At 50.6% G+C, this 137,714-nt stretch overlaps 6 protein-coding genes across 12 annotated transcripts; 5 read left to right on the top strand and 1 right to left on the bottom strand.

Annotated features, from left to right (window-relative positions):
* The first annotated feature begins 17,750 nt into the window (after positions 1–17,750).
* NOTCH1 (notch receptor 1) lies at positions 17,751–61,599 on the top strand. 2 transcript variants are annotated; one of them, XM_068413663.1, is made up of 34 exons: positions 17,751–17,900; positions 19,499–19,580; positions 36,836–37,098; positions 37,459–37,797; positions 40,663–40,785; positions 40,966–41,199; positions 41,343–41,498; positions 41,589–41,774; positions 42,213–42,326; positions 42,931–43,044; positions 44,145–44,378; positions 44,682–44,792; positions 45,733–45,925; positions 46,165–46,310; positions 46,640–46,753; positions 47,717–47,836; positions 48,187–48,339; positions 48,785–49,013; positions 49,157–49,358; positions 49,516–49,669; positions 49,939–50,123; positions 50,327–50,459; positions 50,912–51,031; positions 51,115–51,227; positions 51,763–52,334; positions 53,064–53,492; positions 54,281–54,429; positions 55,054–55,270; positions 55,626–55,716; positions 55,967–56,132; positions 56,861–57,156; positions 57,484–57,631; positions 57,743–57,840; positions 58,285–61,599. In XM_068413663.1, exons 1-34 carry the CDS (start codon positions 17,843–17,845, stop codon positions 59,755–59,757), a joined length of 7,515 nt encoding a protein of 2,504 aa, XP_068269764.1. In that variant the 5' UTR covers positions 17,751–17,842; the 3' UTR covers positions 59,758–61,599. The 2 variants fall into 2 exon arrangements, with proteins under 2 accessions (XP_068269764.1, XP_068269763.1); XM_068413662.1 differs by having other exon boundaries at positions 50,774–51,031.
* Positions 61,600–65,994: 4,395 nt separating this feature from the next.
* On the top strand, positions 65,995–96,028 carry SEC16A (SEC16 homolog A, endoplasmic reticulum export factor). Of its 4 annotated transcripts, none has more exons than XM_068413808.1 (31): positions 65,995–66,079; positions 69,493–73,380; positions 73,954–74,099; positions 77,044–77,129; positions 78,068–78,203; positions 78,988–79,186; positions 80,461–80,515; positions 81,285–81,427; positions 82,020–82,081; positions 82,337–82,475; positions 82,733–82,975; positions 83,321–83,418; positions 83,907–83,988; positions 84,181–84,298; positions 84,541–84,652; positions 84,940–85,045; positions 85,526–85,666; positions 85,779–85,892; positions 86,493–86,697; positions 86,893–87,141; positions 87,870–87,958; positions 88,976–89,023; positions 89,209–89,364; positions 89,567–89,644; positions 89,872–89,928; positions 90,609–90,720; positions 91,052–91,189; positions 91,852–91,952; positions 92,309–92,383; positions 93,964–94,038; positions 94,362–96,028. In XM_068413808.1, exons 2-31 carry the CDS (start codon positions 69,568–69,570, stop codon positions 94,428–94,430), a joined length of 7,245 nt encoding a protein of 2,414 aa, XP_068269909.1. In that variant the 5' UTR covers positions 65,995–66,079; positions 69,493–69,567; the 3' UTR covers positions 94,431–96,028. The 4 variants fall into 4 exon arrangements, with proteins under 4 accessions (XP_068269909.1, XP_068269908.1, XP_068269906.1 ...); XM_068413807.1 differs by having other exon boundaries at positions 80,398–80,515; XM_068413805.1 differs by having other exon boundaries at positions 80,338–80,515.
* Positions 96,029–96,513: 485 nt separating this feature from the next.
* INPP5E (inositol polyphosphate-5-phosphatase E) lies at positions 96,514–107,030 on the top strand. 3 transcript variants are annotated; one of them, XR_011049360.1, is made up of 12 exons: positions 96,514–96,605; positions 97,591–98,660; positions 99,639–99,762; positions 100,488–100,585; positions 101,276–101,400; positions 101,555–101,674; positions 102,063–102,170; positions 103,101–103,262; positions 103,820–103,935; positions 104,401–104,537; positions 105,630–106,132; positions 106,836–107,030. XR_011049360.1 is itself a non-coding variant. In XM_068413875.1 (11 exons), exons 2-11 carry the CDS (start codon positions 97,810–97,812, stop codon positions 105,760–105,762), a joined length of 1,971 nt encoding a protein of 656 aa, XP_068269976.1. In that variant the 5' UTR covers positions 96,514–96,605; positions 97,591–97,809; the 3' UTR covers positions 105,763–107,030. The 3 variants fall into 3 exon arrangements, 2 of the variants coding, with proteins under 2 accessions (XP_068269976.1, XP_068269975.1); XM_068413875.1 differs by having other exon boundaries at positions 101,558–101,674; positions 105,630–107,030; XM_068413874.1 differs by having other exon boundaries at positions 105,630–107,030.
* A 4-nt stretch (positions 107,031–107,034) lies between these two features.
* Positions 107,035–113,364, bottom strand: PMPCA (peptidase, mitochondrial processing subunit alpha). The gene is made up of 13 exons (XM_068413873.1): positions 113,288–113,364; positions 112,956–113,158; positions 112,694–112,773; positions 112,301–112,383; positions 111,930–112,024; positions 111,668–111,768; positions 110,994–111,257; positions 110,662–110,754; positions 110,277–110,395; positions 109,715–109,805; positions 109,529–109,591; positions 109,149–109,293; positions 107,035–108,827 (listed from the first exon to the last, which is right to left on the bottom strand). The coding sequence occupies exons 1-13, from the start codon at positions 113,338–113,340 to the stop codon at positions 108,658–108,660; spliced, it is 1,560 nt and encodes a 519-aa protein (XP_068269974.1). The 5' UTR covers positions 113,341–113,364; the 3' UTR covers positions 107,035–108,657.
* A 203-nt stretch (positions 113,365–113,567) lies between these two features.
* ENTR1 (endosome associated trafficking regulator 1) lies at positions 113,568–117,978 on the top strand. Its single transcript, XM_068414092.1, has 7 exons — positions 113,568–113,703; positions 113,799–114,053; positions 114,598–114,671; positions 115,453–115,564; positions 116,179–116,241; positions 116,964–117,103; positions 117,480–117,978. Exons 1-7 carry the CDS (start codon positions 113,590–113,592, stop codon positions 117,571–117,573), a joined length of 852 nt encoding a protein of 283 aa, XP_068270193.1. The 5' UTR covers positions 113,568–113,589; the 3' UTR covers positions 117,574–117,978.
* A 213-nt stretch (positions 117,979–118,191) lies between these two features.
* Positions 118,192–136,997, top strand: SNAPC4 (small nuclear RNA activating complex polypeptide 4). Its single transcript, XM_068414154.1, has 23 exons — positions 118,192–118,381; positions 119,444–119,484; positions 120,239–120,397; positions 120,944–121,069; positions 121,845–121,923; positions 122,539–122,620; positions 123,483–123,587; positions 124,177–124,249; positions 124,568–124,732; positions 124,968–125,115; positions 126,103–126,209; positions 126,305–126,399; positions 127,126–127,220; positions 127,843–127,928; positions 128,642–129,049; positions 130,080–130,169; positions 130,397–130,637; positions 130,742–130,812; positions 131,140–131,238; positions 131,468–131,495; positions 132,129–134,233; positions 135,383–135,513; positions 136,478–136,997. Exons 1-22 carry the CDS (start codon positions 118,192–118,194, stop codon positions 135,500–135,502), a joined length of 4,713 nt encoding a protein of 1,570 aa, XP_068270255.1. The 3' UTR covers positions 135,503–135,513; positions 136,478–136,997.
* The last annotated feature ends 717 nt before the right edge of the window (positions 136,998–137,714 follow it).

Raw genomic sequence — 137,714 nt, 5'->3', positions numbered from 1 at the left:
TGCCGGGCTGGCTGCGCCGCTCTGCAAGCTGATGGGGAAACCAATTGAGGGCAAAATTGCTGCAAACAATTGTCCTTTTGTCCCTTTCCCTGGGGTCTGTCTGCCAAGGTTAGTGGAGCTGAATGAAACTCACTTGAGCTGCAACTCACACAACATACTGAGGGCTCCTTTCGGGGCTGGGCGGGAGGGAGGGAGGATGGGGAGCAGGAGGGGACGGCGAGGGCAGGAGGCTCCAGTGTGTGCCCAGCACCCAACCGCCGGGCACTGGGATGCAGCAGTGGGCTGGGGAGCATCCTCCCAGTGCCGACTGGGACCTGCCAGCCCATGGCCAGCCACCAGCAGTGACTGAGCCGCTGGGAAACGGGGCTGCAGCAGGGCCAGGCTGTGGCTCTGCTCGCCCCCTCGGCACCCCGAAACGGGCAGTGCCACTGGCCTGGGGAGCCCAGCGGGGCCACGGCTCCTCTCCCACACACCCCCTGCCCGGTGCCAACCCGAGAGCGGTTTGGCCGGTCTCTCCTCGTGCGCTAAGTGGCCTCAGCAGGAATCATCCCTCCACGCTCGTGGGCTGCCCAGGCAAACCCCTGTAAAACACACGGAAACCAATGCCTCCTCCGAATAAATAATAGCACGCTTGTTTGATTTCCTGAGCACAATTAAAAGCCCGGGGGCAGGAGGCATTGTCTGGACGCCCCTGGGACCCAGCTCCCTCAGCTGACTCTTTACATTCCCCCAGTTATTCTTTGCGTCCTTTTTTTAGCTTCTCCATTGGCGAACGAAAAATAAAAGCACTTTTTTTCCATCAATCTGGCTTTGTTACTGGAAGCCGATGCCTGAAAAGAACTTCTGTGAGTTTTTTTTCATGAGTAAGGAGCACTTCTGTTCTCGCTGCCCGAACATGTATGTGTTTTCCCATGGGGATGCCCCTCACTCCCACTCCCCCAGGTTTGTCCCGGGACATTTCTTGCCTTATCTGTGCAACACGTTAGGGCACAGCTGGACCCACTTTTCTCTTTCCCTACCATGTTGTTTGTCTTTAAGTATCTCCTCGCCTGGCAGGTGGTGCAGCATGGCCCTGGTGGGACGGGACCAGCAGGCTTGAGGCCCAGGTGATGGGCTGCTTCTGGGCTAGCAGATCTGCCCCAGCCCCACGGGACACAGCCAAGGAGGAGGTGGCATCTCCAGGAGGGCAGGAGCAGAGGCTCGACCTCGCTGGCACTTGAAGCATCTCTTTGGTGCTCCTCTGCAGCGGGGAGCCCCAAAATGGCAGGCTGGTGGCAGCCCCGAGGCGGGGGTTTCCCTGCCATTACGGGGCAGGTTTCAGTTCCTCCCTGGGGACGGCTGCTCCAAGCAGAGCGGGGCTGTTCCCCGCCTGTTTGTGCTGGTGGCCCCAGGGGGATGGCATGTTCCCACCCTGGGCTGGGGTCCCATGGGGTGCAGGGGCTGCGCAGGGGAGCGGTGGGGTGGGCAGGGGAGGGCAGCGGGGCTGCTCCAGCTCCCGGGATGAGCGGTCCCCGAGGTGACACCCCTCGGGGTATTTTTAATACCCCGCAGAGGCCCCACTTTGCCGATGGGTGCGAAATCTCTCGCCTGCCTGCGAAGAGCAGCTGGAGCAGCTGCCCCCCTGCATACCCCTGATGCCCTGGTGAGATGCGATTCTGACCCAGAGTGGGTTTAGTTTACAGTTGCCAAAGGCAAAAACCAAACCCAAACCATTTTTTTTAATCCCATTTTTGGCAAGTTTTGCTCTGAAAAACCTCCGAGTGTCGTAGTATTGTTGTCTTGGCCTCTTCTCCCAGGCAACTAGCGATAGGACAAGAGGACACAGCCTCAAGCTTCGCCAGGGGAGGTTCAGGTTGGACATTAGGAAGCATTTCTTCTCAGAAAGGGTCATTAGACATTGGAAGGGGCTGCCCAGGGAGGTGGTGGAGTCACCATCTCTGGAGGGGTTTAAGAAAAGACTGGACGTGGCACTTAGTGCCATGGTCTAGTTGACATGGTGGTGTCAGGGCAATGGTTGGACTCGATGATCCCAGAGGGCTCTTCCAACCTCATTGATTCTGTGATTCCGTGATTCTTTTTCCAACCTGGAAGCTGCCTAGAGATTCAAACCATCAATGAAATCTGCTGCCCCGGCCACAGCAAAATGAGGTGCTTTCAGCAGCCTGGACGTGTCGTTGACAGGTTGCCGTCAAACGCTGGTGAAAAAACACAGCAGAAAAGAACAAAACAAAGGCAAGAGTACAAACAGACAGGGCTTGGGACCAGACTGAAGGAAAAAAAAAAGAAGTTATGACCTGTATTTACTCTGCCCAGGATCCTTCACTGCCTTTGCTTCTCTGTGTGGTTATTTATTCCCCGAGGGCTGAATTGCAGGGAGCGCTCCCAGCTCGCCCAGGGCAGCCGCTGCAAACCTCCAGGTGATGGTTTCCAGCTTTTCTAGATGCTTATTGACACCCTCAGCACGAAACCAGCACGAGCATCACCAGCTGCCACCACCACCAGCGTCCCTGCAGAGCAGGCTGGGTTTTAGTTAGGTGGGAGCTGCTCCCCCGTGGTACCATGAGCCCAAATTTCACGTGCCTGACCATAGGAGCTGGGAAGGGGACGGCTGGGCACCCAAAACCACCCCAGCTCCCACCAGAGCTGAGCAAGGCGCTTTGTCCCCGGCAGCTGGGGCAGGGGACTGGGTCAGGACCCACAGGGTGCAGAGCTGCCGTGTGCCCCCGAGGGAGCTGCAGGGTCAGGGTCACCCAACAGCAGGAGCTGGTTGCTTGTCCGTGCTGTGATTACCAGTGGGGTAATGGACACATTAAAGATGTACATCTTGGAGAGACCACAAGGCCACCAGTGCATGGACTGTCAAAGCTCAGCAGCTAATGATGGAATCAAGGTGGAGGAGGCTCTTCAAGCAGGTTTACTTTCCCAGCAGGAAGGTGATGCTGGTTACCAGCACCGGCTGTGGCAAGGACAGACATCTCTGGGAGACCTCCGGGACACCCCTCCTCAAGGGTCCAGCCTTTCTGCCAGCCTCAAATCGCACCCTGCACCCCAGAGCGAGCTCCCGAGAAGGCTGAGCCCCGAGTCCAGCCCACTTGAGGTTTGCAAGGCAAGCGAAGAGGAGCTCAGACCCAACACACAGCCCCAACCCTCTGCTCAACCAGCATGGCCAGGCTGCTCCCGAAAGCAAGATGAGAGCAAAGGCTGACGCCTGCCCCCACGTTATTTTTCTTTTTCTTCTTACTTTGTAATTTTTCTGCTGAAATGCCTCCTACCCAGGCACGGGGGTTTCTTAGAGAGCCCCAGGCGGGTCCCTGGCCGTGCTCTCACCCCACTTAAGGGGCGGCAGGTGGGGAATGACTTGAAATGCAAAATCTCCCTTGCTTTCAGATGCTCTTAACACATCAATGGGGCCGGCAGTGAAAGTGTGTGGCAGCCCTGCCCAGCACTTCGCACCGAGGTGTGCAGCCCACTGCCAACACCACCACCACCAGTGCCACCACCACCAGTGCCACCACCACCACCAGCACCACCAGCGCTGCCAGCAGCCCTGCAAAACCCCACGGGTACCCCCAGCCCAGGACTGGCAGCAGGGCTGGCCAGAGGCTGCAGGAAGGTTTGTTTCCCTTTGACTCTCTGCTGCTTTCCAGGAGCATCAGCATCAGCGAGGGGTTTCTGCCAGCTGGGAGCCCCGTGGCCGTCAGGGCTCGGCACTCCCACGTGCCTCCACGCAGGGTTATTTTTCTAGCGTTTCTTTTCTTTCCACTCATCCAGTACGGTTGTTGTGACACTACAGTCAGCAAATGTCATTCAACAGTAGGAAACGTGAGGTTTTACTGCTTCAGTGAGATTCGGCTGATAAAGAGGAAGACAGAAACCCTCTTTGGGAGGATGTGAAGCCCTCGTGTGCCGTCCCCGACCTCCCCACATCCCCCAACTGCTCTGACCCCCAGGTCTGCGTCCGGCCCACACCTGCAGCCCCACTTGGGGTGGGGGGACTCACTGGGGGTCACCCACAAACATGCTGGGGTGTCACTGCCTGCTGTTATCCCCATCCTGGGGTGCAAGGGAGGATACGACCCCCTCGCTACCCGCCATCGCAGGGTACCTGCAGGACCCGGGCTGGGGCTGCTCCTGGGACCCCCAAAGTCTGGATAAAACCCACGGGCTTGCTCTCGCCGGTGCTAGTGGCCATGCAAAACTCATTGCCAGCACAGCCCGTTTTCAGCTCCTTTATCTGATGGGACATTTTGAGGGAACAATGTCCCCCGTGGCAGAGCTGGGGCGAACAATGGGCGCGGGGCGGCGGGCGGCTCGGCGGCCGGGCTGCGGGACCCCGGGCGCCCTGGCCCGCAGGAAATCCTTTTATTTTTCACTTGTGAACTGAAACAAACACAAGCTCCTGTTTATTTCCTGGTCGATTGTATTTTGGAGGATGGAGGTGGCTTCCCCACGCCGGGCAGCTTAACTCCTCCCGCGCCAGCTGTGACTGTCCCCCTTCCTCCAGCGAGATCGCTCCTCGTGCGGTGGTCACCACGCAGCGGGACCCCCGCTCCCCCCCTGCCTCTGCTAATTTATGTTTAATTTGAAAACCTGGGGGTCATAAATAACACGTGCTGGCGTGGGAAGTCTGGGAAGCGGGAAGCCAGCCTGTCCCCTCCCACGCCCGAGGCTGGAGGGTTTAGGGCTGGGGCTGCTGCTGGAGGAGCGGTGCCGCATCCCTGGGGCTGCTCCACACCGAAGCTGCCACCGCAATGGGATGCCCCACTCCAAAGAGGAGGGAAACGGGGCCCAGGTGCAGCGCTGGTTCAGCACAGAGCTGCTGGGCAGGATTTGTCCCTCCTCTCTCCATCCCTCTGCACCTCTCCCTGCCATCCCGCAGCCCGGACTGCCACCATCCCTCGGGCTCGGGGCTGGCATCGCCCGCATCTCCGGCTGCAGACCCCTCTCCTGCGAGGGAGAGCGGGTCCCACGGCGAGGCCGAAGGTTTGCCGACCTCAGGCTTTTCTCACAGCTCCGCCGTCACATCCTCCCCGGCTCCCACGTCTGCCGTTCACAGGCGCTGCTCTCTTGGCTCCCGGCCCCGGGGCCTGTGCCTGGGTGGAAACAGCATCCAGATGGAGCTATTTTTTTTCACATTTTTGGGGGGGAGGGGAGGAAGGTTTGGGAAAAAGCCGTCGGGACCAGGAAAGCAGAGGGCAGGAGCGGATTTGCAAGGGGGTTAGCACGGCCCCGTTCCTGCGGGGTGCTCCCAAGAACAGGGGGGCTTGGTAGGGAAATCGGGGCAAGGAACATCTCACCCAGGGCAGTGTCCTGGCTGGTGGTGAAGTCTTTAACCCCTGCCCCATCCCTGCGTGGGTGCGATGGGGGGGATGGCGGGGCCGGATCACACCTCCATCAGTGGGGAGCAGCCGCCCAGGCAGGGAGTTCAGTGCCACGGGCAGAGCCCAAACTCAACTCTCACTCATCCAGAGGCTGGAGGGGGAGGAAAAGCCCCTCTGCCCCCTCAACCTTAAATCGCATCAGTAGAAAACTTTCGAAACCCCACCATTGTGTTAGAGGATAAACATTTATTGAATATTTCCTGTTTGGCACAAATACTCTTTGACTCCTCTACGGTCTTTTTCTTCTCATGTCTTTAAACGAGAATTATTTGAGCTGAATGTAAAGGAAAAGTATCCCGAGAGCGCGGAGCCCCTGGGAGCGGGGAGCGAAGGAAAGCCCACGTGTGTGCCATGCCTGCTTGCTGTTAGCTATTAATTTCTGTCTCCTGAGGTCTGACATGAGCAATGCGTTATGCAAAGGTTGTGGGAATATTTCAGCCGCTGCATCCCGGGAGAACTACAACTCCAGTTTTACAGGGCTTAGGGTATTTTTTTTTCCCCCTTTCTTTCAAATGTGTTATTTCACTGAGATGTAACAGCAGTTACGACTTACACAGCAGAGGGAAAGACGAGCTGGGTCTGGCTGGGGTGGCCAAGGGCTCCCCGCCCCTGGGCACCCACGGTTCAGCCTGGCCCTTTTGTGTCCCCAGAGCCCTTCGAGGGGGGCACCCATGGGATGGAGGAGCAGCCGTGGGACCCCGCTTGTGTGCTTGGGTACAGGCAAAACCCGTGGGGTTGGACAGGGGCCAAAAGCGGGGCTGCGAGCTGCTGGGCACCGGGGCTGCTGGGCAGCCAGGGCTGGAGGCTCGTGGTGCAGCGGGGACGGTAGTGCTGGGGACACGCTGGGTTGTGGGCACACCCTGGGCGAGGGAAAGCCTTGCAGAACACGAGCTCTTCCTGCAGATAAGTCTTACGCCAGGCACCGTCTGCAGGCACTCTTCTGCTCACCGCCGCTCCTTGGCACGAGACACCCCGGCACCTCCGGGGCTGGAGCCGGGGAAGGTTGGGGGGACACGGGGCCAGCCCATCCTGCACAGCCGGGAGCCCAGAAGGAGAGGGGGCTCAGGCTGGGATGGAGCTGAACGGGGCTTGCTCTGGAGGCAGTCTAATTCTGGCACAAGCACAATCAAAAGGGATTTATTTTTAGGCTCCGGGCTATCGCTTCTTTGGGGAACTGAATGGAAAATGTATATTTAGCCTCTTCGGTGATTTGCTTAGAAAAATAAGCTCCTGTCACTGCTGTGGGTGGTGATATGTGCCAGCCCTGCCTGCACCAGCGCCGCCGGGCCCTGGGGCAGCTGAGTGAAGCCGGCAGCATCGCCCCACTGCAGGGCTGGTGCCCGCGGCCCCGGCTCGCTTGGGCAGCGCTGAGCCGGGAGCTGCCTTGCAAACTTGCTTCCTTTTTGTGTCTCAACAGGATTGTGCCATCCTGCAGACTTTGCTGTGCAAATACAGGTGTTGGAGGGCAGCACCGGGTGCCCCCCGTGCCTCCCACACCCACTGCGCCCACAGGGCATCCCACCCGGGACCAGGACCGGCACCATCCCCGTGCCTGGTGGTTGGTGCAGAGGGACGCGGTCACGTAGGTCCCGCTGCCGGGACCTGGTTTGGGTAGTGCCTGTGGGAAGTGCTGAGGCCTCTCTGGTGCGACAGACGCGCACAAAGGCATGGGAGGGAGACAGTATTTCCTCCCCGAAACGCAGGTGAGAGCCAGAAGGGCAGAGCGTTACGGAGCCGTTCGCACTATAAATACACGAGATACACAGGAACCCGGGGCCCGGAGCTATTTTTGCCTGCAGGAAGCCGGGATGAGGAGGAGAGCATCCCTCCCTCCTCAGCACGTTGCTGGCAGCGGGACGTGCCCAGGGCCAGGGCTGCTGGGCTGGGCACGTCTGCCAGCTCCGAGCCCTTTTCTCGCACACCACCATGGCCAGCAAAGGCAGGAACGGGCGCGGGACCAGCGCTGCCCCTTCGCCTTCACCCTCACGGGGCAAAGAGCAGTTGCCAGAGAGCTGCCATCCCTCGGCTGGGGCTGTGAAAGAGGGTGCACGGTCCCTGTACCAGGCTGCTGCCAGCGTCCCAGTCTCAGGGTGATGGCAATGGCCGGGGTAGGAGCCTGGCCAGAGAGGGGAGAGCGAGACCAGGACCTCGCTTGGGGCTGCCTCCTCCGCCGGTCACGTCTCAGACTGATCTCCCCATCCACACTCATCTGTCCCGATTTCCCCGGTGCTCGGCTATCTCTTGGCTGGCATCTCTTCTTTGAAAGAAGCCAAAGGCAGTAACTGCACGAAACCAGCGATGGCAAATCACCAGCAGCAGCGTCACTAATTGCACAGATGTTATCACCACCCTCAGCAGTGCCTGTCTCTCTCTCTGCATCCTCACACCTCTAGAAAATGGAACCCAGCAACATTTCTCGGTCCAAAAAAACTTGTCTCTGCCAGAGACTTGCTTGGTGTCTGTGTGTGCGTGCGCGTGTGTGTGTCGCACGCGCGTGCCTGTGGGTTTGTGTGTGTGTGTGTGCGCTTGTAGGGAAAGCAGATATTGCAACAGGCAAATGGGAATAAAATATTTCAAGAATGTCTCTTGAATAGAGTAATCTTGGGGAATTTGATAGCCAAGGTCACTCTTAACTTTTGCTTCTTGTTTGCTCTGTGCAGAGCCGGGTCTGGGCTCTGCCTGGGCAGGGTCTCATGGCAAGGACGGTGGCGGGTCCCCAGCTGAGGACAGCTGTGCGTTTGGGCTCTGTGTCCAAGAGCAGCAACAGCTTCAGGACACAGCTGGGACCCAGAGCTCCCACCTCACCCCCGCAGGAGGAACCCTGCTTGGGCAGCGTCTCTCCTCCGAGTCCCGGCGTGACCTGCCGGGGCACGCTCCGTCTCCGGCATTCACCAAAAGAAAAGAAGCAGGAAGAAAAAAAAGTCAGCTCCTCGTGATGTAGCCTCATAATTACCTGTTATTCTCATATCGAAGTAATTAACAATTAGGCAGCTGCCTGAATCACATGCAGAGGAACAATTATTTCTTCATTAATGGATTCTATTTAACAGGTCCTGTTTTCCCAGATGTTTTTTTTTTTTCCTGGTGCTCTCATGAATTATCCTAGCAATTAAACCTTCACCAGAAAGAGGGAGGAGTAGTCCTAATATTTACTGAACCTTGCAAAGCATCACATTTCTCAGCTTATGAACCTGTCACAAGTCATCGGGGGGCTCTGCCGGTGATGGGGAACCCGTAACCCAACGCCCTCCGCTGTCACCTGCGCAGAGCTGCCGGGGAGCTTATTCATTTCACGGGTACCGCTGCACATAAAAGCTATTATTTACAGTCAGTTACATATTTCCGTTGGCAAACCTCCTCCCTTCAGCGCAGGTTTGAAAACATCCCGCTCAGCAAACCCAAGCTAAAGCCAACCCGCTCTGGCGCGGGTGCTGTTGCCCCACGCCCGCCCTGATGCCCCCGCGGTGCTGGGCAGGGTGTCACCCCGGGACGGATGCGGCTTGGGGTATGGGAACAGCCTGGCTGAGCCCTTCAACTCCATGTTTCCTAAAAACTCTTTGCAGGAGGCCCCCCGGGCTCTCCCCTGGGAGCGCTGTGGGGTGGGGATGCTCCCCCCTTCCCCGGACACCACGCTGTGGTACTGCAAAGAGATGCGTTAATAACCCCTCAACACTACAGCCCAGCAGCAGGGACAGCCCAGGTCTGACCCTTTGGGCCAGCTCCCGTGGGCACAGAGGTGGGTTTGGCTGTGCTGCCCAGGCCTCTGCAGGGACCAGGACCTGCTGGGCTGCCCCGGGGTCCCCAGGTGGGCACCGGAGCTGCCACGGGCTGGTACGGCAGGCAGCCGCGGTGCCGGGTGGAGGGGGGCACTGAGCCCTCCCCAGGGAAAGTTTCATTTTGATTTTCCCAGCTTTTCAGTTTGGCTCATGCTCTAAAGCAGGAGGGTTTGACTCCCTCCCAAACCCTTGAGTTTGGGGTTTTTTTGGGGGGGGAAAGTGGTTTTTTGGTTTGCTTTGTGAGTACGGACTGGTCCAGCTCTGGAGTTTGTGTTTTCAACAGAGAGCCAGGCTGAGCCCTCGCAGCCGCCCTGCACAGGGCCAGGCACCTGCTCCGCTCCCGTTTGTTTTTTCCAGGCACGGAGTTGGGGATTTCACTGAAAAACAGGAACTTTGCAGGACAGCAGCTGCTCGAGGTGGTGAATCAGCTCGTCCCGCTGACGCCCAGCAGAGCTGTGCCAGCGCCGCGCAGGGCTCCTGCATCCAACGCCCCACACGCTTGGGACCCCGACGTGGCAGCATGTGCCACCAGCCCGGCAGGCAGCCCCTGCGGCACGGGGACCCCGTCAGTGGCTGCGACCACCCGTGTGGCAGCAGCAAGGGGTCTGCGGCTGGTGCCCCATCCCCGCCGCCAGCACAGAGGTCAGCGGGCCACAACCAGGCGCGGATGGCTAATGCCTTTTGTCCCAGCCTGACTTTTCCCCTCCTGGCGGGATTAGGACGGGATGACCAAGCAAGGAGGCCCCTAATCCTATTACCAGACCCTGGTGCAGGCCCATCGGGCAGCCCTGGGAACCAGCCTCGCTGCGAGGCACCGGGGCAGTGGGCGAGGGAGCAGCCTGTGATACCCTGCACTGCTGCTGCAGACCAAGCGCAGCCGCCGTCCCGCTCAGCCCCATCCCCACCAGTTTTCCTAAAAGCACTTTGCTCTGTGCTTGCAGAGCACCGGGCACGGTGCCCCGGCACGTGTGGGCAGCAGGAGACACACGGGCACCCCTGAGCCCTACAGCCGCAGCCGGCGGGGCTCAGCCCCCCGCAGCCACACACCCAGTGGCATTTGGAGCTGGTGGCCCCGAGCCCTTTTGGCTCATTTGGCTCATTTGGCTCGTTTGGCTCATTTGCTGTGTTTCTCTGCAGGGTTGCAGCTGACAAGGCAGCAAACCTCCTCCCGCCTGGAGAGCGAGTTGTTTTTCTCCCCCGCCAGTTGCAAGGAGCCCTGTTTGTCTTTCTCTCCCTTCCTGTTTACTCGCTGCCATCGGGACGGGCTTTGATGTGCTTTTGTTGCTGGACATTCGTGGGAGCATCGTCTCGCGGGCGCCCAGTGCAGCGGGGACCGTGACTCTCAGTGCGGCAGCTCCAACCATGCCAGGGCCCGCAGAGCCCATGTGCCGCAGGGGCACGGCTCGGGGAGCTGCCGGAGCCGGAGGGAGCGAGCACAGCTCTGCCCTCGCACTGCTCCTACGCTCCAAAGTCCAGGCGGCAGCGAGAGCCCTGCCCAGACGTGCCCGGGTCGGACCTCGCTCCGGAGGGGCACAGGCTCGTGCCAGGAGTGGGCAGACGGCGGGGGCATGAGGGGTCCCACCAGGCAGCATCACCCTGTCCCCATGTGTCGGGGCAGGAGGGGTCGAACCCATCCCTCCAGCCCCTGTCCAGGGGTGCAGGGATCTCCCCCCCCGTGCTCCCGGCTTCCTCCCCGGCCGTGGGTCTCACTGCCCGTGCAAGAGCCGCTGCATTTGAAAGGTCACCGGGCTTTGAAGTCAGCGGCTCGGGGCAGCAGGGGAGGGCTCACACCTTGCTGGCATCTCTTTGCTGGCCAGTTCCCAGCCCGCCACCCGCGCCGGCCCGTGCCACGGGGAGGGGTGTTGTTAATTTACATTTCAGCCTAATTCTAAAGAAAATCCGCAATGATTTTCCAGGAAATAAATCGCTCACCCATAGGTGCCAGTTGGCAGAGGTTGGGGAATGGGCTCTGGGGCTTCTCCAAACCCTTTCCCACCAGCTGTGGCACCACGAAAGCCCCCGAGCGCAGCCAGCCCCGTGGGAGCTGCCACGGCACAGGGCAGGGCACCCCCTGTGCCCCGGCACGAGGGATGCGCTTGGCATGGCAGGGGTTTCCTGGGGCTCCTGGGTGCACCCAAGCATGGTTCAGGGGGATCCTCCCTCCGGGCCAGGGAGCCCACCATGATGGGGCACCCCACAATAAAGCGGGCAGCTCTGGGAAGGCAGCCGGTGCCCCGCAGCCTCTCTGAGAGGAAACAGCATCTTTTGGGCGATTTCTCCTGGTTCCCGTCTTCGTGTGCCTGGCTTTGATTCGCGGCTGAGCCCTGTGATAATGTGGCTGCCTGGGAAGGAAGGGAGTAGAAGGAACTGGCTATTATGCTTGGCCCCTCTCCAGGAGGTGTTTTTGCTGGGAGGCACCAAGGTCAGTGCTGGGTGGGAAGCGCTCCCTGACAGCAGCCCTCACACATGCGCCCGGCCATGGCAGAGGGGGCGCAGGAGCCCCCACCCCACCCCAGCAGCGGGGCTGCCATCCTGGGTGCCCGTAGCCCAGAACACCCCACGTCGGTGCAGAAGATGCTTGGTCCCCTCTTTACACGTTTTGGGGGGAAGAGCTGCTTTGCAGCCACTCTGCAAAACGAAACATCTCCAAATCTTCCTGTTTCCATGCGGAAGGAAAGAGGGGGCGGTGGGTGGGAGCGCCCGCCAATGGAGCAAGCAGCAAGGGGTGCGGAAAGCACTTTTTCACCCTCTTTTTGTAATCACTTAAGAATTTCAGCTGGCTTCAGCCCGGCGCAGGAGCTCCCAAGTCCCGAATCCCATTGCTGTGAGAACAGAGCTGGCACAGAACTGCCCCTAAAACTACCTGCGGGCGTCGGTGGCATCCCAGGACCCTGCAACACCCCCCCCCCCCAGGCCAGCTCAGCGAGAAGGGGCATGCCCGGGTTTCTGGGAGTGATGTCTCCCAAAAAACCTGCCCAAAAACCTGCACGGAGTGAGTGTCCGCGCGGTGTGACGTCTTGTCTTGAGCGCTTGCCCCGGGAGAGGCAAATCCCAGCAGCGCGGAGCCGGGTGAAGCCGCGGGGATGCCAGCGCATCCCAGCTGTGCCCGGCGCTGCGCTGTGGTCCAGACATCCAGTATCAGGTTCATGCCCGGGCTTGTGCGCAGCGAAGCGCGCTGGGGTTTTCACTGCTGCGAGCGATGGTTTTCAATCATTTAATGTAAATATCAGAAGAGGTTTGTTCCTGGCCCCTCCACACGCTCCGGTGAGCAACTTCTTCGCTGAGATGATGAAAAGTCCCGTGTGCCTCAGCAGGAAAAGGAGGAATGGAAGAAAAAGCAAAGAAACGGATGGTTTTGAAAGCAGATACACATGAAACGCAAGGGGAAGACACGTCCTGCGCGGTCCCAGGGCTGGGGGCAAGGCTGGGCTGGGGTCTGCACTTCGAGAGACCCAGGGTGTTCCCCCCATGACAGAGCCACCCCCACCATGAGCTGAGTGCCTGTGACACCCCGAGGAATCACCCCGGTGAGGGAGGGGACAGCACACGGGTGCAGGCAAGGACAAGAACAAGCGTGGAGGGGACAGGGACAGGGGCCGAGGGACGGGGGACCTGCACCTCGAGCCAGCCCGCGCGGGTGGGCGCACCCATGTGCTGGCACCCGCAAGGGAGCAGCGTGGGGATGGGACAGGCGTGGGGCCGGGCACATTGTCACCCGCAGCTCCATAAACCCCGTCGGCCTCTGTTTACACAACAGCGAATGTTTCAGTTGGTTTATGGAGGCGGATAAGAGCAGCGCAGGGGACGGCGAGGCCGGGGCCGGGCGGAGAGACGCCTGCCCAGCACCTGCTCTCCCTCTGCAGCCCATAAAGGCATTTTATTTTAAACATGACACAGATTTTATAGCACAATAGCGCTGCAGCACCTTTCACCCAGGTACAAACAGCGTGGGGAAGTCTGCTCCCCCGGGATATCTCCCCGCTTGTCGCTAATCCCATGGGTGAGAGTTGCTACGCTGACTTTACACACCGAGAAACGACGGCCAGAAGCAACCGTGCAATTAAAACCAGTTTCAGCAGCCCGCGAGGAGGAAAACCCCGGTGCCAAGCCTGGGCGCAGCAGCCGTGCCAGGGCAGGGACACGCATGGCACCGACCTCTGCCCACGGCAGCGAGGGCTGGCTGTGCCCTGTCCCGTCCCCACCCCGGACACCCGGTGGGACCGATCCCCACGGTGCTGCCGGAGCACAACCACCCTCCCTGGCACGTGCTGCCATCACCGCCGTGCCGGAGGGCTGGGGCGATCGGTGTGATTTATCCTATGGCCGTCCATTCACAATCCTCCACTCAGCTATATAAGAAAAGAAAAAAAAAAGAAAAAAAAAAGAAAAAAAATCAGGATTTAGACCATTCTTGCAAATCCAGCCTCATTTCTCCAGTGTCCTGGGGAATCGCAGCTTAATCCCATTACGGGGCAGCTTTGGCTGGGATAGTTTTACATCGCAGACTCCATGACCAGCTGTATTTTTATCTGCTCAGACTTTCCAGGATGCTCTACCCACTTTGATTCATGCTTAATTACTAAAAATTGCATTTTTTGAGAGCGGGAGCGAGGGCGCGGGTGCGGGTGCGTGTACTAGCTCCAAAAAGCAGCCGGCGGAGGAATGCCAAACCAGCACAGGGGGGAAGCGGGAGAGATCCAGTTTGATGCCTGCCTTATCGGTCCTGTTTTTATTACGCTGAACGTAGAAGAGCAAAATATTGATTGTGTTGATAATGAGATGAAAGTGTCAAGAAGGAATAGGCACACCAGTTACTCAGGCGATTGGAAGCCGCGTTGGTTGTATTTAACAGGCATTTGCCATTAAAAAAAAAACGCCTGTTTTTATTTAAATAGCCTAGGGCAAATTTCTCACTAAACCAACTTTCCCACGCCAGCCCAGTGCTCTAACTCTGGTTTTTGGCAAATTTTTTCCTGAGCTGTCAAGGCAAAATATATATAAGAATGCTGGTCTCACTTAGGTTTTTTTCCAGCCCCTGGAGACATGAAAATAATTTACAGATGTGCGTTACCTGTTTATATTTGTATTAAGTTTTGCTTAACGGACATAATTTTCTTAGCTTGCAGTAACAAAAAAATATTCCCAGAGTTTCACTCATTTAATTTTAACTTATTAAAACTTTTAAACATGTGTGGAGGTTTTATGTTTTGAAATCACTAATCACATGGACAGTTGCCAAGGTTTCTATTAAAGCCTCTTACGAACGCTATTTTTAAAAGTACCTAAAATCCCATTATTTTTAACCCCTGAAGACCACTCAAAGGAAAAAGTTTCTTTGGATTTATGGCATATTCACCTCTTATTGCAAAAAGATTTATGCTGAATGCTGACTTTTCCCTTCCTCCCCTTTTTCTTTAACTGGTAGGAGTCTCTGGGGGAGGCATTTGGGAGAAGGCAACTCGAGGAGGATCCCTGCGAGGATCTTGCGCCATATCCCCCCGTACCAGGGGAAGGATGGCACCAGATTAAAGCGGGACATCTCCCAGCAGCGCCTGGCTGGAGGAGTCATCCTCACCCCGACATGCTCGTGCCCCCGTCCTGCCCATGGGAAACCACAGGGGAGCCTTTTACGTGCCCCACGGCAAAGCCTGCCCTGGTGCAGAGCTGCCCCACTGCCGTGGGGTCACAGCAGCCCCCGCGTGATGGCCATAAATAAATGTATTTGACCTTTCATGCTCAGGGGGCAAGGCGGTTACCCGGCAGCAGCGACTCCACCACCCAGTCCTGCCGCTGCATCCCACCGCGCCGCGCAGCAGCCAGCATCGCCGCCCCTCTGTCCCCAGGCAACGCGGGCATGGCAGGACCTCGATGGCCCCGTGTACCCAGGCATGGCCACCATGGTCTGGGGCTGGGGGAGCTCCCACAAGTTTCAGGGAGCAAGTCCCCAAGCGCAGCTAAGCTGAACACGCGGCGCCTTCTGCACGTGGAGAACAAGCCCGGGCAAAGCTACGGCCGGTATTTCCAGGCAGGTAGAGCCGAGATGCTCCCAGTGGGGAGGGAGAAGGGGAGAAGATGGAGAGAAAGGGAGCAGAAGGCTCCATCTCCAAGGAAGCCTGAGCGGTGGAAGCCTCAGGCTGCCCTCGCAGCTGCCTTGCCTCCGGCTGGAGTTGAAGATCATGGCATGGTCGTGGTGGCACAGGGATGTCACTCAGCCGGGGCGGAGGTGGGGGCTGCATCCCGCTGCCCAGCCGCTGCCATCCTACTCGTGTCTGCAGGGAGCATAAAAGAGGGGGGGCACCCACTTCCCTGCCAAGGGCAGAAAATGACGGTGAAGAGGCATTACAGCCTCACGTCCTTTGGCATCTGTTATTTGCTCCTGAGCCAAGTGGCGTCTCCCCCGGGATGTTTTAGGGATTCAGAGGGGCTCGAGCTCCCAGCAGCACCCGAACCCCGGGGTGGCACTGTGCTCCGCTCAGAGCCCCGACCCCCCCAGCCGGATCAGGGCACCGCTTTAGAGCCCAAAGGGACGAGTGCAGGAGCGGGGAAGCAGGGGAGAGCGCGGGAGCGAAGTACCGCTGCAGGGCTCGCTCCTTTGATCTGACGAGCAGACTCTGCCCTTCGGTTTGTTTAATTGTTTCACACTTGCTCTGGAAATAATTTACAACAGGAAGCAGTGGGATAACACTGGGCCTGGCATGGGATGGGATGAGCCCCGGGGGCTGGTGGTGAGGTGCCCTGTGATGAGAGACACAGATGACGATGGTGTCACCTCCTTCCCATTAACCCATTGCTGACCCTTGCTCCTCTTCCTCTTTCCCAAGCTTTCAGCCAAAGGCCGGCAGCCAGCCCTGCACATCCCCACATCTGAGAGCTGTGAAGGAGCCACCCGATGACTTCCAACAGCCACAGCTCGGAGGGGCTCCATGAACTCGACGGGATTTAGGTGCCCCCATCCCCGGGCCGGTTAGAACCCCAAATTCTCTGTGCTCCGAGCTTTTGCCCCCTCCTTTGCAGGCGCCACAGCACAGCGCTGCGGTGGCAGACACGAGGCTGCTGTGGTGTGACACAGGGGACCCGTGTCACGGTGAGCTTCGCTGAGCAGGGTTGGCCCCCACATCATTAGCACCCTCACACAGGTTCTCTGTGGGTACAGCCGCTGAGCACCCCCCTGCAGGCACAGCCCGCGGGTGACACCCCCAAACATGAGTTTAAGTGCTTAAGCCCGTCCCCAGGCTCAGGGCCTGGCTGGGTTTCGGGTGGGACGTCCCCACGCTCCCATCCCACAGGCTCTGGGGCAGCTCGGTGTGCCAGGCTCAACCACAACGGAGTGTCGGGCTGGAGTGGGGCTCTGGGGACACGGGGGACCCCACAGGCAGCGCTGCATGCGCGGGAAGCCTGCGCACATCTGGGGGTTGCTGGGCTGCCTCCCAGGTTTGGCTTCCCTTCTTCTCCTAATTTATTTGTTTATTTGTGGATGCGGCGCATGGGGCTGGCCGGGGCTCTGCGAGTTCATTAGTTCACAGCACAAAACAAACAACATCCGACCCCAGCTCCGCGGGCAGCTGCCTGCACGCACGGCCAAGGTGGGGAGGAAGTGGCTCAGCGTACCTGCGCGTACCTGCATCGTGGTACAGGTCAGGGTGGAAGGGAATCCCACCCCGTGCCCACGAGCACACCCTGCGCCCGGCTCTCCTGTGACCCCAGGGGATGCTCAGCCCGAGCATCCAGGTGCACTTACAACCACCCCATCCCTGTGTGTCCCCGTGGTTTATGTGCCCAGGGCCCCTGCCCAGACATGCTGCAGGTCAGGCTGGGGGCCTGGGTCCTCCTGTGGTCCCTGCACAGGTGCTGCAGCCCCCAGGGGCTGTGCAGGGGCTGGGGGGGCTGCACTGGGGGAGCTGTGCAGGGGCTGTGCTGAGGTTGGTTGAGGGGGCTGCACCAGAGCTGGGAGAGGGCTGTACTGGGGCTGCACTGGGACTACGGGGAGAACTGCACTGGGATAATCCAGGGTGTGCATGGTGGGGGGTGCACCAAGGCTGGGGTGGGGGGGCTGAACTGGAGGTGACTGGGGCTGCACAGGGACTATGTGGGGGCTCCTTGTGGGGGCTGCACGGGAGGACTGTGCCGGAGCTGCACCGGGGATGAGGGGGCTGCGCTGCGGGGTTGTGGGGACTGCAGGGGGGGGCTGCACCGGGGGTGTCCGGTGGCTGCATGGAGCGGGGGCTGCACCGGGGGTGTCCGGTGGCTGCATGGAGGGGGGGCTGCACCGGGGAAGTCCGGTGGCTGTATGGGGGGGATGTCTGCACCGGGGCTGCCCGTGGGGGCTGCGCGGACCCCGCACCCTCACTCCCGTCCCACGCAGGGACCCTCCGTGGTGGGAAGGGGGTTCCCAGCGGCGGCCCCCCGGGCTGGGTAGGGAGGAGCGTCCCGTCCCGTCCCATCCCGCGCCGTGCCGTGCCGTGCCGTGCCACGGCGTCCCGCCCCGCGCCGTCCCGCCCCCCCCGCCCTCCCGCCCGGCCCGGCCCGGCCCGCCGGGGCTGAGCAGCCGCGGGAGGCGCCGGCGCTCGGAGTCGCTGCGCTCGGCGCTGGGGCGCGGTGTGTCTGGGGCAGCGCGTACCGGTACCGGCTCGGCTCGGCCGAGGCCCCGCGGATCTATGCGGCTGTGAGCGGCGGGAGCAGAGCGGCATGGAACGGCTCCTGGCGCCCGGCCTCCTGGTGCTCCTGCTGCCCGCCCTGACGCGAGGTGAGGGCCGCCGCGACGGGCCCCGCACCGGCAGCCCCAGCGCCCGGCAGGAAGTTTACTGAGAGCGGGGCCGGGCGCGGCGTGTGCCCCGGTCCCGGCTGGGCTCCGCGGGGCACCGGAGCGCGGCGCCGTCCGGGGGGGGCCCGGACGCGGGGCCCCCGTGGGAACCGAGACTCGGTGCTGCGGGATGCCTGGGACCGGGCTCAGCTCCTGCGGGGGGAGCCGGAGCTCGGCGCCGCCGGGGAAACCGGGGCCGGGACCGTGGGGGAAGCGGGGCTCGGCACCGCGTGGGGGCCGGAGCCGCGGCGGGGGCTGGGGCTCGGTGCCCCGGAGGAGGTGGCGGGGGAACGGCGCTCGGGGCCGCCGGGAACCGGAGCTCGGTACCGGGGGCTGCCGCGGGGAACTGCGCTCGCTGCCGTTGGGGGGACCGGAGCACGGTACCGGGGGCGGCCGGCGCAGGGCGCGGCGGGGGGCCGGGGGAGCCGGCGCTCGGGACGGGCTCGGCCCGGCGGAGGGGCGCGCAGGGCGGCCGCGCTCCTGCCTGTTTTTCCGCGAGAGCTTTCGACCGTTTTGCAAATTTTTCTGGGTTTCCTGTTTCTTGAAAGTCAGCCGGGGCCCCCCGCGGGCCCCCCCACCCCCCCGGCGCCGGCCCCGGGGCGGGTCCGGGTGCTTCGCCGCAAAAAGCGCTGGGAGACCGTCGGGGGTGGCCGGTCGGGGCCGGGGAAAAGAGCCCTGGAAGTGGCCGGAGGTGCGGGACGGAGCGGGGAGCAGCCCACCCCCGGGGGGGCCGGGGCCCTGCGATACCCCCGGGGCCCTGCGGTGTCCCCCTCCCGCCCCGGGGCCGAGCGAGCAGCCTCCTCCGGAGCAGGGGCGTCCTGGGAGGATCTGGGGAAGGGAAGGCAGCGGGGCAGCCGGGGCTGCGAGCCGTGCGTGGCGCTCGGCCCCTCGGAGGCAGAGTTTGCAGAAAGTTGTGCCCGGCCAGAGTGGTCCCCAGCACCCCGCTCCATCCCCCTGGGACATGCGGGGCTGGGGACAGACCCCGAGCGCAGCGGGGTGTCCCCGGGGTGCGTGGGGCTCGGCAGCCGTCCGGGGGAGAGGTTTGGTTCTGGCGGTGGCGATGGGAAGCTGTAGTCACTCAATCTGAAATTCCTCTGGCTGCACACGCGTGTGGCAGAGCCGGTTACCGTGAAGAGCGAGTGGGGCAGAGAAGGGGAAGAGCGAGCCAGGGTGGAACTCGGAAGCGATTCTGGTACTTTCAGCGAGTTGCTGTGGTAACTGTGCAGAGTTGGGCTCTGAGGGCCAGACAATGAAACCTTTACTCATAGCAAGTTGTGATGGGGCGACTCATTTCATTACTGAGTTAGTGGTAACGAATGGGCCCTCCAGCAGGCGGTTTTTCCCAAATGGCATTTGTCACTCAAGGGCCTGATCTGGGGTTTCTCTCTGTCAGTCCTCCCGCTGGAGGAGAAGGCAGAGCCTACCCTCAAGCCCACCCTGAGTTTATTTTTAGGTGAGCCTTTCCATGCTGGGGCCACGCGGTCCCTGCCCACCTCCTCCCGGCACCTGCGCTGTGGCTAACGCTCTCCTTCTCTTCGCAGGTTTACGGTGCACGCAGCTTGCCGAATCCTGCCTCAACGGAGGCAAGTGTGAAACTTTTCTCAACGGGACGGAGGTGTGCCAGTAAGTATGGAGGAGCCAGAGGATTTTCATCTCCCCCGACCAAAGTATTGACATGCATGTTGACTTTGCTTTGAAGGCTCTGGATTTAATAGGGCAAGATGCGTTTTCTTTCCTTGAGTGGCAGGAATAACCTGCTTGTGTAGGAGTCGCCGCGAGTTTGGCAGGATCGGGCTTTGTTCCTAGCTGGGTGGAAAAACATGGGCAAAGGGCCATGTTTTGCTGGTGTTAACCTATGCAGACTGCCCTGCTGATGGAGCAGGAGGTAGGGCCAGCCCGCGGCGCTCGTTGGACCGTCGGGCGGGGAGGGAGGCTGTCTGTCTGTCTTCCAGCTACTCCCTCCTGGCCCCGAAGCGCTGCCGTTCAGTCCCTTGCACCCTGGCAGTTCGTGGTGCAGTGTCCAGTACGTCTCCAATAAACGTTCAAGAGAGGTTTCATGGCGTGGCTCTGGCTGCTGGTGCTACCCCATTGGTGTCTGTGGGGCATCACCTGGGGCAGGTGGGGAAGCAGGGCCACCTCCTCCCGCAGCCCTGCCAGCACCGGTGCCAAGCTGCGGTCCAGCCCGGAGCTCCTGGCAGGACCTGGCACCCGGGCAGGAGCTTTCTCCAAGCCGATTGTGGGGAAACGGATGTGTAAAGCGTTGGGACTCTTTGAAGGACCAACCGACCCACCGCAGCGATGGCCGATTCACTCCAGGCTCCCAGGGAACAATAACCAAGAGAAATGAATAAGACTCCAGCTCCCTTTTTAAAACTATTCCATAAAAGAAATGTGAATGGGCAAGGCTGTTTTCCGGCCAGATTTCCCCTCTGCCTGTTGAACGTGGCCTGAGCTGAGAGCAGGCGGGGAGATGTTCCCACCCACCCCAAATTTCCAAATAGGAAGTCCTCGGCGGAGGAACCTGAAGGCATTTCCAATCCCAACCTGTTGAATGGCAGTTTCCCTTGACAATGTGTGTTGCTTTTTTGCAAATCCGCCTGGGTGCCGTTACTCTGCCCAGTAGCCGGGCACCTCCCACCCCCTTCTCCAAGCTGAGCCCCCCAACCCTTTGGTGCAAATAAATCAGCAAATCAATCAGGCACATGAGCAATTTAATGGACAAAGGCTGGGTCCCTTTGTGAGCCACTAATGAATGCACGCCACTTTTTTTTGCACAGAAGCCCTTACCAACGCTTGACGCTCTAAATCTTGTTTTCTTTCATTCAAAGAGCGACAGCTGGGATTCGGTCGAAATTCGGCAGCTATTGTTAAGGGAGGCAGATTAATGCTGTGTGACTAATCATGTATGGCTTCCCAGAATGCCCAACCCTCCACCCCCTCCCCAACCTTACACCCCTCCTTTTCCTTGTGGTCATTCTTCCCTTTTTTTTTTTTTCTTAAGTCTCTGCAACTCCTGATTTACATTTCATGTGCAGATGGTGATGGAATCTAATTAGATGTGATGTGTGCGAGCTCTATTTGGAGGAGAAGCCTCCAAAGTAGGCTTGGGGTGGGCTTTTTTTAAGAGGAAAAGTTAACTTTAAAGAACTTCTTCGTTGCTGGCTGTGAATAACCGCCTCTCTCTTGGCTGCAGACGCCGGGATGGCTTCACGAGTGTGTGCGAGTTATTTTTTGCAGGAAACTAAGGTGTGTGCTCTCAGTGTGTTGAAGCGCTTGTCCTGTGCAGGGTACGCTCCGTGGGCAGATATTAGAGGTACTGCCAGACTGGAGGAGGTGCAACTTTCCAAGGTATCTGATAGCAGCTCGCAAAATCCTGTTTTTTTTCACTTGTTTGAATATCTCTTTACGAGTAGTTTTGCTTCCAAGCTTCTTAAACAAAGCAGAGCCAAGAACACAGATACCAGACGCAGAAAAGCTTGGCACTGCCCTTTGGCGCCTGCGTGAAATGCACCATTTTGGCTGCTGGCCACATCTCCGCTCGGCCTGGCACTTAACAAAGTTTGGCCATAAAGCCCCATTGTGCTGCCCCCACAAATCCAATTAGAAAGCGGAGTGAAATAAATAGCATACGAGGGAGACGCTCCTCCAGCGTCCCGGCGTTTGGGGCGGGAGGGAGGTACCTGGGTTATACGTGGAGACGACTCTGATAACACCAAAACCGAGTTATCAGCCCTGTTACGGAAAGGGAATCGCCGGTGCGAGACGAGGAGCTTTCTCTGCATTTATTACTTTACAGCGTTAGTTTATAAAACTCCAGGTGCCTTATCTCGCTTGTCCCTCTGCCAGGCAGTCCGGGGCACGCAGGGCTTTAATTGAGTGGAGAGGACTGAGCGTTTGATCGAGGGCTCGCGACAGAAGCGGTCTAATTAAGCTGCCTTTGGAGCTGCTTTCCGTCTTGGCAGGGGTAGCCGGGTCTGCGAGCGCTGGAAGAGCAGAGGGAGAGTTTTGTGCGTCTTGTGCAGAGCCCAGCGTAAGGCGCAGGGTGGTTCTGTCCCACACGTGGCACTTGCACCAGACCTGGAGCTTTAAAAGGTCCGGTCTGGGGAGGGCTCGGACCAGCAAACAGCGGCTGCCGCGGTGTTTGGCATGTGGTTTCGCGGCGCTGGGGAGCTGCGGCTTTCCAGAAAAAGCACTCGCCTTTGACTGAGGCATTTTCCCAGGCAAAATGAGAAGGTTTTTCCAAAAGATCGTTTTGACTTCTAGTGATAGCTCCTAATTAGGCTGTTGGATAACTGTAGTTTTGACTGGCATCCCTGCAAATGAGCAGGGCTGATTTTAGATTGCTGTGCCACGTGACATTTATTCCCAGGACCTCCCTTGCTCCGCTAGTTAAAAGCAGATGGCATTAAAGAGGGCTGCTTCGAACCCCGCTCCACCAGCCTCTCACCATTAAAGTCAGAGGAGCTGCGGCTGGGTTGTCATACTCTTGCCCAGAGAAGCCAAATAGACGGCAAAGGAAAAGAATAAGTTAAATTAATCACTAGGCTTGCGCTGAAAAGGGGGAAAAGTCGGTTTGCTAAAGTACTTCCTCTGTTTATGAATCAGCGTGGCGTTGTAGTTCAGCCAGGGTGATGGCTCCTGAGCTGGTGCCCGTTGCCACCACCAGCTTCCACGGGCAGCGGGCCAGAAACCTTGGAAGAAACATTCAGAGGGGGGACTGTAGTGGGAAGAGATGATTATTTTAACTCAAAACTCTTTCAGGAGACAACCAGGAAGACAGAGGAGTGATCTGAGCCCTGCAGCTCTCTGTGCCCTTCAAGTTATTCAACTGCTCAGTCATTGTTATCTCGTTGTAAAGGGCGGAAGTTTCCTTCTGGTTTGGTTTTTCTCATGTGCTTTAACCAAACGTTATTTCCATGAAATAATAACAAAGAAAAAATGCAGTCTCTGTGCTGGAGAGGAAGAGGGTGGAGTGTTGAACAATCAACCAGAGGAAGCTCTTAAAGAAGTAGACGAGCGGTGATTCAGCCATGTTGAGAATTCTTGATGGCGCTTTCGAGTCTGATCTCATTCTCGGAAAGAACAAGGTGGAAATGGGTAAGAGGGTAGATTAAAAATACAAAAGCGTCACCTGTTTCGTATTCCAGTGGAAGAGAAACTTAGCTGAGGAGCCCAGCTGGTGAGGGACAGCAGCAGGATTTTTTAGCTCTTTTTCTAGAAGAATCTCTGTTTACATCTCTGTGAGGTGTCTTGATGGTTATCACTTGTCTCAGGTGGTCCCACTGACTCCTGCTAACTTGCCTTGGGATTTTATTCGTTGGTCTGAGGTTTTTTCCTTGATTTTTTGACATGGTTGGGATACTTGTGATGGCCAGAGGGTTGTACTGCGTTTGGGCAGGGGCCAGCATGGGTCACGTTCAAGAGGTGACATCTCAGTAGGTCCCTCAGCAGTACCTGCGGGACAGAGATGAGCAGGAGAGATGGGGTGATGCCTGCTGAGGTGAATTTGCTCAGGGGCTCCCCAGGATGCAGAGGGGATGAGGTATTCGCAGTGGCCATCACCACCTGAGATCAGAGGTGTGATGTAGTGCACGGGGCTCTGCTCCATGGGCAGCTTCTGGAGGTTGCTCGCTTCGTCATATGGGATACGTTTTATTACACCAAAGTCTCTTCCATCTCAACCACTTGACTCACTGTCTTCCTACCTACTGGAAGCCACCATATGTCCATTGTTGGCTGATACTTGGCTGGAAGCCACCATTTGTTCCAGCTGATACTACATACCCTGGTCTCACCTCCAAGGCCGTTACAGTTTATTGTATGTAGCATGAGGGAGACACGTATAAGTCACCGCAAGACCAACCTATTCACCAATTAAGGGCTTGGATAACATAATCAACAGGCAGTTAGCAAGTTTTAAAATAACATTGTTTGGAAATTAACCTGCTTTTTCCAGGCCTGGAGGTGTGCTGACCCTCGTTTTGCTCGTGTTGGTAGGTGTCCCGAATGGTAACGGTGTGTGTACATGAGTGGAATGTGAAATTTATAGAGCATCAGTGTGTTTAACGAGGGAGTAGCCTCGGGGTGCAGTTACTGAGAGCTGGTAAGGTCTGGACCTGGATGGAGATTTCTCTGTGGTTAACGTGTCGCCAAACTCCAGGTTAAGTTTTTAGACCATGTAGAGTGGAAGAGCCTCTGGGATACAACTTAAACCACCCTAGGAAAGCAGACGTGCAGTGGGGTCTCAGTTGAGTCCTGCCTCCATCCCAGGGGCCAAAAGGTGTTCGGGGTCTGTCTGCTTCACTGCAGGTGTGTGGCTTTGTGTCCAGCCAGCTCCTGCTGCCACCCAGGATGGGGCAGCACCGTGGGGCACTTGGGCTGCTCGCTCACAGCTCCTCAGGCCAGTCCTGGGCTGACCTCCTGCAGCCCTTTGCTTTGGGGGCCAGGGTTAGAAAGACCATCAGGCTGGAGAGGTGAAGGTTTGGGGTGATTCCCGATGATTTCTGAATGGTCTTTTCATCTCATTGCATGCCCTCGGCACATAGCACCGAGGCGCAGCGCCTGGAAGTGACTGTGCCAAAATCCTGCAGGTCCCTGAAGCTGCCCTGATGCATGGTGCCCTCGTGAGCCTGGATTTGCTGCGTGGAGGAGGCATCCCAGCTTTCCCAGTTCATCTGTCCGTGGAAGGGCTCAATCCTGCGGTGCCAGGCTCCTTGGGGTCGGTGTCAACAGGTGCTGGCAGCAGTGGGCCAGTGTTACCACCATCCTGAGGACTGCTAGCCATGGGTGTTGTGTTGGGCGCTCACCAGCCCAGGGCTGTGCTCGTGCTTTGGTCTGGGGTAAAACTGCAGCTCCTCACATCGGTCTGCAATAGGCGTAGAAATGCTACGCTGGTGTTGAGGGGGACGTTGTATTTTTGCTTCTTGGGTATCTGAACGTGGAGGCATCCAGGAGCAGAGAGGTGAGAGGGTCAGGGCCCTGCGTTGGCACCGCTGGCGTCAGCAGGGTCTGATCAGGGTCACAGACCAGGGGCTCTGGAGAGCTGAGGAAGCCCCAGCTGGACGTAATAGCACAACCCTCTTTGCATACGTATCGCGTGTGGTGTTGGGAAGTCTTCCCAGCACCGCCCTAGGTCTTAGTGACACCAGGCCATGGCAGCTCCCACCCGCCTGCTCGGCGAGCCCCGGGACAGCTGGGGACGCCCACCTGGGGACAGAATCAGCCAGGTTGGAAGAGCCCTCTGGGATCATCGAGTCCAGCCATTGCCCTGACACCACCCTGTCAACTAGACCATGGCACTAAGTGCCATGTCCAGGCTTTTCTTAAACACCCCAGTCTTGACTTTGACATCTGAGTCTCGTTGGTAGAGCAGCTCAGCGCTGCTTCCAGCTGGCCGTCTGGCCGAGGTGTGACGGCGCCCGTTCATTCTCACACACCCTCATACGGGCTCTGCCATCCTCAGCACATGGCAGTGCCAGGACCCGTTGCAGCCCCTCTGTCTACAGCTCTAGCACGTGTCTGGGGGGTCGGTCGCCTTCTCTCACCTCCCCGCCTTGGCGAGTGCCCCATGGGCAGGGGTCTGCAGTATGGGATGATGTCAGGGTATCCACACACATCAAGCGAGGTCTGCTTGGTGCCTCAGTTTCCCTGGTGGCAGTGAATTAGGTGATGGAGGTGCCTTGATGGTAAATGCAGTGCTTGGTGCGAGGGGTGCAGGATCAGGGCCACGACTAAAGCCTGTGTGAGGGGTTGGGGATGGTGAGGAGACATTTGGCCAGGCCATATGGGGAGCCCTGGCCCAGAACAGCATAGAATAGAACATTTTCAGTTGGAAGGGACCTACAATGATGATCCAGGGTTCGTGCTGTGCTCCTGGCCAGTGATGTCCCTCATCTGTGTCTGCAAAGGGAGCACGACACCGGTGAGATGTGAGCGGGGCGGCTCTGGGTGTGCTTTCCTCGCCCAGCGGTAATTAATGTCTACTCCAAGCTTTCACCCGTCACATCCTCCCCTTCCCCCACGGCGGTCTGGAGTTAATATTGGAAAAGTCAGTTAAACAGTTAATGTTTAGGCCCTGGTTATTAGGCTCTTGCACATTTCCAGCAAAGGCAGCGGAGTTGCATTTTAATGGGAAACTTTCACGCTCAGTCAAGTTGCAAAAATTTATTTGCGCAGGAGTCGTTTTCTTTTAACAAGTTTTCCCCCTAATTCCCTTCCCCAAAATCTGAATTTAATGGTATTTATATGGGAAATGGATTTATTAAGTTTTAATGATGCCATAACGTTGCCCTTATTTAATAGCGGGGGCACCCTGCAGGCGAGCGGCCGTGGGGTGGTGGGCTGGGAGGGCTGGGTGCCGGCGGGCTGGGGAGCCTCTTGCTTTGGGCTTGATCTCAGGTCAGCGCGGTGGTGCCAGGCGTTGCTTGGACCTGTGCAGGATCAGTCCCAGGCTGCTGCGAGGGCTGCAGGGCTGAGCCTTGGCTCCTGCTGCTGGTTCCTCCTCATCCTCCTCCGTGGCTCCTGGCGTGGTCACCGAGGGGAGCAACCAAAGGAGGGTCTTTACTTTGGCAACTGCTCCATCTCATGTCCCCGTGCCATCAGCAAGGCGATGGGGACCCCGAGGAGCTTAAGCTCCCCACCGGCATCACTGCCTGGGGGGCTGAGTGTTTCTGAGGGTGCCTTGGTTTATTTTAAGATGGAAATTATCTGCTGTCGATGAGCAGCCGTGGAGGAGAGCACGTCCCCAGCGCTCCCGCCCCACCAGTGCATCCTTGCGCAGGGGGATCTGAAAAAGACCCTCCCAAAGGCACTCACGGCCGGGTAACCCCTGGAATCGCCCCTCTCGGGGCAGGTGGAGGAACGTGGGTGCCGACAGCGGGATGTCACCTCACACCCGCTGCAGTCGGTGGCCAGAGCCCCGTGCGCCAGCTTCGGGGCGGGCTGGGAGAGTGACCCCATGGGCGAGCGGCCCGGGAGGAGAGGGGGGGCCTCTCCCGGCCCCCAGCCCCATTAAAATGTTAGACACAGCCCTCGGAGTCAAAAGGCAGGGCGACAGACGGCCCTTTCACAGGGCCCGCTGCTCCCCACACAAGGGGGGTTTCCAGGGGAGGGGGCAGGAATGCGGGCTGCGGCCGGAGGGCAGCGCCGCCACCATTGTCCCCGCTCCCTCGGCGAGGGCGTCATGTTGACACAGGGATTTCTGCCGGCAAAAGGTGTCGGAGGCAGAGTCTTCCCTCCCTCCCTCCCTCGCCGTTTCCTTGGTTAAACTCGACAGAAATCCTGGGATACAGATCCCGGGAGCAGATCCCCGTCTGCTCGTAGCTGCTTTACATCCCTCAGGCCACGGTTTCCGAGGGGGCGAGGGTTTGGTTGCTAATAACTATTTTCAGGAGTTTTGCTTTGCTGGCAAAGAGGAACCGGCAGCTCCACGGCTGTGAGGTTGTGGGGAGCTGGGTCCATCGCTGTCCTTTGCCCGCTCCCCGTCTCACCGAAACAGCCCCGGCGCAAGTTGCTCTGGCTTTCGGTAGGGTTTGTGCCGCAGGGGCACCCGTGTGCTCTGCGAAACCCCCCTCTCCTCCTGTTTATAAATATCGGAGCTAAATATAGCTTGTTTAAACTCTTGGTGGCTGTTCAGATCCTAATCTCAGGTTTTATGTTCAGGATTAGAAGAGTGGGATGGTGGGGTCACGCGTGCCCCGGGTGGGAGTTTTCCATATTTGGCTCTCGGGCAGCGCAGTGTTTAGCCAAAACTTGGAAAAGTTAAAAAAAAAAAAGAGTTCATCATCGCTGAGAGAGATGGTGACACTGGCACTGCGTGCATGCCAGAGCTCCCGGGAGCAAGGCAGCGTGAATTCACCCTGCACAGGCAGCACGTGTGGGCAGCACTGTGTCCAGAGCAGGCAAAAACGGGCATCTCCCCCAAAAAGGGATGGGGAAGGGAGAGTGACCTCGGGCACCAGCAGTGCTGGGCTGGCGGGTGGCCTGGGGAGGGGGAAATTCCTCATCTCCCCCCCAATTCCAACTTTTCCTTCTGCTGGCTTAGAGAATAAAACATTTTTAAGGGGAAAATGTTTACAAATGAAAAATCGAAACACGGAGCAGTTGCCACAGCTGCTGGGCAGCACAGTAGGGGGAAAGAAGAGCCGGGTGACTTGATGGTGTCTAACAGGCACAGCAGTCACCGGTGGGGGCACTGGCTTGAGGTCCTGCCCCGGGACGCTTGCCCCTGCCCCACGGGTGGGCGGTGGGATGGTTGTATTCCCTGGGGATCCCCCGCTGGAAGCCTTCATGGCTTCATCCTCCTTCATGGTCACCTTCATCCTCCTTCATGGTCACCTTCATCCTCCTTCATGGTCACCCCATAAACGGGCTCCTCCAAGAGAAGGCGCAGGGACCAGGATGAGCAGGGAGAGCAGAGCCCAGCGCAGGGCAGCGGATTGACACCAGCAGAGGATATAAAAAACATCAACTCGAGGGGAAAAAAAAAAGATATTTCATAGCAGCCATTGTTGAGGGTGGGAATGAGGCGAGTTTTGTCTTGGTCTCTTCCTTTGACATCTTTCATGTTTGTTGTGAGTGAAGCTCCATTGAAGGCCAACTCCTTCCCAGGTAGCCGGTTACCACCTGGTGAACAGCCTGGCCACTTCGCTTAGTAATGGGATTATATTGTTTTTTTCATTACAATGGGAACTTTGATTCCCAAACTGTCCTGACTAATGTCTGCTTAAGAAACAAAGCCATTTTTTCCCCTCTTCCCTTCACACTGGTAGGAAGAACAGGGCTGTAGCACATTTTTTCCCCACTCCTGTCCATGAGTATATCCAGCTTTGAGAATTCCTTTAGTTTCTCTCCAGATGAAAGTCTGGGTCTTGGAATCTCAATTAGATGGCTTGGGCTAGGTCAAAAATGAAATGGAACAAGAAAAAAACACATCAAAGACTTTGGATTGCAGTTTGCTTTTTTTAATTAAACAAGACTGGAGATCTGCTCTTGCTTTATTAACCTGATGTCACTCGGAGTAACCTGCTGCTTTGCCAACCACCCTCCCTGTGTGAAACTCTGTTTTTTTCCCAGGCTGGAGTCCCAGAGTGTTTAATAAAGCAGGGCCTGGATGGGACTTTGTGAAAAACCGCCGGTTTGGTCTAGCGCTGGTTTTTGGTGCTGGGAGGTGTTTGTGGGGCAGTGCCGGCGCCGGGGGAGTGCGGCAGGGCCGGCGGGAGCTTTGGGGTGCGTCGCCTGGTTGGGGTGCCCCATATGGGTGAGGTGGAGCTGGGCAGCTCTGCCTTGGCTCTCCTGGGAGCTGTGGCAAAGCTTTTGGTTTCTTAATGGACTTGTGTGCCAGAAACCACAGAGCGAAGCTGCAGGTGAGGCGTGGTGAGCCCTGCTGTGCTGCCAGGAGGTGGGTCAAGCGGCCCCCACCAGCCCCCGGCTGCCAGGGCAGGAGGGAGCATCCATGGCCCCATGTGCCCCAGGGAGGTGAGGGCAGCGTCCAAAAGTGTTCCTCGTCTCCCTGCACCCATCTTCCTTCTGCCGGCTCCAGGGGTGCTGTGCCACCCCAAGCAGGGTGGCGATGCCAGGGCAGGAGCTGAGCAGGAGATGGGTGGTTCAGGTTGGACATTAGGAAGCATTTCTTCTCAGCAAGGGTTATTAGCCATTGGAACGGGCTGCCCAGGGAGGTGGTGGAGTCACCATCTCTGGAGGGGTTTAAGAAAAGACTGGACGTGGCACTTAGTGCCATGGTCTAGTTGACATGGTGGTGTCAGGGCAACGGTTGGACTCGATGATCCCAGAGGGCTCTTCCAACCTCATTGATTCTGTGGGACCAGAGCGCAGGGTGCTGAGCTCTGCCTTCCCAGCAGGACGGGTTTCCAGGCCTGTCTGCCTTCCCCTGGCTGTGGAGCGTGCTCCCGCGCTCGGCGAGGTGTTTCCAAGGTGGGCTGATGCTGCTGGGTGGCCATACACACCTGCGGTCCCCAGTGATGCTCCATGCAGGAACACGGGAGGGGCTCGCAGGAGGCAATGGAATAAGAATGAATGGAATAAGGTGGGATGGGAAGATGGAATAAGAAGCAGATCTTTCCTCTCAGCGACATGGAGACATATCCCTGAGCACCAGCCCTTTCTCTGGTTGGATTGGAGCTGGGGGAGATCAGGGTCCACCGGGCTGGCACCGACCAAATGTGTCTTAGGGGGAAGGGTGTAACTTCAGGAGAAAGCTGAGGTGTTGCTTCAGGCTGTGCCAGGTGGGAAGGCACCGGCACGACTGGAAAAGTGGCTCTTGTGAGTGGATGCCTGAGGAACACAAACGCCCAGCGCCTGCAGCTGCCGGGGCTGCGCAGGGGAGGGGGTGAAGCAGGACGTTGTGGTTCCCGTTCGTAAGCCCAAGGATGACGGTTGCCCCGAGAGGTGTGGGGGTGATGGGGTAGGGTCGTGCCACCGCTCTGCAGCTGGGAGCAGGGTGCAGGGGCTGTGGTCCTGCAGGTGTGATGGGCCCTCGGTGGGGACCCTCTGCACCACGCAAGGTCACAGTCATGGTCTCTGAACCCCCTCTGTGCTGGGGTGGCTCTGCTGGGGACTCTGGGGCGCAGGGAGGGCGGCTCATCTGGGATGGCTGCTCCGGGCCATGGTACCACAGAGCAGAGAGCAGCATCCCCCCAGCCCAGCCTGCACCTGGGGATGGGCATCGGGGTGGGGGAGACCCCGCACCCAGCGCCTGGGTTCGCTGCTGCCCCAGTGGCAGCGGGGACTCTCCTGGCCCCATTAGTCTCCAGTACCCCCAAAACAGGGCTCGAGTAAGGACCTGAGCCTCCCCTCCTCGGCTTTCCCACGGTGCTCGTACCTTGGGGAAAACAACCGCGGCCATTTATGCTTCCAGCAGATGAGGGTGAGGAAGAGGTTATGTGATAGCAGCGCAGATAAGAGGCAGCTTGGACACGGGGCCAGCGGCTGGGATGGGGCTCCCCGCCAGCCCCTCGTCCCCTCCCGCAGCGTGGGGCTGCCCCCGGACCTGCCCCCCCATGGGACGGGGACAGGGGACAGCCCCTGCGTGTCCGGTGGCCGTGCTGTAGCTTACACCTGGTTTTCATTTTGCTTGTTGGTTTATTTTGTGTGTTTTAAGCCCGAGGTGGGTTTTACCTCCAGCTCTGCCACGGTCTCAGCCCTTGCGGGGGGACGCACCCTAGGGCCAGGCAGGAGAGCGGTGGGTGGTGCGAGCGCGGCCGTTCTCAGCTGCGGGCTGAGCTTTCGCTGAGCCCCCCACGTCCAGGGCATCCCCCATGCCCCCAGCCCCCCTTAAACACCCCCCGGGCTGCGCTTGAGCAGGGCTGAGGCATCCCCAATTCGAACAAAGCCCCCGTGCCGCCATGCGGGAGCCGTGCCGGGGCGGGCTGGGCTGCGGGAGCGCCTGGGTGTCATCTGTGCTGGCCGTGGCAGATGGCAGCTTAGCGCGGAAAGGAAAACAGCAAAACTCTTGAATTAGTCTTGGGTCAGAGGTCGCAGAAACATCTGCCTCGGGATGCTTTCAGTGCCCGCATTGCTGCGGAGGGACAAAACCTGTTGCTGGTGGGTTGGAGGAAAAGCCTTGCGCGCCGCGAGCGGGGAGGGAGCGAACAAAGGGCTGGAGGCGCGCAGGGAGCTGCACGCATGGAGCGCCTGGCACGGGGGCCACGGGCTGGCGGGGGGCCGGGGTGGGCACCCCGACTCTGCGAGGGGGTGCTGGAAGCTGTGGCACCCAGGCAAGCGCACGTGTGGTGCCCAGGCGGGGCAGCGGCGTGGCGGCAGAGCTTGTCGGCTCTCCGATGTTTCTGCGGCTCATTCATGCTTTTGATTATGGGATGTGCCGAGCTTTTCTGGAGCCTTGCTGAAATAACTGCAGCGCTGGGCTGTTGTTGGTAACTCGTTAAGGATGTGCAGCAGACACAACAAATGCACGTGCCCACGCTGAGCAGATCCAGATTCGGCGCTGGGAGCAGGGTGGGAATTCGGGGCCGCTGTTCCCGTTCCCAGGCCGTCCCCTGGGACTCGCTGTCTGACCTTGGACGAGGCCTTCTCCATCACCCTTCACATTGCCCTTGAATCATGCTGGAGATTTATGGGTCGGGAGCGCGGTGCATTATTAATTGCGCCTCCCCCCTCGCTCCGGGCCGGCGTGGAGGGGGAAGACGCGTCGCAGCCTGGTGTCGTGGGAATCCATCCAGCCCCAGCCTCCACCTGACCCCCCAAAACAAAAAGCCACCAGGATGGACAGGAGGGTGTAAGTCAGCGTGCTCGCACCTGCGAGGAGCACACACAGCATCCCCGTCCGCAGGGGTGGGGACCCGCTGCTGCATCGCTGGCCCCTGTCCTGCCTGGTGCTTCGCTGAGAGCCCCGGTCCCTCGGTTAGGTGGTGTAGAAAATACCCTAGAAGTTCAGAGTTGTGGGACTGTTCGCCCTGACTTGCACCTTGTCAGGTGCTGGGAGAGGGAGCATCGTGCGTTGGAGCAGGGCTCAGCCATCAGTGGGGTTGGGATGCTGTCACCCTCTGTCACCATCTGAAATGTCAGAGTGGGTCGTGGCCGGCGCGTTCGATGCCTCTTCAGCAGGTTAATGAGTCAACGGAAACAGTTCTCAGCTGCGTGCTCAGGGGAGGGAGAGACACTGGTATTTTTAGCCATTCCTGCCTGGGTTGGGAACGGGGCGTGCGTCACGCGTGGGGCTGGGAGCGCGGCCGCGCTGGCCTCCCCGGGGATTTCACCGAGGCTCCTCGGGACCCCGGGGAGCTTGGCCGCCTTTCACCGCCTCCAAGCTGGTTTCTAATGGCCCTTCTGAGCTGTTTTGATCCTGGAGCACCCACCCCGTCCTCTGCCAACACGTATGTCTGTAATTAAAGCGTAGCTTTAATGTCTCTTATGCTCATTTCCATAAGCTGCTTGGGGTTTGGTTTGGGTAGCCCTCGCTTGGGAAATGCTAAAGGAAAAACCACAGGGAGCTCTTCAGCTGGCTGAGCCCGCGGGGACGTCGCATCCTCCACGTCTGCTCACCTGGGAGCCCTGACGCTGCCACCCGCCCGTATGCTTCTTACAGAACACAAAGCTTAGCTCCCTGGGCTGAACTTTAGGAGAGGTTTTTAGCCCCTGGGGAAGTAGGTGGACGCATGATGAGGTTGCAGCACAGCTGGGAGCTGAACCTGGCTCTGCTGAATCCAGCTTTTCCAGACCTGGGAGAGCTGAAAAATAACTATGTCTTGGGCTGGCCGCCTTCTTCACCTGCTTTTTGATCTCTTGCTTTGCATGCGAGGCTTGTCTCCAGGCTTTCCTCCGCAGCCAGGACTCTCTAAAGCCGTTGTGGTTGTTGGGCTTTTAAATGCAGCTCCAGAGTCTCTGGCTGTGAGCGAGCTCTGGGACCCGTGTGGGGAGGAAACAGTGAAATTCATCCTGTGGCTTCTGTGCTGTTGCAAACGTGGGCAGGAATAGCATCATTTCTGTGCAGAAGCCTCTACAGATGATGCGGGAGCGGTGCCGAAGTCGCTGGGTGTGAGGCTGCCCGTGGGCACGTCCCGGGCAGAGGAGCATCCAGTCTCCTCTTCCGTGCTCTTGCTGAGCAGCGATATCACTGTCGCGATAGTGACGTCCCTGCCGTCAGAGACCTTTTGCTCTGAAACCTTGAAAAGAAACTGAGATGACTTAGAAACCGTGGAAGGAGTTTGAGAGGGCTCCCTGAGCTGGGAGCTGGGGCTGTGTGTGCGGTGGGTACGCGAGGGCTGTCCCCGTCCCTGCCACGGCTGGGGTGTGATTTGGGGATCGCCGGGCACCCGCGGTGGGTCTGTGCTGCCCAGCCCCGCTCTGCGCCGTGCAGGCTCCTGTGTGGGCTGGAGTAGTGGCTACCGGATTGTAGGGGTGCTGTGTTGTATTGCTTTGTTTCTGAAGGGTTGCTTCACCAGCACGTCTCCGTGGCTGGAAATACCCTCCTTGCAGGGAGGAGAAATGCGGTGCGTGATTGTACCCCGGTCCCGCCTGCCCACGTGTGCCCATCGCTCAGCGCAGCCTCCTCTGGCCTGGGCAGACCCGTGCTGAGCCCCTCCCTGGCGTCTGCTGCACCCTCCTTGCTCCTTGAGCTGATTGCGTCCATAAACCAGCTCTTAAACAAATAGAAAGCCGTGTAAAAAAAGTCTGCAAACTCCATGAAACTCGAGGGGTTTCCTGCAGCAAAAGCCTGGAAAGCACCCGGGCAGCGCAGCCGGGCGCGGGGCAGCCCCCGGCCCAGGCAGTGCCAGTGGCCCCAGCCCCGCTGTGCCTTCAGGCAGGGGCTCCCCTGCCCCCGGGGGGGTTCCTCCGATCACTAATTAACCTCCTGGCTAATAACCATGCCCAGGCTCAGGCTGGGCTCTGGCTTCCCATCCATGAGCCCAAACCACCACTTGCCTGCGCTGAAATTGGAAATGGTCCGAAAACTAATTGGGTGGGAGGGCTTTCGGCCCCGGCCTCGTTAAAGCCCCGCGGCGCAGGAACCCCAATCCCAGCGATGGCCCCGGGACGCAGAGCATCGCCTCCCGGTCCCGGCTGCCCCCGGCGGCACCGCTGCGAGCCAGATCCTGCGCCGCGGTGCTTCCCGTGCGATCGGTGCTTCCCGCGCTGTCCCCGAGGCTCTTTGTCCAGCATCAATTTTTTTTTTTCCTTATTTTTTTTTTTTCCCCCTCGTTTTTCTCCCATTGGAGAATCTCGTGACGCTTCCCTGTCCGCCAGCCGTCGCGAGAGCCCGGAGGATTGTTTTAAGAAAAAAAGCGTGTGTGTGGTGCGGGAAGGCGGAGGCGAGCAGCGCTTTTAACAGATGACTGCACACTTGAGCGGTCGGTTCGCCGATGGCGTGCCTGTGCCGGCCGCCCGGCCCCGCACAATGGCCCCTCTGAGGCGGCCGCGGCCCCCAGCCCTCGCATTCCCCCGCGCCAGGCCACGGCGCAGCCACCCAGAAGCGCCGTCGTCGCCCCACGGCCGCGGCGCCCCGGGCTCGGAGCCGCCGGCGAGCCGGGCATCGGGCGCGGGCGCCGGCAGCTGCTGCGCCTCATTAGGATGCACACCTGCTCCCCGCCGCCCTTTGTGTGCCGAGCAGATGCCCTGATTTATTATTATACACATTTTCTTTTTCATTTGGCCTGGATAATGCCGTCTCATTAACTCAAAATGTCTCCGAATCCTGACAAATTCTCACACAATCCCCAACAATGAAATCAGAATTGGGTTAAAAAAAAAAAAAAAGTAGGGGAAGAGGAGAAGGGGGAGTGGGGCCGAAACGTGGTCCTGCTGCCGGCACGGCGCGGCACAGCACGGTGGGGCTGGCGGAGGGCAGGGGTTTGCTGGCTGTGCTTCACCGGAGGAGCCCCACGTTCTCGTTTTGGGGTTTGCGGGTGGGTGCTCTGCTCCCGTTCCCGGGACACTCCGTGCTTGCCCCGGGGGGCTGCCTGCTGCGGGAGCCTCAGATGCCATGCATGAGTGCAACGTCCTGCAGCTCGGGCGCCGATGGGTGCGAGCATGTGGTGGGTGCCCTGAGCCCTGACCTGCAGCAGGGAGCACAGTCCCCCAGTGCCCGGGTGCTGACGGTTCTCTGGCCATCCCCTCCAGCGGTGGTTGCCGTAGCCCAAGCTCACGGCAACGCGTGAAGCCTCCCCCAGGTTTATTTCTGCTCTCGAGGTCTCTGATAGCAGCCAGCAGCCCAGCATGGGCTGAGCGCGGCGTGCCCTGCTCTGCTGCGGTGGCATTGCCATCGCGGTGCGGGACAGCAGCGTGCCAGCGTCGCCTCGGTCCTCCCACACCCTGCCCACGGCAGCTCTTCGGTGCAGAACATCCCCCTTTTGAAGCAGCATAACATGAGCAGAGCCCGAGGGGAACACGCAGCATCTCGCGTTGCAGACGTGATACAGGAGATGCCGCGCAGGAGGGTTTGCGCTGGGGAGGTGCCCAAGTGCCTTGTCGCCAGGATCTTTGTTGGATGTCACATGCCCTCGGTCTCTCTGTGCACAGCTTTGCTCTGTCCTCCCTTTCCCGGGGGGCAGCTCCTCACTCTGCAGGGTCCTTTGCCGGCCCCCCGTCCTGCCCAGCCTCACTGGGATGGCTGGTGGGATTTGCCCTTGCAGCGTGGCCCTGTCACCTGCCCCATCCTGCAGCAGGCAGTTGCTCCAGCCCTGTCGGCCACCAGTGACAGATGGTTGAGCTGGTGGCTGCGTCGGGGGGGCTCTTCTCAGGGCCCCCATGCAGAGGGACACGGCAGCCAGGGCCGCTCATCCCTCCTTGTGCAGGGTTTGTCTTCAGGGAAGATCTCAGCTGGCTACAGGGAGCAGGAACGTGTCCCACCTGCTACCAGCCAACGCTGAGCCCCGTGTTTGATCATGTTTGAGTGATTTCTCAGGATGGAGGGAGGATAAAATCACGCAGGTGGAGCAGGGACCCTGGTGCGGGCAGGGATGGGCAGGGGCGCAGGGCTGGCCCCGCGGGACGCTGCAGGGTTTCCTCTCCCTCGGGGCTGTAGGTGCCCTGGGTTGGGTGCGGGTATGGGGGTGCCCCTCCTGTCTCCATGACTTACCCCTTGTGCCTTGGTTTCCTCTTCAAGTGACGGGGGAGAAAAAAAAGCAGGTTGTGATGGGAAGCAGGACGTCAGCGCTGGAGGCTGCGGTTTTGCGAGTCGGTGCAGGCCCCTGGATGGGGGACGCCTTTGTTCCCGGCGCCTCTTTCATCTTCCTCTTCTCAGCCCAGAGCGGCCAGGGCAGAGCCTTGTGATTGCCAAACCCGATGTGCCGGGATGCGGTGCGGGGTTGGGCGGGGGGAGGCGTTCCCGGCACGGGTCCCTGGGGTGGCCGGGTGCCCCCAGCCCCTCGGGGCCGATCCCACTGACGGCGTCTCTCCCCTGCCAGGTGTAGCGGTGCCTACGTGGGCGAGCGGTGCCAGCTGCCCAACCCCTGCCTGAGCTCCCCCTGCAAGAACGCCGGCACCTGCACGCCGGTGGTGCGCGGCAGCACCGTGGACTACACCTGCGCCTGCTGCCTGGGCTTCACCGACGAGCTCTGCCTCACGCCCCGCGACAACGCCTGCCTCAGCAGCCCCTGCCGCAACGGGGGCACCTGCGACCTGCTCACGCTCAGCGAGTACAAGTGCCGCTGCCCGCCGGGGTGGTCAGGTGAGGTGGTGCCACCGCAGGGCACGGGGATGGGTTTGGGGGGGTAGAGGGGCAGCCTGCACCAGGGGGTGCTCCTGGAAACACCCCCGCAAAGGGAGAAGGATGCTGCCTCTGGTTTCGGGGTGCTCCAGCGCTGGGAGAAGGGAGCGGGGGTCTGCACACCTGAGCAGGGGCTTGGGAGGGTCCCTGGCTGGGTGAGCTGCAAGCGTCCTGCATGGGAGAGGGTTTACGGGGGCTGAGATGGGGGGAATTAATTGCACCCGCTGTGAACACCGTCCCGGAGCCAGGTCTGCACCCCAGCACCAAGATGGCTCCCGCCAAGCAGTTCGCATCCTCATCCTCCCTCCCTGCCCTCCCCAGGCAAAACCTGCCAGCAGGCCGACCCCTGCGCCTCCAACCCCTGCGCCAATGGGGGCCAGTGCGTCCCCTTCGAAGCCCACTACGTCTGCCGGTGCAGCGCCGGCTTCCACGGGGCCAACTGCAAGCAGGACGTGAACGAGTGCAACATGTCGCCGCCCGTCTGCAAGAACGGCGGGAGCTGCACCAACGAGGTGGGCACCTACCAGTGCTCCTGCAAGCCGGCCTACACCGGGCAGAACTGCGAGCACCTCTACGTGCCCTGCAACCCCTCGCCCTGCCAGAACGGGGGGACGTGCCGCCAGATCGGGGACACCACCTACGACTGCACGTGCCTGCCAGGTAGGGGCTGCCTCCAAGGTGGGGGGGACAGGGATGGGGAGCAGGGACACTCCTGCAGCGCATTTGCCCCCCCTAAACAAGTAGTGCCCGATCTGCCCCTGAGTTACGGCGCTGGGAGGGACAAAAGCGAGGGGCTGTGGGCTCGCTGCGTTTGGGCAGCGGTGCCCGACGAAGAGAGGTCGTCTGGGGGCTTTTTATACTCGGTGATTCACCAAAATAGCTCTTCCAAAACAAGTGTTTCAGCAGAGGCCCCTGTGCGGATGCTCATACTCCAGAATAAGAGTGCCTTTTTCCGCTTGCGCTTAATCCACTTCCAGAATGGAATAATTAGCCCGAAATAGCTGTTTTGGAAAGTTTCCGAGTGCGAAGGGAGTTGGGGAAGGGAGACCCTCCCCGTGCTCACTGCTGCTCCTGCCAGCAGGCGCCGGAGCAGCCCGGCTGGATTGCAGCCCCCGAAAGGAAGGGCTCTGGCAGGAGAGGGCCGGAGGGGGCCTGTCGAGGGAGCCCAGCACCCTGCATGGGAGCTCAGCACCCTGTACAGGAGCCCAGCACCCCGCATGGGAGCTCAGCACCCTATACAGGAGCCCAGCACCCCGCATGGGAGCTCAGCACCCTATACAGGAGCCCAGCACCCTGCATGGGAACTCAGCACCCTATACAGGAGCCCAGCACCCTGCACGCCAGCGGAAAGAAAAGCGGCTGTGAAAGGGCCCCCTGACCCCGGCGAGCCCTTTCACTTCTGCCCGAAGCAGCAGTCTGCAGTGCAGTCGGGACAGGGAGCGGAAGGGGCTGAGCATGGCCCCACGCTCCCCCCGGCCCCACGCTCCCCACGCCGGCAGACGCCGAGGGGATGCATCCGCCCTCTCCCCTGGAAGGAGCTGCGGGCAGTGCTGAGCTGCCTGAGGAGTCTCTCGTGGGATTGCTTTGGTCTCCTCTGGTCGCCCGTAGCCCCGCAGGGGCTGGGGCAGGACGGGGGGCAGATGGCTTCTCTGCTCTGCACCCCGAGTGGTGCTCGGCATTACTGGGGGAGCTCTGGCCTCCCCCTGCCGTAACTCCTGCCCCACCGCTGCTGGGGGCATGGTATCAGGGTGGGGATGGGCTCTCCCAGCCGGCACAGACGTACCCACATCCTGCTGGCAGCCCGGCCTGGTGCAAGGGAAAGATGCACATTCCCTGCAGGGCAGCCTGGGGGGTGTCATCTTGATCTCTGACACAGGCTCAGAGGTTCAGTCCCCATCCCAAAGCTTTTGGCTGCAGTAACTGAGGAGACTCATTAACCATCCGAAATCTGCAGGGCCCTGCAGGATCCCCTGCTCCCCCTGACACCTGCTCACCAGGGCTGGAGCAGAGCTCCCGTCCCCAGGGGCAGCGGGGCATTGGGGCTGAGCGGTGCTGGGGAAGGAAGAAGCCTTTCCTTCCGGGATGAGCCGGTGCAGCCGGGAGCTGCCAGGGCGATGCTCTGCGGGAGCAGCTCCGAGCCCTGGCCCGGAGGGACGGGCAGGTGGAGGGGGCAGGAGGAGCAGCCCTGCCCTGCTGTTCTGCTGACGAGGCACTTTCCCTGGCGCAGCCCAAGCGTCGGGCACGTCGTGGTGAGGTATGGCCCTGGGGGAGCATCCCTGCTGCGGGGGGATCGGCGCTTTCACGCCCGCTGTGGCTTCGTGGGCTGCTTCCAGGGGATTTGCATGCTGCCCTGGCTGGTTCGCCTGCCGCGGGGTGGCACGGCCCCTGCTCCGGGGGGGACGGGGGGGTCCCTCGGCACCTCCGCCATCCGGTGTGGCCCGCTGCAGGAGCTGCATCAGCTTCAGGCGGAGGCAGGAGGGACTGGGGGCTGTTTCTCATGATAAGAGGGTGATTGATACGCTGGTATGCAGCGCAGCAGCCCTCAAACAATGTCCCCTTTTCATTCCCGGAGAGGCCTGGCCGTACCGGGTTTCTTCAAGTTAAACTAATCTCGGCTGTTTTATCATGCCATCGCTGTAGAATGTAACCCTGAGTTTAAAGTAATTGCAGTACTAATTACTCATTGGGATGGTTCGAAATGAGTTAATCCTGGTATCTAGGACATTGCCAGTTATTGCTGCTCAGTCTCAGCCCAGCTGCTTAAAAATGAGGCACAAATCAGCGTTATCTGCTTTGGGCTCCTACCAGCAATCGTCAATAGCTGTTGCTGCGCCTCGTGTGATGGGGCTGAGGCTACATGGGAGAGGAAAACGCAGCCCTTGGGAGAGAGCAGCAGGAAAACCCGCAGCTGGGCCAGGGACTGGGGTCCCGCAGAGGACGAGCCTGGGCACCCTGGTCCCTTCCCCGCGGAGGCGATGAGCTGAGCTGGCTCAGCGCAGAGAGGAGGGCTGGGATCAGCGCAGCGCTGTGCCGGGCGGTGGTTCACCCTGCCAGGGACTTGGAAATGAAGGATCCCCCTTGGGGGATCAGCGCTGCTGCTGAGGCTCTTTACATGTGAAATTAAAAGGCGGTGATTAAGCGCCAGGTGCCGCAAGCCTCCATGGGAGCAGCGCCGGTTCATCCCAGCTTGCTGTGGAGCCGGATCCTCCGCTGCTCGGGGCGAGTGTCTCCGGAGCCGGGGGCTGTGGCAGGCGAGCCCTGTGCAGGGACGCCCCGTCTGCCCTGCGCAGAGGAAGCTGCCGCCGCTTGCCAGGCTCCGGCGATGGCGCCTGGCAGGGAAACCTGCACGGCAGAACCGAGCCCCGGTAGAGGTGGGACAGGGATCGGGATGAAACCGGGTGGCAGCTTCAAAGCCGGGCTGGGAGTGCCTGGCGTGCCCTCGGCACCCGATAACGAGCAGTCTGCCAGTGGCGGGGGGCGGTCAGTTGGTGGGTTGGCATCACAGCGGCCATCTCCTCTGCTCAGGGTTCACGGGCCAGAACTGCGAGGAGAACATCAACGACTGTCCGGGCAACAACTGCAAGAACGGGGGCACCTGCGTGGACGGCGTCAACACCTACAACTGCCAGTGCCCGCCCGAGTGGACAGGTAGCACCGCTGCCGGCAGCGAGGGTGGCACAGGGCTGGGCTGGCCGGACGGATCCTGCCCCAGGGGATGTGGGGACCGGGTGGGGAGAGCCGAGCTGCTTCACAGCGATGCTCGCGGAGCCTGCAGGAGCTGGGCAGCGCCAGCCTCACGCGGGTGCCCTGTGCCCTGTCCCCTGGCAGGTCAGTACTGCACCGAGGACGTGGACGAGTGCCAGCTGATGCCCAACGCCTGCCAGAACGGGGGCACCTGCCACAACAACCACGGCGGCTACAACTGCGTCTGCGTCAACGGCTGGACGGGCGAGGACTGCAGCGAGAACATCGATGACTGCGCCATGGCCGCCTGCTTCCACGGGGCCACCTGCCACGACCGGGTGGCCTCGTTCTACTGCGAGTGCCCCCACGGCCGCACAGGTGAGGCCCTGTCCCATCTTGCCCCCTGCTCACGGAGCGGGGTGGCAGCTCCCCGCATGTCCCCTGGCTCCTAGCCGAGGTCTCAGTATGCCATGATTTGTGTGCCCATCGCCCTTGACATGCGCCTGCCGTTTGCTGCCCAGGTTTGCTGTGCCACCTCGACGACGCCTGCATCAGCAACCCCTGCAATGAGGGCTCCAACTGCGACACCAACCCTGTCAACGGCAAAGCCATCTGCACGTGTCCTTCGGGGTACATGGGGCCGGCCTGCAACCAGGACGTGGACGAGTGCTCGCTGGGTGAGTGCCGGGGCTGAGCTTGCACGGGTGGCTGAGGAGCAGCTAGTGCAGCCGGGAGCGTGACCTCTAAGCCGTGCTTCTGTTTCGCAGGAGCCAACCCTTGCGAGCACGCGGGGAAATGCATCAACACCCAGGGGTCCTTCCAGTGCCAGTGCCTGCAAGGCTACTCGGGCCCTCGCTGCGAGATCGATGTCAACGAGTGCCTCTCCAACCCCTGCCAGAACGATGCCACCTGCCTGGACCAGATCGGGGAGTTCCAGTGCATCTGCATGCCCGGTGGGTGGGCGGTCCCGCGGACCCCAGCGCTGGGTGCGGGTGGGCTCTGGGTGCTCCTGAGCTTCAGCTCGGCGTTGGTTTGGGCGAGGAGCTGTGGGAGATGCGTGTGCCTGGGGACAGCACCAGAAAGAAAGAGCTTGGTAAAGTTCGCGCAGCCTCACGCAGCGATGAGGGGACGGGAGCGGAGAGTTGGGCACCATCAGCCCTGCTCTGCACTCCTGCTCTTCCTCGGCTTGCTGGCTTGGATCAAGCCAAGGGCAGGGAAATCCAGGGTGGACAACCATGGAGCAGCTTGTGCGTCAGGTCCCACCACCTGTAGCGCATCTCCTGAGCCACCTGCGTAAAGACAGGGGGGGACCAAATACACCCCGGTGTAACATGCCCCTCCTGCGCGTTGTGCCGGCCCGGTGCCGCGGCGCTGACAGGGTCTCTCTGCAGGTTACGAGGGGGTTTACTGCGAGATCAACACGGACGAGTGTGCCAGCAGCCCCTGCCTGCACAACGGCGTCTGCCTCGACAAGATCAACGAGTTCCACTGCGAGTGCCCCACTGGTACGCGGTGCCGTCCCGCTGCCATCGCGGCAGAAACAAAGCCATGGTGCATCCCAGCTTGAGCCGGGAAGGAGCTGAAAATGGGTTGCTTTCATTTCAGAGCCCCCAAAATGTGGAGAAGGGGCTGAGCACCTCCTGGTGCTGTCAGGAGGGGGGTTCCCTCATTCTGGTGAGGGGCTGAGCCCCACGTGGGCGATGCTGCACCGGGTACCGGGTCTGGCCCATGGGAGAGGGGAAGGAGGATTAAACCCCATGGCTTTGCACTTGAAAAGGCCTCTCTTTGGGAAGGAGGGCCGGGGGCCGAGGGGGCCGCGCCAGCGGCTTTGAATGTGGTGTCAAAGTCACGGGGTGGAGCGGAGAATGGAGAGACGGTTAATCTGTGAAAGGAGGTTTTGAAGTTCAGAGACTTTGCTCCTCTAGAGATGTAAATAAGATGCTCTCAATGGCGGGTTGCAGCCCCGCATTCAGGGCCCCCATCAGCCATCCCCATGGAAACCCGGCGCCCCGGCCGGGACGCGGGGGGCCCGGTGGGATCTGCTCGGCGGCGGGGGGAGGCTGGCGGGTCCGGCCGTGCACGGGGACGTGACTTCTCCCTCCGTTCCAGGCTTCAACGGGCACCTGTGCCAGTTTGACATCGACGAGTGCGCCAGCACCCCCTGCGAGAATGGTGCCAAGTGCGTGGACGGCTCCAACACCTACAGCTGCGAGTGCACCGAAGGTGAGGGGTCCCCACGTCCCGGGGGGTCCCAGCCACCTTCTGCCCCGTGATGTGCCATAAAACCACGTTGCCGAATTGTTAACAAGTGCCCACCTCGCCAAGCACCCGCCGTGGGGGATGCCCCAAGCCCCCCAGCAGCAGGGTTGGTCCCCCGACGTGACTCCCGAGGGACAGGACCATCCCTTTCCCAGGCAGCAGCGGAGCGAGCCGAGCCCCGCTGCCCACCAGCCCCGGAGCCGGGCGTAACGAGCCCAGCGCTCGTTAGGTGCGGCCCCGCGGCAGCCGTCCTGCCGTGCTCCCCGCCTCGGCGGCGGGCGGCAGCGAGGGGGACAGCAGGAAGGAAAGAATAAAGCTGCCTCTATGGGGACGCAAGGTGCAGGGCTGCCGGGGCTCGCCGACCGAAACCCAAGGAGCGGTTGCACAAAATGATGACTTGAGCCTTGGTGGCAAACAGTGGCTCTTTTGTGGAGCAGCTCCCGCCAGAAATCTTCCAGCTGAATGGCCTCTAATTAGTGTCTTGCTAATGCCAAGCCCCGATGAAAAGCTGCTATGTGGGCTTGGCGGGGGCTAGTCAAAGCTGTACTTTGTCCTCAGCTCTCCACCCCCAGCCCGGCGGGGAGGGAGCCAGCCAGGAGAATAGGATCTGCCGGGGGGGGTTATTATTCGGGGGTGTCTGCGGCCCACCCCCCCCGTGCGCTCCGGGACGAGCTGCGGGCGAGCGCGGGGCCCCGCTCCTGAGCCGAGCCGGCTTAATGCAGGTCATTGTGCGCCCCGGGACAAAGCCCGCGAGCCGGGGTCTGACCAGCCCCGCCGCTGGCACACCGGGATGCTCCCCTGCCTGTGCCCCGCTCCTGGGGGTCCCGGGGCTCCTGGTGGGGCAGGTGGGCAGGTCACACCACCCTGGTGCACTGCCCCACACCTGGCCAGGGTGGGAAGGAGTGTCACCCATTCTGACCCTCCATCTCCCATTGTCACCCCATGTCCCCCATCCTGACCCTGCATCTTCCATCGTCACCCCGTGTCCCCCATCCTGACCCTGCATCTTCCATCGTCACCCCATGTCACCCATCCTGACCCCACGTCCCCTGTGCTGCTGGCAGGTTTCTCGGGCACTCACTGCGAGATCGACATCGATGAGTGTGACCCTGACCCGTGCCACTACGGGACCTGCAAGGACAGCATCGCCGCCTTCAGCTGCCTCTGCCAGCCTGGCTACACGGGCCACCGCTGCGACATCAACATCAACGAGTGCCAGAGCCAGCCCTGCAAAAATGGGGGCACCTGCCAGGACAGGAACAACGCCTACAACTGCCTCTGCCTCAAAGGGACCACAGGTGAGCGGGAGGGACGCCCCGGGGGCTCCACGTGGGTCAGCCGTGCCGGCAGCACCCCGGTCCCATCCCTGTCCCCAGGCGGGTTGGCCCTGGGCCACCACCAGCAGCCACCCTGGTGCCGGGGCTGGCCTGGGGCGTTCTCGGTGAGGGCAAGTTCTCCCGGTTTGGTGCCCGGCTCTCGCAGGAGCCGCACCCCAGCTGGGAGCCGGGAAGCCGCTTGCGGTGGCGGTCGGTGCTGGCAGGCTTCGTTTTGCCTCGTCAGCGGGGCCGGGGACCCCCTAACAGCACCGCTCTGCTCCCCAGGGCCCAACTGCGAGATCAACCTGGACGACTGCGCCAGCAGCCCCTGCGACTACGGCAAGTGCATCGACAAGATCAACGGCTACGAGTGCACCTGCGAGCCGGGGTACACAGGTGAGAGCAGGGCAGGGTGGACGCCGCGGCGCCCTGGGGACCTGCTCCAGATCCAGAGCATCCCCTGTGCCCACGGCGGTGCGGGGGTTTAAAATGGACTGAGAGTTGCATTGGTTTTCTTCTCAAGCAGCACAAAAACTCTCACTGCTTTCAGCCTTACAGAGATGAAATTCAACTCCTTAACGTGTAGTTTGCTTTCCGTATGTCTTCAAGTCAACAAGAACTAAATATAGTTGGTAAATGCAGACCAACAGTCTTAAGCAAGAACTTTGGGGTCAGCTACTTTGCCCCCCTCTCAGATACATAAAGGGTTTTATTCTAAGAGCGCTGCGCAGCCGTTTGGGTGCAGCGAGGAGGGGAGATGCCGTCCCGTTCGCCGGAGGTTTTGCAGCCTCCGGCGCTCCTGCTCATTCAGGAGGGTGACCCCGGCTCGGGCTGAAATCAAAGGGGTGTCTGGTGCTGCGAATTCGACTCCCGCTGCGCCCACTCCCATGGGTATCACGTTGCCTCCTTGTCCGACTGGTTTGTTTGATCGCTGCTGGAAGCGGCGGAGGGCTTTGATGGGAGCAGCCCCCGCTTCTCCCTGCTCGCACGGCCCCTTGTCCTCCTGCCCGCCGGGAGCCACGATAAAGCCGGGCTTTGTTGGCCGCGGCAGGTAGGGTTACAGGCTGAAACCAGCTCCCTTCGTTATCCCCTCCTGGGCCAAAGCAGCCCAGGGCACGGCCTCTCCCCAGTTGAATTAAGCCAGGCGGGCGGTGCAGGGGTGTGAAGCCACCCTCCCCGGCGGGCAGCCCGCTCCTACGCGGCCGGCACACGCGTGCCTGGAGATTCGAGCCTCTGGCAGCCGTTCCCCACACATCTGGGGGGGGACCTGTGCGGTGGGTGCCCCCCATGCCGTGCATCCAATGGGGTAACATTTCCTCCCCCCTCCTTTTCCCAGGGCGCATGTGCAACATCAACATCGACGAGTGCTCCAGCAACCCCTGCCACAACGGGGGCACGTGCAAGGACGGCATCAACGGCTTCACCTGCCTCTGCCCCGAGGGCTTCCACGACCCCAAGTGCCTGTCCGAAGTGAACGAGTGCAACAGCAACCCCTGCATCCACGGGAAATGCCACGACGGGCTGAACGGGTAGGCAGGAGGGCACGGGGGCTGCGGGGACCAAAGGGCCGCCCAGCAAAGGCAAGGTTAGAGGCAGGGCAAGCAGCCATCCCTGGTACCGGTCCGTGCTCTGTGCTAGTCCTGGGGGATGTTTCCCTGCAAGGACAGGATTAGGAGCCTGGACTTTGCTGGGTGAACAATGGCTGGTGGAGCTGGGAGGGCCAGGTCGGACCAGATCCTGTGCTTTATGCCCCAATTTTTCCCCAAAGCTACAGGTGTGACTGCGACCCAGGCTGGAGCGGGACAAACTGCGACATCAACAATAACGAGTGTGAATCCAACCCCTGCATGAACGGGGGCACCTGCAAGGACATGACCAGCGGCTACATCTGCACCTGCCGGGAGGGCTTCAGCGGTAAGGGTGCAGCCAGGGACGCTGCCCTGTGCCCCCCATGCCGGGGCCTGGGTGGGAGCTGTGGGTGAGGGTCCCCATGATGCTAGATGGGCTGGAGGCTTCACCGTGGGGGTGGTGGGGACCCCAGGTCTGGGTGGGAGCCGCGCAGTGCAGCCAGCCTGGGGACCTTCGGCAGAGTTCGGGCGCCACGGCTGAGTCTGAGAGCAGGAGGCTCTTCCAGGGCAATGGGTGGACCATTGCCATTGTCACCACGTCCCCACTGTACCCTCAGCCCCCTCCCACCAGCACACCTCCATCACAGCCACTTTTCTCTGTTTTTCATAACACAGGACCCAACTGCCAGACCAATATCAACGAATGCGCTTCCAACCCCTGCCTGAACCAGGGCACGTGCATCGACGACGTCGCCGGCTACACCTGCAACTGCCTCCTGCCCTACACAGGTGAGGGGCAGCACCCTGCACCCCCAGGCCCTTGCTGGGGCTCTGCAGGGCTGCTGCTTCGGGTGTGACAGCAAACTGGTCCCACTGCACATGCAAGGAGCCGACACCGTGTGCAGGGGTTGCCCATGGCTCCACCTCGCCGTGCCGCGGCACAGCTGGAGGAAATTTGGAGGAGCTTTAGGAAGCGGCCAGAGCTTCCTCCCTCGTCTTCCTCCTCCTCCTCCTCCTCCTCCTCGAGGGCACCGAGGCGGCGGCTCGGCCGCAGCCTGCACCCCGGGCAGCAGCACCGAGGGGCCGCCCCGCTCACGCCCCACCGCCCCGGGGGGTCAGCGGTGCCGGCAGCCCCGCTCTCCTGCCATGATGCTCGCGCTGGAAAAAGCGAGCAGAGGCCGCGGGGCTGGGGGATTCTGCTGAGGCGATTCCTGTTTGCCGGCCTCCCGCTTCCGCTCGCGCAGAGCGGCAGCCGGGGCACAATTGCAGGAAGCCGTGAGCTGTTTCCTGCCCTCAGCAGTGGCCATAGAAACCCCTGTGGGGACCAGGACAGGGCAGGCGGGGAGGGGAAGGCTCTGGAAAATAGCAAAGGCCAGTTCGGGAGATACTGGCTGACAGGGAAGATAAGGGTTTGGAGGGATGTGTCCCTTGACTGGACATAAACAGGAAAAGCGGCTGAGAGGGACGGGGGGGAGCACAAGACACCCCAAGCAACGCTTCCCCGCCAAAGGAAGTGTGCAGCGCTTTAACACAGCTCAGATTGCCGGGGCCTGAAGGATTCGTGGGGAGCCCGGGGTCACGGAGGACCAGGGCTGGAGGAGACGGCCCCAGCTGGGCTGCCCCGGGGCGGTGGAGAAGCCCGGAGCCTGCCCCCGGGGCTGGCAGCAGTGTGAGGCAGGGGATGGGGGTAGCGGGGTCTTGGGCCACCCACCGTTTCCGAGCAGGTGCCAGCGGGTGTTTGTGCCTGTGCAGGAGCCACCTGCGAGGACGTGCTGGCCCCCTGCGCCGGCGGCCCCTGCAAGAACGGCGGCGAGTGCCGGGAGTCGGAGGACTACGAGAGCTTCTCCTGCAGTTGCCCCTCCGGCTGGCAAGGTAGGGGCACAGCCCAGCTCGGGGTTCGGCACACCAGCACCCCCGGCACCCCGCGATCCTCAGCTGCTCGGGGAGGGAGCGTGGCCGGGGAGCAGCAGGCCAGTGGCTGCCTGCGTGCCCTGCCAGACGGGAGCAGCCCTGCACGGTGCCCAGCCCCGGGGAGGGTCCTGGCCTGCCCCACGGCTCAGCCGGGCGGACGGGACGCAGCCATCGCCTGCAGCCCTTGGCGAGGGCAGTTTGTTGCGAGGGCTCCTGCCCTGGTGCGAGCAGCGCCCAATGATCATGATCGTCCCCGGGGCTTTCACCAGCGCCTCCAGCCCACACGGTCCCTGTCCCACTCTGTCCCCCAGGTCAGACCTGTGAGATCGACATCAACGAGTGCGTGAAGAGCCCCTGCCGCAACGGGGCCTCGTGCCAGAACACCAACGGGAGCTACCGCTGCGCCTGCAGGACCGGCTTCACCGGCCGCAACTGCGACACCGACATCGACGACTGCAAGCCCAGTAAGAGCAGGGGCTGCTCGGGGACCACACTCAGCCTGGCCCTGAGCTGTCAGCTCCCCTGCCCCTCCTGGGGCTGGGATCCTCCTCCCCGTGCGCCATGCTGCACGGTCTGGGCCATGCTGCAAGCCCTGCTCGGGCTTCGGGGCATCTCCAGCATGTCCCAGTCAAGCTGCGTCAGTCCGAGGGCGGATGGGAGCTGGCAGGAAGGAGGCTGGGGGGGAGAAGTGACGTGCAGGCAGTGAGCAAGTGTGTCCCATGTGCCCTCCTTGTTCCCAGTGCCCCAGTGGGGCTGGCCCAGCCTCTGCCTGGTCCGTGGGCTCTGTCCCATCCCTCTGCACAGCCAGGGGACGTGTGTGGGGACAGCGCTGTGGGGCAGCTCCTGGGCAGGGCTGCTGTACCCGGGCTGGACACATTGCGTCTTCAGATGCACATCCCTCCTCTCCAGATCCATGCCACAATGGTGGCTCCTGCTCTGATGGCGTTGGCACATTCTTCTGCGAGTGCCTGGCAGGCTTCCGCGGGCCCAAGTGCGAGGAGGACATCAACGAGTGTGCCAGCAACCCCTGCAAGAATGGTGCCAACTGCACCGACTGCGTCAACAGCTACACCTGCACCTGCCCCTCCGGCTTCAGCGGCATCCACTGCGAGAACAACACGCCTGACTGCACAGAGAGGTACAGCCCGGCGTGGCTCCTGCCGCGGGCACAGCCTTTGTTGGGGCTGGAGCAAGGGGCTGAGGTCCCTGGGCTGGTCTGGGGGGGCTTTGGCACGGAGCACGACCAGCGGTGACTCAGTGGGATGCGATGTGTGTTCCCAGCTCCTGCTTCAACGGTGGGACCTGCGTGGACGGCATCAACACCTTCACCTGCATCTGTCCGCCCGGCTTCACGGGCAGCTACTGCGAGCATGACATTAACGAGTGTGACTCCAAGCCGTGCCTGAACGGGGGCACGTGTCAGGACAGCTACGGGACGTACAAGTGCACTTGCCCCCAGGGATACACCGGGCTCAACTGCCAGGTAGAGGAGTCTTGGGCTGTCCTGGCCGCTGACCCCAGTGCCCATCCGCACACCCTGGCTGTGGGGATTACGGGGGTCTCTGCAGCCTCCACCCTGGGTGTCCTGCAGGAGCCCTGCTGGGTCCTGACCCCCCCACCTCTTGCCCTGCTCCCCGCAGAACCTGGTGCGTTGGTGCGACTCCTCTCCCTGCAAAAACGGTGGCAAATGCTGGCAGACCAACAACCTGTACCGCTGCGAGTGCAACAGCGGGTGGACGGGGCTCTACTGCGATGTCCCCAGCGTCTCCTGCGAGGTGGCTGCTAAGCAGCAAGGTAAGTCCCTGCCGTGTGTACGGCCTCTCAGGGCCAGGGTGGGGTCCCCAGGTGCCCCCCGTGCTGGGCTCTGAGCAGGGACATGCTCAGCTCTCTTGGTGGGGATCTTTGGCACAACCAGAGCGATCTCAAGAATTGCTGTAACGTGCCCCCCACGAGGCTGCAGTCCTGGCTGTGGTCCCTGGTGGGACACGCAGTGGCCAGGACGTGGCCCTGCAATGCATGGGTGTCACTGAGGTCCCCACGTCTCACTCTGCTCTCCCCGGCAGGTATCGACGTAGCCCATCTCTGCAGGAATTCGGGGCTCTGCGTGGACACTGGCAACACTCACTTCTGCCGCTGCCAGGCTGGCTACACTGGCAGCTACTGCGAGGAGCAGGTGGACGAGTGCTCCCCCAACCCCTGCCAGAATGGAGCCACCTGCACGGACTACCTGGGAGGCTACTCGTGCGAGGTGGGTGCCGCAGGGGGCAGAGATGCACAGGGAGAAAGCACCAGTTCTTTCACCAACCTTTCTGCTGCCCAAGGAGCTGCCCCAGCTTCGGGCTGGCTCCGTGCCCCGTTACCGGGTTGAAGGCTGGGGTGCTGGCTGTGCTCCTGCAGCCGTGGGGGAATTGAGTGAACCTCTCTGATCATTCCTCTCTTCCCTCCTTGTAGTGTGTGGCTGGTTATCATGGAGTTAACTGCTCAGAGGAGATCAATGAGTGCTTGTCTCACCCGTGCCAGAATGGAGGAACCTGCATCAATCTCATCAATACCTACAAATGCTCCTGCCCCAGAGGAACTCAAGGTAAATTAACTCCCCAGGCTGGGGCATTAGCGGGCTGAGCACAGATATCCTCGGTATCTGCTCATTAGCTGCTCGGGCTAGCAGAAGCAAATGCAACAGTAGAGGGTTGTGTTGGCTCACGAGCTTAGCCGTCAAGGCCGCGCAACCTTGGCCGCGAGCCGCGCAGTGCCACGTGCCTCCTGCCAGAGCGGCGGCTCAGACGGCCGTGGAGTTGGCCAGGCTCAGCCCCTCGGCGGGGAAGGTTCACACAAGGGACCACCGGGCACCCCGGTACTGTTTGATGAGCTGAGTGGGTTGTTCCCCCATTTCTCTAGGGGTGCACTGTGAGATCAATGTGGATGACTGCAGCCCTTTCTTTGATCCCATCACCCTGGGGCCCAAGTGCTTTAACAATGGCAAGTGCACGGATCGGGTAGGTGGCTACAGCTGCATCTGCCCCCCTGGCTTTGTAGGGGAGCGCTGCGAGGGAGACGTCAACGAGTGCCTGTCCAACCCCTGCGACGCCCGCGGCACCCAGAACTGCGTGCAGCGGGTCAACGACTACAAATGCGAGTGCCGACCTGGCTACGCAGGTGAGCGCCGCGTCCCCCCGCTCCCAGCCCTGCAGCCCCCAGCACGCCTTCCTCTGCTCCTCACGCGCTCCTCTCCCTCGCAGGCCGTCGCTGCGACACCGTGGTGGACGGCTGTAAAGGCAAACCCTGCAGGAACGGTGGAACGTGCGCGGTCGCCAGCAACACCGGCCGTGGCTTCATCTGCAAGTGTCCCCCGGTAGGTACCAGCTCCTCTCCAGCTCTGAGCGTGGGGTGTTGGCAAGTCAGCCCCTCGCAGAGAGGGGCAGTCCGGGGGCCAGTTCAGCCCCTGAGGCTTCCCCGGCTGGGATAGCCAGGAGTAAGCGTGGAGGGGAGGACGCTTTGCTGTGGGTGCTCGCTGGAGGGAGGTGCCCCGTATATGCACGCTCTGCTCACTTGCAAGGAGCCTGAGTTAGGGTCAGGGAGAAGGAGGTGGCTCAGCCCCGCAGGTACGAGGCACAGCTCTGTAGGACAGGCTCTTGCCTGGTTGACCATTGTTTGCACCACGTAAAGGTGGAGCAGGCAGCTGTGGAGAAGAGCTCCCTTCATTTTCAGGGGGATGCTCTAAGGGGGTTTACATTCTAGATTGTTCTTGCCCATCCCTAGTTTCAGAGGACATGCCAGAGCCTGATTCAGTGGGTTTGTGCCGAGTGTCCCAGAACCCACACGTGTGTTAGGCTGCTCGTAGGACAACACCAGTGACTCTGACTCCCTCCTCGCTGTCACCTCCCCAGGGATTCGTGGGTGCCACCTGCGAGAACGACTCCCGCACCTGTGGGAACCTGCACTGCCTGAATGGTGGCACCTGCATCTCCATCCACAAGAGCTCCAAGTGCATGTGCATGCCGGCCTTCACGGGTCCCGAGTGCCAGTACCCGGCCAGCAGCCCCTGCACATCCAACCCCTGCTACAACGGGGGCACCTGCGAGTTCTTCAGCGATGCCTCCCCCTACTACCGCTGCAACTGCCCTGCCAACTTCAACGGCCTCAACTGCCACATCCTCGACTTTGATTTCCAAGGTGGGATCGGGCAGGATATCATCCCCCCCAAAATCGAGGAGAAGTGCGAGATCGCGGTTTGCGCGGGGTACGCCGGCAACAAGATCTGCGACGGGAAATGCAACAACCACGCCTGCGGCTGGGACGGGGGCGACTGCTCCCTCAATTTCAACGACCCCTGGAAGAACTGCTCCCAGTCTCTGCAGTGCTGGAAGTACTTCAACGACGGCAAGTGCGACTCTCAGTGCAATAACGCTGGCTGCCTCTACGATGGGTTTGACTGCCAGAAGTATGAAGGGCAGTGCAAGTAAGTGACTTGCTCGTTGACCCTCTTGTTTTGAAGCCATGACCTCGGTGCTGATCCTCCAGGAGTGTTTTCTGGTTGCATCTGCTAAAGTTTCTAAGCGCAGACCTGTTGTTCGCTCTCTACATTCTGTTCTGCTGCCTGGGGTTCTGCAACTTAAGCAACCACAGTTTCCCGTGGTCTTGCTGAGTTTATAGACACTTGGAAGCTTTCTGGGTTTGGCTCACTCCAGATGGCTTCCCTGTCCTTGCCTGTGTCACGCCACAGAAGTGAATTCTTCAACTCACAGTAGTAACACAGTGAGTTTCAGTGTAGGGAGACCCCAGATGAAGAGCAGCCAGAAAACATGATGACGTTAACACCCAGGCATTTACCTAACGTTGTCTTTGGCAACAGCAACTTAATCCCAGATTCCTGGACAAACACTGGTCTGAGTAACTATTCTGTGTCCCTGTGTCTTCTCTGAGTCACAGTAATTTGTCCCTTTTTCTGGCATCTAAATTGCAACTTATCATTTAACAGCTGCTATCTTACACCTGCAGAGGTGAATGCTTCACAGCACTGCATGAAACAGTTGCCTTCTGTGTAAACTGACTTAGTGTCTATCAGGATGAAGAATATTTATACAAAAGAGAGGTCCTTGTGGACCACAGCTTATTTTCTCAGCGGACAGGTAATATCCGTAGTGCCTGGTCTAATCCGTTCTTCTCCCTTTCTTTTTCTTCTGCCCAGCCCTCTGTATGATCAGTACTGCAAAGATCACTTCTCAGATGGTCACTGTGACCAGGGCTGCAATAATTTTGAGTGCGAATGGGACGGTCTGGACTGTGCAAACAACATGCCAGAGAAGCTTGCAGATGGCACGCTGGTGGTGGTGGTCCTCATCACTCCCGAGAACCTGAAGAACAACTCTTTCAACTTCCTGCGGGAGCTGAGCCGCGTGCTGCACACCAACGTGGTCTTCAAGAAGAACCCCAAGGGAGAGTACATGATCTTTCCGTACTATGGCAATGAGGAGGAGCTGAAAAAGCATTACATCAAGAGGTCAACAGAGGACTGGTCAGATATGTCTAGTGCTGTCATCAACAAAGTAAAGAGCAGCCTCTACTCCAGGGCTGGCAGGAGGCAGAAGAGAGAGCTTGATCAGATGGACATCAGAGGGTAAGGGGGACCAGTGGGTTCCTTTTTCACTGAGCAGCATTTGTTTTCTGTGTTGATAATAGTAACACACTATAAAGGGAAGGATGTAGGCCAGATAATCGTATTTAGACGTTGCTTTTTGTGTGAATAGAAACCGGATTTTGCTCTCATGTGGGAAAAGCAAGTGATCGCTCAGGAATCCAATACAATGCTGCGCCGACTCTCACGATTGAAGGAGTCCTGTGTATTGTTGGGAGCCGGGGCTGGGCTGGGTGGGACCTGGAAGCAGAGGTTGGCCTGACTGACTGTCTGACTTCAGGAAGTCATTAAGTTAAGCCTCAGTTTCTCCCTGGGAAATGCTTTCTAGAGCTTTGTTGTAAAACTCAATTACTGCAAACTGCGTTTGGAGATCTTTGGTATAAACATATAGATCTAACCTTACTCCCTCTCTGTGGGCTCAATCAAAAGCCACCGAAAGCAAAGGAGTTAGAGCAGCGAAACGGATGTGAAAAGGCTCCCAAACAGCATTATTTAAGATACTGTAGTGTCTGGGTAATTTTATAAAACATTGCGAAGCAGAGACTCCCATTCCTGTAGATAAGGAGTTACACTGCACAGTATTCATTGAGGCAAACCCAATAGCCCATGAGTGAGAGCTGCAGGGCTTGGGCCACAGGGAAGCAAGGAGATGGGTTCCCACCTTCGAATTCCCACTGCTGGGGGGTTAAGGAGGGAAGGGGGACAGGGCTCGTCTGTCTACTCAGGGTGGCCATTGCTCCGTGTTTCTCATCGACTCTTCTCTCACACAGATCCATCGTCTACTTGGAAATTGATAACCGCCAGTGCATCCAGTCGTCTTCCCAGTGCTTCCAGAGTGCAACCGATGTGGCGGCATTCCTGGGCGCCTTGGCCTCCCTTGGCAACCTGAACATACCCTACAAAATAGAAGCTGTTAAAAGTAAGTACAGCTGGTTGGCTGGGGAGGAGAGACAGCCAAAATTTTCCAGCCTCATCCATTTTAGTTATCTGTCAGCTGGCTGCATTTGAGTACAAGCTGGTTTTAATAATCTTGCACCTTTTTTTTTTCCTTTAAGTCTGTTCTTAAAAAAAAAAAGCAAAACCAGTTTATTATTTTTGCTTATTCCAGGTTTATTTCCAAATCGTTACCACTATAAAAGTTATTAAAAAAAAAAGAAAAAGAAAAGAAAAAGAAACCCAACCAGCTCCGATCAATCAGTGACATGCAAGGAGTTGAAGTTTGTATCTTGAAAATCCCCCCTAAATCCTTTTGTCTTAACAGCTCAATGCAAGCGCAATGATTTGAAGTTTGCTAATCCTTTTCCTTAAAGGAGAAAAAAGTGAAGCTGTCTCCTGATGCAAGCTGGCTTGTGCAGTCGAGAATTTGCCAATAGTTTGCAATTCTGATTAATAGCGTATAAAATGACCTTATTTTGGGGGGGGGGGCTGATTTAGATCAGCCTTAGGTACCTCTATTAACTAATTTTCCTTCATTTCCACTCTGTCACTGGTTTGTTATGCAGCTTAATGTCTCAGCATCTCTTTGTGCCCCACTGTTTTGTAGGTGAAACAGCTGAGCCCACGAAGAACTCCCAGCTGTATCCTATGTACGTGGTGGTGGCTGCACTGGTCTTTATTGCCTTCATTGGACTGGGAGTACTGGTGTCTCGTAAGCGGCGCAGGGAGCATGGGCAGCTTTGGTTCCCAGAAGGCTTCAAAGTGACAGAGTCGAGCAAGAAGAAGCGACGAGAACCACTTGGGGAGGATTCTGTTGGACTGAAGTGAGTAATTTGCTTGCTAACCCGTTAGACAGAGCACAGCGGGGCTGCTCGGGGCTCTTCGGAAGGAACCCATCGGAGTTTTGTTCTCTAGTGCATCATATTGGTGTAGCAGGGAGGAAAAAAGTCATGTTTCTTTAAGTTCTGCATGGGGAAAACAGTGTTCCCATCCGGAGGAGGTTTTTAAATGCTTCGTGGTCCATTTGCACTTGGTAAAAAATGACAGGCAACCTGAGGGGAACCTCCTGGAAACTGCCGTGTTGATTCTTCTTGCAGTTTGTGCGTGTAGATAAACGCAGTCCATCACAGAGCAGTTCCTGCAGAGGAGCTAATTTTTTGTATGGTTTTATTTTTAAAGACCCCTCAAAAATGCTTCAGACGGCACGCTGATGGATGACAACCAAAATGAGTGGGGTGATGAGGAGACCCTGGACACCAAGAAGTTCAGGGTAAGCTCACTGCCACATTCCCTTTCTGTGCTGCAAGTGGTCACTCGCTGGGTTGTGGCACGGCAGGAGCAGAGCGCTGTGGGCAGCAGCAGAGTGGAGGGAGCCTGGGGGCCTGCTCTGCGCTGTCCATCGCTGCTGCCGCCTCCTTTGCCCACCTGCGTGTGACAGCCGCACCTTTGAGACTCGCGGTAGAGCTCAGCCCCCTCCTCCCACCCTGCCTCGGGGCTCATTTCCCGCTGTCCTTGCTCAGTTCGAGGAGCAGGCGATGCTGCCCGACACGGACGATCAGACGGATCACAGGCAGTGGACGCAGCAGCACCTGGACGCCGCTGACCTGCGCATATCCTCCATGGCGCCCACTCCGCCGCAGGGGGAGATCGACGCGGACTGCATGGATGTCAACGTCCGAGGGCCCGGTAAGGTGGACTCCTTTCACTCCTGTGCTGCTCGTCAGATAATCTAAAATCCTCCCTCGTGGATGAGCGGTCCCAGCCAGCCCTCCCTGTCTCCATTTCTAGGGTCGCTGCTAGCCCTCTGCATCACATGGTTGCTATTGTGCATGATTTAGAGATCATTACATTTTGCTTTCCATGAGATCTCTTTTGTTTAATTTCTCTATTTTCCACTGAGCTGGAAATCAGAGAATACAGAAGACATACCTATTAAATCATCCAGTTTATCTCTCTGCCTAGATTCCTCCCCTCCCACCAAACTGCACATTTCACAACCTTCCTTTCAGGTTTTTAACTATATTAATAGTTAATAGGCTTTTAAATTATTACAAACATTTGCCCTTCCCCACATCTGTGAAATTGCCCTCTGAAATAATGAAAATATTTAAGGCTGCGCTGTACCGTTCTCAAGTTTGCTTTGAGCAACCTTCCGTATAAATTGCGCCTTACATGTTAGTGTGCAAGCTAGCAGATTAAATAGGAAAAGCAGTGAGTGGTGAGATACCACTAAGGAATTTCAGATCCGTATCAGAGGAAGGATATTCGTGTTTGATGTTTAGAACCAGCCAGGAACTCAGTTTTGATGCACCCACGAGAATAAGCATCTATCGCAGACGGAGCGTCTTGCTGAGCCGCCTGCGTTACAGAAGGGTAAAAGGCCTTTTTTCACGGACTTCCCCTGTGCTTTTCAGATGGCTTCACCCCGCTCATGATCGCCTCGTGCAGCGGAGGAGGGCTGGAGACCGGCAACAGCGAAGAGGAGGATGATGCTCCCGCCGTCATCTCGGATTTTATTTACCAAGGCGCCAGCTTACACAACCAGACTGACCGCACGGGCGAGACGGCCCTTCACCTGGCTGCCCGCTACTCCCGCTCGGACGCTGCCAAGCGCCTGCTGGAAGCCAGCGCCGATGCCAACATCCAGGATAACATGGGCAGGACGCCCCTCCACGCCGCCGTCTCTGCCGATGCCCAAGGAGTCTTCCAGGTAATTGATCTTTCTGGGGTTTTGTGGGGAAAGTGCTGGTGCTACGTGTTGAGTCAGGCACACAACTGAGCTTAGTGCGGGGTCTCCAGCTTGCCCTGGCAAGGTGCGGGGTGAAAGGCTTGAAAAGTGAAGCCCCTGTTGTCTCAGGGCAGGGCACAGCAAAGCAGCAACCCTGTAGCTGCCCTCCGGATCCGCACCGGAGCAGGGACTGGAGGGACCAGCCTCTGGAAAGGGGGTTGTAGGTTCTGAAACCTGGGGACCCGGAGTGTCTGCTGTCTGTCCTTCCTAACGTTCGTGTTTCCTGCGCTTTGGTCCTTGTTGCGGCAGATCCTGATTAGGAACAGGGCGACTGATCTGGACGCCCGAATGCATGACGGGACCACTCCTCTGATCCTGGCCGCTCGCTTGGCTGTGGAGGGCATGCTGGACGATCTCATCAACTGCCACGCAGACGTCAACGCCGTGGATGACCTAGGTACTGCAGGCCACTAAAACACGGGCTCCCTCAGAGGTGGAAGGGAAGAGCTGCTCACTGTTACTCTCACCACTCACTAATGCACGTTGTATTTCATGTCTTCCTCCGTAGGTAAGTCAGCGCTGCACTGGGCAGCTGCTGTGAATAACGTTGAAGCCGCAGTTGTCCTCCTGAAGAATGGTGCCAATAAGGATATGCAGAACAATAAGGTAGGGGTCTCCTGGGCTGACATGGGCAAGGAAAAAACCCTGTTGAAGGGTAATTTTTATCTAAAATACAACACTGTCTGGCACGGAGACTGATTTGATTGTTCTGCTGTGAATTAAGCTGTTGGATTTAGCTTAAAGAATCATTGTGGGATTTGGTCCTGTGGGTGATGTTGAGGGGCCGTGCAGTGCTTGGTGAGCTGTACGATACAGCGTTCATGTGGCTATCTCCTCACACGTTCTGGGTCACTCATAGGGTTCCTGGTTTGATACCAGTAGAAGGAAATAGCTCAGCAGGGTAGGAAAAAGCAACAGCAAAACATCACCAGAGGAGAGACAATTACTGTCTCTGCCACCCAACTGCATGGTGTTGGGTGTGGAGCTCAGGCTAGTGTTAGCCAGGAGAATCTGTGAACTTAAACCTAACGATCTTTTCTGGGTTGCCAGGAGGAGACCCCGCTGTTCCTCGCAGCCAGAGAAGGGAGCTATGAAACTGCCAAGGTCCTGCTGGACCATTTTGCCAACCGCGACATCACGGACCACATGGACCGGCTCCCACGGGACATCGCGCAGGAGCGCATGCACCACGACATCGTGAGGCTGCTGGACGAGTACAACCTGGTGCGGAGCCCACCGCTGCACAACGGCCCGCTGGGGGCACCCACGCTGTCCCCACCGCTCTGCTCCCCCAACAGCTACATCAGCAACCTGAAACCTGCCGTCCAGGGCAAGAAGGCCAGGAAGCCGAGTACCAAGGGCCTGAGCTGCAACGGCAAGGATGCCAAAGACCTCAAAGCCCGGAGGAAGAAATCACAAGATGGAAAAGGATGTCTGCTTGACAACTCCAGCGTGTTGTCGCCAGTGGACTCCCTGGAATCGCCCCATGGGTACCTGTCGGATGTTGCCTCTCCTCCGCTGATGACCTCTCCGTTTCAGCAGTCCCCTTCCGTGCCTCTGAATCATCTGCCAGGCATGCCTGATGCCCACATGAGCATCAATCACCTCAACATGGCGGGGAAGCAAGATATGGCCATGGGAAACTCCAGCAGGATGGCCTTCGATTCGGTGCCGCCGCGCCTCTCTCACCTCCCCGTCTCCAGCCCCAGCACAGTGATGAGCAGTGCCCCGATGAGTTTCTCTGTTGGCGGGGCGGCCAGCCTGAACGGGCAGTGTGACTGGCTCACCAGGCTGCAGAACGGCATGGTCCAGAGTCAGTACAACCCCATGAGAGGCAACATGCAACCGGGGGCACATCAGCAGACGCAAAACCTTCAGCACGGCATGATGACCTCCCTGCACAACGGCTTGCCCACCACGAGCTTGTCGCAGATGATGAGCTACCCGGCCATGCCCAACACCCGGCTGGCTTCCCAGCCTCACCTGATGCAGAGCCAGCAGCTCCAGCAGATGCAGCAGCAACAGCTCCAGCAGCAAAACATGCAGCCGCCGCAGCAGCCGCCGCAGCAACCCCAGCAGCCGCCGCCGCAGCAGCCGCCGCAGCAGCATCACAACCCCGGCTCCAACGCGAGCGGCCACATGGGCCAAAATTTCCTCGGTACGGAGCTGAGCCAGCCCGACCTGCAGCCGGTGAGCGGCAGTACCATGGCAGTCCACACCATCCTGCCTCAAGATTCCCAGATGCTGCCCACCTCTCTGCCATCCTCCCTCGCCCAGCCCATGACCACCACGCAGTTTCTAACTCCACCTTCCCAGCACAGTTATTCCTCCCCCTTGGACAACACCCCCAGCCACCAGCTCCAGGTGCCCGACCACCCTTTCCTAACGCCGTCTCCGGAGTCGCCGGACCAGTGGTCCAGCTCGTCTCCTCACTCCAACGTGTCCGACTGGTCCGAGGGCATCTCCAGCCCTCCCACGAGTATGCAGTCGCAGATGGGACACATCCCCGAAGCCTTCAAGTAAAAGACGGTGTTTCAGAGACGCTGGTGCTCAGTGGGAGTTAGAAGCTCGAGGGAGATCTTTTTTAAAAGGACATTGGATGCTTTTATTAAAGGATCCTTTTTAAATATGTTTTTATAAAAAAAAAAGTAAAAAGACAAATTAATTCCTTTTTTTTTTAGTATTTATTTATGTACTTTTTATTTTACATGAAAACACTGCCTTTTTATTTATATGTTCTATTGTTAAGAACTCAATGTGGGACACCAGCTGTGTTTCAAGAAATCAAAAAATTAGGTTTTTATAGGACATTCTCTTTTGTTTGGGGGGGTTCATTGTGTTTGATTGGAGAGGAAATGTTTATGTAAAGCTATAAGCAGCGATTTGGGATTCTGAAATGCCATTAATTTATTTTTTTCTCTTTCAACTCAGAAAGAGAGGTGAGAAAGAAAAGGGGAAGGAAAAATTGACTAAAAATACCACTCCTTAGGGGGAAAAAAAATTAAGTATGGACAGATTTTTGAAATGTACTTTAAAATGTTTCCTTTGCTATTATATCTGAGAGGACATTTTATGGTACCAATCATGAATCTTTGTTTAAATTTCAGTATTATATAGTTGTACATTTGCCTTGATAATAGAAATTTTTGTTCTCTCTTGTTTTTATATATATAAAAATATATATATTTAAATGATTTTTATGATCTGAATAAGAAAAAATCAGGATTATAGACCTGTAAGAACAGGTTCTAAGCTAAAAAACCCCTACAAAACATGAATACTGTCCCCCACCAAAAAGAAATGTATTTGCCAAGCTTTTAAGAGAGCAAGCCCATAACTGTGGAGTATATACCAAACCCATAACTGTGAGTTCATACACAAAGGAGACTTAATTTTACTTTGAATATCTTTACTGTTTTTTTGTTTTCGTGTTTGCATTTGAGTAACTGTTTAAGAAATAAATGCCAATATAAACTTGTAAACCACATCCTTATTTTAAGGATGGCCTGCCTGTGTTGAAGAAGGCGTGTCTATTAGTGCAGACAACCTGAGTGAGATTACGAAGCATTATCACGCTGCCACCCCCGAGTGCTCGCCCGTATCCAGCCCCTCCGGCAGCGCGATTGCTGGGTGCTCAGCGGAAGGTGCTGCCGGTGTTGGTGGGATGCTGGAGTGGCTGAGCAGGAGGGCGAAGGACAGCACGGCCGTGTCTGTGCTGCGAAACGTTAACATTTTGTTCTTGTTAGTCCAGAGTGATGCATCTTTTTTTATATTGGTGTACACTCTTCCTGTGTATCATGTAAAATATAGTATAAGCCTGTGGCAGATTTAATGTTTGTAAATACGTTTTGGGTTTTTTTTTTTAAGAAAAGGTGGATTTTGTTTCAAAAATCTAAATGAGCAAGTCTTAAATATATCATAAATATATCACCTTATAGAGGTGGTGGAATATCACTCACTCGGGTGCAAAGGCAAGCAGACACCCTAAGACTAGATACGTGTATGGGACAGGCAAATAGAGAGCAGTTGATCAAGAAAACCTAAGAAAAGGGTTCCTTTTCCTCATTCCTTTTTATTAGAACACCAAATAAAATGGATATTTCTCAAGGCACAGCGCCTTGCTGAGCGCTCATCTTAGTTAACATTTCAGACCATTGTTATTGTGACACGCCTAATATGAGTGATAAAAACATCACGTGGTGTTGAATCTTCCTGTGTTTTATAAACTAGAGTGTAGTTTAAGAAAAGATATCTTCTGTAATAAAGTTATCTACATGCAAAGTTGTAGTTTGCAAAAATGATGTATTTTTTTTGTTAACTGATTTGCAATAAATGATGCTTCTGGGCATCTAGATTTTACTAAAACTGGAACTTAGTGGTTTTGTTACAGATGATTGGTTGAAATCTGGGCTGGATACCCGCTGGCTTTCAGTACTGCAGGACTGCCTCTTGGCACAAAGTACCAGCACTTTCCTAACGTCTTGTTCTCTGTGTTAAAGCTCAGAGCAGGGCTTTGGACAACAAAACTTTCTCCTTAATTTGTGCGAAACTCTCACCGACTTGAGCCGTCTGGTTTGAGCACGGCAGGAGGGGCTCTGCCCAGGTAGCCCTTTACCTGTGCTGGGGATGCTCTGGTGTCCTCTCAGGCCTCTGCTATCAGGTCAGGATCTAAAGGGGAAACATTGAAAAGTTGTTTTAAAGAACGTCACTCGCGCCTGTTCAAAGTAGTGTATCCTGTCACTTCAAATCTTTGCTTTCTGATCAGTTTTTTAGGAGCGTTCTCTGGCTGATGAGACAGCCAAGGGTAAAAAATGGCCACATGCTTTTAATTACATAGCGCCTGTGGAACCAGAGCCCTCTACGAGTGGTGTGAAGAGTTATGTATGGTGCTTCCTACTTCACACACACCGCTGAGCGTACGGCTGGGCTCTCGGATGTGGCGGCTCGCACAGATAGGAACTGGAAATCCATCCCACGACACCCCCGAAGGGCAGCAGAACCCGAGGGAAAGTTTCACTAGAGCCACTGCAGGCACAAACACCATGCAGAACTGTTTGCTGTCCTTGCTGCACTTAAGATTTTTAAGGTAATTTAATTTAATTCTTTCTCTTCCCCACAGGGACTCTGTAGTCCAAATGCAGCTGCAAAGTCCCCAAATAACTGGATATAAATAGCTGAGCCATGGACCTCCTCCCAAATCAGATAAGCCTGGTAACTCCTGGAATGCTGGTATTTTCCACTCCACGGCCAGGGAGGGAGTCGGCATGTGCGTACAAGTACCCGGTATCCAGCCCCAGACGGATTTGGGGCCACCAGACATTTGCTTGTCAGAAGTTGGTGCTGCAACAGTGAAACGCGGCACCTTCAGAGATCAGGGAGGCGACGTGCGAGTGTGCAGTCCCTGCAAACTCCATGGAGAGAGGTATTTTAACTGAGGACAAATCCCTCTTCCCCCTGCGAAATGCAGTTCACCAGCAAGGATCTCATTACCCCAAGGGACACCCTGGAGATGGGCTTCCTGAGACGTGCTCTTCCCCCCAGTTCGGTCTCACTGCATCCCATCTGGGATACGCTAAATGAAGTGCGGCTGCCTTCACCACGATTCCCACATGTGCTGCCCATGAATCGTGTCTGGGAACATCCAGCCACGTTCCCACGCAGCCCGTCCTTCCAGGCTTCTCCCACACGTACACGTCCCAGCGCTGGTGCCCATGGCTGGCTGCAAGTATGGCATGCCTCCGTGCTGCTGGTGAGACTGGGAGATGCTCATGCCAACGTCAGGCATTAGCAAGACTCTCTTCTCTCTGGTCTAGTGTGCAACACTCTGGGCACGGCAGGAATTTGGCCTGGAATGGATTAAAAAAGAGGGGTTATGAGGATGCACAAGACAAGATGACATTGCAAGAGGCAACTAAACATATGTGGCTCATTTAAGAAGCGAGGGGCTGCAAAGCACATAATTTTCCATGAGGATGGGTCAGAGGGACAGAATGAGGAAAGAGGGGGCTAAATAGCAGGGAAAGAGGCAAAACAAAAAGGTCTGCATTGGCACATGAGTAGATACTAATAAATCGGCCACAAGGTAATTCAAACTAGTAGTCAGAAAGGGTTTTCTAAGCAGTAGAGGAGTAAGGATTAGTTTTTAAGTTTTTTAAGTGTTTAGCCCCCCAATGACTCTTAAATTTATGAAGGTGTCTGATGACTCACAAACTCCTGCCAGTCCCTCGTTCCTGCTTTCCTGAGTGGGTCCATGAGATGATCATGGGGTCACAGATCCCCAGCTGGGACCAAGGCAAAGTTAAATGAGAAACGAGAGAAACGGCCCCGGTTTCAAACGCTCCCTCCACACTCACGGTTTTCCCACCAACTCGCTATCCAGAAGGATTTGCCTTTCCTCAATCCCCTCCAACCAGCCCATGTTGTCCAACCATGAGCTCATCTTTACCTTGTGTTGGTAAAGATGCCAGGAGCCGAATTTCAAGCTCTCATATCAACAGAAGAGGTGGAGGAATGAATGGGTCATGGCAAGCAGAGGTGGTTTAGCATTCCAGGTGAAAAAGGCTGAGAAGCACTAAAATTATATCCGATGCCAAGAGAAGGGTTCAGAAGTGTTTGTGTAAAACAAGATTAGCACCGAGCTATTCTGATGGCAAGTATGTTGATGGTGTGAGGAATGGGTGCATCTGAACCATTTGTTTACATGCTGGAGGGCTTGTTCGGTTTATTCTTTGTTTTCATTATTCCTGCTCAATTAGATGGGGCATTTAGAAATTGCTACTCGGTATTGCTTATACCTCCAGGCTATTGGTGTTTGCTCAGAAAGTTGCTAACAGCTGCTTGAACCCTGATTGCCGAATTGTTACTGCAGCACAAATCACCCCCTTAAGAATGTACAAAAGGAGCCAAATTCATCTAAGGTGTAGCCTCTCTCGAATTACACGGGTTACTGTGGCTGGGGTAGTTTGAATAATCGCAGCAACTAAATGAGTAAATAAATAAAGCCCAGCTTGTCCGGGTTGGCTAACCTGATACAGAATACTGATACTCATAAGAGAAACTCTCCTTTAGCCATTTTCCCTGTTTCTAAACTCGCTTTTAATAGCGAGCTCCTGGGGCAGGGCTGGGTTTATGGATGCCTGCAACCTGAAGGCTGAATAAATTATCAGAATTTAATGGGAAAAGGTCAGCATCATTCGTGTGGTACCCCAAGGAAGCTGATGAAGCAGGAGAGAAGGACACATGCTGTCCTCTTCCCGCCAGCGAGCCTTTTTATTTGTAACGGGGCACTCTCGAAGTCCAGCACTGTGCATTTGCTGAGTACAGCAAATCAGTTAGAAAGCTGCAGGATCAAAAGGGATTGAATGTCTTAATGTGACAATTCTTTATAATCACATACTTATCAGGAGAACAGCAAAGGTGAGATCTCATCATTAGCGTTTGCATTGTGTACGTGTGCATATAGGTGTCTAAGAAGAGTGTTAGAGATGTAAATATACAGCTACAGGTGTAAGCTGTTGATGGTATCTACAGAACACATATGTATTTTTAAAAAGCCAATCAGGCTAATGAAAATCATGTTTCCTCAGATCACACCTGTTGGGGGAAATATCAAGGGAGGACCAGGGCTTTATTTGCAATTCATGCCTGTGTAGGGAAATTGTACTTGACAAGCTGGTTTATAAGAATGTTCCTACAAAAGAGGGAGATGAAAGGCGCTTTAAAAATCACAGCGCTGCCTCTGCTCCCCACCTCGGCATCAAAGCGCTGCTGCCCCTGCCCGGAGTGGGCTCGGAGGGTATTACCCTGCTTTAATGACCCAGCGTGCAGAAACAGCTCTCGCGCTGATAATGACCCTTGATTAAGATGTTTGTTTAGGTCGTTTGTATTTTCCCCGTCAAGGCTTGTTGTTGGGGCAGTATCGGCGCGGCGGGCACCGCCTGTGTGCAGGCTGGCGGATGGGACACGTCCCTCGCCTTGGCACAGGGGCTGCCCCTGAAAAGCTTCGTGTTCGCGTGAAATAGACCCTCAACACACTGATCCCCCCCGGACCCGCGGGGCAGGGACGGCGCTTTGCAGCAAGTAACAGTTTCCTACACTTCTTCCCGAGCCGCCCGGCTCCCCCCGGCCCCAGCTCCCGCCCTGACAGCAACGGGCTCACGCTGCCCCCGCCGCGGAGGCTGGGGCCTGGCCGGGGCCTGGCGGTCGTCTGTCCCGCCCTGGCGGCCGCCTCCGCCACTGCAGCCGCCCCGGGAGACCCGAGGGCTTGGAATTCCCGGTGGACGCCCGGCGGCTGCCTGCGGAGGCCGAAACCCCCACGGGACCGCGCTCCACCAAGTCCCGGCCAAGGTCAGCGAGGCCCATGGAGGACAGCGGCTTCGCAGCACGGCTGCCACCCGGGGAGAAGGGCCCCCGCAGCCCGGGCCCCGCCGAGCGGACAGCCAGCGGCGGCGCAGGGACCGGCCGCTCTCGCAGCTGCTCCAGCCGGGACTCGAACCCGCGACACCCGAGTCGGCAGCCGCACTGCGCCTGCGCCAGGCCGGGGCGCTGTCAGCACCACTTCCGCCCTTAGCGGTCTCTTTTTTTTACCCTCCGACGCTTTTTCCTTCCCCCTTTCCCTTTCAGGGAGCGCGGAAGGGCGGGGAAAGGGGGAGAAACACAAACAAGCGCGCGCGGCGCCGGGCCCCGCACGCGCCGTGACGTCATCGCGCTGCGCGGCGTGACACGTCGGCGGCGGCGGAACTGCCAGCCGGATGTTCCAAGATGGCGGTGAAGGCGGCCGGTGCTGCGGCCGTGAGGGGGGGCGGTGCCTGCTGCTGAGGGGTCTCCGTCGGCGAGGGGCTGCCAGGTACCGCGGGGCGGGGCTGGGCGCTGCCGCAGCGTGGCGGAGGGAAGGGGCGCGCCGGGCCGCGGGCAGCCGGAGGGCTGGGGGTCCCGGACGGGCTGCGTGAGGAGCGCAGGGCCCGAGGTGCGGGCCACGGGGCTGGCGGCGGCCCGTGCCCCCTCCGCGCGGCTGGAGCTGCCCGGCGCTGCCGTGCCTCAGCGCGGGGGGGGGGCTCAGGGCGGCGGCAGCCGAGGCCGCCTGTTACAGCGCAGGGAGGCGGCGGGTCGGGGGCAGCCCCGGGTCTCGGCGCCCGTTCCCGGCTGGGGCAGGTTGTGGTGCCGCAAGGAGCGGGGAAGCCCCGCCGCAGCCAGCGGGGCTGTGCTGCCCCGGCGTCGTTTTGCGGGATTTGGGGTGCTCTGGGGCGCCTCGAGGGCCGCGGGCGTTCCGAGTGATACTTTATGCGGTGGGGGAGAGAAGACGAGGTCCTGGGGTCAGGAGTATCGCCTGACGTTCGCTATCGTGTATTGCCTTTGATGAGACCCAGCACTCCTCGCAGCTCGGGGTTGTTTTTTCGAGTTGTCAGGTGTGGTAGGTCTGCACTTTACTGGAGTAGCAACTGGTGCTGACTCAGTGGTACAGTTGCCTGAAAGTGTCCGGGACCTGCTGGTGGGATGGACTGGTGGTCAGTGTCCCTTACAGAACTAATGGGAATGTTTATGCTGCTGCTGTCCGTGAATCATATTAAATTCTGTGCTTTTGATTCCCAAAGAGCTCTTTTTGCTGAATAACACTGTCCAAGCTGTTCTTGTCTTTGGGATTGCAGCGGGGTTTTTTATTCACTTTGTTCTTGTCGTTAAGAATCTGTGTATGTGAACATGTTATTTGTTGTTTGGTACATGCACATATGTGTGCAAACGCGTGCGTGTTTATAAGCACACACGAGAATTAATATTAGTACTCTGTAACCTGCTTTGTGGGCATCCTTATTCTTCTTTAAGAGTAATTTATTTAGCTTGTGTCACTTGGAGATAGGATTAAATTAATTCACCCCAAATAAATTATTCCTTCATGCAGTTAAAATTTCACAGAGGAGTTTAAAACTAATCATGGATATAGATCTCACCAGGTGAAAATTATGGATGGCCTTGTCTAGAGGGTAATTTTAATCTTTTTTCTTCCTCTTTGGTAATGTTTTCTTGGCACATCCTGAAACACCTTCTACAATTGTTATTTCTGGTGACTAATGTTTAGCAGGCTGCTCTGCATTATCTGTTAATAAACCTGCTGAAAGTTAAGAATTTCCAAACTAGATAAAGCAGAGATGGATTGCTCTTAATGTACATAGTTACTTCTCATTTCTAAATTTCTTAAAATCAGCATTTCTGTTAGTACTGGATTGGGGGCAGGGAGAGTCAGTATCACCGAGGTGATATCTTCTGTTTAAATTACCTGACACGGGCACGTTCATTTTATTTGGACTCAATTCTTCAAACCTTGCGTGCTTTTACTACTGTGTGCAGTCTGTTAATATTAACTTTCCTTCTGTAAGGAATCTGATACCCTCGCATTGAACTTCTGTAACGCAACATTACAGATCTTGTCATAGGAATGGCAAGCCAGTGCTTTAAAGTAGAACTCTACAATTAATTAGCTTATTACTAGTACTGGTTGTTACAAAAATGTGGTAAAGTATTAGGATTTTTCTCTTTGTGTACATCTGATAAGACACTGTAAGGAGTGAAGTCCACATCAGAAATTTGGAAGTGGGTATTTAAGTTGTAAAAACAGTTGGCTTTTGTGCTCAACTGTATTTCAGAAACAGCTTTTCTGTTAAGAACAGAACTGTTAGGTAGATATCAACAGTTTGTCAAGTTCAGAGGTAACTGTCTTGGCAGATGTTTTAATTAGCTTTTTTTTCTCCCCACTTCACTGTATGTTGCATAAAAACTGTAGTTTATTTGGAGGGGAGGGAGGAGTTTTTGCAGTTAGGTTAATACAGTAAAGAACGTGATGAAAAATAAATGGGGGTAAGTTGTAGTGATGTCCAATGAAGTCTGTCTAGATCATGCTGTGGTACTGGTCAGTATACTTTTTATTGGAATTTTTTTTGTTATAAATCTTCATGAAATACATGTGGTTACCCAGTGTTCACTCACTGTGCGTTTTTGTTAACCAGAAACCAGAAGTGTGCTGCATTTGAACTTCTCTATAGCTATTAAAATTTTGGCTTGATTACAAACATCTGACTTTTCTGGCTTCCCATTTTATTACTCTTACTGGCGAGATGCTCAATCTTTAAAAAAAAAAAAAGCCAACTAAAAATCACACAGCTTTTGTCTGTCTTCTAGAAACAGGAGCGCATCTGGTAGGAAATAATTGCTGTGGGTGCTTCACTTTACATGATATAAACCGTATTTGTTGTGTGCTGTTAGAAAACAAGACTATCACGTGTTGCTAAAGCTTCCCTGAGCTGAACTGGACAAGTACTGAAGAAGAACTCTAGTTCTGTCAGCTCCCCTCCTCCCCAGATTGTTAAGGGGTGATAAAATTGAACAATACGTGTTCCCAGTTAATTTACTGAAGTTTCTGTGTACCAAATTCCTAACTGGTATTGTTTGGAGTTCTTGCTGGCAGAGCTGGAATGCTTCTGTGCCTGTCCTTTCCACCCTGAAATGTAGCTATAACTCTGATACTGTACCAAAGTCCTGCTAGTGTTAAAGTGAGAACATTGATTAATTGACAGGTGGGAGGAGTTTATTATCTTTTATATTCTTAAATGCAGTTTGACTATTATGCAGTATTCACCTAGAAGAGAGAATATTTGTGGTAAAAACCCAGTTGCCTTTCTCAAAATAAATAACACTACTGTTTTCTTTATTAAAACAAAAATGGATTGTGTTCTGTTGAGGGGAATAATAACTGATGAATTCTTTCTTGAGACGTTTACTTCTCATCTTACCTGCAAAAAGATCTGCTCACATTGAGCAACACGGCAACAGAGCTGAAGATCGTCTCTAACAGAATTAGAGTTGGATAATTTCTCATCTCTAATTAAATGGAGCTTGCATTGTGCTTGAAGATTCTGTTGTAGGCTGACTGCTGCTGTGTCTTGTCTGTAAAACAGATTTGTGGAAATGTAACAGTATCACACAATTGGTGCTTTAACAGTGAGATTTTAACGTTTGTACAGGACTGAGCTATTTGTTAATACGGCTGTTAAGAAATGTGCATTGTTACCACACGGTATTAAACTTCATTAATACTGGACTGGGATTTAGAGATACAATATTATGTGTAAATTTCTTATGTGTTCTGGAGAATAGATATTTTTCACTTCCAAGTTCTTGGAGTAATTTTTTTTCTAAAATAAAAATTGCTTAAGCGCTGCATGTATTGCGAGAAAGGAAACTGACTTGTCATCTTTTTTGCCTTAACAGGGTGGAAGAAGGACTCTGTCTACGGCATCCACTACTAGTTTGTCACCTAGCATCTGACCCTGCTAGAAGGCCATCATGCAGCAGCCCCCACAGACTGTTCCAGCAGGAGCGGCGGCTCCACCTCCTGCAGGCATTGCTCGGAACATGTACTGGAGAAACAGCTCGCTCAGTAAACGAGCAAATGCAACAGCTGCTCCAGTGCAGCCTGTGACAGACCCTTTTGCGTTTGGCAGACAAACTCCACAGGGTTCCCCTTTAGATAATCCATCCAAGGGCAATGCATTGGTTATGCAAAGTTCTTCCCCAGCGGCGTTTCCGCAGCCAGCCGTTATGCATACTTCACCGTCACATGCAGGGGACAATCCCCATGGACTGCATACGTCTTTATCAGCTCCTGTATCTCAACCAGGAATAAATACCTGTACGTTTTCTAATGTTCCAACCCCTTCACCGTCCCCAGGATATGTTATAAGTAGTACTATGGAAGTGCATCCAAATGCAGATCTCGGACTCCGTGGGCCTGCAGTACCATTGCATTATAATACAGGAGCAGCAGTTGAAAATTCTTTCAGTGTGCACCCTGGAATGTCTACGTCAAACAAACCTGGAGGTAGACGAGATATTAGTAGAGATCCAAATGATGTTCCTTCAGGACCCGCTGCAACAGCGTTCTTCCCTCCTCCTCCTCCTCCTCAGCAGCCTGTGTCTCAATTGAGGCCTGTTCAAGGTAACCTGCAGTCTCCAGTTCGAAATTTTGTGCCCTATCCTGAGCAGTCTTCTCAGATTGACGTTCATAACGTTTCTCAGTCTTCTGTTAGCGCTTCTCATCCTCCTCCACAGACAAATTTACAGCAGGGTCCTGTACACCAAGGTATTCCACAAAATATCATGCAGACACCTTTATCCATTGGTTGTGAAAAGAATGGGAAAAATGGCTCTGCAAGTAGCAGTCATCACATGAACAGCATCCAGCCTGGAAATGTCTTTAGGCAGAATACAGAAATGACCAACGCTTGGTTAAATCAGCCATACCAGGAACAGTTTTACCCACAGCCACCATTGCAAGGCTCCGGTTTTGTCGTTCCCACGGCTCAGGAAAATAACCCCCAAAACCAGTCTCCAGGTATGTCTGAACCATCAAATAGACCTGTTCCCACAGATCGAGATTCAGGAACACTCTCCATGTTTTTCAAAGGGGATGAGGCAGAAAATGAAGAAATACTTTCGTCTGAAAAAAATTACATAGTTGAGAAAACGGAATTTGATGCTTGTCAGCCAAATTCGGCATCCTTGTATCACCAGCCAGTGCATCCTCAGTGGGTTGCAACTAATGTTCTCTCTCAGGCACAGATTGGTACAGGCTCAGCCAACGAGATGGTACAAAAAGGAATGGATGTCCAGTACTTCCCCAAAATTGTAAGTCAGCAGGACACACAGGCCGCTAAGCACTCTATGTTTGTTGGTGATGACAAGGCACATCTAGGTGACGTGTCTGGGAATGGTGGGTCACAGTATGAAAACGTTGAGAACCTGGAGTGTGTTCAGAATCAAGAAGTGCTGCCAAGTGAACCGCAGAACATCAATGCTTCATCCCCTGCTGCTGGTCCTGAGCCGTACAGATACGGATCCTTCCCAGGTCAGATGCTTCCAAAGAATGCTGTTGTGAGCCATGCTGAAGGAGGACCAAATTTGGAGGCACCTGATTCATTATCACATCCTGTCCGACCAGATAGTGTATCTTCAAACTATAGCAACATTAGCCATAGGAGTGCTTCTAGCTCAGCAAGACCTCAAGAGCAAGTCGGTACCTTTATTCAGCAAGAAAGTGGGAAGCCTGATGAAGAATCTTCTGCTCTCTTCTTTAAACAGATTGACTCCTCTCCTTTGGGAGGCGATTCGAGTGAGCTAAATCTGGGCAAGAACTACCATGGTAATTTATCCCAGCCTCCAACTCCAAGTCCTCCTAAGCCTACAGGAGTATTCCAGACAAGTGCAAATAGTTCTTTTGAACCTGTGAGGTCCCATGGAGTTGGTATAAAACCTGCAGAGATTGACCAAGCAAAGATGGTGGTTGAATTAAGAGAGAACCACTCGAACCAAAAGAATATCAAGAAGAATACAGCTGTGCCAGCAGCATCCCCGGGCAATCTTGAACAGCCACCTGATAATCTGGAAACTATTTTCATGCCTCAGGTACACCCATTGCCTCTTGCAGTCACTGGTGAAGCTGGACATATGTTGCACTGTGGACCTGTTATGGAAAACATACAATCAATATCTGAGAGAAGGTCCTCAACAAGAGCTCAGGGAGCAGTTAAGAAGTGTGATAGCCCAGCAACAACTTTGTGGGCTCATAATGAGTTACCTAATTTTGGGGGAAATGTTCTTCTAGCTCCTGCTGCTCCTGCAGTGTATGTACCTGCCAAACAAACTGTAGAAGTCATTCAGCCACCAGAAGAAGGCCTGTCTAATCAGCAACCAAGTAAACCAGGGACTTTTGCTGTGCAGCTTTCCGAAGATGGAAATATATCTTCTGAAAATCTTGAGAATCCTCCCAAAATGGGAGAAGAAGAGGCACTTCAGTCTCAGGCAAGTTCTGGTTATGCAAGTTTGTTGTCTTCTCCACCTACAGAGTCTTTGCAAAATCAGCCTATCCTGATTGCTCAGCCTAATCAAAGCTATAACTTGGCTCAACCAATTAATTTTTCTATTTCTCTATCTAATCAGCTAAGCAGCAATGAAAACAATCAGCCAATGAAGGACTCTGGGGCTGGGGACAAGCCTGCAATGGGTTCCCAAACTTCACATGCTGGTGGGATCATTTCTGGGGAAAACATGCCATTACCTGTGATGCAAGTTGGATCTCTGTTAGTTAATGCACTTCCAAATGCTAATCTGTTAAAACATAATTTATTACAAAGCCCTGTTAATTCCTCTGATACTGCTTCTAATCAGCCTGCAAACTTGCTTATGAAAACTCCGCTTAATTTGGCTCCAGAAGGGCAAAAGAATGTTGATATGGAAGGTTTTGTTCCTGAACTTGTTAGCAAGCCAGGGGCTACCTCATCTGTTTCTCCTGGGACGAATCTCCCCAGCGGAAGTGCGAGTGCACTAGTCCCCCCTGTTAATTCTGTAGTACAAGCTAATAATTCTGCAAGTCATTCAAATAGCAAAGAAGAAGCTGCTGGAGCGCTTGACTTCACAGTATCACGGACGTTGGAGAAAAGCAGTGCAAGTAGTTCTGTGCAGGTGCATAACCAGTCACTTCCTGGTGGTCTGCTATATCCTCAACAGTCAGCTGGTGGTGCTGGCCAGGTGGGTCCTGAGATGCATGACAAACAACATTTCTATCAACAGGTGACAAAAGATGTACAGCATCAGGCTGTATCAGACAGAGCTGTACAGGGAGCATTGCCACCTCAACCACAAATGCAAGCAGCTCAGATGCAGCAACCAACATCATCTGGGCAGTCCTCAGTTCCTTCAAACTACCTGACGACCACAGGGACTAAAGCCATGCAGGCATCACAGCAGCGTGAGAACCAGGTGCTGAGTAACCATCCTCTTCCTGTGGGTCTCCAGGAGGCGAGTTCAGCACAGCTGACAGCAAGGTACGATGAGACAAGTCCCGATAGGCAACCAGCGTCTGGACAGCCATCGAGTGCTCCACCTTCCACAGCCCCTTCGACCACCACCAGCCAGTCAGTCATGCCAAATGTGCAACAAGACCTGCAGCGTCCGTCCCTGCCTCCGACTCCTCAGGATGCCTTTGGTCCACCCCAGAACCCTTACTACTACTATAGACATCCTTATGATGCTTACCAGCCTCCATATCCGCCACCTTATCCTCCTGCAGACCCCAGAACAGCAGCTCATCTTTATTACATGGTAAATTTTTATTTTCCCTCCTTCCCCCCTCAGTATGTATTAGTAATTTTCAGCTTTGAGGTATGAATTTAAACAGTTGTGTCATGATCAACATTCAGTATAACATTCATGTGAAGTATTTAATTGTAGGGAAAATGCAGGTAGCAGTAACAAAACTTAATTACAAAGATTATAAAAACTTAGTTGCTAATACCCATTCCAGTTGGCACAGATGTCAGATGGTAGCAATTTATTGGGTTCTTTGGAAAAAGTTGGCAGTTGTAACTGTCTTAGCTGCCCAGGTGTTCAGATTCGGTTCCCATCTGCTGCCTGAATTATTGATGGTTTAGCAGAGTGACCAGTATAATGGTTGAACTGCCTTTAGTCCAGACATAGTTTTTTTTCTTTAGTTTAGGGTATTAATAGACTTGAATATAACTTGCCACAATGGTTATCGAAAGCTATACTGTAGTCTGTTGATCTGCATCTCTTCACGTATCATGGTTGTGGTGTGTATGGCGATTTGTTTGGTTTTAAGAGTTTATTCTTGGAGGTGGGATGCCTCTTACTTTACATGTCAACCTCTTTTCCTAGGAGGATAGCTATGGACAGTATGACCCACGGTACAGACACTACGACAGCAGCAGCACTGCTTACATGGAGCCTGGGAGCTATCGGTATTCTGAGCCTGAACGTCCTAGTTCCAGAGCTAGTCACTGCTCTGACAGGCCCCCTTCCAGGTATGCGATTCCTAAATTGAGTAAAGATGTGGTAAGCCCTGGAGCAGTGAGTGTAACGATGCCTGTTGGAGTTTTCTAGCATAAGCCGCAGTGAGGAAGTTCAAAAACTCATTGTGTGCTGCCATAGGAACGGACGGTATCAAATGCCGTGTCTGAAAAGGGCACTGACACAATTCCCCAGTCTTTTCTGTTGCTCAAGCCTTGTTACTCCTTTCATTCAGTTCTCTGGGTGGTTTTTGGTGTTTCTGCCAGGCAGGAAGTCACTGCGATGGGCTCGGTGCTGAGGTTAGCTCTTTTTCACGTGTGCTGTGAAAGAGCAATGTAGGCCATGGGTTTGTTAATACTAGTTTAGTTTCTGGCTAACACTTAAGCAGTGGCCCCTAGTTCTGCTAATAAATAGCACTTTTTCCCATTGATCTGGGATTTGCCTTGTGGGCATAGCAGCATGTGTAGCCTGCTGATATACGGTGTTTCAGATTTTCAGCAGAGATGATTAATCAAGTGAAAACATCCTGGTGCTGTGTCAGGTTAATTTGTCTGATGATTACTTCAACTGTGTGCAAAAGCTTTCTCACAAAACTCCCAGACTGTGGTCCGTATAACATAGGTACTCTGTGGGCATGTTTCACCCGCTGACTTCACTAGAGGTTTTGACACAGGTTGCACATTAATTAGGAAAACTTAAAAGCCTTGGTCTGTCTGATTATATGAAATAAAAAAATTGCGAGGGAAATAATGTGTTCAGATGGTACTTGCAAATATTAAATAAAAAGCAGAAATGAAATCTCTAATTTCTTAAGCAAGGAGCAGCAAATTACCTTCCAGGGTTTACTGCTTTCTGGTGATTATTGCTTTAATGATTTGTATGAACTCCAAATTAGTGACAAAATGTTACTCTTGCGTTATGTGGTGGATGGGTTTGCAGGTTTCCAAGAAAGAACCCCAGTTATCTGTCTGGAAATGATGAAGTATTTATTTTGTAGTATTTATCTGTTGTTGGTAGTTCACTCATGGAGCAGTCTTCAATTTAAAAATGTAACATTTTACTTACCACCTCTAGAAGACTATAGGAGGTGTATACAGGCCTTGAGGAGTGCAAAGCAATGGCTGTAGCTGGATGTGATACATTCACTTAAGAAGATGATAAAAGTTAAGTGCACTGTGAGATCTTGTAACGAGATAATAACCTCTAGTAGCACTAAGATAGCACTGTTCCTGGTGTGTACTCTCATGTACTATTTTTATATGAGCTTGAAATTCCTATAGGTGGCATTGGGCAGATCAAAGCCTGTTACAAGTAGCTCTGTCAGTGTTGATGTGTGACGTGCCAGCACAGTCAGATGTGGGCTGTGGTATGGTGCTGGAGGGCAGCAGAGCCTAAGGGTGGCAAAGGCAGTGTGATGGTGTGTCTGAAACTTGCCCTTAATGTACCAGTATTGATGATGCAGCTTTGTAAACTCTGTTTGGGGAGGGCAATAACATCTTTCTGAAGGAGACTGAGAAGACTGGGTGGGTGGATAAACCTGATCTGATAAGATCAAATCTCCTCCTCTGCAGAGGTAGGTGCTGCGTTAGCAAACTTCCCACAGGTCGATCCAGTGAGGAGCATTGCCTGACTTGCTTGGCCACTTTGGAGTTTGCACTATCAGTTGTACGATCAGTTGTAGAGGAGCATGAAAGTTCCCATTGTCCCACATTGGCATTAAATATCTTTACCTCCTGTGTGTATGTATGCATATGTGTGATTGTAGTGTATATACACATGTATATACATGTGTAAAATATACACATAATGTGTATAAATATGTGTACGTACGTATATGTAGGCACCCTACATTTTTTTTGTCTAACGTTCATCTTCTAGCTTTTTCAGAAGTTGTGGGATGGTGTCCTAAAAATGGCACATAATAAAGGCTCATGATTTTTTAAGTAATGTCCACGTCTTTCTTTTTCCATCAAAAGTAATGTGATTCGTGCAACTGCAAATATTCTAATTATCTTTTGTGTATGCGCTGACTTACTTTGATGTGTTGATTTAAGTCAGGTTCTTGTGCTTCTTCTCTTTATTTGGACAGTCAGTATTCTAACATGGGCTCTATAAATGAGTATTTTCTTCTATTCAGTCCTCTCTATTTGCTCAAATGACAAACAAGCCTTTCTGACACGCTGCTGTCCATCCAAGCCTGTTGAGAAGGGTAATAACCTAGAAGATGCCTGCAATTAGTTGTGTAGTGGTGTGCTCTGTTACAATTGCACATCAGTGCTAGCTCATTTGTTCACTGAAGTATTAAATGTGAGGGTGTGCTAACACTCAGAACATTGCTGCATCTGCTGAAAAGCTGAGATTGAGAAACAAACTGAGTGCAGAGTGAAAATAAAGCGTTGGGCTTACAGTAGTGCTAGCCCTGCGACGTTAGTGTTCTGTGTGCTTGTCAGCTGCAGATTGGTGTCAGCTCTAAGTTGAACAAGGTGATACAATATTCAATTCTTTGGCCTGACCCATTTTCATGACCTCTTCTCCAGACCGTGGTCCTCTTTTCATCACCGTAAGATGTGTAACAAAACACTGAGGGAGCAATTATTTCATTACTTGTTAAGTTACTGGCTTCTCTGTTGAGATAGTTCAAAGAATGCTAATTATAGCAGTAGTTTTTGTGATTAATTGTCTGTAAGTAATTAAACTTATCACCAAAGCAGTTTACAAAAATCACTGAATTATTGTATGGCAAAGGGGTGTCATCTTTATATGGCACACAATAAGTTAGTGATATATTGGTTTGTAAAGTCTTAATTTTATGATTCCTTGATTTCCTGTAAATGCATTATTTTAAATATGAAACTCTGCCTAACCAGTTGTGGCATATAGTTCTTCTTATCTCCTGCTGACTTTAGAAGAGATCGAAGGAGGAATAATAACTTTTTATACCTGTGTGCTTTCTTTCAGGCAAGGGTATACTGAAGATTATTACACAAAAAGTGGATGGAGTGATTATTATCCAGGCTATTACCCAAATTCATATGATTATGGAGGTAAGGTGTCAAAATGAACTCTGATTTTTTTCTATAGAAAATTGCAGGTTTAAACGAAAATTTGTGGGGAAGAAGAACTTTTAAGATCAGAGAATTATTATATTTTTCCATGTTAATAAAACTGATATCCTTTCCATAACCAGCAAGAATAAAGTTATAGTTGCTGAAAATTGATCTTTGGACCTACTTCGGTTCTTCATACCATGCCATCCTTCCTGTATGTTTTCTATTCAGTAGAAGTAGTAAATAGAAAATAGTTTTCCTCACTGCCAGCCTTCTATTTGCCTTTCCATTGTGAAACCACACCATTGCAAGTCTACAAAATAGTTTTCTTCAATGTGTTGCAAGCCTGTCATTCACCGGGGTGTATCCTTGGTGTGTAACCTGCAGGCAGACTTCTGAAATAAATTTTACGTGGGAGTAAACAGGAATCGACTCCTGACTAGAACTTAGTTTTGTCCGTAATTATCTGAATGCTCCCAGAGACATACTGACGTTGGTAATCTGAAGATAATTGCTTGTATAGTGCCTGGGAGGATTTTGAGCAACATCTGTCCACATCCTGAGACATTTAGCATGATGCTCTGAAGACCTATCCCAAAGATTCTGTTGATATTTGCTGAGTTACTGTCACGTTATGATTGAGTTTTCCATTTGTTGGAAGAGATCTATCTGATGGTAAAACTGTCCCTTCAAGAGTATCTAGCTAACTATAATAACCATGTTTCTCTGAAAGGTGTGAAATTGATTTTTTTGGTTGTTTTTTTGTTTGTTTTAATTAAAAATGAGTGGACATATTTATGTAGCTTTAAGTACATTATTTTGGTTTTGCTATATGCTTCAGGACCAAATCAGCAAGTAGTTAAAGAGCAAGGAGTAGAAAAAGGTTATAAGCAATGGCTTCCAATACCTAAACCATTTCTTTTTATTTTTCAAAGATCCAAGTCGCTGGGAACGTTACTCATCAGCATATGACCCCAGATACAGAGATCCTAGAAGTTACGATCAGAGGTATTGGTATGATGCTGAACACAACCCTTACCAGAAGAGAGAAGCGTATCCATACGGCAACAGGTTTGTCTGTTCAATCCACATTCTCGCAATGCTCTTTCCAGACTTAGGGCAGCACAGGGCCTGGGTACTGATGGTGATCAGAGAACTAGTGTGTATGTCTGAGTGAAGGCAGAGAATCTGGTATTGGTTTCTTCAGGGCTGAGTCCCCTATAGTCAAATGTGTCACCAGAAAATTAAGTTGTGGCAGTAAGTGTTAAGGCAAAGACTGAGGCTTTACTTGTGCACTAACAGAAATACTACTTTATTTGTTGAAGATCTACCCCAAAGCCTTCAAAATTTATGAACTGTTGTGATAGTTGTATCAGGTATCAGAATTTTGGGGTATTGTGCAGCTTTGTAAGTAAAATCCTCTCTATTCTCTAGGAATGCAGATGCATCCTGTAATAGACTATTAAAATGTGGCATTACACATGTTTCACATGTATATGTTGCTAGTCCTTTCTGTAGCTTTAACATAGGTCATTGAGGAAAAACAGATGAGCTGTCACGTCACTCTTAAGAAAAGGATTTAAGGCAGAAGGACTTGTTTTCAGGCTGGATGAACATTCTGTGGGTTTTCCTATAACAGACTCTGAGTATGATGTTGGTCTTGAATATTCTGGATGAACTTCTGAAGAATGTCCGTTTGTTTACTGTAATAAAAACCTCTATCTAGGAAATAGTCTAAAAGCTCTTCTGAAGTTAGGTACAGTTTTCTTCTTGACAGCTATGCAGCGAAGTTACTTCCCTCAGGGATATGGGTGGCTGTGTTCATTTGTGCTTTGTATGTTTCTGTGTTCTTCAGACATGACCGATATGAAGATAACTGGAGATACGATCCTCGCTTTACTGGAAGTTTTGATGATGAATCTGAACCCCACAGAGATCCTTATGGTGATGAGTTTGACAGACGCAGTGTCCACAGTGAGCATTCTGGTCATAGTCTCCGTAGCTCCCGCAGTGTTCACAGTCACCAGAGTAGTTTCAGCTCTCGCTCTCAACAGGTGAGTTTCAGATGGTCACATCAAGTGTTCTTTCAGCTGAGTTAGGTCTTTCTCTGTGTTAGGGGTGGGTGAAACATTAGAAAGATGGAAATACTTCTGGGTTTAGCTTGGGGAATGTGTATTTTGAAAACCTTTATTCTGTAAGTGAAGGCTGTTTTGTAATATAGTTTTGAACTTAATATTTATCACAGTTGTCAAGAGAACTTTAACCAAAATCAGCACTCAACTGTGCAAGTTGCCACACACACAGAAATGGAAAATTTCCTCTACTGAATCCATTTGCTGTTTGTGAGAACTTTGCCCTTACTGTGCTTGGCTGTAGTTGATAATGTGTCTGGCTTTCAGTGTTACATTGTTTTTCTCATCACAAGCATGAATTCTATTACTGAACTTGGGATCTGTTAAAAGACTAACTCCATATTTGTATGATGCTATTTTGACTTTAAAAGCAAAAACCAAATCTAACTGTTTACTCATCTACTTATGCCATAAGTACAAATACCTGAAAAACACAGAGAATGTTCGGGTAATTTTTGAGGTATAAAAATCTTGTCTTTGCTAGTGGAATGTCATTTTAGCTGTAGTCTCATGTGTTGGTTTATCATGTTTCTTGGAAGTTTACGTGATTTTCCAGTCTGAACTCCGATTCATTTAGATATATTGGAAGTAACATTGGAGATCATTTAGGCATTAATCTTTAGGCACCTGAAGTCATTTAGGCATTCATCAGGTTTAATCAGTTGAGATTTTCAGAGTGTTACAGCAGAGGTTAACATTGATTCTGCTCCATAGTTGCTGATACAGCAACACTTGAACCTGTAACTCATTCTATAACGTTAATCTTCACACAAGCACATAAACATTCTGTCATGAGAGAACTGAACATACTTGATTGTGAACAGATCAGATGGTAGTAAAAGCACTAAGGGAGAACACTGAGATGTCTGAGTGATCTTTTATAGCCTATTGCTGCAAGTGTCTGGCAGGGTAGCTCTCTCAAACGCAGTGATGTACTAAGCCTGGTTTAAGAGGAGTGTACAGAATCAAAGCTAGCGGGGGGAATGCTTACAGTCTTGAGTCATGCTTGCAGTACTGCTCGCTTTGTGTAACTTCACGCTCTCTGCTAACAATTACTAATGTGATCTATTTAGAGCCAGCTGTACAGAAGTAATCATGATCTAACAGCTAATACGTATGAAACTACTGCGCAGGCAGTGTCGCTCCACACAGATTATCCATATGGCGGATACGCTGCTAACTTTGATGGACAACAGCCTTTTACAGATTATGGCTACCCGACTGAAGCTGGATGGTCAGCTGTAGAACAAGGTATTGGCACCACTGGGGGAGGAGGAGGGAAGGCACTGTGCTTGTGACGTTGTCTACCAGTAGTAGTTTGCACTTCTGTTAGTATTTGTAGTGTATGAGATGCTTTTCATGTATTCGTTGAGTGTGTTAGCAGGAAAAAAAATGCTGTTTTGCAATGTATGTACACATGAACAAAGTTTTGATTCCTTTTCAGTGTAAGGATAACTTGCTTGCTGAAACCTGGGTGTATCACAGAACAGCAGTAGCCAGACTGTTTGCTATTAAATACTGCATGCTTCCATTTGTAAATGTCTTTTTAGATAGGATTTTTAACTACGCTGCTTGTGCTTCATGGGGAATGATTAAAGTTTAACGTAAACTTCAGGTTTTTCTGTATTTTTTTCTTACCTTTCAGTGTGGAACAAAACACTGTTTCTCTGGAAAAGCTTTTCCAGAGTATTTTGAAGTATGTTATTAGCTCTTTGAAGATGTGTCATGTATTTGTACACAGATCACAGAAATGTGTCTTATACAAACAACCAAAGCCCCTGCATTGAAAAAATAAGTGGATTTTAAAGTCTTGTAGTCTAGTTTTGTTCTTGATGCAAATCTTCAGAAGATATTTGGGACTATAATGGAACTGAATAATTATTGCTTATAAAGTTTAGCCAAATAGAATGGCAGGGTTTTTTCCACTATACTGCAGGATTACTGAGTTGGATAAATACATCAGCAAGTTAGTTGCAAGACAGGTTATTTGTACTTACGTTATCTTTTCTTGCCATTTCAGCACCTTTAAGGCCCTCAACACCTGAGAAATTTTCAGTGCCTCATATTTGTGCTAGGTTTGGTCCTGGAGGCTTCTTAATAAAAGTGCTGCCAAACCTACCTTCAGAAGGACAGCCAGCTCTGGTTGAAATACACAGCATGGAGGTAAAGTTTAAAAGAAAAAAGGGAGGTGGTAGAATACAGGTCTTTCTTTTGGAAGGGGAGTAGGGAACTTGGATCTATAGCTTCCTGACTTTTTTTATATGTCAACGCATGTATCTTTATTTTGGGCTGTAATAGTAAGTAAAACAGTAACTTTAAAAATTCTTTTCCTCTGGGAGATGATGTAGTCATGATCAGATCATTCATCTCCTTATAATTTTGTAAAATATCACTAGAAGGGAGTTGTACACAAGTACTAGAACAGCATCAGGGAAATTATTGGACTTGGCAGTGTTAGGTTTATGGTTGGACTCGATGATCTTAAAGGTCTTTTCCAGCCTAGATGATTCTATGATTCTATTCTATGATTAAGGAGATGTGAGGAAGATTTTTATATTTTCCTACAGAATGACTTCTGTGTAAAGTAGATTTTATAATTTGTTATTGTTGTGCAGGTTGCAAATCACCACATGTATTTTGATAAGAGCAATAGGCTTGATTATAGTGTGGGTTATGTTCAGGACTGGGGTTTTTATTGTTAAAAAGCAAAATGCATAGCTATAAGAATTTCTTGTGGTTTATATTTGTGTTTTAGACCATGTTACAACATTCTCCAGAGCAAGAAGAGATGAGAGCATTTCCCGGTCCTCTTGCTAAGTATGTTCTTACAGATTTCAGAAATAACTTTCATGCATTCAGAATGCATTTCTTCATCAAACTTTTAATTGTCTGCAAATTACAGGATTTAAACTGACTTAAAATATTTCTCTTAAATAATAAATAAGCTGACTTAAAATATTTGACTTAAATAATACATGAGCTTTAAATCCTCACACTAATCACAATAATGATCTGAATGGTTACATTTGTGTTCTTAAAAACTTTTTTCTTTTTTTCTTTTCTTTTTTTCAGGGATGACACCCATAAAGTGGACGTTATTAATTTTGCACAAAATAAAGCTACACAGTGCTTTAAGAATGAAAATTTAATTGACAAAGAATCTGCAGGTCTGCTTTGGGACTTTATTGTACTGTTGTGCAGGCAGAATGGGGTAAGTCACGCTGCTTGAATTTTTAGCTATCCTACAATATTTTATACACAAAATGGTATTTATGTAAAAGACAGGAATATGTGTATAGTGACTGATCTTGGAATAGTTCACAAATTGATGGAACAGGTAAAGTGGTCATGTGTTCTCAGGTGCTCAGACGTGCTGATATTCACACGTTGTTGTTGAAGTGATAAATAAAATGAAGGCAATGTTGAAATAAGGGATTTTTTTATTTTTGTTTTTCTCTACATGTACAGACTGTTGTGGGAACAGACCTGGCTGAACTTTTGCTCCGAGATCATAAAACAGTGTGGCTTCCTGGGAAGTCCCCTAATGAGGCAAATTTGATTGATTTCACTAATGAGGCTTTGGAACAAGTGGAAGAGGAATCTGGTGAAGCCCAGCTATCATTTCTTACTGATAATCTTAAAACTGCAATTGACAGTCTTGAGAAAGAGACAGAGAGATTCAGAGAGTTGCTGCTTTATGGCCGCAAGAAGGTGAATGTTCATACTGTTGTTCCAAATACTGCATGTGTCTTATTTTGTTTACTTATTTTTCACAAATCTTAGAGCTCTAGGCATGAGGTAAAATCATTTCTGCAACTTGCAGTGCATATAATATTCAATGGCACTGCACTACACTCATATGGAAAAATGTTATGTCCTACGGTTTATAATATAAAATAAAATTATATTCATGTGTTAGCATTTGATCTGAACAAACATTTTTTCATTCAGTCGCAAAGTACTACTGTAAAACAATCATTGTTTATCTGAGTAGCATGTTAAGCTATTCCCAGAAAACTGATTTCTGTATTAATTAGGATTTCTGTGATTAATTAGGATGCTTTGGAGTCCGCCATGAAGCATGGTTTATGGGGTCATGCTCTGCTACTTGCCAGCAAAATGGACAGCAGAACACATGCAAGAGTTATGACCAGGTACTGTTTTGCTTGTTGATTAGTACAATGTGACTACCTGTTCTGCTAACGAGGTAGAGACTTGGTGCTCAGAAACCTTAATGTCAAAATCATGAGTTATCCTTAGTAGCTCATGCAAGAATTATGCTTTAATTTTACCTGTATATTCAGTTGTCATCTGTTACTTCTTATTCTGGGGCCTTCTGGCCATAAATTAAACCTGAGAAGTTATCCTATGCCACTCATTCTGTTTAAGTCAGCTGGCATGGGGAGAATCCTGAGGTGTTTCCTGGCTTGGACTGAGCTATGTCAGAGCGGCAGATCCAGTTAACTAGTAATGTTTTGCTTTTGAACGTTATCCACTGGGCAGTTGCTTACTCAGCATAGTATCTTCAAACAGCACTTCCTTCTCTTAAACTAAGCTAGATTAACTGCCACTGAGTGTTCAAGTACATTTTAACTGCTTACCCCATGTTTGTGTTTTGTTTTTCTGTATAATGTCTCTGTAGGTTTGCCAACAGTCTCCCAATTAATGACCCTCTGCAGACTGTTTACCAGCTGATGTCTGGAAGGATGCCAGCTGCATCCACGGTAAGATTCAAGTGTGAGCTGTGGTCGAGACTGAAGAGGTACTGCAGTGAGTAGGGTAGTTCACAACAGTAATCTTTCCATGTGCTTTTCCTAGAATTGTCAGATCAGTTGTTTTAGTCCTGTTTAGGTTGAAACACTTACCCATGCAGAGCTTCGGTCACTGATTTGACTAAATAATTCTTCTAATTTTAGTGCTGTGGAGATGAGAAATGGGGAGACTGGAGGCCTCATCTAGCCATGGTGTTATCCAACTTGACCAATAATGTGGACTTGGAATCCAGGACCATTGCTACCATGGGAGACACTCTTGGTAACTCCTGGGGAATGAACAGGGTGATGACTGAAGGAAAAGCTTTCTGAAAGCTTTAATTACTCAGCTTGTTTTTTTGAAAACAAGCAGTTGCTGTGTAAAATGTGAAGTGAAACAGTTTTATATGGGCATGTCTCTATTGTGGAGGTATTTGAATGCAAAGCCAAAACAACACAGGACACTGAATTACAATGTGCCACAAAGAGGAAATATCCTGACTTCTGTCGTTTATTTCTCTGCAGCTTCTAAAGGCCTGCTGGATGCTGCTCATTTTTGTTACCTTATGGCCCAAGTTGGTTTTGGAGTTTACACAAGGAAGACAACAAAGCTTGTCCTAATTGGATCAAATCATAGGTTTGGCTTTCCTTTTTTTTTTTTTTTAACATGACTTTTTAGATGCAAAAACGAAAGCTTAGTGGCTTGAGAGACTGAGTTGCACTGCTCTACTCATCATCACTAGCAACAGCTGGTTTTGAGATAACTATTTGATGCCCTGTCCTTGTTTGAGGAGTAGAAGTTACTGATACTGTGTGTCTAACAGAGCTGTGTTTCTGACTTTCTGATTGACAGACCTGTGTTTATTGTCAGCATGTATAATCTCAATGTTAAATTAATATTTTTCCTCTCCCATTCCCAAATAGCTTGCCATTTTTTAAGTTTGCCACCAATGAAGCCATTCAAAGAACAGAAGCCTATGAATATGCACAGTCCCTAGGAACTCAGCCTGGCTGCTTGCCCAATTTCCAGGTGAAGAGCCATTTCATCTTTTTTTAACTTGGCAGGTTTTATGTGAGGTTTTTGTCTCTCGTGTGCTGTATTCAGCATAGCAAATATTTTATCCATTGAAACATGAAATATTCATGGATAATGTAGTGCAAGATAGCTTTTTTCCCCTGTTGTCGCTTAAATCTCCTTTTTGCATTTTTCATCTATGCATTCTGAACTTCTGAATTTTATATTTCGTTGTTATTGTAACTATATTCCAAAAGAAAAATCCAGCAGAATTTGCTGGTGCTAGGTGTAGACAAGTAGGTGACTTCCATTGGATACATTGGGTGGAAGAGGAGAACTTAATGCTTTTTCTGTGGTGTTTTTTTTTTTCCTGCCTAGTATAGATGTGATAATGGGATATCTGAGCCTTCAAATGAAATGACAAATTGCCTTTCATTTGATACTTCTAAGAATGTTCTGATCCCTTGGTTTATTTCACCTCCTTGCATTCCATAGGTTTTCAAATTCATCTATGCTTGCCGACTAGCTGAAATGGGACTTGCTGCTCAGGCTTTCCATTATTGTGAAGTGATTTCCAGAACTGTCCTTAAAGATCCACATTACTATTCACCTGTACTTATTGGCCAGCTAATCCAGGTAACATGAGGAAGAATTAATTTGTGGCTTCATACTGTAGGTGGTAAGCTGTGGTTAGAGTTGCCTTTTGTTGGCTGGTTAACTCAAACTTTACAATGATTTCTTTCTCTAGATGTCATCACAACTCCGCCTGTTTGACCCGCAGATAAAAGAAAAACCAGAACAGGAATCTTTTATTGAACCTCCCTGGTTAGTAAGGCTTCGCCATGTGGATGGACAGATCAAGGTACAGAATGTACTTTTCAACATGAAGAATTTGCTTTTAAGGATAAGTGTAAATCCATTTTTAATGGTTTTGTTTATGCTGCTAATTACAGAAACATATGGAGTGACCTTAAGATATGTTCATTTCATAAAGTGCAAGTGTTATGATTTAAACTAAGTGGATTTATCATACTTTAGTGTCCTAAGATTCAATACAGAATAGTTAAAGGGTGGTATACATTATATGAGACAGGCTTTTCTTAGTACTGTAATGCAAGTCCTGCTGGAAGCAGAGGATCTACTTGCCAGAAAAAAAAAAGTCGTGTGTGATTTAGTGTAGCTAGATTGTAACAGAGTGGAAATAAATACCATTTATTTAAAGAGATATGTTAGAAATTTGAATCTTGAGCTAATTAAGCTTCCATTTAAAAAGCAAACAAACAAAACCACTTTAAATGATTTGGTTGAGCTTGGCCTGCAAATGGCTGACAGCTCATTTTTTGACTAAACACTAAAAAAACCTGTGTGCTGTTTTTACTCTTAAGATTTCCTTTGCTATGTGTTCCCTTAGTTGTGAGTTTAATGTCTGGTACAGTTAATAAGATCTTGCTTTTTTATGCAGGAGGGTGCAATAGCGTATAACACAGACAGATCCACCCCGCCACCGTACGCGTGCAGCACACCAAGCTCTGAATTAGACCGTGCCAGTCAAAGTGATGGAGCAGGAGTGGGCCGTGACATGGGTCCAGGCACTGAAAACGCATTGTTAGCATCCTTGTTACCCAACATGACTCAGCAGATGCAAAGTGTGCAGCTGATGCCTTCAGGTTAGTGTTTCATATCCTTCTTCATGACAGAGAAAACAAACATTTGAGGTTTCTGGTATAAGAAACCACTTAAGAGAGTGGTAGAAACAGTGAAATTTCACTTCTGCATTATATCATTTTATTCATAGGGTAAAGAGTTCACACACTGGAGTTTCTGTTTGGTTATAACTCATTAACTTTTTTTTTGTGCTGTAGTACCTCAGGCTGTCCTTGATGGGTCAACTGCTATGATTCCTCCTGGTGACCAGGAAGCTGTCCGAAGTGTCCCTTTCTATTCAGTGGCTTCTCAGCCTGTTGGTCCAGGACCTGGCTTTGCACCTCCAGCATTTTCAAGTCCGTATGGAACTGAACCATCACCACTGTATTTAGGGTCAGCACTACCACCAGGAGGACCACCACAAGAAATTGAACCACGGTCAGAAGAGCAGACAAACCTGGAAACAGGTCTGGGATCTTAGTAAACAGCTTTCCTTCCTTTTAAGGGGAATGAAGTATTTTGGGGAATAGTGCAAAATATCTCAATATTTAGAAAACAGTAAGTCAGGTCTTGGGTAATGAAATTTAAAAACAACATGTAAAGGTACAGAAACATTTGTGGAAAGTTATAGTATTCAACCTGCTTATTTGGCTTAGTTTAAAAGAGAGGTCAGACTCAGAAGATTATGATGTAGACCCTAATAGGTAATTTTCTGTATCACGGACTTACTGAGTGCACTGGGATTGGCAGTTCTGTTTGCAAGGTCTGTGATTGGAGCCTCAGGGATTTCTGCCTCTGGACACCAGCCCCTAGGACCATGATAAGTTTTAATTCTGTGTCAGCAGAACCTGACATGTGTGAAGGCAGGCACACACAAGTTCAGCAGAGCTGCATTAGAGATGTGAGGAACTTTAAACTGCCCCATACTGATGGTTGCATCCCTCAGCTTGCTCTGACCCGTGTTTGGAACAAACATAATAGCCAAGTAGGAGAAGAAAAAAAATATAAATCACTGCAGTGATCTAAAGCAACTGCAGTTCAGATTCTTTAAAAGACCAGGTTCTTTCTGGCACAAAACTCATAACAGTGAAAACTTTTGCCTTAAAAGTGGTGGTGTGGTGTTTGGGGGCTTTTTTGGGGGGGGTTTGTTGTTGTTGTGTTCCCCCTGCTAACATAATCTAATTTATTTTTTAAGGAATGCAGAGAATTGCCCCGGAGTCTCCTTCACAAAACTCTTTCCCTGAACAGAGAGAGGAGGATTTCTATGGCAGAATGGCTAGCATGGTACCTTTATTTCATGCGTCTCTTCACCAAGTGTCAGCTGTGTTGCAGAGCTTTGCAAACATGAGTGTATTTGGGCTCCATCTTGCTCTTCAGCAAGACTTGAAGCTTGTTTTTCTTTCCTACTGTCCTTCCCCTTCAGTGGAATAAATAACGAAGAACTAGTAGAAAAATTTTAGCCATAATTTTCTTCTCTAAAAAGAATTTTTTTTTTTTAAAGAGAGAGGGGGGGATATCAGACTGTTGTCTGAAGAGTTTAATTTATCTTTCTCTGCCCTGCCTTCCTCTCCCATCTCCCAGAATGATTCCCCATAGCCAGAAGAACTTGTAGCATACATCAGCAAGTGAGGCACGCAGGCCCTAAAGAGCAGTTCTGTGACTGAGTTTTAAAAGCATAGTATTGACTATCACTTGGTCATGACTGGAAATGTGGAAGGTGGTTATCAAAATCCCAAACCCCTTTGTAAAATATATAGTATTTTAACTGTTTAAGTATCACTGAAGTTGCTATCTCCTGGAAGTTAGCTTAGACTCTTGAAGTGACAATTGTTTGAAAGAATTAATATAAACATTTTTAATAGGGATACATTTGGCAACTGATAAAGGATGGGGAGACTTTTTAACTAGAAGTTAACCGTACTTATAGAAGAAACAGGTTTGGTTTTTTTTTTTTAATTATACTTGAGTTGCTATATGAACATTAGAAGAAAAACCTAATGTTAGAGGGGGAAAAAAATGCAGCAACCACGCCCTGGTGCAGCATTTTTATATCTTTCCTCTGGTTAGCTTGCACAGCAGTGCCCTGATGTAACTCTTTAATGGACCAATTACATGATGGTGCAATTACTTGGCCAGACTTCAGCTCTTTTTCTGCACCTCCTACGTGTCAGAGGAGATAGAAGTACCCAAATAACCAGCTCAAATATCTTGAATTGTGTGTGGGAATTTTTGATAAGAAGTGAATGTTGTGTCAGATGTTCAGCTGCTTATTAAGCATGTCCTGGCTTTATATCTAACCAGGCACCAGGACGAAGATCCAGATCTGCATCTCAGTCTTCAGCACACATGGTATGCCATGAGCAGGCTGTTTTCTCTCACTAAATCTTCATTCTTATTTATGTTTATTGTTTATGTGGTTTTGTATCTCTTCCTATTACTAACTTTTCAAAGAAGGAATTTGTGTAGCAAGATGAAATGTAATCTATCACTCCAGCAGTGACAACTTTGTACTTTCTTGTGTATTTGTAACACAGGGCTATGAGCGAAGGTCCCGAACAACTTCAGAGTCCTCTGCGCATTCTGTGGGACGAGAGAGAGCCAACTCTGCAGCAAAACAGCCTTCTCCTTCTCCCTCTATTCCTGTAGGGAAAGAGACTAAAAAAGACAAAAAGGAGCCAGCACCTAGAAAGGTAAACTTTCTAAGGAGGGTAACTATAGCCAGAGGAGATTTAAGAGGTCCTGACTAAACTGCTTCTTGCTATTTATTAGGTGCAACTCTGGGCTCAGAGTTAAAGTCCCTAACACAAAATGAATAGTTGCATGAATATTTCTTTCAATCTGCCTGTAAAGACAGTGTTGAGAGAGTTAACTGATAGATGAATTTCTTTTTAGACTGGTGCAAACTGGCTTCGCTGGCTGATGGGAAAAGGAAAGAATGAAGCTCACCTTCCAGATGACAAGAACAAATCAGTAAGGCCCCTAAATCACAAAAACCTGTATACGTTTTAATGTGTTCAAAATGTTTTCCTGGATGACAGATGAACATTGTTTTGACAAGTAAACAAGTGTGTGTAAAACTTTCAAGATTATACTTGTTACAAGACTAGCTTTTTAAAAAAAAGTTACAGGTTTGGTTGGGTTTTTTTGGCTTAACAGTTGTGTTTGAACTCCTAATCTTGACTGTTATTTCCTCGTAGATCGTTTGGGATGAACAGAAACAACGCTGGGTTAATCTGGATGAGCCAGAAGAAGAGGTAAAAATCTGAGGACTCATTATTTCTCCAAGTGGAAAACTGAAATCTGTACTGGCACACGATTTTCTTTAATCTATTATTGGCTCTTAAGAGTTGCCTTTTACTGAATTTGGATTAAAATGTGCAACATTTTCTCAAACTAAGGAATGGGTTATGTGTTCTTTTAGTCTGTATCCTTATGGAACCATTTGTATCTTTAGTTGCTGGTGTGGATTCAGTAATTGCAATCGAATTTACGAGGGAATTTATGCTAAACTTAGCCCAGTATACCTCTTCATAGAGGCTGACATCACCTAGGCAATTGCTTGTTAATTGATTTGCTGCAAACAGAATATAGGGGGAAAAAGATAGGAAGAGTCTATAGTTTTGAAAATGTGATGCATTGTAAAGTAAAGAAAATCACACATCCTTGTCATTCAAGGATCTGTCTCAAAACACAAATGATAAGAACCGCTGTTGTAAATGTTTCCTTTTAGAGTGAGCATAGATGGGTTGTAGAAATGCCACTTAACATTAGTTATAAGATAGAAGATGAGGAATACTGATCTGTACTACAAGATATGTGTCTGTATACCCAATTTTATGTGCTCTGGAATAGGTAAGGAAAAGAAGTCAGACTGATACTTGGTTTAAAACTCTCAGTCGATAATGTGGTCGGATTTCTTTTGTTCTCCCTGCAGAGTAAGCCTCCACCGCCACCTCCAACAGGATTTCCTAAAGTTCCTCAGACTGTTGCACCTGGACCTGGAGGCCCACCTAGTGCCCCTGTCAACATCTTCTCCAGAAGAGCAGGTAACAGACAACACTGATGCCTGAAGTACGGAAGACTTCAGATTTCCCTTGCATAAAATGCAAAGGCAGAAGTTTTGGCTTCTCTGGACTTGTTTGGGAACAGTTGGCAACTCAGTGATGTCATGGAGCTGTGGCTATTGCTGGCTTTGCCTGTGCCTAGCTCCTGCCCTGCGATTGCTGTCACAATTGTGACTTGGCTATTATTGTTTGTATCCCCGGAGCATTATTTTCTGATTCTGAAAGATGGCTTAACCAGCAGACTGTTCAAAATCGATGTGGGGATGACTAACACAAGGCTTATTTCTATTATTTCTGGATTTTTCTGTTTTAGCCGGAAGCAGAGCCCGTTATGTTGATGTCCTGAATCCAGGTGGAGCAAAGTCAAGTGGTGCTCTTCCTGCACCATCAGACCTATTTGCCCCCTTGGCACCAATGCCAATTCCTGCGAATGTATTTGTTCCAAACTCAGGTGTGTCATAAGTGGATAAAATTGTAAGGAGGTTGTATGGTTATTTATGGCTATGTGGTTATCTAAGTCACTTTTGACAGTGTGTGTCTAATGTAGCCTTTAATGAACATTTAAGAATGTTAAATCTCATCAACTCCAATTTGTTTTAGAAGTAGAATCAGTCTGGGAACTGTAGTAAAACAAATGGGTTAGTAAAGCCCAGCCCTGCATGCTGCAAACAAAGGGGTTCTCTTTTTTGCCTTCCCCCACGTGGCAGAGTGGCTAGGCCATCCAAACACCAAAATTTGAACTGCAGTATTCCTGTGTTGCTCAGTATCTCGTGCTCACTTCTGACGCCTGTTCCTAGTTCCAGGATTGATATTTGGGGAAAGAAAGGGAGAGGTCCTACCTGCACACTTGCCTACTGCCTTGTTTTTTCCTGCTTTCACTACATGCTGTGTTGCACCAAGGTTATCTGTATGAACTGTGTGCATCTCCTGCTTGCACACTTGTAACAAGCCTGGGGCATCTAGAGACATTAACACTGCCCTCTTTAAATTACCTCTTTCCTGGGAGAAGATTGGTATTGTAGAAATTTGGTTCTGCTGATGTCTCTGCTTCTCATTCTGTGAAGTCAGAAGCCCTGGAATGGTGTGTTTGGCTAAATCCCATTTCCTTTGTAGTTCCAGGGGAACCCCAGCCGATGGAAGGGAGTGATGCAGTAGAGCACACACCAGCTGCAAATCAAACCAACCCAGGTCCTGCTGCAGCTGTTGAACCAGAGGTGGGTTAGAAAAGAGTGTCTTGTATATCTAATTCAAACTTCTGATTAAGAAACCCTCATGATTCTGAATAGTAGTTTTGTAGCCAGAGTAGGTACAAAGCATGTTGTTATACGCAAACCTAATGCCTACATTTTAGTTAAAAACTGGAGAAGGGAAATGCAAGTGAAAATGGAAGTGGGAAGCCTGTGAGAAGTGACCAAAGGGACCAAGAACATAGGAAGTAGCCACAACACTGTGTGTTCCACCTGGCTTGGTGTATTGTGATGTTGTTTTGCTTCGTGGGATCAATAATAGCAGAAATGTGAAATAGCATCATAGTAACAGAGAGTAACAAAAGTGCATTGTTTTTCTGTAGTATTTAAACCCTGCAATCCTTCCTCCTGGATCTGGACTGCCTGTTTCTAACCCTGATGGCTCCCAATCAGGCGAGGTAAGACTTGATTCAAAGTGGTTAGTGATGACCTGTGCAGCATATTTTAACCATTAATTCATAGTGGACTTAACATGGGCCATCTAAAACAACAAGTAACGTGATTAAGTTGCTGATAACTAGCCAAGATGGAATCATATGACTGCCTCCAAAATTGTACAGAAAAACCCCTCTGAGTCCATATGAGAAGCTCAGCCTCCATGCCATACATTCTGTACTGTGATCACTTTTTTTCTGTATAAGTAGACTTTTGCAAGCCTTTTTCAGAGTAAAATGTCAATAGCAGTTTGAGGATCTCTTCTTGCCTCCATGCATGCATATAATTTCACTAATATTAAGTGCAAGACACAAAGAGGAAAATAGATTGCTGTGTGCCAGGCAGAGTAACATTACTTTTGTTCCTACTAAATGTTTTCTATATCTACATAATTTTGTGCTTTAAGAAGTCCTTTTGATTTAAACTAACTTCTGGCTTTACATTTTTTTTAACTTGAAGTTGGTTTAACCTTTGGCAGTGAGACTTTTTAAAATTAAATAAAACGACTGAAAGCTTGGGGCAGTGACATGCATGACGACTTTTTTATTTGTGTTTTTTTGTATTTGTGTGTTCTTGCTGTTTTGTAGCTTTCGCGCTCTAGTTCAATGAGTTCATTATCACGTGAAGTAAGCCAGCATTTTAATCAGGTACATGTGGCTGGCCATTCTCATTTATGTTAACTTATTTACTTTTCCCCTCTTTATTTTGCATTTGCTCAAATACTTACTAATGCTACTTTTAGTCATTTTCCCCTCTTCTCATTTCACAGAAGTAACATTGTCTAATGATGTAGTGTTCCTTTCAACGCTCAAACAGGGTCTTCAGATATTTTGTATTTATGAGAATGCTGTAATCCAGGCATGCTTTTTGTTTATGTTTATGTTCCCAAGAGATTCACTTAGTAATTTTGATCAGCTCTTTCCTGGGATACCAAAGAAGTCAGTTGATTTTAAACAACCAACCAACCAAAAAAAACCCCCAAAACCTCCTAAAAAGACTCACACAAGCAAAACCTTGTCATTCTGCTGGTGCCAGTCTCAAATTGGTAGTAACATCATTGCCTGTTTCATCTGCTAAAGCCCCTGTAGGAATTAAAGGAATGCTTCATCTCTGCTGTAAGTCCTAGTACTGTGGGGTCACCATAAAGGGGTGACACAAACTCTTCCTGATATTTCTTAGTAAAGCAAAACTTGTCGTAGAATGTTTATTTGGGGGCAAGTCCTAAGGCCTACTAACAAAAGCAGAAGGTACTAATTGAGTGAAGCCGCACTGGTGTCTTGTTTTGGTTTTGCATGCTTTGGATTTTCAGAGCTATTTACAGTTTGTGCATGTGACATTGTTTTGCCAATTCCTACATTAAGCAAATAATGTTGAAGATACGGATGCAAACTGTACCAGCACTTTTTGCAGTTATTACAATATGCTGCGCTCTTCATATTGTTGGCATTATTACTGTGAATATTTTCTCTGTGTGACTAAGCAAATCACGTGTGAGGCAGTGAAGCTCTGCAGTTCTGTAACTCCAGTATTATCTACTCCCCAGCCTGCCACTGTACCACCTTCAGGGGGACCTTCAGCAGGAACAGTACCGTTCTACAATCCTTCACAATTTGCACAAGTGAGTAAAGGCCTCATCTTTACTTTGAGCAAAACCATAGACTTGTTAGCCCTGACTGTAAAACCAAGTCGTGAAACGTTGCTTGAGTAAATCATAGTCATGCTGAACCTTTCTTGTTTTAAGTGACCACAGGCCACACCTACCTTTAACAACTAACTTGGTGTGGCCTTAAATATCAGTACAAATTCTGCCTCTTCTTCTCTCAGGTGCCTTTTGAACATAGCCTTGGTGTGCCTTCCCCCACCTCCCCTTCATCCTTACAGGGAGATAGTGCAGTCTGTCACTTTTACAGAACATTTTTTATTCCTGTTCTCCTTTTTCAGTCTCCTGCAGCCACTGGAAGTTCAAGGCTGGGAAGAATTGGACAGAGGAAGTATCCAACGTTGAAGTAGAATACAATGGCTTTGTATTTGGAATTCTCACTCATGTTCTGAGTGTACAAAGAACTGTTCAACCTTACGGCACATGGTACCAGTACTAGCTGCAGTTGACAGGACAGAAATTTAATGATGGGTGATTTTTTTTCATGGGTCTCCCTACTTGCACCTCATCTACGCAAATCATTACCAAACATGAAATATATGTAACTTTTCCTTTTTAAAAAACCTGGCTCGACGTAGCTTTGCTGTGATAAAGAATAGACACGAGGGAGGAAATAGTTGCTGTCTGTTACAAAAACTATTTGTAAATTGCATAGGCAATTTATTCCTTATTTTAAACCTACTAGTGTGACCTTCGAAGACATAGTTTCAGGGATTCCTTAATTTCTGAAGGATGCTCCCCTCCCAGCGGGGGAAAAACATGTCCACATTGTAACATAACGCTCTGTGGCCTTAAGAGGACCATGCACAATTGTAACGCTTCTCAAACAGGACTTGGTTTGTCGGTGTATGAAATCAGAGGTGTTCATCTGGGAAAAGCCTCGTGCTGGTTTGTTTTCTGAAGGGGGGGAGGGAGCCACAGCTCATCCAAATAAATTGACCTGTATTGAATGAAAACTGTGACTGTAATCTAATACTAAATCGATTTGGATCTTACCTAGTATGTATGTAGTTTGTGGTTTAGACTACTTGTAAAGCAAATTGTATAGTCTGAAAGAAGCTCTCTGTATAATAGCCGATGCTGTTCTATTTGACGAGTGAGTGTTCTTTTAAGTGCAATATGGTTACTTGCTTTCTCTCGAACTGCTGGCACTGTACGTTAAGGTGGTAACAGCTTGAAAGTTGTTTTAAGTCTTTCCTGTTGAGTGCCAGAATCAGCATAATACTCTGTTCTTGAATTTCCAGTACTAAAATAACTAAGGTCTTAAATAGCTAACAGCTGAATTTCAAACATACTAAAAGTTGACGGATTAGACCTATACCGATGGACTTTAAAATCTTTAGGTTTAATATAGGAAATCTTGAAAACCATGATATGCAACATTCATATTCACTGAATGATCTGAATTATCTGCAAAGAGAGAAATAAACTTTAAATATTTATTAAATCATTAGGCCATATTTTATTTAGAACTTGCCACCAAACTATTTGATTTTACTTGAATTTCTGCCCAGGAGTAGAAATAATGTGAATGTGAAATTGCCAGTGTTGGTCCCCGATTGTTTTTTTTCTTTTCCTGAATAACGCCCACCCTTGTGAGATCTCGGTAGCCTTACGCCTGTCCTAAAAGGTTTGTATGTAGCCGAAGTACAGTGCTCTTGGGGGATTAGAAGAAACCTTTGCATAATGGTCCGTACTCGATTCCAGACGTGGTCAGCAGCAGTCGGTCTGGTTTACTTTTCTATAATTGAAACCTAGGCAGACACTTGGCTTTCCTCTAGTTCAGCCAGGCTGCTGATTAGTTTCTTCTTTCAGTAGAGACTGCCAAACAACTTAATTCCAGAAGGCTTCCTTTGAGCTGGGAGCGGCTATCTTTCCTAAGTGTAAGATTTGACACTGTAAATTCTTAAATAAAATATTTTGCGCTCTGGAGCACTTTCACATTTTACTACTTCTTGTGGTTATTGCTTTAGCGAGCTGGGTGAAGGAGCCTCTCCTGTAAGTTTAAATGGATTATTTCCAAAGAGAGGGAACGGGAGAGCGCTCCTCCCGTTACCCCAACGGGCATCAGCTGCCGGTTGTACCTGAGTGTGTTCATTGAAACGGCCAAAATTGAAGCTGTAGCCTTAATATAAGTAACTTTTAATTGTTTTTAAGTGTAAAATGCTTTGCTTTAAACTGCTTCTTTGAATATCGCCTTAATCTAGAGTGGATCGTGACGGTCGTGGGTTTATACGATTGATTGATCTATCGCTCTCCCAGGGCGGGGGCCGGCGGGGCGCTCCTCCGGCCGCCAGGGGGCGCTGCCGCGGGGCGGGCCCAGAGTCGCCGCCGTTGCCGCGGCCGGGCCGCGGGCGCGCAGCGGGGCCGGGGCGGTCGCCACCGCCGCCCGCTCGGCTCGGCCCGCGGGACCGGGGCCGCCAGCCCTGCGCCTGGGCGGGCACCGGGGAGGCCGCGGCGGGTGAAGCACGGCCGAGGCCAGCGCAGCGGAGCCGGCCTCCGCCGCGGTCGGTGGTCTCTCAGCGGTGAGCGGGGCCGGGCCGCGTCCCGTGGGTGGTGGCGCTTGGGCCCGCGCGGGGCCGTGGCCGTGGCCGTGGCCGTGGGGGGGTCTCGTCCATCCTCCCCCCGCCTGGGGCTGGCGCGGCCGCTGTCGGGGCTGGGGTCGGTGAGTGCGGTGCGAGGCGGTGGCGAAGCCGCCCCTCCTCCTGGGCAGCGCGGAAAGCGGGGGGTGGAACCCCAATTCCGTACCCCTAAAGCCACCCCTCGGGTATTGTCTCCGATGCAGCGGCGGTGGCCGGGGGTTGGCGCAAAGCAAGACAAGGTGGCAACGATCTGCCGCTGGGAGACCATGGTAGAAGCTGAGATCTCTGGAAATTTCCTGGCCTCTGGCCCCGAGTGCGGTGGGCAGCCCAGAGGCTGGTTGTGCAGGTGACTCGGTGTACAGCAAGGAGAAGCAGCTGTGACCAGGCAACTAGTGATAGGACAAGAGGACACAGCCTCAAGCTTCACCAGGGGAGGTTCAGGTTGGACATTAGGAAGCATTTCTTCTCAGCAAGGGTCATTAGACATTGGAAGGGGCTGCCCAGGGAGGTGGTGGAGTCACCATCTCTGGAGGGGTTTAAGAAAAGACTGGACATGGCACTTAGTGCCGTGGTCTAGTTGACGTGGTGGTGTCAGGGCAATGGTTGGACTCGATGATCCCAGAGGGCTCTTCCAACCTCATTGATTCTGTGATTCTGTGACTTATGGGCAGTTTTAGCTTCCTTTCATGCTGACAGCGTGCATAACCGTTTCTTGAAGAAGTCTCTATGCAGCCGTGATGCCTACAGCAGTGAGGATGTCAGTTCACTGCTCTGCTCTTGAAAGAAAAAGAAAATAACATTGGTTTTCTAACAAGGTCACGTTAAGGTTTTAATCGTTCTGGAGGGAGGTCCTGCGAGGAGCTGGCTTTCTGATTAAGGAGCAGAGTTTGCAGCTCAATAACTTTTCATTCTTATGTGTTTCTCTTAGAGAAATCCAGGTATCCCACCTCTTGAAATTTTGCAGACAATGCACCTGCCTACACATACACCTCCCCTTCATTCTCAGCTAAAGACTGAGCTGTCTTCAATTTCCATGTCTTTCTGGCTTGGCTACCCCTGTGAACCAACGGGGTAAGCAAGGGAAGGAAACTATGCTGTGAGGAACTTTTCCTATGGAGCAGCATCCATAGCTGGTACCCAGGGGAGAATGAGTACTCCAAACGGATTTCCGCAGCTCTCAGGGGCGTCTGTGACTCAGAGCACGGAGGGTGGAGCAGTACAGGACCTGCACGCTAAAAAAGCTGGCAAAGCAGCGAAGAAGGAGGCCAGTGGCAATGGGGTGCTTACCTTTGTAGATCCTCCAAGCACCTCATTAAATGAAACCTTAAAGCTTCTACCGGATGAACTCAAAGCTAATATGAAAATTAAATTGATCACTCCAAGGCCTCCTCAGAAACCCCGTCTGGAACGTGCTGCATCTCTGGATGAGAAAAGCTGGAGGAGGTGGAGGAAGTTTAGAACGAGTCAGGAAAGTCTGACTGATCCCAATGAGACAAGTTCCTCAAATGGTTCTCTGCAGGAAGCATCCCTCAGCCCTCCCATCAGGGGCAGGGCAAGCCCTTGCCATCAGTGCTGCCAGCAGGATTCCTTGCACAGTTTACCAGACGCCTCGGAAGCCAGTCCTGTGGGGAAGAGCAGAGGAGGCACCGCCGACCTGGGGAAACGAGCCTCCGAGATCTCCAGTGCCTTTGGTGGGCTCCTGCGGGGGAAACCATTCCCAGGCGGCAAACCCCGGCTGTCCCAAATAATGCCGGCTCGACCTCTGCCGCCCATGGAGCTCAACGTGGCCTCTCACACACTGAGGACAGCTAATAGGATTGACTCAGATTGCATGGATTATCAACATTATTCTCAGCACAAGTTTGGGAGGGTGAGCAGCAGCTTGAGCGATACCAGGCTACATGGCAACGGGATGGTCTATGATAATTGCTCCACAGACTCCATGAAATCCACGTTCAGCCTGCTCACTCCCATCCGCTCCAAGGATGTTCGAAGCAGGTACGTCCCCCAGGTTCTCGTGGCAAAGTTTGGGGCGCGTTAGCAGGGAGGCAGCTGCCCTGCAGAACCCTGCTGGGCTGAGGCAGGGAACTTCCAACCGAGCAGCGAAGCACAAAAGTTGTTCTGTGTTGTTTAACCTGCTGTGGAGACTGGAAACGGCTTGAAGATGAAGAGATTAGTACAAATACTCTATATTTGCCCCTTTCAGCTGGGTATTGTTTTTCATAAATATAAGTTTGGTTTGCTGTCAGCTTGCTTGTAATATTAATCTGTTTTGAAGCAGCTGTGCATGCTAACAGTTGGGAAAAACTATTTTTTTTTTAATCTAAAAGTAAATTGAACTGAATGTTAAATGGCAGGAAAAAACTCAAATATTTTAGCTTGAAACTATCATGCAGTACATGCAGTACTATCACAAACCCTGTAAGGTGCTGAGGGTCCTCTGCAGGTGCTGAGCTTGTTTGGCTTCTGGCAGGATCAAACCATGTACAGTGAACTGCTTCAGGGTCCCACGGGAGCTGAATTGAAGGAAGAATGTGAGTTTGAGTCCTTGATTAGGAGCAACTTGGTGCCAGAAGCTATTTTCATGTTTTAAGTAAACTGAGCTGCTTCAAGATACTCGAATATCAAACCAATCTCTTCATTCTTTGTCTGTGGTAAGTACTTTGGGTGGCTTCAGTCTTCTCATCGCAGAACCTGTGCAGTATCAGTCTCACCATCATGATGATGGTGTGGTGGCTTTGAAAAGGCCAGTTTATGACGATAGTTTTGTTTTCTTGCATATGATCCATGAACTCTCTCTACGGGTTGGAACTTTATAAGGAACTTTAGGCAAGCAGAACAATACATAATACTAAATGCCATTTTCTTGAGCTAAAGGTATGTTCTTGGTTAATTCAAAATTCAAGCGTTGCAAATCATTATTCCAACTGCCATGCTGTTTCCCTGGATGCTCTTGTATGGGTCTTCTGTTCACAGAAGCTACTTGGAAGGCAGCCTTCTGGCGAATGGTGCCTTACTGGGAGCAGAAGAACTTAGCAGATATTTCCCTGATCGGAATATTGGAATTTTTGTGGCCACCTGGAACATGCAGGGTCAGAAGGTATGTGCACGTAAGTCTCCACAGGTCTTTTGGCAGTGGTAAATTTACCCCATCTTTACTACAAGAATTGATGCAATGTTTTTTTTCTGTTCATGACTATGTTCCTTGTCAACCTGAGTTCATCGTCTTTATCAAATTACAAGAGCCTCTCATGCACGTTCAGCTTAGTGAGAGAGTCATTGTAACGGGGTTCCTCAGACACTAGGTATGAAACCTGTGAGCTTGCTAGTGCCACGCTGGCTTTTTGTGGCAGCTCCTTTATGCTTCGTTGCAATTAGGGTCATGTGAAGATGGCTGATGATTTAGTGCTTATGAGGAGAACATCTCTGATAAAGAACACAGCCTCCTGCCTGCATCTGGGAATTCAAGATTGATTCTACCAGGCGCCTGAGCAGCTATGCCTGGAAGGACACGAGCAACCCCTGCGGTGTTCAGTAAATAGCCTGTGAGCTTGGTAAAAAAGCACCACAGGAAATTAGAAACATCATGTTACTGGCCCACGTGGCTGAACTGAGGTACCTGAGGTGCTGCTGGAGCGACTGCAGTTGCAGTCTGCCTTTGGGAAGGAGAATTTTTAGTATTATCACTTAGCCTGAATTGTTTGCATATGCTGTGGAACTTGTAGCTTTGCCTGGACTTTCTCTGCACTCTTCTATAAATCTTTGCATAATTAATATTGCTCTTCTTTCTTTTTTTCTTTTTTTCTTTTTTTTTTTAAATAATAGGAACTTCCAGTGAATCTGGATGACTTCTTATTACCAACAGATCCTGACTATGCCCAGGACATGTATGTCATTGGGGTTCAAGAAGGCTGTCCAGACAGGTAGCAAAAACAATGTAATGAACCATCCTCTTTTCTTGTTAATCAGTTACTTTGCTTTTAATTAGTCTGGAAGTAGTGTCCATCATATTCTCAAGAAACCACCCCTTTAATAAGTCTGTGTATCCCATTGCATGAGCACCAGGGGAAATGTTTTTAGAGCAAAATGTCACAAAAATCTGTAAATACAGGACTGGGTCCTGGTGCAGGGCAGCTAATAGCAAAGCTCCTGTTTGATTGCAGTGGGCATCCTACCACAGACCTGGGCTGGCTGTGAGCTGGCTCCGGGCTGGCTGTTAGTGTTAGCATCCACATGCTCATTAGTTGTACATTGCTGCAAAATTTCTAGTCTTGAGATTGACCGACCCTAGAAGAGCAGGTTGAAGCCTCACGTCAGACTCTGCTGGTTTAGGGTATCTTCCCAGTGGGACTTGGTTTTCCTTAGATTTGCAAGCTGCTCGGGGCAGTGGCAGCAATACTCTCTCACCAACACGCAGAGCTGCACGGCGTGTGTGGAGCTCACGCCACACTGCCCAGCCTTCCCTGCGGTATCGCCGTGGCGGTGGAGGTTTTGCTTACCCTTACTTGATGTTTTTTGTCAGAGGGATTGCTCTGTTTCACAACGCTGATTTCCTTTCCTGGTTGTTGTCTCTTGTGCTGCCCTTGTGATCCAGCTGTTGTTCTTTCCTGCAGAAGAGAGTGGGAGATCCGCCTGCAAGAGACGCTGGGCCCCCACTACGTCATGCTCTACTCTGCTGCACACGGGGTGCTCTACATGTCGGTCTTCATTCGGAGGGACCTGATCTGGTTCTGCTCAGGTGTGTGGTCCAGTAAGAGCTGGAGAGTGGGGAGGTGAAAGGACTGCTGCCATCGGGCGTCTTGTCCTTTTCTCCAGGGCTGTCCCTCGCCTGACTTTCCTGATCACTGTCTCTAGAGGCTTTCAGTAACAGCAGCTTCTTTTTCTCCTTCCAGAAGTGGAGTATGCCACGGTGACAACTCGAATCGTATCACAGATCAAAACCAAGGGAGCTCTGGGAATCTGCTTCACCTTTTTTGGGACCTCCTTTCTCTTCATCACCTCCCACTTCACATGTGAGACATTTACAGTCTTGTTAGAAGTGTCCTGATTGAGGGAGGAGGGGGGTTGCTTTACAAAGGTAAAAAAGCTGCAGGGGGATAGAGGAGCGGGGCAGACTGAAGGCAAAGCTCAGGATTGCTGAGCTGAGAACAATAAGGGAGGAGGATTTTTTGGTAGTAAATGTGCAAAAGAACTGTGTTTAGAAAAAAATTAATTAACTGCACAATTGTATCCCTTTCTCCACACTGTCTCTCATTTTTCAGTCTGTGTGCTCCCTGGGTCAGAGTGTTAGATTTTACACGTAGAAAATGCCTGATGTCCTTTGGAAGCTCCGTTATAACCAAAAATGGTAATTGAATGAAAATGATGCATCGTTGGCAGTAACGGGATTCTGTCTTTCAGCTGGGGACAGTAAGGTGAACGAGAGGAAACTGGACTACAATAAAACCATTCAAGCCCTTACACTTCCCAAGAACGTTCCGGACACAAACCCGTATCGATCCAGTTCTAGTAAGTGTGAAACTGTTTGTGTGGGAGCCCAAATGAGCAGAGTTTGTGCATTGTCTTTCAGTCTACGCTAAGGAAGAGAGAATGAGAGTGCTAATTTGGGACGGTATAAAAAGAGACCACAGGTCTTCTTGTCTGAGGATGGTTATTATTCACATGATTTTTTTTTTTTAGGTGGAGCATAATTTTGGGGGGAATTTGAGAGAAAAAGTTGAAATGGAGGGGGAGAGAGAGGATTCAAAAGGAATTTTGATGTGATGTATTTTTTCTCAGAACAGCAATAAGATAATTTTGGTGTAATTTTAATCAATATTATGGATGTGTTTCACTTTTTCCTCTAGAACAAGTAGAAATTACTTTATTTCAAAACTTAAAGAACATTATTTCAATTTGCATATACACAGGTCAGCGTATTGTTTGCCAAATTCTATTATTGTTTCGTAATACTGTGTTCTTAACGTGACATCTAGATATATAGCTAAGCCCTTTTTCTAGAAAGATGGATTTACTCTTTATCTGCAGTGTAGCATTAGATTTCTGTGTTCATACTATTTAGGTCCTATAGATAGTTTGGTCTCTTTTCAGCTTTTTCTATGATTTTTAAAATTTCTGTTCTATTTTCTACTGTTTTTTTATTACCACATTCTGTGTGGTGACAGGCAGAAAATGTGCTCAAGTATTATATCTCCTGGCAGTAAAAAGAAAGAATTTATGCCTGTTCCTTGAGTCTATCTAGCAGCACTCTCAGTAAGCTGTGCATCATACAGCTCTCACTTCGAAAGAATTGAGCTTCATTTTAACGAGTGAGCTACATCATATACTTTAATTGTCCTCAAAAGTCAAAAGGAGATTGAGGGAAGGAAAGTTTGGGATTTTTTTGTGCTTTCAGAACTTTCCAGGATGTTTACTGACACTTCTGGCTTGGATTTGCAGGTGATGTCACAACTCGCTTTGATGAAGTGTTCTGGTTTGGTGACTTCAACTTCCGACTCAATAAGGACCGTGAGACCGTGGATGCCATCTTGAGCCAGAACCCAGAAACAAACGTGTCCAAGCTGCTGGCCTATGACCAGCTTATTAGTGAAATGAGTCGGGGTGAGGGATAGCTATTTTTCTTCCTAGCTGCCAGGAACAGAGATATCTACGCATAGAAATAATTTCAGTCAAATCCCTGTTTCCCAGAGACCTTCGCTGCTTTCTGTTAAGTTCCCTAAAAAGGGAGGTCAGCAGTTGTCAAATCCAGTGGTAGTCTGTACTAGGGACTATCTGTTGTAGCAGTTTGGTATATATAACATAATCTCCCACGCCATTTATTGCTCTGTTTCATCTGACTCCTCTGAAAACTGGACATCATTCTCTCCTAGTGTCTAGGGCATTTAGATTTGAATAGCTAGCATTTGTGAAGTGTCATGAGTGGAAGGGGAAGGGAATGTACCAAGTGTTGTGTGTCTAAATAGCCACTGAGTAGCTTTTCATCCTTGCTCTGTAAGAACTTGAGCTTGCTCCCTTTCTGGAGCCCAAGCTCATATTTTTCTACTCATGGCTGCAGTTTCTAGCCAGCATTAGTTGAGTTGTGTTGAATAAATGCAGCAATTGTGCCAGGTTCTTGGGAAGAAGCTTGTTGTTCACGCTGTTCTCCTCTTCCCTTACAGGGTCTATTTTCAAAGGATTCCAAGAGGCTGACATTAATTTCCATCCTTCCTACAAGTTTGACATAGGGAAGGACAGCTATGACACCACTTCCAAACAAAGGACTCCTTCCTACACGGTAAGGGATGGTTGCAGAGCAGCACGCTCGGAAGGGCTGCTCAGCCTCTCAGCTGCCTCCAAAGGGCATTCTCACCTGCAAGAAACAGCTGCCTTCCACAGTTGGTCTGCATAAGATAGAGTCATGCTGAGATTTGTTCCTTCAGGGGAACAGGGCATGTGGAACTGGTTTGTAAGAAAGGATTGCTGAATCTGTGAGCGTAGGAAGAGTTTGGCCCAGGCTGCTAATCTTATTTGCTCTGCCTTATATCCTGTTCCAATGCATTCTCCTCTGTGCTACAGCTGGGCACAGAACTGCTCTTGGGATCAGACACCCATTCTGCATGAATGTATCCCTGTCAAAGAGAGTTTCACTAAGTGGAGTGTGATAAATGAATAGATTTGTCTCTTGTGAACCAGCGCTGCTTTCCAGGGTGGATGTGCAAAGGGAGTTACCACCAGTCTCCCCTCTCTCTCTGCCTCCCAGGATCGAGTCGTATACCGCAGTCGGTACCGAGATGACATCCACGCTGTCAAGTACTCCTCTTGTCCTGTGATCAAAACTTCAGACCATCGGCCTGTGTTTGCCTTGTTCCGTGTGAAAGTGAGGCCTGGCAGAGACAAGTTAGTACCTCCTTATGCCACTCTCTCTGATTGCACATGAGGATATGCTCCTGCTTGGAGTTTGTCCTCTCAGGAGAGTCCCTGAAATAGTGTTAATCCCATGCAGCTCTCTGCAGCCTGTTTGTTTTTTACCCAATATATGCTCTCAGTGGTCAGAGCAGTAAGAGCACTTAAACCTTGCGCTGACACCTGCAATCCCTGCTGCCAGGTCCCTTAATCCTCCTGAGGGAGATAAACGGAGTCTGTTGCAATTGGCTGTAAATCTGTGTTCATCTGAGATGCAGCTCTCTCTTGCCTGTCAGCGTGGACAGCTTTCCTCTTCTGTTCCCCTTTCCCTCTCTGGGATCAATGCTGGTTTCCTCCCCAGCGGTGGCTGCATTTCAACGTAGCTGTATGTCAGTGGAGGATTTTGAGATCCTTCAAGTTCTTAATGTCCCACTGTGGGCTGCTGTGCTAGTAGAACTCCTTAGAAAATTTGGTTAAGTCACTGAAATTTAGTCTCTTCTCTGTGAGTAGCATGGTCAGGGATTTCAGGACCCAGGTATCTAGAAAACGGTGATTTCTCAAAGCACTTGATCAGCAGTGCAATTAGAATTGGGATTTTTTTTGTTGTTTGTGGGTATTAAATATCCATTAAATTGAAGTATTGCAGAGTCTGTGAAGCTGGGCTGCTAGGGTTTCCTTCTGGCCTCTCTAGAACACACCACGGAAAGAACTGTTGTGCATGAACCATCCCAGTGAATACACCAAGCCAACAGTTTAGCTTTTCAAACGAGTGCTTTTTAGTTTAGGGTCATAAAGAATGTCCTCCATGTATGTCCCTTATGAATGCAGGCATGATCGTGCTTAAATTGAAGTACATTTGCCTTTTACAACCAATATTTTTGTCATTTAAATGTATTGTGAAAAACCTTAACTTGTTGCTGTGGAAGAACAACTTTGTTTTACCCATTTGCTCCCACAGCAGTAGCTGAATGCCTTGAGAAAGTAAAAAATCAGGTTTTTGGCCTTTGTTGTATGAACTAGTTGGGAAATGCTGGGCAAAGAATAATTATTTGTGCCCTCATCTAATTGCTTGTGTTTGTATTGTAGCATTCCACTTGCTGCAGGGCAGTTTGACAGAGAACTCTATTTAATCGGAATAAAAAGGCGGATTACAAGGGAACTTCAGAAACGGCGAGAGCAAAAGGACCAAAAATCCAGCAGCGTATGTAGCGTCTCCTGAGCCGAGAACTCTGCGTTGCTTGTGTTAGAGGTGCCCGGAAAGAGGATTTCAGGCCGTGGCAAACTCTGCAGGGAATTGTCTGCTTAAGCACCTCTGGCAGTTGCTGTGGCTTGTGAAGAATGTCTTAAACCTCATCCTGGATTCATTTGCATGAGCTAATCCATGTAGCTCAAGTGCTTTTGCTGAAGAAAATGGAGTCAGTTATTTAGGACATCCATCCCAACAGATGTAATTGATTTATTTTTAACCATACTATCTTTGGAAGCAACCGGATGCAGTCTCTTGGTTCCGAGATGACTCCACACAGGGGCCACAGCTTCTGGAACTGGCATGACGGGGGGCAGGGGACCTGAGAAAAGCCTGCAGAAAGGTGACCATTTTTGTTTGTCTGTTCGATTTGATCTGGTTAGCTTACACACGTTGTAGGGTTGGTTTTTTTTCTCCTTACCTGTAGCCAAGTGTATGGTGTTCTGTAAAATGCATAACAGGGACCAGTGAGGGGATTTGGGCAGTTCTGTGTAAGGATGGTGCTCCTGTGTTGGGCTTTTGTGGTCCTCTACAACAAGATCTGTGTGAATGTACTACTGTACATTCCAAGTGTAGAAACATTGCCTTTCAATAATTATTCTATAGGCCTTCTGTTACTAAGGGGGTAAATATCAATCATCTCTCACACCATGTATTTGGCTGTTGAGACTGTTTGAAACAATCCCTTCCTTAACTCACTTGCCCTTCCTAGGGGTGATAAAACACTACCTGCCTTCTGCAGCAGGACACTTGAGTTGAAAATAATGGTCTAAGTACAGCTACTGTGTAATGCTTCACCAAAGGGATGACCATGTCAAGTGAGTATGCTAGGGAAGTATGCAGAGAAACTGCAGCAAGTCCCATCAGCGCAGTTTCATTACCTCTGATTACAGTTAATTCCGTTTATTTTTCCAATTTGGTGAACTGTGAGTAACTTGCTGTTTTGGAAGTAGTGTTGTCTTAAGGCTAAACATACTACATGGACCAGTATGGCACTGGTAAAATATTAAGTACAGCTAATACTTAAAACCTCTTCATGGGCACAGATCAGCTGGATCAATAATTACCTTAGTACATAAAACACCGTGCAAACAACTTGGAGGAAGTGCTGCTAACTATGCAACCTGTCCAAGACAGAGCTTCTGTTCTGCGGTACAAACATTTATGGCACTGACCTGTCTGTAGCCATCAGGTATTTGGATTTCCTTTCTTTTTAAAGGAATAAAAATAAATTAATGCAATACCTTAAATGAGAACAAGCTTTTATTGCAGAGTTGTTGACCTAGAGGTCTTTGTGTGATGCATGCTAACCATTCGGGTGACCTGAGCCATTTGTCTTCAGCTGGAAAAGAGGACACATTTCTTGGGGATAATTTGCATTAAACAGACACAGCACATTTCACCTGCCAGTTCAAGAAACCCAACCATTTGCTGATGAATTTCAGAACTCTTACTACTTGCTCCAGTCATTCAGAGGCCTCTTTATTTTCTTATAAACTTACACAACAACGGAATAGCACTTTCATACTCTGGGTTCCACAAGAAGTAATGCAACGTGTTTTCTTTTAGTTGCGTGAGGAAAGGTATGGGGATAAAGCAGGTAATAGCTGCCTCGCAGTGTTCTGCTCCCAGTTTAACTGCTCCTTACAGTACACCTCTAGCCAGTGAAGTGCTGCAATGCAGCTGTCTACATTTTCAATCCCATATGTCAGGGGATTATGTAAATTGAATGTTTATTCCTCTTTTGGGTCTCCATTTCTACGGTACATCAAATGCGTGGCGCTTAGCGTCATGTCTTTCTGTACCATGGTGTCAGTCACTTTAAAGATCATAAGCTTTCTAAATGTTCTCATTTTGTTGATCTTGTCTCCTAGCTGAGTGACATCTCTGCTGTGAGACTGAAAATTATCTCTTCTTTTTGCACAGCCTTAAATTCATCTGAGTGACAATGAAAAAAGTAGGTATGAGTTCAAGGTGCAGCAGCAGCAACTCTTTTAGTAACTTTGTTTGTCTACCAAGTCTGGAGTAAAAGAACTTTTATTCTTTAGCAGGGTTCACTTGCAAGTGAAAACCCTGAAGAATAGGATTGCTAAATAAGTGTCCATGTAGCATTATGCGTAGTATCTCTGTAGGTGAACTCCACAGAAACTTACTTACGGCATAGGTCTACTTTCCTCTGAGCTCTAGCAAAATTATGAAGTTATTTCCAGACATGTGACTTTCTGTAGTACTACAGATGGTAAATTACACTGATGAAATAGATCCATGATGCTTGTAACAAAACCTAGTCTGCAGAAAACTTGTTGCCTAACTTCACGTGGAAAACAACTAGTATTTTCCTAATTCAGTTTGACCAAGTCTTTGTTCATCTCGGTAACAGCTATAAATACTCTTTGAATTCAGATATGTAAGCCAAGCTCTCAAACGTGCCACCACATTCCTCAAGAAGGGCACACACCAGGGCCTCCAGCGGGACAGCCCCACTCCTACTGCTGGTGTAATTAGGTGGTAACACACAGCAGTGACTTACTTCTTCTCAGATGATACATGCTTTCAGTTGTAGTGATGAATATTTTGGCTTGCTGCGTTCTCCCCAGTGCCAAGAGAAGGCTGTATACACCCCTCTTCTCTTGTAACCTACTCAGAGGGTCAAAGTACTCATCCAGAGCCAGGGAGGGCCTTTAAGCCCAACATAAAGAGCTCTTCACACTCCGGTGTTCCGAAGCAGCTTTGTTCAGCTGTAGCATAGCTCCACGTTTGCACAGTATGCCTGGAAAGATGGGGGGAAGGGCTTGCAGCAATATTATAATCTCAAAAACATATTAAAAAAAGAAGCAAGTCTGTCAGGTGTGTGCAAGATGCACTGCCTTATCGGAAGAGTCGGTACATCCGCGGGAGTCGCCCATCCTTACTGGAAAGCGCTGCCTGGATGTGTTCATAAGTGGGCAAATCTGTCAAGTCACCCAGTGCAGCCACAGCTGGCTTTTTATGAAGCATCTTAGTGACCACTCTCTTGATATCAGCAGATTTCACCTGACCTGCAGAAAAGAAAAAAAGCCAGAGCTGTGACAACTACACTCTAAATAGCATGAAGCAGCTTTATGATGATGCTGAGTCAGGGAAAACTAATCACTAACTCTAGACCTTCTCTGTTTTTTCCTTCCTTCTGACAAAAGCAAGCATTGTGCTGGCTTGCAAACGATTGAGATCAGTTTGAAATATGTATCTGTAGTATTTATGCCCCCAGGCTTTCTAAGGCAGTTCATCTGTGCTACAAGGATATGTTGTAAGCTGCTTCCCCCCGCTGCCCAATTGTACCTGCAGTTCAGTCAAGGCAAGGAAAAGCATGGTCTACTCACTGATCAGGTCACAGAGCTCATGAGGTAGCTTCCTTGTGTTTGTTGCCAACACTTGCCTTCCCACATCTTCAAAGATAACTGGCCGAGACTCAAGGTTCATCATGAGCATGGACTTCAGCTGCGTCTTTGCTCGCTCAAGTTCTACCTGTAAATGAGCAGCAAATACAAACAGATGTTCAAAAAAGTCTGGCCACTGCTCTCTAATACCAGACACCACCTAAGAGTTCTGCAAACACCTTGTGAATGTGTTGCTAAAGTTACTGTTTTCTTTTTCAGAAATACGTAACAGTTATCTACAAAAATTCACTCTAGCAAAGCCAGTGCAATGCACTATTTCAGCTCAAAGACCATCTGCATAGTCTGCACGTTAGGCTGCTGACCTCTCCCACTGCTCCTGCCATTAGGATGAATTCTCTTGTGATGATTTCCACCATCTCTCGAACCTAGGAATAACAGATAATTGAAAGAAGATTAGAACAGTGCTTATTCTGTTAATGTTACTGTCTGGTAATAAGTGATGTGATTACTTTTTAAGGACACCTGTCTTTGAATACAGGACTCTATACCTGTTTTGGATCTGCACTGGCATGTATACACAGGAGACCTGTATCCTCATAACTGTGGTGGTAAGAGGTTGCATTATACATCCAGTGGTGCCTGCGAGTATACAAACAGTATTTAAAAATTTAAAAAACAGAATTTAAGTGTAAAAATTAAACAAACATGGACAGCGAGTCCTCTCCTAGTGCATTTTCAGGATTCTCAGCAGTGCCAGTGAGACCTGTCAGTCCCTGCCTCTGACAATTTCTGCATGTGCCATCTCTACTTCTTTCTCTCCACTTGCATCTTTGAGACCAAACCAAGAACAACGCAGAGACTGCCAATTCTGTTAATATCCCCTGATGAAAGGATGGATTGGGCTAGTGGAGGAAGACAGGATTCCTGGTCACTGCTGCCCTTTACTTTCACCCTCTCAAAATGCCCACGGACAAATCAGTCCTGCACGTTTCAAGCAGAATAAGCTGATGTAAAACCTGGGGGTGCTGGCTTTCAAAAGATGAAGCCTTCTCTGTGAACCTGCTAGAGAAGACTGTTCCTGCTATCCCTTAAACAGAAAGGCAAACCAACCTGTTGAGCACATTGAGATACAGTCGGGTGAACATGCCCTTGCCAGGTCCTCCAGCTGAAAAAGAGCCACCACCTCCCATCATCATGTTTAATACCGCAAAGGGAATGAAATCTTCCTCCTGAATTGCAACAAGAAACTCAGTCAGCTGACAGCAGAGCTCTCAAGGGTCAGGGATGAGTAAAGTGGGAGAAAAAGAGAGTCGGAAAGAAACATGGCACAACAAGAGTGTAAAGGTCAGTGCCTTCATCAAACTGTCAGTGAAAAAGCTGCTTGTCTGCACATGCAGCATCAGCAGCAAGTGCCAATGTTTACATCATGAGAGAGTATTCTGGGATTCTCCAAGTACAGGGCACCCAAACTGAAGGATTTTAGGTTAATACTTACTAAAAACGAGCAGCTTTCTAACCCAATCATGATATGGGTAAGCTCTGGGATGGGAGTGGGGCCCAGACTCACATCTGACATATCTTTTTCAACCTGTGGGAAGGGCAGACAAATTATGAGGGCTGATTTTCACCTCTGTTGTATCCAGCTTGATACATTCCCAATAATTAACCTGTCACCCAGATGATGGCTGTCACGGCCAGTTTTGGCTCATATTCATGAAAAGTATGTCATTTTAGAAAAGCAAAGCCTGTAGAGAAATCAGCTCAAGACCAAATCTGCACCTCCAACAGCGAGGAAGAGGCACGATCCCACCTCCACCTTCCTTTTACCTTGACAATGCCTCCTGTGTACTGAGCCACAGATCTGTCCACATCCTTGCTCTGCCCACTGCCCCACACTGGCTCCGCTCCAAGCAGATGTTTCCTTGCACACTCCACCAACTGCTCGTGCTCGATTCCCACCCCGGCAAGCACCATCCTGTCTGGTGTGTAGTAGTTGTGCAGGTACGAATGCAGGACTTCTCGATTAATTTTGTCAGTGTTTTCCACTGGGCAGTACCTGTTCAGTCCAACTGTATTGTTTCTGTAGGCTGCCTAAGAGGGAACAGATACATTAAAATAACACATCTGACTTCACCTCCCTCCATTTAAACTTTCTGTTTTAGAATTATGCCTACCCGTTTGAGACATGTAAGAGAGGAAAAGCTGAGCATTATTTCACTAATGTCAGCATAACTCAACAACACGCTGTCACCCATGTCAACAAGATAAGCTATAGAGAGTTTTCATTTCGGTTAAAATCTTTCACGTGTGTAGAATGTAGGATTTAAAAGTGGAGGGACAGCAAAATTCTCCCTCTCACCACTGAAATCTAATTGAATAACGGAAAAATCTGTTTTCAGAATAGTCTAAAATAAACCCTGAAGTTGAGAAAAGCTGATGGAGAGTATGCAGCATGTCTCGTACAGGGCACTGCACGCGAGACAGGCGTTCCAGTATTTTACCGCATGGATCATTTCTGTGAGGAGAGGCTCTGGATCAGGTCTCATGTTCAAGTCTTCAAGCTCAAATCGTATCGCTGCTCGAGTCATCTCAATTTCTTCATCTGTAATAAAAGAGGAAGCAAGAGGTAACAGCCACCATGCACAACACCCAATTGCTACATGATAACTTCTTGATGAGCACGAGCTAATGAAGAATTCCGAAATCTAAGAGCAAGTCATGCGCTGGAAGTCTTTTTTGAGGCAGAGATTAATGTTCCCAGACCTGATAACCTGGGCTGTAGCACTACATCAGCCAGCAAGTTGACCACCGTGTCCAGGCCTTTGGCATCAGCAGAAACAGCGTACATTATGGTGTCCCTGCAACACAAGCAGACGGGTCCTGCATTGAGAAGTTGCTTCTACGATCATTCAATAAAGGTGCATCAGGAAATCACAGATAAAGCTGCTTAACCAATGCTTTCAAAAGGAAATATAACCCTTTCGGGTTCACTTCTGTAGCTTCTTAGCAGTCGCCACAAATGGATTTCTGCTGCAAAAAGTGGCTTTTACTGTCACACATCAGAAAAAGTGACTCAAACTACTGTCAGTGTTACAACCACTCAGGTAACAGAGCACAGAGAAAGAGCATCATACCTGGATGCCTGGCAGTCACAAATGCCCCCGTGCTTTTCTAAGGTGAGGAGAATCTCATCTTTGCTGCCAAACTGAGCTGTGGACTAAGAAAGAAGATAGCAGTGTTATTAATTAGTGGAGCCATAACCGTTTATAATCCTTCAGTGCAGCATCTTCTTCTACGTTCTTTAAGTCAAACGGTTTGCTAAATACTCGCTAACCTTGGAAGTGAAAGCACAACAGACTTTCAAAATAGAATTATGGTCACAGTAATTAACTAGGAACACCATCACCATCTATTTAAACACCTTAAAGCCACAATGCCGCTGCGAGGGGCAGGCCCTGCCCTCAGCCGCTCTCACTGCTGTGCAGATTTACGGTGTTCCCTACAGACCCCGCTCCCACAGCACTCACGGAGAAGGCCAGCTTTTCCAAGAAGTGAGAGATGCCGCTGAGGTATTTCGCTTCATGTCTTGATCCCGAATTTATAAGAACTAGCATTAAGAAGAGAAAAAGTCAGCGTGATTTTTACCCCACCCCGCTCCCCACACACAGACCCGGCTCCCCGGGGAGGTGAAGTGTCACCGCCGCGTCCCTGCCCAGGCCGGCTCAGGCCGGGGCAGTGGCACGGCCCGGTGCTCCCCCCGGTCCCCCTTTGCCGGCCGCGGGTACTCACGGCCCACGGTGCAGAACTGCCCGAACTTGTTCTGCGAGGCGACGCGCAGCCCGTTCTCCAGCACCGTCACCCGCGTCTCGAATCGCTCCCGGCCCTCGGCCGCCGCGAAGACCGCCTTGGGCACGCCGGGCAGCGGGCACGTCAGCGACACGCTGGGGTAGGCGCCGCCGCCGCTGTAGCTCCGGCCGGCCGCCAGCCCGCACCTGCGGGGCAGCGGGAGCCGCCGTCAGGGAGACCGAGAGCCCCGGCAGCGCGTCCCCCGCGGCCGGTACCGGGCGCTGCATCCCACCCCCCGCCCCGTTCCCCCCGCGGGTGAGGGAGGGAGCGCTCACCGCCGGGCCGGGCCCCAGGCGCCCCGCCGCAGCCACGCCATGGCGACCGCCATCTTGCCGTCACCCGGCAGCCTCGCCGCACCCCGGCGCGGGGTCACGGGGGTGCGGGGCGGGCGGCACTGCGCAGCCGCGTGACCCCGGGGGGGCGGGGAAAGGGGTGGGGCTGAGCTATCCCCGGGGAGGCGGGACTCGGAGGAGGCCGCGATTGGTTGAGGTTGTGGTGGCCGCTCGCTAATTGGTGCGTTCTGAGGGGAGGCCCCGCCCCGCGGTTGGTCGCTTCCCGGGGCGCGGAGGGGGCGGCCATGGCGGCCGGGGGGCTGCCGGAGGCGGGTCCGGTCGAGCTCAACCCCTTCTCCTTCCGCGAGTTCGTCCGCAGCAAGGCCCGGAGCGGCGAGGAGGCGGGCGGTGCCCGCCAGGTAGGGCCCGGGCGGAGGCGCGGCCGGGCCCCGCTGCGCTGAGGCGCCCGCCCCGCGCCTGCCTGAGCCCCTCTGCTCTGCTGTCCCCTCCGCAGGCGGCGCGGCCCGGCCTGAGCCCCCTTGGCCCGCTCGTATTCCCGGATCCGGCGCCTCCCGGAGAGGCAGAGGAGGACGAGGAGGAATGGAGCGGGAGCTACCAGCCCTTGGCCGTGGAACAGGCCCACCTCGCCGCCGCGGGCCCCGCCTCGCCCCCCGCCGGCTCCTTCTTCAGCGAGGACCCGAGCGTGGCCTCCCTCGGAGCCCCCCCGGGGCCGGGCTTTCCCTCCCTGCGGCAGCCCAGCTACGAGGAGGTGAGCACCTCGGCCGTGCCCCGGTACCTTAGGGCGGGCACAAACGCCGCCTGCAGGCTCGCCTTCTGCCAAGCGAGCGCTAAGCTCGTGTATCAGGTTGTTACAGAAACGTGCTGTCAGCAAGGGCTGCTCGGTAAGTGGCAGCTTCTTGTTCGAGGTGCTTACGGAAGAGAAGTGGGTCTGAAAAACTGCTCTACAGCATGAGTCAGACTCGGTGCCTTGTCTGTCCTCCTGCTTTTGGCATGACCGAGGTGACTTCCTCATGCTCTTCCCCTTGAGGTCATGTTAATTTAGAATTAACAGCATTTGATTAGTCACATCGGTGCTGGCTGCTTGGTGCCACATTTCTGTGCCCTGCAGGGTCCGTGAAATTAAATGGTTTTGAGAGGGGAAAACTAGGTGTGAAAGAAAGCTTCAGTGTGATAGAAAGTGCAAGACTTGCCAGCACTAGAGTTAAAGCTGAATTTCTTCTGGTACTGGTCTTGGAGTGCTGGTAGTGTTGTGAAACCACACCCTCTTTCTAATGAGAATTTCTATTTTTTAGCTAAAAGAAGAGAATTCCAGCTTGAGAAGCAAGATCAATAAGCTTCAGATTTTCTCTGAAACTCAAGCAGAAAAGTGCGTAAGCCACAGTATGGGGGAAAGTAACCACATAAGCAAGGAGTTGTCTTAGAAGAGGTGCTCACTGGAAACAGTCAACGTCTTTAAAGAAGAAAAATGTAGTTGAAATCTATGCTATTTATTAAAAAGCTTTAACAAACCTGGTTTTCTTGTTGAAAAAGGCTTGGAAAGTAAGTAGCAAGCTGACATCTGATGCGTGTGTTTGTGTGGCTTACACTTCATGCAGTTTAGGTGGTTAGTGAAAATGAGGATGGGGCTTGACGGAATGCATTTCATAAAGCTTCAGATTAACAGAATAATGAATCTTAATCTCTCTTCTTTGAAGCAAGAAAAGCATTTTTATTTTTGCTGGTGAGCAACTTGATATTGGGAGACATGAATTTGCAGAGGTTAAACAACCTGGTGCCTGATCTAGGGTGGCAATTTCTTAAGTTCCTGTCTGAATCCTTTGCACTCTGCTGGTCCTGGCAGTGAGGCAGCTGGTACTTCCATGGTGATGGGGTAACCATTTGTTTCAGAATTACCCTTATTTAGGCGGATTGTGAATGGCCATATTTTCATTATGGCCTTTCTGCATTCAGCTGTATAGTTCCTGTTAATGCTAATTGATGTTCAACAAGGAAATCCCTGAGCCACAGCCTAGAAGTGTAGTTCTGTGGGAAGACTTCATTTTTCTTATAACATGAAAGAATGAGTTTCTTGATCCTTCCCTAGAATTTTCTTATGAAGTTATTTAATGTTACAAGCGCTTACTGAACATTCTCTCCTGTTTTTTAAGGATGAGGAAGCTTGAAAAAAAGCTTGAGGAAAACAAAATTAAAGAAGAAAAGGAAGCACGGGATTTGGAAGCAATGGTGCAGCACGTGGAACAAAATCTCCAGCTGATGACGGTAAGTGTTGGCGTTTGCCATAGCAGCAGAAGCTTGTTTGCAGCTGGAACTGTGTAGTTCTGTTCATTTCCCTTCCTCCCTCAGGAGAGTGCAAGAAGCTGAAGTGATTACTTCACCCATGTGAGCACTAAACAGCCCTGACATGGGTTCAGATTCTTCCCTTGTAACAAGACTCTGTCCCAGGCTAGAACTCCTTTCGTTACCTAGAATAGGGGAGGCCTTTGCAGAAATACCTTTTCTGGATTCATCAACACCTTCAGTTGTTTTTTTTGCTGCCTTCTGAAAACACCTCCTGTATGAACTAAGAGCTGTTTTTTCCTGCTTGCTTCTTTGTACTGACTACCTTCTCCTCTTGTCCATGAACAAAACTTAATGGCTGGAGGTGATGGACAGCACTCGAAGATATCAGAAAGGAAAAACAGGGAGGGAACAGCTGATCAGACATGACTGGGGGCACTATCCCCATCTCGTAAAGTATTCAGAACATGAGCTGGTATAACACAAACTGTATCACTTCAAGTTACTTGCTGGAATCGTGCATTCCTGCGTAGCTCAAACTGCCTGCTGTGTCCTAAGCACTGCTATGGTATAAATAAATCTTTATTTTATTTCAGAAACGGGCTGTTAAAGCAGAAAACAGTGCTACAAAACTGAAACAGGAAAATGCGTTACTTCAGGTACGCAGCAGCATTCTTAAGGCCTTGCTGAATGTGCTGGGGCTGAAAGGATACATCTTGAAATTGAGCCTATAAAAAGGATATTGAAAAATTTGAACTATGCTTCCCTTTTCCTATGAATGCCGTAGAAGATGTTCTAGACTAGAACAGTTCAGCTCTACGCAGACTGTTAACTTCATCTCTGGGATATGTGGTACTTTGCTTACAGTTCTGCTGAAGTTTCATGTGATTTTTCAAATGCTGTTTGGTATTTGGGACCTGTGAATGCTGTAATGCAACAGGGCACGTGGGCGTTTCGCTGTAGGAAGGTGCTTGACAGGAAAGGAGAGAACCTTGAGAGATAGTACAGATAGCTCAGCAGAGCCTGCCTAGTGTTGGATGTCAGTGTCAGGTAACAGCTTCCATCCCCACCGCCGGCGCAGGAATACGCTGCTCTCGCACTGGGTTGGTTCTGTGAAACAAGCAGACTTGAGGGCTGAGGCTGGCAGGCTGGCATGAAAACGCTGCACATGTTTTCAGTTTTAATAAAGACTTCCAAGTTGTAGTTTTGTGTCAGAGACTGCTCTGCAGAACTGACGACATTCCCTCTAGGCACTGGTTATGGGATCTGTTCATTAGTTGTATGTAATAAATTGCTGTACCAATGTATTCATTAGTTGCAAAGTATCTACTGGAGTTTTGGGGTTATTTTCATATAAAGTTGTTGCCTGTTTCCTCCCTAGGTTCAGCTGAAGAATTACAAGACAGAGAATGAAGCCCTGAGGTCAGGCCAGTCGGCGAGTCTGGCCGTGGTGAAGCAGAACGCAGACCTTGCCTTGCAGAACCTGCTCGCGGTTATCACAAACTCCCGGTCGTCAATAAAGTGAGTTGTTTTAAGACAACTCTCCTAACATGATCCCAGATGCTTGTCTAAATACTGAGGTCACAACTAAATGTCCCCAGTGGTTTTTTTTAGGATTGAAACTCAGGCTGTTGTATTCTGTGTTCCTACCTACGGTGTATTTTCCTCCAAGTTTAGGTAATAAAAATAACTATAATGTGTAAGTCTTATTTTTTTACTTAATAACTATTAGACTCTCTAAGTCTCTTATACTTCACTTCTCTAACACTCTTGTACTTCAAGAAGTGAAGTCTTCAGTCCAGATAAACTGCTGCTTGAAAAACCACGTTGCATGGGTAAACGCTGCCCAGCTGCTCTCTCCTCCTCGGTCTAACGCTGCGTCTTTCCCACATTCCAGGCAGCTGGTTTCGGGAGCAGAATCACTGCAGCTCGTCGCTGACCTCCTCCAATCAATAGACAGAATTTCTGAGCTATCAGGAGATGGACAGTAAAGCTACAAAACGGACTCCAACGGAGAACTTTGCTTTCATGCCGAAATCATTACTGAAAAGTTAATTTCTGATATTCAGCCTCGTTACAACGTGTGAAGCTGCAGAATCGCTGCTGCAGAATCGGCTTTTCCATCTCTACCCACGGCCCGAACGGACAAGCGTATGTCCTTTTCCTTCTGGACTGGGACCACGGACCCTCCTCCCTTCGCACCCCGTGTCCCCCCTGGGCTGGGACCCCCTTGCCCTTCTCTCCCCCTCGGGGTGTTCCTTGCCGCGGAGGGAAAAGGGGTTGTGGGGTTCGTGCAGCGCGGCGGGGCTCGGGCTGCGGAGGCGGTGTGTAATCCTCATCCCGGCCGCTGTGTAACGGGTTTTGCGGAGCTATTAAAGGCCGCGGAGGTGGCGGCACAGCCGGTGTGCGGTCGCTGCGGGGCAGGGAGCGGGGACCCGGGAGCGCCCTCTCGCCGGCCGCGTGCGCCAGCCCCGCCCCGCCGCGACACGGGCGGCGCGCTCGATTGGCTGGGCGGCGTCACGTGGGCGGGGCTCAGCTGACCGCGGTGCCCGGCGGTGATTGGGCGGGCTGGGCGGTGCGGCCCAGGCCCGGAAGCCCGCGGCGCCGCCATGTCCCGCTGGCCGGGCCCGGCCGGGGCCCGCCGCCCACCCGGCGCCGAGGCCGCGCTGTCCCCCGGCGCCCTCGATCTGAACGCGGAGCGGGAGAAGATCCGGCGGGAGATCGAGGAGCTGGAGCGGAGCCTGGAGCCCGGCGGGGCCGGCATCGAGGTGGCCGTGTCCGACTCCAGCCTCAGCTCCGGTACGGCGGGGCGCGGGCTCGCCCCTCTCTACCGCTGCTTCTGCTCCTGCTTTAAGTTACCGCTCTGGCTCTCGGGAGGGGTGTCCGGCGTGACGGGAGGGGCTCGCGCCGGTTTTGCGTTAACCCCACCGCTCCTGCCGGGCGCTGCGCACAGGCGGAGCTGGGAACCGGCTCTGGAGGGCTCGAGGCGAGGCGTCTCCTCGGGGCTTTCCTGAGCAAGCGTCCTTGCAGGAGAAGGCGCTTCCTCCGCTGTTTGGCGTGTTTTCATGATGAAACCAGTGGCAAGCTTAGCGGGGAAGGTTGAGAGAGCCCTCACGCCTCCTGATGGAGGTTTCCAGTCAGGGCAGGTGGTAACGAGCTGACTCATGAAGTGCAGCAGCCCACCAAATACCGTCAGTTATTTAAATCGTATGTTAAATCAGTTAAATCAGTCAGTATGTTAAATCGCAGCCGTTTCCACGCCGTCTGAACGGACAACACAAACTGCTGTGTGAGCCGCTCCCTTTCACAGCACGCCTGTGCCTCCTAAAATTAATTTTTCAAAGCAAAGAGAGAGAGTGGTAATAGTTCAGGTATCTGTACCTATAGTGGCTGTGACAGTCACTTAATCCACCTGTGTTTTAATCATGGAAGGCTGAATAATGTACGTCAGAAGTCTGCAGCCACACTGAATGCAAAATCAAATATTGCAGAAGAGTGTGGAAGGGCTGTTGGGGGCTTTCAAAGTTTATGGGTTTTATTGGGTTGGAATGTTCACTTGGCTGCATACTCTGGAGCCGTTGTTTTACCATGATGTGTAGGACCAAGATGCAGCTTGACTATTGCTGTAGTTATCAGCAGTTGCTCTTTTTTCCTATTCTAGAACAAAAAAGTGCATACATGGAGTATAACTATCATTTTCACTTGACAATATTTGCAGTATCCAAAAACTGTGATGGTCATGTCTGAGATACTATGTGGTGCTTTATTGTATATGCTTTAATTGAAAACTCTTTGGTTTTGAAGCTTTCCTTTTTTTAATCCCACTGCAGTCAGCATTTTTGTATTTTTGTTGTCTAACAGATGATGGTGAAGATGGTGACTCAGATTCTCATGCAGAAATGGTAACTATTTTCTCTTTAAGCATATCTTTCCATCTGTCTCTTGAAGGGAGCAGGAGGAAGGGGAATTTCACTCTGTTCTGGGGAAATCAGAGCAGCTGGCTTGACTCCGTAGCTTGGGAAGGATTAATAATAGACCTGGAGGTTTAGTTATTGCTGCACAGGACTTTGTTATTCATGTGTAATAGAATTCTCCATGTGAAAACAAATGACAGGGATCAGAGGCCTCACTGCTCTAGTGCTTGCTGATCTCTGTCACTGGAAGCACACCAGCTTCTGGGGAGGTCGCAGAGCAATTACATATGAGAAAGAAATCGTTATCTTGTGATCAAGAAATCTTTTACTTCTTTGTACCTGAAGAATGTTGGGTTTGTACATGAGGGGAAAATTACTCCTAAGACTTTCTACAAATCTGGTTACCTTTGGTGGTGTTTTAAACATAATATTTTCTCAGACTTCATATAAAAACATCCAGCAGAGAAATACCTTAACACCTGTACAGCACAGGAGAGGAGAAGCTAGTTAGTGATGACAAATCTGCTGGTGTGGATTGGACTTAACTGCCTCTGGGAGTGTTCAGAACAGCTGCTGGGGAGACACATACAGTTATCTGCCTCCAGTTCTTTTGGAAACCAGTTTTGTAACATAATAGAAGTATTGAGTTACAAAAATAAATGTGTTACATACCTGCATTGAAAGCAAGCATTTTTTTTCCTTTTTCCTTTTCCTACCCCCTTAAATGCCTTTTTTCTTCAAGGAAGTGGAAAGAGAGGATGACAGTAGCGATGATGATATTGAAAGTAGTCTGCCACAAGATCCGGAAACATGCCTGCAGATGAACCATGTGTACCAGGAAGTTATCCAGGAAAAGATTGAGGAAGTCGAGCTTCTCATTGCACAAAACAAAGAACAGCAGGTGAGCAAAACAGGAGTAAAACGTTAATTCCTGTGTTTTTCTGGGTTCCATTTGCCATCTTACCTTGCCTATCAAGCCCAGTAAAACTTTCCAGGACATTCCTAATCCATCACAGGTACAGGTGGAATCGGCTGCAGTAGTCGTAGTCCCTTATTCATATGCTGGTGCAGTGCTCAGCTTGCTCGGGTAGGAACCAGGTTCATTTTCTTCATGGCAGTCCAGACCAATGTCATTTGACTGGCTTTTTGAATGGCTTATTTGACTGATGTTTCCATGCTTTTATTGCCAAAAATGCTACCACTGGGGTATTTTATATCTTATATTTTAGCTGCTTGTAGCAAGTTAGGGTTTTTTTTTAATCATTTACAGTGTACTGTGCAAACTTGTGAAGTTCCAAAGCCTGTCTTTAACACGTACACTGATTTACAATCTGGTGCTACAGATTTGAACCCTGCCTGGGATGTTTGTGATCGCTCAGCCACTGCTCTCTGAAATGAGGAATTTGAAGGAGATGCTGATACTGTTTAATTAATTCTTGTATTGCAGAAGGAAATCATGTGCGAGCTTGGTGGTCCAAAAGTAGCAAAGGCAGGAGATGGTAGAAATCTACCAGCAAATATATTTTTGGGTCATTTCATGAAGCCATACTTTAAGGATAAAACAACAGGAATTGTAAGTAAATATAACTAGGTTGCATACTGTTATGTCTTTCAATGATAGATTTAAATTGTAACTGTGTTAAAGCTGTGTTATATTTCAGCTGTGTAACTGTGAATCACGCCTCTGTTTGAAGTATCTTTTTTCTCTCAGTTGTTGCTTCCTTACCCTCTCTTCGAAGTGTTTGTTCAACCGGTGTCTGGCTGTGATGTCTTAAAGTGAGTTCTGAGGAGTGGCATTCCAGCCCCGGGGCACTTGAACGTTGTTATTTTCAACTTAACTTTGATTGTTTGTCTTCATCTCCACGATCCAATTCCGTGCTGTTGTTTGAAGTACTTGTTGAAATCTGATTGTCTTGAAACAGAGTTTTCTGAGGCAAATGTCACGACTTTTTTTATGTGTTTTTAAAGGGTCGCTAGCAAAAGGAGATCTTGACTTTTTGTTGTAGCTGAGATGTCAGCTGTCACCATATATATATTAATATAATCAAGCAATTACTGGTAATTTCTCTATTAATTCCTACTCAAGTTGGTAGTGCATCATAAGTAGATACAAAGGTGTAATACGTGTTCAAAATGCTTCTTCAGCCAACTGTCAGCTACTGCGACCAGGCCTGGCTCTGAGCTGAGAATGTGCTGTGTAACCATGGACAAACTTACTCGCTTGAGGTGTCTATTTGTATTTGTTTCGATTTACCAGTCTTTTTTTGTAGCAGTTCATGCTAGAGTTCTGAGAAGAAAGGGCAATTTTGTGTATATCTGACTTTTCCAATGTATCTAATCTTCACTAGGGCCCTCCTGCCAATGAAGAAGCCAAGGAAAAGGCAGCTCAGGGCATAAAATCCTTTGAACAACTGATTTCAACAAAATGTAAGAAATTCTGTGTGCTGTTCAGTGTTCTGTAAGAGCTATAACACATGTATATATTCATATTGTTAGTCGCCCGCCCACCATTTGCAGTTAAACATCAACACTTCTGATATTTCATACTTGACTCCACAAAAAAAAAGTAGTTAAAAGTAAATGGGATGCTCTGTAAATTGTTTCATGGAGTGATTAATGACTCACTTCTTTCGTTTGCGTTTGTTTTGATGCATCATATAACAACTCCTGTGAGCACTCCAAAACCAAATGAGATGATTGTGCAACAGTAGTGCTCAGATGAGAGAAGTTCAAGGGACACTTACAGCTCTAGATAGTTACAGACACCTGGGTGATGATCTTTATTAAGATCTCTTCGGAACTAAAACTGAGCAAGAGGCTGTGACTTGCCCAAGTCAGACAGGACATTAGTCAGTTTGTTGGAGAACAGAATCAATTTAGCTAGCCTCTGGTAGCCGCTTTGCCCAACAAAATCGTGTAGCTAATGAAGATGTGCTGTTATTGAAGATCTGGGGAATACTTTTAACAGTGGTATTGAAAGCATTTTTCTTGGCAGTGGTTTTGCAGTGATGTCTGAATGCTTGATTACCTTGTTTTGTCTAGGGAAAAGCAGAGAGAAGACATTACTGCAGAAATCGGTAGTAAGTGACCGCTTGCAGCGCCTGCTTCAGCCAAAGTTACTGAAGTAAGTACTGTGCAAAAATCTTCTTTCTCCTGATGAGAACATTATATGAAGGAAGGAGGGGATATATGTGGAGATTCCACCTTCCTTCAGCAAGTTCTTGTGTTAACTGTTGGCAGTTTGTTAAGGTTACAATATGCAGCAGAAATACTTTGACTGTCACCATTGGGCCTGGGAGAGCTGCTCTGTGAATTACAGCATTGACTCCCCTGTCCTGTGGGCAGCAGTGCAGAGGGTGACACTGTTGTAGGTAGCAGCATCTTTCGTTCTTTGTTGACATCCTTATTATCTGTGAGTACACATGGTCCTGAAGGGTCTTGGACTGCGATGTTCTGACCATAAGCAAGAGGCTGCAGCATCTGGGTTGGGTTGTAAACACTTGGTGATTGTTCTGTGGGCATCTGGCAGGTGGAGAGGTTTTGGTTTGTATTGTGGCATTTTTATAGCCATCTATTTCTTCCCATTGACACAGTGGTATAACTTAAAATAGTCTATGGGGCTTGAAGCTGAAATTGTGATATGTAGCAAGTCATAATGGTGTGTCCAGCGAGAGGTTTCTGTGCCTGCAGCTGGTATGGTCTGTCGTTGTTGCTGTTCCAGCAACCATTGGTTCTCTCTGTGAATACCAAAATGATTAATCCGAGACCTGTTCTGGATCAATGATTTGCATTGAAGGTCAAAAATAGGACAATGAGTGTTCCGTGTGGGAAAACCTAGAAGAACAACAGCTTTGTATAGTGTAGAAATAAACTTGAAGGAAAGAACGACACTGATGGGGAAACCACCTTTTCTGTACATCTTCTGATGCCATTGACCTCATTCCCATCTAGTTGTATCAAGTAATGATAAAAATGTCTTTGAACAGGATGGAATATTGGAATCAGAAGCTGGAAAAAGTCAAGACTGAAACGGAGAAACAGATCTTGGAAAAGCAAATCAAAGAAGTGGAGCAAGAAATAGGGGCAATTAAGTGAGGAGTCTTCTTATGTTATTGGTGAAAATGAAACTGTTCTTGGAGTTTACCTCTTAAAATTCCCTTCTTCCTCGAGCACTTCTAGATGTGACATTTGGTGAAAGCTTTATTTGTGTTGGCTTGCAAAAAATTAAGTGCTGTTCAAACTCTGTAGAGCTGTCATCTCCACAGTTCTTTACTAAGAATTGTGTTTTGGGTCTTGATGCACAAATGTAGTGTCTATACCCAATACAGAGGTGCTGCTTTAAATAGTTCCTGATTTAGCAACAAAGCAGCAGAGAGCTCAGTAGTTCTGAGCTTTTGCTCATTAGCACGCCTGGAGCAATGTATTTTGATATTGCATTAATCCTTTCTCCTGCTAAACCAACATCATCTTCTTAGGGGGCTGTTTTTCATGAAGAAACCTTCTTTTGGGCCAAGTTACTGTGTTAAAGAGCCCAATGCTTTGAGATAGTAAGGGTTCAATTCTTGTGGAAATCAGTAACATATGGGAGGAGTAAGATGAAGCAAGATCAGGAAGACAAAGCGACTGTTTAATTAACCATTTAATGTGGTTCTTTCTTTATTTTTGTACCTTCTGCTTTAGCCAACTCCCAGAAAGTGACTTGTTAGGAAACAGATTCGATGAGCATGACTGGGAGAAAATTTCCAACATCCATGTAAGTTGGGAGATCAGCTGTTTTATGACTTCTGATATCTGTGTCCCTTCTCCTGGGAATTACCTGACCTGGTCTAGTTTGCATCCACTGTTGTCGTCATGCATTTCTTGAAGTTGACATTTAATGTGATCTCAACTTGGCAAGCACAGAAGTACTTAAAATTTTACGTTATTGGTTAAATTTGATGATTTAATTCTGGAAAACTTAGCAATAAGACATACCTGGAGTGCAAAATACATTCCTCGTATTGATGTTCCTGTCTGTCCAGGTGTTCAGTCCCAGCTACAAAACAAAACAGATTTTTGATGTTTCTTTTAGTTTGATGGACAACGTAGTTCAGAAGAACTGAGGAAGTTTTGGCAAAATTGGGAGCATCCCAGCATCAACAAAAAGGAGTGGACTGAGGAGGAAATAGAGAGGCTAAAGAAGATAGCTGCTAAACATGGTTATCTGGACTGGCAGACTATAGCCCAGGAGTTGGGGGTAAGGTCTTCTGAGCTCAGAAACAAGAGGTGACAAGTCAGTTAATTCTGACTTAACTGTGCACCATGTCAATTTTCAGAAAACAACGTTCATGTTAATTCATTGTTAATTAATGCTCTTCTGAGAAGCGTTCAAGAACAGTACTAAAAATTTTTGGTACTTTAGCCTTCCTCTCTTGGTTTTTGTCCTCATAAATAACCAGGTATCTGTATATCTTTGTTTTCATTGTATTAAGACAAACAGGACACCTTTCCAGTGCTTGCAGAAGTATCAAGTCTATAACAAAGATTTGAAAAGGAAAGAATGGACCAAAGGTGAAGATCAGATGCTTTTAGAGCTTGTTCAAGAGATGAGAGTAGGAAGTCATATCCCATACAAGAAAAGTAAGTGACCTACAAGTGAAAGTGCCTTCCATTCACCTGTAACTTTTTTTCATTCTCCCAGGCTTATGTCTGTTGATGTTGCTGCATACCAGAGCACCCAGCCTGCTCTGATTTAAGGAATTAATGAAGTTTTATTTCCCATTAATGATTCCATTTCCAGGGTAGTCACCATGCTGTGATTTCTCCTCACTGTTCTAGCCTGTGATCTAGGTGAGGCACAACAGTGCTGTGGCTCATCTGAAACTACAGATGTCCTGATTTCTAAAACCCCCTTGTTGGTGAGGTGAATGAAAGATGATGGTTGAGTTTTCCCTCTCTTTTTCCTTGGTGGGAGCAGTGATATATGCCTTTCCTGTACCTACCTGGAAGTTTCGTTGTATCAGCAAGAACTCAGTATCTCTTGGATCCTTTATCTATCTTTGAAATTTGGTTGAAACTGGTTGAGAGTTATTAACGAGTACCAATGGTGTGTGAGCTTTGTTTTTTGTCACAAAATCGTCAGAGTTGTTCCCTAGAAAGCCAGTAGTCATTCATGGCCAGCTGTTTTGGCAGTCTACAGTGCTGTGCCCCGAAGCCTTTTCTAGGGGGTCAGTACTGCTGCTTCTGTTCCTCAGAAGTGTGGGAGGCAGCATGAGTAGTGAGGAGTAGAGCTGAGAACAGCAACCAACTATCTGGGGTCCTAAACCAAAGCCTGTGAGTATAACACCTGGTGTCTTGAACCTGTCAGATACGTATTGGAGATGAAACCTTTCCTAGTTCTCTGTTGTTGCAAGGTGGTCTGGTATGGATAATGCCATTACGAATAATGACATTTTATGTATGCCACGCTCTTTCAATTCTTGTCGTGTACCATTGCTTTAAGTATTTAAGCTGAGATTTAAATGCTGCTTATGGGGATCCACTGTTTGAAAATATCGCAGTTACAATGTAAATAAAGGAAGTAACACTGTTTGCAACAGACTTTAAAATACATCCTTGCATTTCTAGTTGCTTATTACATGGAAGGAAGAGATTCTGCTCAGCTGATTTACCGATGGACAAAGAGTGTGGACCCCAGTTTGAAGAAAGGACCCTGGACGCTGGAGGAAGATGCTGTAAGCTCCGTTCTCTGATGCCTAGAATCGCAGGGTGCAAAAAGTGGGAAGGTTAGAATGAAAATTTCAACTCTTGCTTTGTCTGATTAACGTAGATGCTGTTGGCTGCAGTTAAGAAGTATGGAGAGCGTGACTGGTATAAAATCCGGACAGAAGTGCCAGGGAGGAGCGATGCTCAGTGCAGAGATCGGTAAGTATGCTAAACGTAGCACGTGTGCTTTCAAGTTTATTACATGGAGCCAAGATGCAACTTATTTTACAAATATGTTTGATTTGCTTAAACCAGTGTCACCTAAGGGCTGTTTTGTAAAAGTGGTTATGGTCTAAATATAGTCTCTAACATTGTCTCCACATAACCCTGCATTTGTAGTTAGTTACAGAAGTCAAAAAGCTGAAATTGAATTTAACGGAGAGAACAGTGCATTGTTGCCTGTGGTGTGCTACTCCCTCAGTATACTTGCCTGTGGGTTAGAAGTTGAGAAGGATGTTCAAAATGAAGCAAAGGGGTCATTAAACATGAATGAGTGCATGTAGGGAGGGAAGGTTGCCATCCATGTATTGTCTGTGTGTCTAGAAAATGATCTAGTCAGTGGCTTCCTGTAACTGAACACCAATAATGAGGTGCTGAGCAATTTTCAGCCTTGGACCCAACTTCAGGAGGCTCAGAGTACAGTATGTCCTAATTTCTGTGACCCATTTTACAGCTGCTTGTTGTAGTTCTTAATCATGTGGCCTGCTGTTTTTGAGAACAAAGATTGTAGCTGTGCTGCATTAAGGGAGTAGGGATGGGACCCCTTAGAAAAAGGAAAGATCTGGTAAGGAATGCTGGTTTTGTTCAGCCTCGGAGTATGCAGTTGTGATTGGAACTGTACAAGTAGGATTGAGTGTTCCTGACTTTAATGTTTTCGTTTTGAAGGTACTTAAAAGCATTGCACTGTGATGTAAAGAAAGGCAAGTGGAGTTTAGAGGAGGAGGAGCAGCTAATTGAACTGGTTCAAAAGCATGGCCTGGGTAAGTGTTTCTGTGGCTTAATCTTTAGAAGTTTAAAGAAGTATTGTTAAGGAATTTATCATTTTTTTCTCCTCTTATTTTAAGCCCTGCAGCTGACACTAGCAGGCTCTGCTCTGTACTGATGACTGCAACCTTTCTTATATCACATAGTCTGTTCTTGGAAATTCAGTTATTGAAGGATAGTGCAGTAAAGAGTTCTATAGCTGTGTCAGCAAGGTGTCAGAGCTATGACAGTTTAGAGGGGTGAGTTCCCCTCTAAACAGCCCCTGAAAGAGTTCTCTTATTTTCTCTAGGACAACTTTCCTTAACAAACAGAAGCTTTTCAGCATTCAGTTTAAGCTTTCTTCTAAGCACTCTCTTACTGCTGCAAGGGAGTGTGTAGTTCTGCTGGGGTTTTCGTTACTGGTTCATTTTCTAGTAGTTTCTAACTTCAGCTGATTGTCTAGTAGTACACAATCTGATCAAAGAACACGAATGGATATTAATGTTTTGAGATCCATTCATCTAGTAACTCTGTGCCTTATACAAGGAAATGTACGACGTGTATAATGTTCTGCACTGAAAAGGCCTGTCCCTCAGTTTGTTGCATTAATAGGTATGCTCTACTCTGCATCCTTTTTAGGTCACTGGAGTAAAATAGCTTCCGAGTTGCCACATCGGACTGGCTCCCAATGTCTGAGCAAGTGGAAACTCATGATTGGGTCTAAGGTACTGTACAAAATCCTGCTATGTCACAGTCCCATCTCTTTAACTAAGATTCTCTAAACTGAAAGTGAAGTCCTGTGAAATCAACACAAAAATTGACATTGATTTCACACAGTCAAGATTTTTGTCATGGATGTTCATGGTCTAATTTTTTGATGCATTAAAGCAGCCTTTGTTCTGAAGGTCTGAAGTTAATTTGCTATTTATTTGTATATTACCCAGAATTTCTTTACTGCCTTGAAGTGCCTGTAAGGATGGGATATACCTAAGTTTTCATGTATATACCTCACGAGTTGCCAGTTGTGGTACCAGACACTCCAGAAGTTCTGGATGCTTAAGACCACATTAAAGATAGTCTTGTTTTCATTGGCAAAGCACCTGCCCTAGGGAAGGGTTCATGGAAACTCAAATGTGTCAAGATGGGGCACTGTACTTAGTTTGTACTTCCACATGCACCAGTTCTTAACACAAACTTGTCTCTATCTGTAGCTTTTTTTTTTGTGTACAAGAATCTAAACCAATAAAAATCTGTGTCCAAAGGCAATTGTCAGTTGTACTGGATTTAGTTAATCTTAGCAGAAGTAAAGCAGAACTGTGCATTTGGAAGTCACCCCTCACTGGTAGGATACTGCCCCATAAAACTTGCTGATTTGAGAGATTTGCAAGTCAAGGGTGAAACTGGCTAAAACTTGTCTGTGCTTTTTTTGTCTGAGAAGAAAAGGTCTAGGCCAACAAAACGCCGGCATGTGCAAGAGAGTTCCAGCTCTTCAGAGAGTAGCAGTGAAGACCTAGAACTGGACTTAGCAGACAGTTCAGAAGAGGAGACAACAGTCGAGAAGGAGACGACAACCAAGGAGGAGTGTGCATGTCCCAGCATTGATTTGTGGATACCAACACAGACAAATACGCAGGAGTCAAACAAAGGAAGATACCAAACTCCATCCCTGTTCTCTCCTGCGAGTGCTGATGCAAAGAACAGTAGTGAAGTTCCAAGTGCAACATGTGATGGAGACAAGGACAGAGTTGCTGATAAATCGTCAGAGTTGAACACCCTCCTGAGGGGCATTGCACGTCCACACTCAACGGACATCATTGTGAAGAATCCAGTAGAAGTAATGAACAAGGTGAGTCCTGGGATTCTCACTCTGTTTCTCATGGGATTGGGGCGTAGATCAGAGGTGACCAGAAGTGCAGTTGCAGTAGAGTGATGAGTAGATGGCAAAATCTTTTTTGCGCCTTTGTTGGCTGCTTTCTCGCTGTGCCGTTGGGAGGTGCTGTTGGAAACTGAGCTGTGGGATTAAACAAAAATTTCTAGCACTGCCTCCCCATGCAGTACCTAGGAAATAGCTGTGTGCTTTCCTACCCATAGTGTCACAGAAACAGAACTTCTTTTATATCTTCATAAAGCAGAATTGTTCAGTGAATTGTGGTGTCTCTACACTGGTGACTGGAGCATGTAGGCTTAAACTTTGGAAGAATTAAGTTACTTTTATACATCTGTATCTGATTCTGAGTTGGGTTTTTACCCCTAATCAGGCACTGAAACAGTACAAAACCTCCTAGCACATTTTTGCAGAAAGATACTCCTTAGCAAAATATTATATGTCTAAATTGCTGTTTAAATTCACGTAAGCAAAATCGTTCTGACTTTTGTTAAGAATTGCACGTGTGCCCTACACTGCAGGGCCAGTTGCATCAATGACAAGTGTGTGGGTTACAGAAGTGGTGTGTTCTGGGGGTTATGGTATGCAAGGGTTGCAAGTACTTTGATTTTGATTACAGGTACAACATTATTTTACTAGTAGAAGTTTAGGGAAAAGTCAGTGGCTTTTCCAAACCTCTTCCTGTTCCTTCCCTTGTACTGTTAAGCCAAAAAATGCCAAGAGAATCATCCAATAAATTCTGACCCTCAGCATGGGTTTTTGTAGATACTTCACACAAAGGCTTTTACAAAGTAGAAATTTGGTATTGTGATAGTGTACAAGGACTAAAAGGTAAGGTAAGCGTCTGCACGTCATGGCTGATTTCATTCAATAAGATACTTTCAACAGCAGGAATGTTGAAAACTTTTGTACCTTCTGTGTATAGTCAGTGCAAGTAACTTCCTGTGAGATATTTTCCCTTTTATCTTTTCTTGTACACTTTTGTTTTAAGGCTTCCAGATGTGGAAAGCAAGTGCTACGGGTTACCCTGGAGAATGTGAGAAGAGTTTTAAGAAATAACACATGCTTTCAGAGGAAACTTGTAAGTGCCCCTTCTGTCTTGTCTGCTCTCGTGATGTGAGCACTGCCAGGCTGTATTTAGTAGGAAATGTTTTTTGATAGAATCACGTATCTTCTTGCACTGTGGTCCTAAGAAGAAAAGCTCATAATTTTTTTTTCTGTAACTGGCCCGTGAATAGTTTGTCATGGGACTAATTATGGTAGAACCTTCCTAATTGGAACTCTAATTATATATTTGTTCATGCACAGCAATCAAAGATACTAAAACCTTCTGCCACTGCTCTAACAAAAATATCTGGGGTTAGTACTGTTGGCCAGAAGCTTCAGGGGCTGCAGAACATCACGGAGAAAACTTATCGTCAAGAGAGAGAGCGTTTGAGAAGAATGAACCTTGACAGAAAGCTTCTCATGGCAGTGACACCCTGGGTGGGCAACGTCCTGCTGCCTTGCACCTTGCAGACTGGGAAGATGGCTTTCCGTCAGACAAAAGGTAGTGGTGATCCATCAGGGTAGTACTCTCCTACTTTTTGTCCCTACTTTCTGACATCTTGTAAGTGAATGCCCAGCTGATTTTGATGTTGGACTTTTTTCTAGCTGATTCTATTCAAGAGAAGATTAAGTCGGTCAGTCTTGCGAGCACTCCTCTGTTCACGCTTTTCATTCAGGTGCGTTTTACTGTCTTACTAGAGTTATCTGCTTTCAACCAGTGGTAATCTTTATTTCTGTATTTGATGCTTAAATAAATTGTTTATCTTTGTTCCTTAAACTAATCATCTAATTACTGGATTAATCTGACCTCATGGCTCGCATATGACGTTTCTTAAATAAATCCTGCATCCAAAGTCTAATACTGTGAGGATTTTTTTCTGTAAGTGTAAAAATGTCCCCAGAATCTTGCATGTGAAGCCTCTCCCATCCATCTTGTACTGTCACCGGCTCTACCAGAATATTTTTGTTCTCAGTCAAATTTTAATGCAATTCTCATCTTGCAGCTCTTTCAGATTGATACCCTTGGATGCGTTAAGATTATTCGTGAGAGAAGGCAAAGGCAGTTGGAGCTTCTTAAGGCTAATGCAAGACGGCCTCAGCAGGTATTGCACATGGTCTAAGCTTTTCCCACTGAAGTCTTGACTAAAGTAGAGATTTTTCATTGTGTGTGGCTGGTGGTGCTGTTTGTGTGCGTGTGTTACCAGTCTGTTTGGCTCAGAAGCATAATAAAATGTATAGGATGTTGGCAGATGTGGGTTAGATTCACATCTGTGCTGTTTTAATGATCTTTAGATACCTCAGAAGTATAATTTAATATAATTTTTTTGGCAGGCTTCCCAAAATATGGAGACTTCTTCAGGTACCTACCAGAACATTTATTTTTATGATGTGCAAGAACTTTCACTTAATTCATCACCGTTACATTAATGACCAATTTAACTGAAGGAGAACTTTTGGAACAAAACCACATTGTCATACTCATTTTTGCTAGCTCTTGGATTTTCAGTTATTGGCTAAATATGTTACCCTTTGGTAAGGACTCGAAAAAAATACTGAAGGGCTGGGGGACCAGTGGCACTGGGCCACCAGTTCTGTAGACTGTTGCTGTTACGCTTCTCTCCAGCAAGGTGCTGGCTGTAGTGAACATGCTGGCACTGACCCAAACCCCAGTTTGTTGTTATCGTGGCTGGTGTGGAGTCCCAGTGTAGTGCTGACCAGTGCAATTCCCCATGTGCAGTGTTAAGGTGCTTTCCTAGCCCATCTGTGATTTCTGGGGAAAACTGCATCATTACTGAACAAGTGGTAAGAGTTATCTGAAGGATGTCAGGACGGGGCTTGATTAAATCAAGACTGTATCGTTGCAGGAACTCTCACAGAATTTTGCTACTTCCTGTGCAGGGTACTTGATGCTTAATAGCTAAGGAATGGCTTTTGAAACTACTGTTCAATCTTTTTAATTTTTTTTTTTTATTTTATTTCCCCTCCTCTATAGGCAATTCATCACAATCTTGTACTCAGAGGAACTCCCGAAGAGGCATACCAAGGAATGCTGTCAAGAGACCTGTTGCCTTAAAAGCAAGGGAGACTTCTTCTGTATTTGAGAGCAGCGCTCCTGCCATGCAGGGGGCTCTCCCAGCCCAAGTGCAAAGGCAGAAGCCTAAAACTGTCTCAGAATTACTGAGAGAGAAGCGGCTGAGAGAATCCCAGGCTAAGCAAGCTATGCAGAGGACAGTATTTGTTGCCCCACAGATGCTGGTTTCAGGGCCTCTGATAATCCAGCACCCACCACAGCAAATCCTTCCTTCTGCACAAGCAGGGAGCAAACCTGCAGCAGTTGGTTGTACGAATAACCAAGTACAGTGTGCGCCAGCTCCACTGCCAGCATTTAGTTCTGTTGCAGGTTCAACTTCTACCCCTGTCGTGCTTGGAAACCATTCCTCATCAGTGCCAGAAACTAGGGAAAGCCCTGGTTCCTCACAAGGGACAGAGCTACAATCCAATAAGGAACTAAAAGAGCAAGCTTTGGAAAGTAGCCCTGAAGGAGGGGTTTTTTCAGGCATGAATCCAGCCACAGCAGAGAAGGCCCCAAATCAGGGAGGGTGCAATGGTCAGGTCCTAGCTGGTAGCTCAGCTTCAGTAGTGTTGCAAAACCAAGCTTTTTTGCCCCATCAGATTACAGTGATGCCTGTTGGCATTGAGTCTGGCACCAACAAATTATCTCTTTCCACACCAGTTACCTGTGAGCTGAATAGTAATGGGCCACAGCAGAGGCCAGTCAGTCTATTGCCTGCTCTTGTAACTCCCCAAACTGGTTCGCATTTGATTCCCAACAGCATACTGCCTTTCACGTGGGTCGTAACGCCACAGGCTTTGCTCCCCACCTCTGTACAGACTGTGGTGGGTGTTCCCCAAGGACTGCCAGCTGCTGCTCTAAGTCAGTGTCAGGCAACTGTGACTTCCAGTGGCAATGTCTCTAGCTTAGGAGTGCCTCCTGTGCCACCTGGAGCAAATACGTCTCAACCCAGCAGTGCAGAGACAACAGTACCAAGCGCCCAGTTAGCAGAAGGAGCACCTTTGGGAACCGCAGCTAACCATTCCTCAATTCTCTCACCTGTGACCTCAGCGAGTCCTGGATGTGCCACATCCAGTGTTTCTTCTGCAACACCCGCATGTTCAGATGGCTTCTCCAAGGCTTCCGACTCCTCTGCAGCTCAGACAGCTCTTCCACCTGATGCACCAACGCTGCACACTGTGCTGCTGCCCCAAACACAGCTACCTGCAAGCACTCAAGGGTCTGATTCCCCATGTGTGTCAAGTCTCAGTAGCTTGGGAAAGAGCCATGACTCTACTACAACAAATGGATCATCTTCCAATCCAAGCATCATCATGAAAGGGATTGTGCTGCAGCCAGGAGATCCAGTTCCCCATAACAGTGTCTCGAGGAACTCTGATTGCTTTGCTGCACAAGCATTGAAAAACAGACCTATTGCCTCCAAACCTCCGACTGCGCAGCCTGCTGACAGTTCACCCAAGCCAACCACTTCCAGCGCAGAAAAGAATCTACCTGACTTCAGCCTGATTTCCCTTGAAGATGAGGGGCTAGTGAAGGAGTGGCTGAGTGGCAAACAAGGTGTCCAGGTACCATCACTGCAAACCAGGTTGCCTTATTTGCCACCTTTTCTGTGCAACTTAAAAACCCTCTCAAGGCTCCTTCTGCAGAAAGCAGCTTTAGAAGAGCAAGCAGCATGTCTTCTGCCTTCTGAAGCCGGTCAGGGTGAGGGCACTAGAGTTGATTTGCACGCTATCAGTGAACTGGTGCAGCAGAAACTCGGCGATAACCCTGCTTACCTCCTCCTGAAAGCCAGATTCCTAGCAGCCTTTACGCTCCCAGCTGTACTAGCAACTCTGCCTCCTCCAAAAGTGGCAACAACTCTGTCGGCCAGCAGGAAGCAATATGAAGAGAGTGATGAAGAAGAGTGGCAGAGTGAGAAGGAAGTGTCTGAGGAAGAGAGTTCTGGGAATGAAATAACACGTGTACGGTGGGATGGGACAGTTGGTGATGAGCCTGGAGACAAAGATCTTGATTTACTAAATCAGGTAAAACAGAGATGCCAGGGACTAAAAGCAGAAATTTACTGCCAGCTAAATATTGCTCCCACTGGAATCCAGGGTGAAACCCCCACTGTTCTTAAGTGTAGCACAAATTTGGTCCTTTTGAAGAAATATAGTTTTGCAGCTGATAAAAGGAAAAGCTCTCTAGCTCAGCTGGGAGCCATTAGTTCTCACAAGGGTCGAAGCCTGTGTTTTATGTAGCATGTTAAACATGACGTGATAGTTTCCAGAAGTGGGTATCAAAGCTCCCTTCCTCTCACAGTTTATAATCTGCTGCAATAACTCCTGTATTTTTGAAATCAGGCCCTTGTTTTTCATTGTATGTGTCCTTTGAACCCCAATAATGTCAGGAATTGTGTGTGTTTGCTCCTATTGCCATTTGAGGTGTTAGTCCTTAATTGTTTTATATGACTAGAGGTTATTAGAGTATATGGATCAATGTAAACCGTAACGTCAACCTAAAATCAGAGCATTCCTGTAGTAAAAGCCAGCAGTTATCTTTCTGTTCTGGCTCTGACTTTTGGGTCTAGGCCAAGTTCAGTGTAGTTTGAACTGTAAGCAGTTGGTTCAAAAGCCACCAGCAATTCTTCACTGCCTGATAGCCTTACTGCCAACCTCTGTCCTGTGTCATCTCCCACCAGGCTTCCTCCCACTCCTTTTATTAATGCTATAGCCAGGTTATTTTGCTGGTGCTTTTCAGTGAAAAGTTTGTGGTAGGGGTATTTTATGAGAAATCAGAACTTTGTATTGACGTGTGGTGTCTGGGGCAGTGTCTGGCTCCAGCAGTGAAAGCTAAAGCATCACTCGTGGCGGGCGTACAACCTTTCTAACGAAGGGTTGTGCCCAGACAGAAGCTACAGCAGGGTTTGCTGTAGTTGGTAGCAGTAGCAGAAGCAGGAAGAAATGGCAGCGTTGGCTGAAGGTTTCACTTGGAAAACTTTAGGATGTTCTATGCTTATTGTGACATTGGTAATAGGATGTTGTTGTCCCATGCTTAATTTTGAAGGTATTCAAAATGGAAGATTGTTTTGGAAATCTTACTGAGCTCCCTAAAATGAAAAGATGGCTGAAGGGGTTCTTTTGCAATTCTGCTAGCTCTCCTGGTGTTAATAGTCTCTTCTGCTTGTGTTGCAGGGGTCGGGAGCTGAAGAGAATGCTTCGCAGTCTGTCTTGGACTCCTGCACTGATGTGGCTGATGCCAGTGCTCCTCAAATCAGGAGAAGTGCCCGCTTCAGGAAAAGGAGGAGGATGTGAGAAGGAAATGTGTTAGTAGCTACTCAATGAATCTTGTATTTCTTCCCTGAGAACTTGAAATGCATTTGTCTGTGGTACAGCTTAGACAAAGAATCATGACCCTAGGAAAGGACTGAAATTATCTTGACTTTTGTTCCTTTAGGATACAGACTTCTACAATCACCTATTAATCATAGACTAAGGCTAACACTTTGACTTTCAGGGGGAGGGAAAGTTGATGTCTCTGTGATAAAATTATATACAAAAGTCATGAAGTTCAAACATTTGGCAGGCTTTTAGTCCGTTCTACTGCCTACTAGTATTATACCTAGTTGGCAGCACTCTACAGGCCTGGCTGCTAAAGTGAGACTAGTAGAGGGTCATAATTGGTGGGACAAGGAAGCCTGGGCAGCTGCTGCTGAAGAGAGGGTTTGTGTGTGTGAATGCTGAACACTTGCAGCAGAAGCTGAAGTAAATTCTTGCTGCAAGTTCCAGCAAGCTGGTGGTAAGATGTCCTTGCTCGGGGTTGTCAGGCAATCCTCTAGATCCTGGGCAGGTAGCAGCAGCTCTTTGTGTAGTTTGCCCCCTGTAGCCTGGCTTGTGAGTTTTGTAGTGAAGAATAGTATTAAAAGCTGATGGGAAGCTGGGACTTAAGACCAGGGAGTACTTCATTAGAGGTTGTCTTTAACACTTCATCTTTGAACAACTTTGTGGTTTTTTTTTTTCCCATATCTGGCTTTGGTTCTGTACATGTAATATGGCTTCATTTCTCTACATGTATAACAGGACAGCTTCTGTAGGGTACAAGTGTGTGATGTCTTAGTATCCGTTGAGGCTTTTGGTGAAATAGACTGAACATGAACGGTGTTTGATTCGTGTGGTTGTCAGATGAGACTGTTTGGGGTTTTTCTTTCAAATCAGTTTTAGAAACTCAAAAAGGGCAGCTTCCCTGTAAAAATGCTGTGACTAATAGGAGCTGCTTGTGCTTTGTTACAGGAGTCACTTGAACGAGGTCTGCCTTCCTACACGGCGGTAGGAGATACTCTTTGCACTATTCACTTTTAACACTTCCAACAAACTGACTAGATGGACCTGGGGAAGAGAGGAACGTGGCTGGACTGGGTTTCCCATTGCCTGACAAAGTCTGCATCTCTAGACAAGCTGCAAAAAATGAAGCAAAACAGCTGGAGGGAAGTCTTCCAGACCTAGACCAATTCTGTTCTCTTTCAAACTAACACCTGCCATAGATGCCAGGGGAGAAGATTGCTGGAGATCTGGGGAAACCAGCAACGATGGTTATTTATTTCCTTTTTGTGTTAGTCCCTATTTATGTGAATGTTTATCCATGTTCAGAATATGTTGTTCATTGGATGTTTCTTTAGTGTTGTGACGGTGGTTTTGCTTGCTAGCTAACTGACTGAATGCTGCTGAATAAGCAGCAGATTAATTTTGTATCAAAATGAGTCTTGAGTATTTGTTGAAATACAGATGTTTTATTTTTCTCACTTAAAAATTACTGATGTATTCTGTGTGGTTTTTTTCGGGTAAATAGTGCTCTTAATAATGTGTGTATGAGTGTGATTGCTAAAGAGGAAAATGAAGTTTGCAAGCTGCCTGAAAACCAGGGAGAATGTGGAAAATGAATATGCATGTGGCTAAAATTGCAGGATTGAATTAGGCTTGGATTCTTTCTTCATTCTTCCACTGCCTGCCCCATACAGACATTAGCAAATCACTTAACAAAAACTTGTTTCTTCATTCATAAAACAGCAATTTCTGTCTTACAGAGAGGTGCAAAGCTAGCTGAGTCAAAGCTGATAAAATCTAGTGGGAAAGTGCTGCAGAAAGCTTCATTCCAGTGCGCTGGCTAAGTGTCCCGAGAGTGTAGCGGTGAGTTCAGAGCGCTGTGAGTTGCAACTCTTCTACGAGGGCCCTTTAGGCAGAGCTGGAGTCAGGGGGACGGTGGGTACCAATGTTGCTGTAATTGGGTGTCAAGACATGGAGCAAAAGGAATGATTTTGAAATGGCTTTTCTTTGCAGGATGCTCATATTTTCCATAAGCCAGTATAGATAAGGTTTTTCCAAGACACTCAGATGTGGCAGAAGCTCTGCCATACACTTCTGCGTGCTCTTCACCCCAGGGCTGTTACTGTGAGGCACTGGCAGTAAGTGTGATCTGTGCTCTAAATGGTTGTTGTCCTTTGCAAACGCCGCTCAAGAGGTGCCCTTGTAA

This window comes from Nyctibius grandis, chromosome 16, assembly GCF_013368605.1.
Source record: "Nyctibius grandis isolate bNycGra1 chromosome 16, bNycGra1.pri, whole genome shotgun sequence".
NCBI lineage: Eukaryota > Metazoa > Chordata > Aves > Nyctibiiformes > Nyctibiidae > Nyctibius > Nyctibius grandis.
This window is presented reverse-complemented; position numbering and strand designations above follow the sequence as displayed.

What these genes read in the sequence shown, in the direction of transcription:
- NOTCH1 (XM_068413662.1), top strand. Translation starts at nt 17,843, where the DNA reads ATGGAACGGCTCCTGGCGCCCGGCCTCCTGGTGCTCCTGCTGCCCGCC. An exon ending in CCACTGCGAGTGCCCCACTG is followed by an intron (nt 42,327 to 42,930) that starts GTACGCGGTGCC and finishes CCTCCGTTCCAG; the next exon opens with GCTTCAACGGGCACCTGTGC. An exon ending in AGGATATGCAGAACAATAAG is followed by an intron (nt 57,841 to 58,284) that starts GTAGGGGTCTCC and finishes CTGGGTTGCCAG; the next exon opens with GAGGAGACCCCGCTGTTCCT.
- SEC16A (XM_068413805.1), top strand. Translation starts at nt 69,568, where the DNA reads ATGCAGCAGCCCCCACAGACTGTTCCAGCAGGAGCGGCGGCTCCACCT. An exon ending in GCTGCTTGCCCAATTTCCAG is followed by an intron (nt 85,046 to 85,525) that starts GTGAAGAGCCAT and finishes TGCATTCCATAG; the next exon opens with GTTTTCAAATTCATCTATGC. An exon ending in CTGCAGCTGTTGAACCAGAG is followed by an intron (nt 91,953 to 92,308) that starts GTGGGTTAGAAA and finishes GTTTTTCTGTAG; the next exon opens with TATTTAAACCCTGCAATCCT.
- INPP5E (XM_068413874.1), top strand. Translation starts at nt 97,810, where the DNA reads ATGAGTACTCCAAACGGATTTCCGCAGCTCTCAGGGGCGTCTGTGACT. An exon ending in CCTGATCTGGTTCTGCTCAG is followed by an intron (nt 101,401 to 101,554) that starts GTGTGTGGTCCA and finishes TTCTCCTTCCAG; the next exon opens with AAGTGGAGTATGCCACGGTG. An exon ending in CCCGTATCGATCCAGTTCTA is followed by an intron (nt 102,171 to 103,100) that starts GTAAGTGTGAAA and finishes TTGGATTTGCAG; the next exon opens with GTGATGTCACAACTCGCTTT.
- PMPCA (XM_068413873.1), bottom strand. Translation starts at nt 113,340, where the DNA reads ATGGCGGTCGCCATGGCGTGGCTGCGGCGGGGCGCCTGGGGCCCGGCC. An exon ending in GCAGTTCTGCACCGTGGGCC is followed by an intron (nt 112,774 to 112,955) that starts GTGAGTACCCGC and finishes TCTTAATGCTAG; the next exon opens with TTCTTATAAATTCGGGATCA. An exon ending in TGGAAAAGCTGGCCTTCTCC is followed by an intron (nt 112,384 to 112,693) that starts GTGAGTGCTGTG and finishes CTTCTTTCTTAG; the next exon opens with TCCACAGCTCAGTTTGGCAG.
- ENTR1 (XM_068414092.1), top strand. Translation starts at nt 113,590, where the DNA reads ATGGCGGCCGGGGGGCTGCCGGAGGCGGGTCCGGTCGAGCTCAACCCC. An exon ending in TCTGAAACTCAAGCAGAAAA is followed by an intron (nt 114,672 to 115,452) that starts GTGCGTAAGCCA and finishes CTGTTTTTTAAG; the next exon opens with GATGAGGAAGCTTGAAAAAA. An exon ending in AACTCCCGGTCGTCAATAAA is followed by an intron (nt 117,104 to 117,479) that starts GTGAGTTGTTTT and finishes CCCACATTCCAG; the next exon opens with GCAGCTGGTTTCGGGAGCAG.
- SNAPC4 (XM_068414154.1), top strand. Translation starts at nt 118,192, where the DNA reads ATGTCCCGCTGGCCGGGCCCGGCCGGGGCCCGCCGCCCACCCGGCGCC. An exon ending in CAGATTCTCATGCAGAAATG is followed by an intron (nt 119,485 to 120,238) that starts GTAACTATTTTC and finishes TTTTTCTTCAAG; the next exon opens with GAAGTGGAAAGAGAGGATGA. An exon ending in AAATATGGAGACTTCTTCAG is followed by an intron (nt 131,496 to 132,128) that starts GTACCTACCAGA and finishes CCTCCTCTATAG; the next exon opens with GCAATTCATCACAATCTTGT.